Consider the following 144,179-nt stretch of genomic DNA (forward strand, 5'->3'; position numbering starts at 1 on the left):
ACAGAGGGTGCGATGATTGGATGGCATCACCAACTCAATGGACATGAGTTTGAGCTAACTCGAGGAGATAGTGGAGGACAGAGGAGCCAGGTGTGCTGCAGTCCACGAGGTCACAAAGAGGCGGACACGACTGAGCAACTGAACAACAGCAATTCATTGTGTTGACCAATAGTCAAGATTTCACTATTATAAAAGTCTGATAAAGTGCTTTGCATGGACACACACACACATTTCTTTTGCACACACACCGAGGAGTGGAGTTACTGGGGAGGCTTCCCAGGTGCTGCTAGTGGTATCCTTGCCCGAAGAATCTCATGGACAGAGAAGCCTCGTGGGCTACAGTTCATAGGGTCACAAAGAGTTGCACATGACTGAGGAGACTTAGCGTGCGCGCGCGCACACACACACACACACAGTAGATTTAACACTTCAAGACACTGACACTTTGCCAAAGTGGCTGTACTGTCTCACTCTCCTGCCAGCAGCGTGTGCAGGCTCCGGCTTCCTCAGAGTTCTTTCGGATTTGCTGCGGCCAACCTCCTGTGTCTTAGACTTCCTAGCAGAGCATGTATAATGTCTCATTGGGTTCTTAGTGTGCACTGTCCTGGTAAATAATGAAGTTGAAGAGTTTTTCATGTGCTTATTGACAACTTCATATTTTCTTTCATGAGGTGTCTACATGCCTTTGCCTCTTAAAATTGAGCTGTCTTTTTGTTATTGATTTTCAGGAGTTCTTTGTAGGTGCTGGATAGAAATATTTTGTTTGTGTTCATATATAAAACAAAATATTTCTATCCAGCACCTACAAAGAACTCCTGAAAATCAATAACAAGAAGACAGCTGAGCCACCAGGGGAGCCCGAGAACACTGGAGTGGGTAGTCTATCTCTTCTCCAGCAGATCTTCCTGACCCAGGAATCAAACTTGGGTTTCCTGTATTGCAGGCAGATTCTTTACCAACTGAGCTATCAGGGAAGCCTAATAAGTGAAAGTCACTCAGTCATGTCCGACTGTTTGCAACCCCGTGGACTATATAGTCCATGGCCAGAATACTGGAGTGGGTAGCTGTTCCCTTCCCCAGGGGATGTTCTCAATCCAGGAATCGAACCCAGATCTCCTGCTTTACAGGCAGATTCTTTACCAGCTGAGCCACCAGAGAAGCCCAGTTTGAGATTGATTTACCTTTATTTTTAAGGCTATTTTTGTAAGATATGGATTTCTAGGTTGACATTTGTTTGTGTATGAGTGAGGGGTATGTGTGTGTGTCTGCTTTATTTTTCCTGATTGGTGTTTTCTGAGCTCTTTGGATATGTGGGTTGACATCATCAGCAATTTCATACCATTCTCAGCAAATATTAAATATTTCTTCTTGTTCTTTTTTCTCTTTCTTGGGCTCCAATTATGGATATGTTGGACCAATTGATCAGTTCAGTTCAGTCGCTCAGTCGTGTCCGACTCTTTGCAACCCCATGAATCGCAGTATGCCGGGCCTCCCTGCCCATCACCAACTCCCGGAGTTCACTCAGACTCACGTCCATCGAGTCGGTGATGCCATCCAGCCATCTCATCATCTGTCATCCCCTTCTCCTCCTGCCCCCAATCCCTCCCAGCAACAGGGTCTTTTCCAATGAGTCAACTCTTCACATGAGGTGGTGAAAGTACTGGAGTAATTGATATTGTCCCATAAATTAAGAGACTCTTATTTATTCTGGTTTTTTGTTTTGTTATGTTTTCTTTTGTTCATTTATTTTTGATTTGCTATTTTTTTTCTGAATTCACCTGTCCTCAGGTTCACTCATTATTTCCTCTGCTGAATCATTATGCTATTAAAACAAATTTAATTTTTTATTTCTTATAGTGCATATCTCATTTCTAGCATTTCTACTTGATTCATTTTTGTAGTTTCTTTGTGTTTGCTGAAATTCACCATCTATTCTATACGCTTTTCTGATAGATCTTTAAGCTTGTTTCTAGTTATTTTAAAGCTCCTGTCAAATGATTTCAACATCTTGTCACCTAAAGTTCTACTTCTATTGCCTGTTTTCTTTCTTCATCGTGAGATGTTGGAACAGTGGAGTCTAAAGCGAATAATAGTTCCCTTTGTAAAAGAGTTTTCGTTCTTGTGTCAGGTCACTGGGTTGGAGTGACTGAGTAAACCTGTTCTATAGTCCAGTTTGGTCTAAGCTTTTTGGCAAGTGTAATTTGTTTCAGTTCAATACCAAGCTACAGATACGAGAGTGGGTGCTGGGCTCAGGAGTTTGCATTCTGCAGTGCTCTAGGTGTGAACACTACCAAGTTGATTCATCTTTTCCACCAGTTTTCCACACCATGTTAGCTCTATCTCTGTAGATCTCTCCCTGGTTTGCAACCCTATTGACATCTTTGTACATTGTTGGGTAGTTCCCTTTGCTTTCCGGGCTTTTGGACACCTCTGAAGACCCTGTTCCACCTAGAATACTTTAGAGGGACTCCTTCAGGTCTCCTGCCCCACATGCAGCTGCTGTTCATAGAAAATCTGATGTGTTTGGGGAGTGGAAGATTCCTGGTCTCCTGCTTATCCACAGCCCCTGGCAGCTGGAAATCCAAAGTACCTTTGGCTGACTTATCTCAGGTCTCCCCTCTTTTTGTAGCTACATCCTCAGCTCTGACTGGCTCAGAGAGACTATGATTTTATGGCTTATGCATCTTGTTTGGGTTGAAAACAACAGTCTCTAGTCATTTTCCACTTTCTAACCAAACGGACATCTTACATGTCTCTTACCTTCTATTTTCTCTCATTCTGTCTCTGAGTTGGTTCTTGTTATATTCAGAGCAATCTTATACCAATATTTCATCGTTTGTAACCAGTCAGCTTCTATCTTGTTCTTTGGTTTTATATCATACTTGGAAATATACACGTGTGTATGTATTTGTATTTTTTTGTTTTTAGAAGTTCCAAACTTTGTTAGTTCTTTGAATCTATGGTCTGATAAATTTTCATAATCTTCTTTTTCCCTTTCATACTTTCACACTCCCCTTATTTTTTAAACATGTTGAACACAATTATTCCATGTATTCTAAACCTGGTAAATAAAACATACACACTCCATAGATCTGACCTAAAACGTGGTGGTTGTTTCTGGAAAGTCTCATTCATGGAGTAGGTTTTTGTTTTTTTTTTTTTTCTCATCTGTTTTAGTACTTTTGTGGGTATGAGTATGAATTCATGCTCCTTGGAAATTTTATCTGTGGGGATTCTTCAAATATGGGGTTTTGAAAAGGTCTTTTCCAGGTGCTTCAGTGGAATTGAACTGGGAGCACTGGCAACTGATGTGGCGGCATTCGGGCCACACAGAGGGTGTGCATTCTGGCCCAAGCTCCCATGAGAACAGGCCTGTGGGCAGGGACTCTCATGTAAGACGCTGGTGAGTGTTAGCGGGGATGGGGTTGGGGTCCTGCTCCACCCGGAGCTAGGATGGTGGGGCTTTCCTATTCCTACCTGCTCCTTCTGTGGATGTTTTATGGTCTTGACCTGAAACCTCCTGTGTTTATGAGGTGGGACTGTCAGGGATGTCACATTATTCTGGCCCCAGGACTCAGCTCCACTGACCTTCCTCATGGCCTGTAAACTTTAATCTCATTTGCCTCTCAGATCAGTTTCCTCCCACCCATTCCCCATTCCCATCCAGGCCAACACCCCAGTGATCCTTCCCACCATGGCTTTTGGCTTCCTTGTCCGTTCTTACTCTCAGGAGATTCCCTTATGTTCTGTGGGCTCAACTGTGCAACACATTTCAAAAATCTGATATGGTAGTTACACACTCATCTGGATATCCACTGTGCAGATCTTCCAAACGGGGCAGCCTGCTCTTGCCTCAAGCCGCTGGACCATTCCAACTTTAAAATTATCATGTGAAAGTGATTTTAATATTAGTCTTTATCTTGGTAATTGTAAATGTTGGCATGAATATAGATATTACTAATTTAAAAGGTAAACTTTTACTATATTAAAAGTTTACTACATTTAAAGACACTTACTCCTTGGAAGAAAAGTTATGACCAATCTAGATAGCATATTGAAAAGCAGAGACATTACTTTGCTAACAAAGGTCTGTCTAGTCTAGGCTATGGTTTTTCCAGTGGTCATGTATAGATGTGACTGTTGGACTGTGAAGAAAGCTGAGCACTGAAGAATTGATGCTTTTGAACTGTGGTGTTGGAGAAGACTCTTGAGAGTCCCTTGGACTGGAAGGAGATCCAAGCAGTCCATTCTGAAGGAGATCAGCCCTGGGATTTCTTTGGGAGGAATGATGCTAAAGCTGAAACTCCAGTACTTTGGCCACCTCATGTGAAGAGCTGACTCATTGGAAAAGACTCTGATGCTGGGAGGGATTGGGGACAGGAGGAGAAGGGGACGACAGAGGATGAGATGGCCGGATGGCATCACTGACTCGATGGACGTGAGTCTGAGTGAACTCCGGGAGTTGGTGATGGACAGGGAGGCCTGGCGTGCTGCGATTCATGGGGTTGCAAAGAGTCGGACACGACTGAGCAACTGAACTGAACTGAACTACATTCCATTACTACAAACTTACTGTTTTAAATTTCAAACAAGACTGTATGTTTTAAAGAACAATGCTTAACAACTATTTCAAATTTTACATTACTTGTTGGGCAGAAATATACACTTAAATAATGACTAGACATTGTCTGGTGTTAACTGTGCTTGCATATTTTTTGTAAAAGGCTGAATAAGTCTGTGCAAGCTTAACTTAGAAGGGAAGCACATAATCAAGCTGGAATTACACAGAAATGTTTTGAGATAGTCTGGGGTAAAATGTGTCTGATAAAGTGGAAGTAACTGTGACATTCTTAAAATGTTCTGTTTTCCATTTCTGCAGATAAGTAATCTCACATGTTGTTCAGTCGCTCAGTCGTGTCTGACTCCTTGAGATCCCAGGGACTGCAGCACTCCTGGCTCCTCTGTCCTCCACGATCTCCCAGTTTGCTCAAATTCATGTCCATCAAGTCAGTGATGCCACTCAATCATCTCATCCTCTGCTGCCCCCTTCTCCTTTTGCCTTCTATCCTTCCCAGCACCAGGGTCTTTTCCAATGAGTCAGCTCTTCACATCAGGTGGCCAAAGTATTGGAGTTTCAGCTTCAGCATCAGTCCTTCCAATGAATATTCAGGGTTGATCTCTTTTAGGATTGACTGTTTTAACCTCCTTGCAGTCCAAGAGACTCTCAAAAGTCTTCTCCAGCACCATAGTTCAAAAGCATCAATTCTTTGGCTTTTGGCCTCCATTATGGTCCAACTCTTACATCCGGACAAGACTACTAGAAAAACCTAGCTTTGATTAGACTCACTCCGGGGCAGTGAAGCCAGGCAGGCTCTAGATTGAAGCCAGAGACTGGTTTGCACCCTCCTGCTGCTGCCATCAGCTCTGTCCTGCAGGGTCCCTGACGCTGTGGACCAGGTGAGATGGGTCATGGAGAAGCCACTGCAGAGGGCCGCTGAGGGGACAGTGCCCTGGCCTGGCTCTTGCTGCCCTGACTCCTCTGCCTCATGTGGTCAGCTGGCTGTCCTGCTCTACTGGCAGGGGCTATGCCAGCCTCCTTCTTCTCTAGCCAAGAGACAGTGAAGTGCCTTTACACCAGTTCTAACCTTTCTGCCATCTTTTGTCACATCTGCTCTCCGCTCAAGGTGAAATGCTCGATCTGGGATGCAGAAAACACACTTCATCCCTGGACATTAGAGACCTCCTGGGATGTGAAGAGCAGCCTCAGGTTTCTAGGGTCCCACTCAGGGCTTCCTGCAAGCCCATACTCCATGGTGCTGAGGTCACCTTGCCCTCCTGTGCCTAGGTATGCAGCAGCGCCTGATTTTCAAGCAGGCTCCCAAGAAGACAGAGATAGAGCATGCCTCTCTAGTAGAAGTTTTTCTTGACAAACTACCAAGTAAAACTTTTAAAAAGCTAGCCAGGTGAAGTTAGTGGCACATTATTGCTTCGATAGCTAACATATTGTGATATTTGTGTAGGAACTTGAACACTTAAAGCAAATTCCTTCTCTCCCCTCACTCCAGCTAAAAAATACCCTTCAGAAACAAGAAAATAAGGGTGAAAGAAAGGGATCAAAATGATTTCACTTCAAAGGTGAGCTTTGGTGTCAACTAACAGAGCAGCAGGGCCACTACTGAATTACTGAGTGGAATGCGCTCTCAGCTAAGGGAAGAGATGTCTCCACAGGCTTATGTCTCCTGAGCTCAGATCCTCATCACCTGCGTGGGCATTCGTGTTGCAGGAAGGGGGACCCATCCCTTCCGGCCTGAGAGTGGGCTCTTGTCTAACACTCAGGAATGAATTAACACAGGAGACACATGAGCTGACAAAGCAAGAGGCTCTGTCCGGAAGGGGCGCGGGGGCAGAGAGCAGCTGGGGAAGGGAACCCAGGAGGACGGCTCTGCCACGAAGCTCGCCGCCTCGGATTTTATGCCGAGGGGGTTAGTTTCTGGCCTGTCTCTGGCCAATCATTCTGACTTGGGGTCCTTCCTGGTGGCACAGGCATCGCTCAGCCAAGGTGGCTGCCAGCGAGGAGGATTCTGGGAGGCGGTAGGACGTGTGGACCGGCCACGACTCTCTCCTTTTGACCTTCCCTGGCTTCTTCCGGATGGTGGTAGCTCGTTAGTTCTGTGTTCCTTACCAGGACCTCGCCTTTAAGATAACTCACGCAAGTGCTAACTATGGTGCTTGGTCAGGGCGGGCAATTTCAATCAGTGGTTCCGCTAGCATTCCTAGGGGCATCTGTCTGTATTTTCTATAGGTGGAAAAAAAAAAAAAAAGTTTTGAAACCTCACCGACATTTCTTGGCTGACTTTAAAATACCATCTATGGGATACCTGGCTTGTTTCATCATTGCTACCCTGAGACAGGAGACAAGGCCCAGGGGTGCAAGGAGCCACGCGAAGCCACAAAAGGAAGGCAGATGTTCCCCACTCAGCCTCTACCCGAGAGACTCCGGGTCAGCGATCCCGGGTGAGCTGCCCTGCGATCGGGTAACAGGGGAGGGTGGACTTGCCCAGTGCTCCCCTAAAACCTGGGAACTGGGGACCCCTTCCCAGGCCCCTCGGAAGCCTGGCCACCACCAGCAGATGCAGCCTTTGCCTCGTGGAAACTGCTTCCTTACAAGAAACCGGGAGCATGTGAAATATGCCTTGATGCCCTCCGGGTTTTTCCCTCTCCTAAACCTGTGTTTCTGTGTCTGAGTGGATGCGTGGGTGGTTCTGGGCTCAAGACCAAGGTGTAGAGCGCCACCTGCTGGGAAGGTTAGGCGGATGCAGACCCCAGCTTGAAGTAGAGCAAGGGAACAGATGAGGTCAACGTGTTTTCCATTGAAAACTCTGGCGTGGAATGAAAAAGAAAAATACGCATATATCAACTCGAGCGGGGCACAAGGGTTTTATTATCTTTAGGTTCAGTTCTCTCTCTCCTTTCTCTCCCCTTGGTCAGATTGTGGAATTTAGGAACGCCAGGTAAGGACAAAATGCAACGCTCGACCTGTGAAAAAGAAATCATTCATGATAACATGTCCCTTTTCTTAAGTTCATTGAAAGGGGGATATGCACAGTGCTATATTTAACATGGATAACCAACAAGGACCTACTGTACAGCACAGGGAACTCTGCTCAATGTTACATGGCAGCCTGGATGGGAGGGGAGTTTGGGGGACAATGGATACAAGGATACCTGTGTCTGCTGTCCACCTGAAACTATCACAACATCGTTAATCAGTGATGTTGCTATTTAGTCCCTCAGTCATGTCTGACTCTCTGCAACCCCATGGACTGGTGCCCACCAGGCTCCTCTGTCCATGGAATTTCCCAGGCAAGAATACTGGAGTGGGTTGCCATTTCCTTCTCCAGGGGATCTTCCTGACCCAGGGATCAAACCTGTGTCTCTTGCATTGCAGGTGGATTCTTTCCACTGAGCCATCAGGGAAGCCCTATTAACCAGCTATTGTTGTTTTTCAGTCGCTAAAGTGTATCCAACTCTTTTTGACCCCATGGACTGCTGCATGCCAGGTTCCTTTGTCCTTCATTATTTCCCGGTGTTTGCTCAGATTCATGTCCATTGAGTCAGTGATGCCCTCTAACCATTTCATCCTCTGCCACCCCCTTCTCCTTTTGCTTTCAATCTTTCTCAGCATTTGGGTCTTTTCCAATGAGTCAGCTCTTTGAAACAGGTGGACAAAGTATTGGAGCTACAGCTTCAGCATCAGTCCTTCCAATGAATATTCAGGGTTGATTTCCTTCAGGATTGACTGGTTTGTTCTTCTTGCAGTCCAAGGGACTTTCAAGAGTCCTCCAGCACCACAGTTCAAAAGCATCAATTCTTCAGTGCTCAGCCTTCTTTATGGTCCAAGTCTCACATCTGTACATGACTACTGGAAAAATCATAGCTTTAACTATACCTTTGTCGGCAAAGTGACGTCTCTGCTTTTTAATACACTGTCGAGGTTTGTCATAGCTTTACTTCCAAGGAGCAAGTGTCTTTTAATTTCATGGCTGTGGTCACTGTCTGTGGTAATTTTGGAGCCCAAGAAAAGAAAAAACTGTCACTGTTTCTACCTTTTCCCCTTTGATTTGCCAGGAAGTGATGGGACCAGATGCCATGATACTCCAATATAAAAGAGAAAAGCTTTTAAGAATGTGATATTTAGCTAAAGAAAGCCAGAAAAAAAGGAAGCAAACCTACAGTTTCTGAAATTGTATTATTTTTCATTTTACCTTAGTTTTTCCTATGCCAATATCCCTATTTAGAAATTAAAGTCATGAACTGCAAAATTGCATCCAAATCCAGAAAATTCATTCCCCTGTCACTAATGAAATAGGTTTATGAGCAGAAGACACATTAAAAATATTCTGGATGATCTGGCAAGATCGTAGGAGCTAAATTTCAGTTTCTTTAAAAATACAGAATAGGAAAGGTCAAGAGTGAGTGCTTTAAAAATTCTATTTTCTGCTCCGCTGCTGATTTAATAGACAGATTTTCAATGTGCACATCAAGGCTGCTTCCCAGGTGCAGATATTCGGGGCGAAGGCTTGACCCTGCAAGCAGCCCTTAGGTTCAACCCAGGTTCCCTGAGTCTCAGGCAGGAAGAACAGCTATGACCTGACCTGCAGGAGGCGTGGACCACACTTCATCAAGCACTCCTGCAGGGTTTTAAGGCAGGACACGGTCCAGTTTGGTTTTCTCCCTCGGCTGATGACACAGCTCTGGAGCAGATACCATCACCCTGGAGCAGGCTGATTCCACTGCAGAACCCAACCCTGCTTTTCTAGATGTTTCCACAGTAACAAGACTCCGGAGGAAGCAGACACCCTACACGGGCAGGTTCTCTCCAATATCTGAGGGTGATGGGAGAACAGAAGTCCTGCTGGCCTTGGGATGACTGAGGGGAAGCATCTCAGTGACAGAGCTGGAGATCCAGGCCCCTTGGACCTTCCTCTGTCTGGTCGGGAGTGAGAGCCAGCAGCTTGCTTCATTTAACAAAACAAAACAAAATGCCTCTTTGTGAAAACTTCCCCGCCCCTCCCCCCTGCCCCCACCCTCCAAAGTTGAAGCAAAGGTTGAAAAACATACAGGGCTACAGACGGGTCAGGAGACCTTTCTCCTGCAGAAAGACACAGACACTTACCATGGTTCCCTATGAAGGATGCTTCTGGAGCATCCTTTTGGACATGGGTTCCAAGTCCAAACACTTGAAAATGACTGCTGTTTTCTGTTGAAAAGTCCTGATCACAGGTAGGTGGCTGGTGGGCAGGCCGAGCCGGGGCTTTGCCCATTGCATGTGGGGCAGGTCCTTGACCTCTGAGGGACAAATTGGGTGAGGTGCCTGGGGTGGGGCTGATTGCCTGGCACTCCTGTGATGGGCCTTGTCTTGTCAGTTGCCCCCCACCCCCAAGTCCCTCCAGAGTCCACGTGACCAAGGTGACTTCAGTACAGGGGGAGCAGATGGGTGTAAATGGACAGACAGCATCTCAGCATCCCCGCAAACAAGGTGACCTCACCAAGGACGCAGTGATTGCCTGTACGCCCTAACCCCGGAAACCTCACAGGGAGCTTTTCCGTAAAGAACTGTCCCCAAACTTTAAATGTGGTTGTTACTCAAAGATCCCAAGTGTTACCTCCTTTCTTCCCTGGTGGCTCAGATGGTAGAGTCTGCCCGCAATGTAGGAGACCGGGTTCGATCCCTGGGTTGGGAAGATCTCCTGGAAAAGTCCTGGCAACCCACTCCAGGACTCTTGCCTGGAAAATTCTACAGACGGAGGGGCCTGGTGGGCTGCAGTCCATGGGGTCACAGAGTCGGAGACGACTGAGTGACTTCACTTTTTCACCTTCTTTCTGGTTTTGCTGCATTTTTTTACTAACGATGGTTTTAAGGATCTGTTAATGACTGGTGTGGGCTTGGACTGTAGGGAACCATAAAGCAAACACCTACTGAGTTGGGAGCTGAGGTGTGCAGGCCACCTGGGGTGACAGCTAGGTGGAGACCTGACAACACTGGGCTGGCCCCAGGCGCACCCCCAGAGAGCTGCAGGCTCAGGGGAGTCAGTGGAGAGCAGGGCCCAGCGGAGACCACCCAGGGGGCCAGAGGGCAGCAGCCCTAGGGCCCTCCAGGACCCCTTCCCCAGGCAGAAATGCACTCTGGAGACAGCCAGTGCCTAGTCAGCTGCTAATCCCGAGGCCATCAGATGGAGCAGAGCAGAGCAGGGAAGGTCCCTGGCGTCCCTAGTCCTCCACTGGAGCCAGGCCGGGGGTCTCGGAAGGAAATCCAGAGCCTGCTCACAGGGCTGCCTGGAACTGCAGGCCCCGGGTGACGGGGTAGACAGTGTATCAGCTGTTTCAATGGTTAATTCAACTGCAGTTGTAGGTTACAACGGTAACTGTAGGCTACAAAACTAGCGTGGCAAGATGAGACGCAACCGAAACACACTGCATTACTATTCGAACTATCAAGGTGGGTGTTTAGTAATGCTAATTTACTTATAAAACCATGGCAATCAAGAGGGGGCCTCCTGTGAACACTGAGGGTATGGTGGGGTCAGGGCTCACTTCTTCAGCCACGGTTTTTTCCCTCTTCATTTTTGTCATCTGAACACTCACAGTTAAGGGTGAGATAGTCTCTGAGTAGCAATCAATGATGATTTGTTAGGAAAAAATTTTTAGTTAGAAAAAATAATGTTCTTAAAAAGAACATAAAGAATGAAAAACAAGGGTTTTGCTGGTGGCTCAGGGGCAAAGAATCCACCTGCCAATGCAGGAGACACAGATTCGAGCCTCGGTCCAGGAGGAACCCACAGGCCAGGGAGCAGCTAACCCATGTGTCACAACTACTGAGCCTGTGCCCCGGAGCCTGGGACCACCAGCACTGAAGCCCATGTGCCCAGAGCCTGTGCTCCACCCCCCAAAAAATGAAAACAACAAAGCCAGAGTCTGAAAAAAAGAAAAACGGGCAGGGACGAGATTCAGCAGATTCCTCTCAAGCTGGACTCAAGATTGCTGGGAGAAATATCAAAAACCTTAGACATGCAGATGATACCACTCAATGGCAGAAAGTGAAGAGAACTAAAGAGCCTCTTGATGAAGGTGAAAGGAGAGTGAAAAAGCTGGCTTAAAACTCAACATTCAAAACAGCGAAGATTATGGCATCCATTCCCATTACTTCATGGCAAACAGATGGGGAAAATGTGGAAACAGTGTCAGATTTCATTTTCTTGGGCATCAAAATCAATGCTGATGGTTACTGCAGCCACAAAATTAAAAGATGCTTGCTCCTTGGAAGAAAAGCTATGGCAAACCTAGACAGTGTATTAAAAAGCAGACATCACTTTGCTAACAAAGGTCCGTCTAGTCAAGGCTATGGTTTTTCCAGTGGTCATGTGTAGATGTGAGAGTTGGACCATAAAGCTGAGCACTGAAGAATTTATGCTTTTGTTGTGTTGGAGAAGACTCTTGAGAGTCCCTTAGACTGCAAGGAGATCCAATCAGTCCATCCCAAAGTAGATCAGTCCTGGGTGTTCATTGGAAGGACTGATGTTGAAGCTGAAACTCCAATACTTTGGCCACCTGATGTGAAGAGCTGATTCATTTGAAAAGACACTGATGCTGGGAAAGACTGAGGGCAGGAGAAAGGGATGACAGAGGGTGAGATGATTGAATGGCATCACCGACTCAATGGGCATGGGTTTGAGCAAGCTCCAGGAGATAGTGAATGAAGGACAAGGAAGCCTGGCGTGCTGCAGTCCATGGGGTCACAGAGTCAGACATGACTTAGCAACCGAACAACAACAACAAAGACTCATCTCCTGATGGTAGAAAGTGATCAATGTGCTCACCTCCTCTTCCTCCCAAGTCCCCACTGAATGGATCACAAGGGGGCCAAGGCAGAGGCTGCCTGGATAGTGGAGCTCTGAGTTGAAGGCAGAGTGGACGGGGCAGCAGAGGTTGCGCCCAGAGTCTGAGCTGTGGGTGTCCAGGGCAGGTTGGGCTCCTGGGCTGCGGACCGCATGCCTCTCCCGAGGCTGGTGCACACTGGACAGCCCAGTCTGGTGCCCAGTGTGTCCCAGGCAAGGCTGTGCCATCTGAGAACCGCTGGTCTGGGTACCAGCCCGCCAGGCATCCCCTCTCCCATCCCCCTGGGCACAGACCCTCACAGGTGCGAGGTAGTATCACCCTTCCCAGCTGGAGAAGCAGAGCCCCCCGCGAGGGCTGGATCCGAGCACAGGCAGGGAGCCCTGGTCCTCAAGTCAGGCACAAAAGCCCAGGGTCCTTCATAAAAGCAAGAGGCTGCCATTTTCATAAACTGAAGCATCCCTCACCACCACTCTTCACTGGTAATTCTGTCTCTGTCGACATAGTTAGAACCCTTCCTGTGCTGAACACACTGGCTGCAACACTGTGATGGCTGATTCATGAAAACAATCCGAGCACATAAGGACAGAAACACCCTGCTATGAAAATAGGGCTTCCTTAAAACCCTTCCTTAAAAGAGGCAAGAAAAGGAACTTCCTGCTTGTTCCACCATCAAACAAGCATGCTGAATTTCTCTGAGAAAGCGTCGGGTGAGTGAAGGAGATGCAAGTGGGAGGTGTTTAGCTGGACAACTCTTCCTTTCCAAAGTCCCCTCAATTCCTAGAGTGTTCCTCAGGGAGACTTGTGCAGCATCATTGGCCTTAATCAGGCAGGTTGACCAGATTCTGGGTCACGGCTCTCTGCACCGTGGTTCTTCACGAGAGGACGTGCTCCTGGAGAATGGAATGCATCCCGGGGGGGGCAGGGGGAGTTATCCACCTTTATTCACGGATTCAGGCCGCATCACACAACCCTCCACCACACCCATCATCAGCACCGCCCATCTGGCACATTTTATTTTTGTCAAAGTATTTTGGTTTAGGATCATTAGAAAATATCCAAGAATCTGACCAAACTGGCAAATATTTGCTTCTTTTTTGGTTGTGGTGGTGGGAGGAGGAAGGAATTACTATGATCTTGTTGTTATTCAGTAGACAAGTCGTGTCCTTCTCTTTGCGACCCCATGGACTGCAGCATGCCAGGCCTCCCTGTCCATCATCACACGTCCATTGAGTTGGTGATGCCATCCAATCATCTCATCCTCTGTCATCCCCTTCTCCTCCTGCACTCAATCTTTCCCAGCATCAGGGTCTTTTCCAATGAGCCAGCTCTTTGCGTGAGGTGGCCAAAGGATTGGGGCTTCCACTTCAACATCCGTCTGATGCTCTTGAATACCATCTATTTTACAAGTTATCCTTTCCACACGTTTTCCCCACTTAACTTCTGGAGAAAAGGGCCCAGGCAGTAAAACCACCTCCGTTCAAGGCCGCAGATGTGGGCAGCCGTCTTCAGGAGAGCTCAAGGCAGCCCAAGGAGCCCTCTGTGTCTGGAGCCCTGCGGTTCGCGGTGGGGCCACAGCACCCTCTAGTGGCACCACGCTGCTCCTTCCCGGCCAGGCACAAAGCCCCTTTCAAGTTTCTACAGGAAATTTGTGAGTTATGCTGTCTCACCCTATTTAAAAAAACCAAGTAGGCAACGTGACCAAGCATTCCTAGGCGGGGGGATTACAGCCTCAAGTGTCACCTCCAGGCTGATTCTGAGCTCCGAATGAAAAGCTGGGGCCTCCCTAGGAGTCCTGGGGACAAGTACAGTAAGAGTGCTGGCCACCTGTAGGCGGGGTGGGATGGGGAGGGAGGTGGGAGGGGGTTCAAGAGGGAGGAGACATATGTGTACCTATGGCTGATTCATGCTGATGTATGGCAGACTATCACAGTATCGTAGAGTAACTGTAATTAAAAAGTAAAAAACAAGACCGCTGGCCACACTGCTGCATACCCTCCTCGCCCCACCGCCTGCCCCTCGGGCTCTGGAGTCAAGTGTGTGGCTGCAGGCAGAGGGCTGGGTGCCTGCTTCCAGGGGGTGCCCAGCACCCCTGTGCCTCCCGGACGCCCTGATCTAGTCCGGCCCAGAGCCCCATCCCACTCCAGGTTCAAATGTTTACCTGCATTTTTGCCTGCATCCATTTTTTTTTTTAGTGATGAAACTCTACAACCGTGTTCTGCCCGGGAACCAGAAACGATCAGTTTACCAACAGTTTAAAACTGCTTCCCCCTCTGAGGGGGTCACGGTACGACAGGCCCACTCAGGCATGTATGTTCTCATCAGGAGTGATGCCAGCCTCCTGTGGGCAGAGGGGCAGCCCCGTCAGCGCCACCTGCTCTCCACCAGCTGAGAGCACATGGGACTGCGGAGGTCAGAACACGACCTGAACCGTGGCAGTCCAGTCACTCAGCCGTGTCCGACTCTTTGCGGCCCCATGGACTATACAGCCCGCCAGGCTCCTCCATCCATGGGACTCTCCAGGCAAGGATACTGGAGTGGGTTGCCACTGCTTTCTCCAGGGGATCTTCTCAACCCAGGCATGGAACCTGAGTCTCCTGCACTGGTGGGAGGGTTCTTTACTGTGAAAGTAAAAGTCGCTCAGTCCTGTCTGACTCTTTTGCAATCCCATGGACTGTACAGTCTATGGAATTCTTCAGAATATTGAGGTGGGTTGCCATGCCCTCCTCCAGGGGATCTTCCCAACCCAGGAATTGAACCCAGGTTTCCTGCACTGCAGGCGGATTCTTTACCAGCTGAGCCACCAGGGAAGCCCAAGTATACTGGAGTGGGTAGCAATTCCCTTCTCCAGGGGATCTTCCCAACCCAGGGATAGAACCTGGGTCTCCTGCATTGCAGGCGGTTTCTTGACCAGCTGAGCTACCAGGGAAGCCCTCTTTGCTGTGAGCCATATGACAAACCATGTGATGTCAGACAAGTTCAACCCCCACTGTGTCCCCAGACCTGCCCTCTCCTCCTTTCCCCCTTTTACTCTGCAACCCTCCAGGCTCAGCACGCCCCTACAAGCAGCAGAATCCACCCACCGTGGCTGCTTCTCCGGGACCGCGGACCTCACGGCATCCAGCAGCTCAGGGGCTGCTGCCTGCCCTCCTGCTCCCGACTTGGGCCAGGGCGCAGGCGCCAAGTGCTTCTCAGCCAGCCCCTCCTGTCCCACCTGGTGCTTCCTCCTCCGCCCCCTCCCAGGCATCTTCAAATCACAGGTGGCGTTGAGAGAGGGAGTGACTTGTTCTAGGTGACCGCTCGCTTTAAACACCCTCTGAGCCCTGTCACCTTTCTGACCTCCGCCCCAGCTCGTCCCAGCTCGACTCCTGCTGGTACAGGCTCCCGGCTGCCTCCACGTGGATGTCTGCGTCCCAGCAAGCGCCCAGGGTTTGTGGCTCCTATCACCAACCCGGAACCCCCATCCCCAACTCAAAACTGTGGGACCCCTGACTCCTTTCTGTCCTTCATCCAACTCAGCACTGTTTTCACCCCCAAGATCCGTGTGACATCCGCCCCCTGCCCCTGCTGATGGTTTGTGCCCACCAGCATCAGCCCCCTGCCCCGTCACACCGGCTGAATGTGACTGAGCCCAGGGCTGCCCAGGTCCCAGGGAGGGGCGGGGCATCCTGCTGACACAGGGCAGGCCCTTCCCCTCTCAGAGCCAGCACACCTGTCCACCAGGACCATTCCAGGGTCCCTCCTCTCAGGGCCTAACTCACGAGTGACCTCCTCGGGAGGACCCTCCTGGGCCTGCTACCTTGCTCCAAGTCCCCGTGTCCCCCTCACTGCACGTAACCGAAGTCTGGGGTGACAGATCACACACGTCTTTGAGAACCTGGCCGCTTTCTTTACCAGCTCCTCCCAGCCAGGCTCTGGCCCGGACCACGCGCTCCGGAGACAGAGGGAGAAAGAAGGAACACACAGACAAAACGCATCCAAAGGGCAGAGGCTTCTTTTTATAAACCTCTGTCTGTTATAATTCCTTTAAAAACAGGGGGAAGGAATAACAAAATAGTTGTCAGAGGTAATTTTTTAAGGGGAGCATCTCTAGCTAAACGGAGACATCCAACACTGAGGGCAGGTAGCGCCGGCGCAGGGTCTGCCATCCCCGAAAGCCTTGGAGGATGTGGCAGCGAGCACCCCCCGGCGTCCGTGCCCGTGTCCGTGGAGGAGGCTCCCAGGCGGCGGCTCCCGTCTTTGGTCAGCACTGAGCACTCACTTCATCTTTGGCTGGAGTAGAAGGTGGGCAAGGGTCACTCTGTACTCACCAGGACTCACGTGCATGGCTTACTTTCACTTTTTATTATAAAAAAACACATACAAGAATTTTAAGAAATGATGACTAGCGGACAAATCAGGACCAGGGTGAGTTATTAAACCCATTTTTCTCTGTACAAATACTAAAATTCCGAAAAGTGGAATATCATCAAATGTGAGACACATTGTCGGCTGTCCGTATATACAGGGCACACGCGGGGGCCTGCCTGCGCTGGGCTGGGTGCGGACCCTGGGAGCCTGGACTCTCTCCTCCCGGGGCTGAGCGGCGGGAGAGGCGCCCGGGTCTCCACCCTGAGCAGCAGCGGCCCCTACCGGCGAGGACGCTGGCAGCGTCTTCAGCGTCCGCCTCAGCCGTGCTTCCTCCCAGTCAGTCGTTTGGGCACAAGGTCCAAAACTGGCTCAGGAACCAAATTAATGTTTTTATATTAAACTCATTACAAAAAGCCACTCAGTTTCAAAAAGCGACCAAAACAAAAAAAACCAAAAAAACCACGACACTTTCTGCAGCAAAAAAGGGCTAAATTCAAGTTTCTGTTGTTTGACCAAGACACAAACTCCAGTCCAAACGTCCGTGCTCACCACAGCCGGAAGGGAGACGTGCGCGGCTCGGGGCCAGCCCCGGTGTCTCGGCCTCGGCCCAGGGGGCGCAGCCCAGCCTCTCCCCGGAGCCCGGGGCCGCATCCTGGAGGCCAGCTGCCCCGCGGCCCCGAAACACGTGAAGGCACTTGGGCGCGGCGCTGGCGCTCAGCCTCGCCCCTCCGCGCACAGCGCGCCCACCTCGTCCAGGGCGCCAAGCACCGCAGCGGGGACGCTGCGCACCGTCTCCCTGCGCCAGGCCTCCAGGATCTTGGAGATCTCCGCCGGGTTGCTGGGGCTCAGGTCGCACAGGGCATACACGGCAGCCAGCTGGACCCCCCATGGGATATCTGAAAAGCATTTCCATATCAGTCATCACATGAGAAAAGCTCTGCTATTCACAATCTTAATGTTGTTAATCTAGTGAATCACTATTCATTTACTTTCTGCCAGCAATGAAAACTAGTAATAACAAAAACAAAACCAACAATGAAAAAAAAGCTCATTTAAGTCCTCCTAGGAATGGAAGAAGCAAAACAGAGCCCAGTCTCGACAGGCCCCCGGTGATGCTGGCACCCCAGGAGGGCGTGCGGAGCAGAGGGCACACAAGGAGTGTCCCTCCTCCGGACTGCAGCGAGCTCTCCAGTGGCAGCTCCGGAAGGACCACACTGGCACTTAAGGTTCAACAGAATGTGGATCCCAAAGCATCCGTCAAATAAACGACTCCATTATACCCACTGCGAGTATTGACACATGGACTTTGGAGAGGAAAAACATAATGAAATGAGAGCAAATAAGAAACTGGTTTTTAGTATGACCTTCTTTTTAGGTCATAGTTTTAGTTTTTAGTTTGATCTTTAGTATGCTCTTCTTCAGGGGATCTTCCCGACCCAGGGATCAAACCTGGATCTCCTGCTTTGTCTGCATGCTCTTTACTGTCTGAGCCACCAGCCAAAGCCCAGTATAGTACAGCAAATGCTCTTACACACTGGAGCACAGTGCAAGGTCACAGACATGGCATTTAACCGTAGATACAGCTAGCTCAGAGATTATGGTCTGTAAGAGTTCTCATTTAGCCTGACTTTATTTAAGAGTTATTTAATTAAAGTTTAATTTAGTTCAATTTTAGTCGCTAAGTTGTCCCCGATTCCTGCGACCCCAGGGACTGTAGTCTGCCGGGCTCCTCTGTCCATGCGATTCTCCAGGCAAGGATACTGGAGTGGGTTGCCATTTCCTTTTCCAATTTTAGTTAAATTCACTTAAATTATTTAGTTTAAGCAATTTAGGAGTCATTTCTTTAAACTTATTAACTATACACTGTTAGTGATGCAGTGTGTTCAACAAGGCAAACAACAAGTGTTTACAAATAAACATCACAAAACCCACAGGTTCAGATGGTGATGCTGCAGATGCAGGCAGTGCCGCACCAGCTTTAGAGTTACTTTCCCGTTGAGAAGGGGGCACAAGACTAAAACAAAAGGCCTAACAGAGGAGTCACACAGGGTGTGAAAGCCACTGTGGTGAGCAGGAGTGCGTGCGCGGCTGTGGCTCTGGCCTCAGGCCTGGCTGTGAGCTGGCGGCACTATCCAGCTCGAGGTTTCTCCTGGGGCGTCAGCTTCCTGAGCATAACGCAGTCAGCGCCGCCTGGGAGGGCCGTCCAGGGACCCCGTGCTGCACTGGCGGCAGGCCCGAGTGAGTCCCCTCGAGCCTCCTTCTGCTAGGAAATGTCTGAGCTGGCGGCTCTGGGGACAGTCCCTCAGCCACTCTCCAGCAACTCTAAGATGACAACAGCCGTCTAGACAGGAAGGGAACACGGTCCAGACGGGAGGGGAGCACCATCTAGCGGGAAGGGAACACTCTCACAGGCATTATCTCAGCAGATCAAAGAGAAGTTCTCAGCAGCTCAACCTGCCGAGCCTCTCACCCTGAAAGAGGACAATCTAGAGGTTAAGCTCATCTGAGACGTAGATTTCAGATGTCACCGTGCGCTCCTGATGGAAGTGGCATTACCCCTTGATGGCATAGCATTCAAATAAAAACGAGAGGGACTCACTGCTTCAAAGGGCCACTTTCTGAGTTTTAAGCTCTTCCCAAATAAGACTATAAAATTACATGCTCTGTGGTATGCACATTAAAGGCAACAGGTAGCGTGAAGACTGGCTCAGAGGTTTCCGGTCTCTGAGCTATCCCGGGTGCTATGGATGGACGCCCAGGCTGCAGTGGAGCCGCTGCTTCACACGTGTGACCCCACTTATCATCAGGACACACCTTCAGCTGGGCACGTGGGGGCAGCGGGGGTCACGGGGTGGCATGAAGCCAGAGCCGACGGCTGCTGAGACAGAATGCCAGCACCAGGTCAGGAAGAGTCCCTTCCTCCTTAGGGGTTCGCTGCCCAAGTGCATGAGCGGCGACCACGCAAACTGCAGGAAACCCACACAGGTTCTAATCTCAGTGCTGAGAGCACAGGCAGAGTGTGGCTCGTCAAACTCATGCCCGAGCAGTGGGAGACACGCAGAGCACAGCACACGGTTAAGAACACGAGAGAGACTGGATGAGAGGAATGCAAATGATCTGAAAGTAAGTGTGATAGACAGAAGCTGTACCTTCATCCTGGGCATGCTGGATGAACATACCAATCACCGTACTAATGTTCTTCACCGCAGAAGGGAACCCTTCCTTCAAACCCAACTGACCTAAACGACCTAGAGGGGGAAAAAAGAAAAAAGTAAACAACCTTCGGTTAAATGCTAACTTTTCATAAGAATTTAAAACTTATGTTTTCTTTTGTTCAACATTATGTGCACTGAGCTTCAGGATCTGAAACCGGGTGGTTGCTGCTGCTGTTGGTTTAGTCGCTTAGTCGTGTCTGACTCTTTTGAGACCCCATGGACTGCAGCCCGCCAGGCTCCTCTGTCCATGGGCTTCTTGAGGCAAGAACACTGGAGTGGGTTGCCATTCCCTTCTCCAGGGGGTCTTCCTGACCCAGGGATGGAACCCGGGTCTCCTGCATTGCAGGTGGGGTCTTTACCGCCGAGCCACCAGAAAGCCCAGTGTCAAAGAAGTACACCCACAGTTACTCCAACAGGCTATTAAAGTACTCCTCTCATCAACTACAGATCTGTACGAGACCGGATTTTTTCCAAATACCTCAACCAGAATAACGCACAGCCACAAGAGAACGCAAAGCAGCTATGGGAAACCAGACAGTGAAGAGGCTTACGACAAGATAAGGTTCCATTCTCTTTTTGTTTGGAAACAGCTGTTTTTCATTAAAAATGCCATTTACAACTACTAGTATCATTTTATTAATTTCAAATGAATAGCCAGAATTTTTTTAAAGTCTGAGCATGAGTTCTAATTTCAACTACAGTCACTGACACACAAAACCTGGGCTGACAAGAGCTCTTTGGGGGTCTCACCAAGACAATGCTCGTCGCCGGGCCACAACTCACCTGGGGGCACCAGCCTGCTCCAGAGCGGGACACCTCCCTCCCCCAGGGCCAGGCTGCGTGGCCTGACCCCTCGCACGGGAGGGGGTTCTGGGGCGAGCCCTGGATGTCGCTGGGCCCAGGGCCCCTTCCCACGCTCTTGTGGCTATGTTACCCTGCGCGGGCACCGCTGTGCCCACCTGCTTTCTCAGTACTACAGAGAGCCCGCAGGCTTGTACGTGAACCAGTCTACCTGCCCCTCTGTGTTGGACATGGAGAAACTGAGGCACGGGGCTCCACAGGAGCTCTGTCACTCTATATCCCCTGTAGGGGCTCGCAGTGCTGGCCACATGCACCCTGAGCACTGCGACAGACACAGCCCTCCAGGAAATTCCTTCTACCAGGGACTCCCCGGATAAGGCCTAACCCAGGGTGAAACTGTAAACATCTGGATCATGTCTCAGGCAGTCTTTCACTGAGGCTGAAAAGTAACGGACTTCAGAGAGGAGAAAGGTCAAGGCACCGTCACTCTTAAATACCTCCTTGCATGATGTCAAAGTGCTAAGCGCCCGTCCCCAAGCCCTGTCCTCTGAGGCCATCTATGAGGAGTGTTTGGTGCATGACTCACAGCAGAGAAAGGGGTAGGGTGCATGCCTCCACAGCTGTGGGACCATGTGGCTGTGTCCCCAGGAAACACATTGGCTTCCCTGGTGGCTCAGTGGTAAAGAATCTGCCTGCCAATGCAGGAAATGTGGGTTCAATCCCTGGGTTGGGAAAATTCCCTGGAGAAAAGAATGGCAACCCACTCCAGTGTTCTTGCCTGGAGAATCCCATGGACAGAGGAGCCTTGTGGGCTACCGTCTATGGGGTCGCAAAGAGTTGGACACGACTGAGCAACTACACCATCACCACCAGATAACACCTGACTGCATTATATTGGATCCTTTTCTTTTAATTAAAGATGCTTAATGAATTGGGTTTTAGAAGCTATCTATCAGAGTAAATCAGAGATACAATAAGAGGAACTCATGAGTCTGAAGTATATGGTTTAGGACTTAACACTTATACATATGATGACCTGACAAAGACGATGGACAAATCTACTAAAGAGATGGGAAGAAAAGTACCCCCACGGAAGGAATGTGGGTGAGTCCAAGGCAACTGGGCCACAATGAAATTCAAGTAAGAAACATGGAGGTGATCTCAGATCAAAGACAACACTTTCCACACTTAGGGAGGCCTGAGGAGAGCTGAGGGTCACAGGGAATGTGGCCTAGTCTAAAGGGCAGGGCTCAGAGCTGGACAGTCACCCAGGGCTCTCTGTCACGGTTTTATACGCAGGTATGTTAAGGAAAGGATGCATTCGTTAAGACAGTTCCACAGAAAAGCTGAACGACGTGGCGAGACCCTGGACAGAAATCAAGCAGGACTGCCTACTGCAGGAAACGTGCAACCCTGGCAGGGGGGGACAGGGCCTTCTGAGCTCGGGGCTCCGCTGACCCCAGCCAGGCCGTTTAAGAGTTAGAACACTCTGGGGGCAGCAAGTGGTATCACGTGGCTCTATATGCCTCTGTGTCCAGTGGAGGCCGACTTCCGGCCTCGATCCACTCCCTTTCGACTCAGGCCCTCAGACGCGCTCACCTCTCCCCACACCCCAGCTCCGCCAGGCTCTCCACTCCTCCAGAGCCCTGGGCTCCACTGGCATTCAGGCAGGTTAACAATCAGGCATGCCCACGGCGCGTGCTCACAGTGGTGTTTACACCCCAACCCTGCACCAGATGGCTCTGGGTCGTCCTGCATTATTTCCCAAGGAGCAGAAAACCCACTGGGATTTACACATTTAGAGTTAAGAATACAGACGATTCCTGTTTCATGAATGCCTGCTGTGTGACTTCATTTATTATTATGAAGTCATACTAACCAACTTATTCGGTAAATTCTTTAGTAAATGTCAGCTTCAGAAACTGTTAAGATGCTTCTCCAATGCTTTCTTCTCAGAAATGGCTCAAACTCCACCTGAGATGAGTGCACAGGAAGGACAGCACCTGTCCCGCCCTCAAGCTCTCGCAGGATTCCGCCCCGTCCCCAGACTGGGCCTCACCGGTGCCCAGCCCCAGCCCCCAAGCTAAGGAAGCCCCCAGCGCCTGCTGTGCATGGCGGTCAGGAGAGCCTTCAGTGCCAGCAGACACCGAGCGAAGCTCACTGAGGTCCTCCCGGCGGCCCCCTGCCCTCTGCACACCAGCCTTTCAGGCACGTGAGCTCCACCTGTGCTGGTCCTCCTGAGACAGGCAGCGTTCACAGCGTTCGCAGGTAGGCCGGACTCTCTCATTTTCCACTTGACACTTGCTTCCTCATTACCCTCCCTTTGAACTACATTTACTTCTACGTTATCGTTTTATTATACAGTACTGTTAACTATATATTAATTATACATTATTAATTACTCCTATGGGCTTCCCTGGTGCTCAGACAGTAAAGAATCCACCAGCAGTGTGGGAGACCAGGGTTCGATCCCTGGGTTGGGAAGATCCCCTGGAGCAGGGCATGTCAACCCACCCCGGTATTCTTGCCTGGAGAGAGTATTCTTGCATGGACAGAGGAGCCGGGTTGGCTACAGTCCATGGGGTCACAAAGAGACGGACATGAATTATTCCTATAAGATACACAATTGCATTATACGTCACTTTTAATTACGTAAATGTACATACATTACTCTAATATATCATCAAATCTTACGAACTATCTTCTCAAGTGTTAGTTCTCAGTCATGTCCAACTCTTTAACCCCAAGGACTATATAGTCCGCCAGCCTCCTCTGTGCATGGGATTCTCTAGGCACAGAGGAGAATTCTCAAGAGGTATGAACAATTCTTCTTGAATCCGTAAGAGAAGCTGCTACCGAAACCAGGGTTTCCAGACACACTGGTGCCATCATGTGACGGCTAGAAACGCAGCTACTGGCCCGTCCGTGTTCTGGCGGCCCCGCCTGGACACTGATCTCACAAGCTCAGGAGAGCCGTGCCCTAAGAAGCCATCTCCACTCCCACACCTCCATGCTTTCCTGTTTGGAATCTAAACTCCAATTATATGTTGGGTTATCTCCAGTGAAACTTGGTAGATGTCCACGTTGAAACCAGGCTGTTGTCAGGACTCAGCTTATATATTCATTTACAACGTTCCTATGCTTGCAGGTGAATGTGCACAGTGCATGCTAGCCGACACAGCAACAAAATCAGTCGGAGCTATTATATTTCTTACTGTGATTCACTTACAAGACTGATTTACATGACTTAAAAATTCTTAAACCTCATTTCAAATGGTATTATCTTTGAGTTTTAATTAAATGCCAAAGATACAGAGAATGAGACTTTTTCAACTCTTTTTGACCCCATGGACTGCAGCACGCCAGGCTTCCCTGTCCTTCACCATCTAAGTGAGCTTCTTCAAACTCATGTCCATTGAACCAGTGATGCCAATCCAGCCGTTTCCTCCTCTGTCGTCCCCTTCTCCTCCTGCCTTCAATCTTTCCCAGCATCAAGGTCTTTTCCAATGAGTCAGTTCTTCACATCAGGTGACCCAAGTATTGGAGCTTCAGCTTCAGCATCAATCCTTCCAAAGAATATTCAGGACTGACTCCCTTTAGGATTTACTGGTTGGATCTCAGTGCAGTCCAAGGAACTCTCAAGAGTCTTCTCCAACACCACAGTTCAAAAGCATCAATTCTTCAGGACTCAGCTTTCTTCACAGACCAACTCTCACATCCATACATGACCACTGGAAAAACCATATCCTTGACCAGACGGACCTTTGTCGGCAATGTAATGTCTCTGCTTTTTAATATGCTGTCTAGGTTGGTTATAGCTTTTCTTCCAAGGAGCAAGAGTCTTTTAATTTCATGGCTGTAGTCACCATCTGCAGGGACTTTGGAGACCAGGAAAAAAGATCTGTCACTGTTTCCACTGTTTCTCCATCTATTTGCCATGAAATGATGAGACTCGATGCCATCATCTTAGTTTTTTGAATGTTTTAAGCCAACTTTTTTACTCTCCTCTTTCACCTTCATCAAGAGGCTCTATAGTTTCTCTTCACTTTCTGCCATAGGGTGGTGTCATCTGTGTATCTGCTGCTGCTGCTAAGTCGCTTTAGTCGTGTTCGACTCTGTGCAACCCCATAGACGGCAGCCCACCAGGCTCCTCCGTCCCTGGGACTCTCCAGGCAAGAATACTGGAGTGGGTTGCCATTTCCTTCTCCAGTGCATGAAAGTGAAAAGTGAAAGTGAAGTCACTCAGTTGTGTCCGACTCTCAGCGATCCCATGGACTGCAGCCTACCAGGCTCCTCTGCCCATGGGATTTTCCAGGCAAGAGCACTGGAGTGGGGTGCCACTGCCTTCTTTGCTGCATATCTGAGGTTATTTATTGATATTTCTCCCTGCAATCTTGATTCCAGCTTGTGCTTCATCTAGCCCAGTATTTTGCATTGTGTACTCTGCATATAAGTTAAATAAGCAGGGTGACAATATACAGCCTTGATTTACTCCTTTTCCTATTTGGAACCAGTCTGTTGTTCCATGTCCAGTTCTAACTGGTGCTTCTTGACCTGCATACAGATTTCTCAGGAGGCAGGTTAAGGTGATCTGGTATTCCTATCTCTTTAAGAATTTTTCAGTTTGTTGTGATCCATACAGTCAAAGGATTTAGTGTAGTCAAAGAAGCAGAAGTAGATGTTTTTTCTCTTGCTTTTTCTACGATCCAAAGAACGTTGGCAATTTGATCCCTGGTTCCTCTGTCTTTTCTAAGTCCAGCCTGACCATCTGGAAATTCTTGGTTCACATACTATTGAAGCCTAGCTTGGAGAATTTTGAGCATTATTTTGCTAGCGTGTGAAATGAGTGCAATTGTGTGGTAGTCTGTATATTCTTTGGCATTGCCTTTCTTTGGGATTGGAATGAAAACTGACTTTTTCCAGTCCTGTAGCCACTGTTGAGTTCTCCAAATTTGCTTGCATATTGAGTGCAGCACTTTAACAGCATCATCTTTTAGGATTTGAAATAGTTCAACTGGAATTCCATGACCTCAACTAGCTTTGTTCACAGTGATGTTTCGTAAGGCCCATGTGACTTCACACTCCAAGATGTCTGTATCGTCATGATAACTACCTTCAACGACCTGAAGGGCCCTGACTCAGCAATTGGGTGAACCCAGTTTTGTTTGCTCCCGGGAGATGAATACATGGCAGAGAGTCAGTTCATAGTAAAGACAGCCTTTTAATAATGAATAGATCGTATCAACGATAATGAAATAACATAAGGAATGGAGAGCAGTTTGTCAGAGATGTGGCATAAAAAGGAAGAAAATAAGTCAGAGTAAAAAATAAAGACTTGTAAGGTGCAAAGGAAGCAGCAGAACTAAAGGGTCACTGAGGTCCTCTTTAGACCTGAGATTAAAAACAATCTGTTTCATTTAAACTATTTTTAAGCAATGATTTAATTTCTGTATATTCAGCTTAGAATTGTAGAAACAAAATAAAACTAGTTCCAATCATGGAAGCACATCGTCATCCTTACTGAGCAAGTTCCAAAAAAAAGGGTGAAAGTAGGGAAGATACACTTACTTTATAAATCAAATTAGACTACAACTTATAGCAATTTATGTCTCCTGCTGTGTATATGTGTATATCTGTCTGTATATTAAAATTAGTATCTGAGAATCAAGAGTTCAATTATAAATAAAATGTACTAACAAGAAAAATCTTGACTCTGACAAAGTTGAATAAAATGTTAACTTATAAAGAGAATGAGTAATGAAAATTAATTTAGGGCAAAAGTACCTACTCTAATGGCTGTAAGGTCAGTCATAGTGAAGTTTCCGTCAACATTTATCATTACTCCACACTTACTCTCCCACCAAGAAGGCATCAGTAACAAGAACAAATTCAGTACAGGAGACAGCTCACCAATGAGCCTCAGCACTGATGCCACGATGGTATCAGGAGTGGAGGCGATGTTCCGATGTCCCTTCCTATACTTTATCCACCTATCCATTACAGGCCACAGCTCCTTGCTGCAAAATAAAAACAAATATAGACATGTATGTATGTAAGTATGCATGCCCACCACAGCTCAAATATTAAGAACCTATCTAAAAATGGTGCATAAGTGACAATCCGTGAAGAAGAGGAACTTCTAAAGATGTAGCATTTTTGGCTAACAATAGAACAGACTCTGAGAACTGAGACTTGCCAACTATTCAGGATCTCAGTGCGCAAAGTGGCTTTAAAAAAGCTGCAAACACCCGTGCTGGCATCTTTATTCTGTGTAAACCCTTTTCACAAGGTAAAGTACCCAGTATCGTCCCCAAGCTGCAGAACTGGAAGCAGCGGAGTCTGGATTTTTATGTGGACCATCTAGACATCAGGAGGACCTGTATTCTAGAAGCCTCGTTTCCCAGGGAGGAGCAAGGACAGGCTGTATTTCATAAAAAGAACTAAACCAGAGGAAATGAACCACAGTTAACAGGGATTAAAGAAACTTTCTACTGATCAGTGGCAATTCCTCTTTGCTTTCTCGTTTCAAAAATGTATTAACTTCTTACATAGTATTTATAACATTAGCAAAGTTTAATACAGACAAATGAAAGGAAAATGTAAATTAAAAGCACCCCAAATAACACAGTCAGGTAACTATCATTCTTTTATTGTGGGGCTTTTCCTTCCGCACACGTCTATGCCTGCATTTATATAAAAAACACGGACAGAGTGACCACAGAGCTCAGGAATCAGGGTCACAAGTAGCTTAGGCAGAGATCCTGCTATTCGCCCCTCTGTCCACTCCACTAGTGGGGGACCCTGGATGAAGTGCCTCTCCCTGGCACCGCCCGCAGTGGTCTCACCTTTCCCTGAGAGAAGGGCCCTGCCCCCAGCTCCTAGGAAGAGGGGACCCGGGGTGGCCTCTCGCTTTTCATCACACAGCACGGAACAGATGGCCCTGGCACTTTCTTAGTAACAGACTACAAAACAACTTTCATCTCAACATATACAGATCTATGTAGTACGGCTCTTAATTCTACAATGGCTGTACCTCATTATACAGACATCCCAGAATTAATGATCTGTTGCTTGACATTTAGATGTATCATCTTTTTCCAGTATTAGGAGAAAACAAGAACAAGTTTCCACAGGATATCAAGATACATACTATTAATCCTCTGGGGACTCCTTTTCAATGTCATAAGCCCCTTTAAACCAGCCTTTCTCAGTCAGGGTTGTAAGAAAATTAAGGTTATATTTAACCATGGAACAATTATAAATACTTGACTATTTTTCCATTCTCCAAAGATGCTGCATAGTTGATGCAGAGAGAAAAGTTAGCTCATTACGCAAAACAGATGCCTGAGCGTATCAGACTCTGTCTCTCCTGCAACCCCAGTGAGAAGAGCCGCCAATGTAGAATCCTGAACAGCCTTGTTCCTATGGCCTTTCCATAGCACCTGAACGTTAAGACAGTGATCACGGCATTCCACCTACACGTACTCGCCGAGCGCCTCGCTTGCGTAGGCACAGGTCTCCACATGCTGGGGAGGCCAGGGAACCAAAGGCCCCCCACTCATGAGACTCATTTCCCATTGGGAGAGAGACAGTAATGAGAGAATACAATGAAAAGTAGTGAAAGGTACCGTAAAAAAATAAAGTGAGGGGATGTCACAGCTACACTGGCATTTTACGAGCAGTTTTATTAACTCCTATCCAAATCAAAATGTGCGTTCTGAACAGTTCAGCTGCCTTAAAAGCAAAAATGATTCAAACCACAACTCAGCAATCGCTGAACGGACTGCTTGACAATACAAATAGCCCAGCCTGAGTCAGGAAAGCAGCCGTACCTGATGATGTTGTCGTGCGTCCAGACCCACCTCTGATGGCAGCAGAGCAGGTCGATGGCACATACGTACTCCCAGGTGCTGTCACTCAGGTCTTCCCCAAACCTCGTGCTGGGCTGAAATTCTGTTTTTGGACATAACTGTATGGTCAAAAGCAGCTTAGAAACCATGAAGCCAACATCTACAGGTGCATTCTGGCAAATAAAGGGAAAAAAAAAAGGGAATTTAGAATTTCAAATGCAATGCATCTTCTATGGGTGATCTTAAAGCACATAACGAGCATCAGATGAATCATCATGTAACTTTAAAAGACACCCTTTGAAAGCTGGATTTTGAAGAGGGAACTGTGTTTACCTAGGCATAGCACCTGTCCTAAATGATTATACAACAGCGGCAGAGAGGCCAGATAAAAAGCTCCAGGCACAATGCAGAAGCCAGCCAGGCTAGAAAAGACTCCGCAATCCACACAGGAATGCAAAGTTTCATTAACTCAAATCAGAGAATTAAAGTTACAAATAAAAAAGTTTTTAATATTTAAAAAGTTCTTTAATAAACTCATTCGGCCATCTTTCTGACCGTATGTATCAACCTGCTTTTTCCAGAAATTAAAAAAACTGAACAAGACTGCACTAGAGTCTTTCGTCTGCCTCCTTTTACAGCTGTGCGCTGTCCGGGTGTCTTTCCACGTTCTGAGTGCAGAGAGAGTTTCAGCTCGCCTCTCACTGCTGAGCAGGGTCACACCACGGTCTGGATACACCACGGTTTGTCCTTTCACCTCCTGAAGACGTGTGGGTCACTTACAGCTTTAGGCTACAGTTAATAACGCTGCTTTGGACATTTCTGTAGAAGCCTTTTTGTGGACATAAACTTGAATTCCCTTGGGTTCACGCCCAGCAGTGGATTTATAATGTTCTTCTCTTTCTTCAGTTTTTTTTTTTTTATTGGGTTTTGTGATTTAAACTGAACAAGGAGCTTTCAATCTCTGATGCCTGAAAAAGACTGGAATTAACTGGTTCTTTAAAGATAAGATGTAATGTTCAGGTGACATCTATACACCCTTCTTGTATACTAAGTTTCCAATTATCTTTTCAGCTTTTTGTAACTGAAAGCTGGCTTACCGCAGTGTTCCACCCTGAAGCCAACTGTAACGTGTGTATACCGCTAAGTGGCCGCCCGGGTCTAGGGCTGCCTCTGTGACGCTGCAGGCAGCAATCTTCTCATTTTCACCCTCTGTCTCTACTCACATCTCCTCTCATCCTGAAATCTTGAATATTTTTTGCTTTGCTCTTTCTATAGTCATCTGAACTGAGTTATCTGTTTTATTAGCATTTTTTTAAAGGCAGTGGTTTTTTTTCATTCTCAACTTTATTACTGTTCCTTTTTAATCACATTCTTTCTTCCCTAGATTCCTTCTCAAATTTTTAATTTTCAAGATGGTTATCAAAGAACTTTGTTTCTGTGTTTAATACTGAAGACATTTAAACTACCGCAGTGAGTGTGAGTCTTCCAAAAACGAGAGGTCTCTGGTAATGCAGGGTTCCAGATACTGCGATTTTACTTTGAGTTTCTGTTTGTTCACAGACGGTCCAGAGACTGTGCATCTCAATCTCTGGGAAATTTTTATACAATTTTTAAATTATTTATGTCTAATTTTACCAAATCATTACCAGACAATTTTGAGTGTAGAATATTTATTTTTTAAAAATTAAAGTTCTTGTGTGGCCAAATTTATGACTGCTTTTGCAAATGTCATAGACATGAAAAAATAACCTTCATTCAAGTTTACTTTTTTGTTGTTGATTTGTGCTATCTCTTTACTTATTTTTGAGTATCACATCTGTTGAGTTCTGTAAGACAGAATATGGACGTCTTAGACTATAATGGTATTTTCCCCCCCAGGTATTTCTCTCTCTTTTTTAAATAGCTTTGAGTTTATATTTTTATTTGATATGATACAGATAAAATACACTTATTAAAATTCTCCCTTCTTCTTAATCATGGCTTTTACCACCCTATCCTATCTAGCTTCACCCTGAAGGCTGGAGGAGACCCCCAAGGCACAAGCGGGAGGATTCAGCAGGGGAGGGCGCACAGGTAACCACAGAGGGCGGGACGAACACCGGACTTGGGAGGGCTCTGCTAGCCGCCAAGGGAGCACAATCAGATGGGACCTCACACAACACATTCTAGACTGTGGAAGTGGGCTGATGGAGGGCTGACTGCAGACCCGCTGTTTAATACTTCCCTAACTTTTTATCCACCAAGCCCTTCCCTTTTCTAAGGAAATTAAAGTCTAGTTGACAGTAACACCAGAAAGCGCTGAAAAGGAAAGCACGATGGCACACAAGCACCGTCCACAGGTGCGAGCCAGCCTCTTTCTAAAAAGGACAGTAATACAGTCCTAAAAAAGGCAGAACAGAGTGAAAATCAACCTGTCACTGACTTCAGTGCCTCTTCAATACCTCTTCTTATAATGTATCACTATCAATTCAGCACCCAGAGATTCTCATTAGAGAAAATCTATGAAAAGAACACCAATCTACATATTGTATTAGCACATCAGTCACTAAAGAAAATAAAAGAAAGCACATAATACTCCAAAAACTACAAATTTCATCAATTGGGAAGAAGAACACAGATTACATTCAGAAAAATCATCAAAGGAAGGAGTTGGGATCTCAATTTTCTCACCTAAGTACCACGTGTAGGAGCAGCAGTCTGCATCTTCTCGGGGCCCTTACATATGTTAAGCATGCGTATGGATTTCACCAGGGGCAAATTAGTACCCAAGATAAACTCTGCTCAGTGGACATACTTAATGAACAAAATGCACAAGCTTGGACTAAAATGGTATTCTGAAGGATCTAATATGAAGAATAATAGCTCTAAAATGCTCACGAACACAAAACCAAATAAAACATTTATATAAGGTCTATGTGTACATTATTGCACAGAATAAAAAGAAACCTCACCTTCTCCCAATTGAGGAAGGCGCGCAAACAGTTCAGAACTTCTCCCTTGGCGCGCTGCCTGGCTACCAACTGCATTGCCTTATTAATCACCGACTGAGAGATAAATACATCATGCCACATGTTTGCAATGAACAAAGTCAATTTCTCGGACTCTGGAAAATCTATGAGAAAGAAAACAAGATAATAAACCTTCATGTTTGATTAAGTGAGTAAATTACAAAGCAAGAACATATTTAAACAATGCCCCGCTGTGTGTAGCAAGGCCGCCTACACCTGAAGAAGAGGCGGCCCCCGTGAGGCCGCAGCCCCAGCTGCCTCAAATCCACTCTGTCCCTCCCACCTGCCCCTCCCGTCCTCTCCCCCAGCCTCCAGCCAACTTTACCCTTCGGCATAGTTTCTTTAATCAAATTTGAAACCCAGCATGAGTATACACCACTGTAGAGAAGAGCAATAAACTCTAAAACAAGCAGAGAAGGCAGACACCCTGTCTCAAGAGTCCACACCCAGAACCCTGCTACTAGATGAGTGTCCTTTCAGGCCATCCCCTTGATGGGTCACAGCCTCATTGTGGCGAGGGTGCAGGGCCACCAAGATGGATGGGTCATAATGTAGACTACGGACAAACCATGGTCCACTGGACAAAGGAAGGGCAATCCATCCCAGTATTCTTACCACCAGAGTCCCGTAACCAGTATGAAAAAGCACAAAGATATGACACCGGAAGATGAGTCTCCCAGGTCGGAAGGTGTCCAATATGCTACTGGGGAAAAGTGAAGGGCAATTACTGATAGCTCCAGAAAGGATGAAGGGGCTGGGCCAGCAGAAATGGCGCTCAGCTGTGGAAGTGTCTGGTGGTGAAAGGAAAGTCCGATGCTGTAAAGAACGATATTGCATAGGAACCTGGAGTGTTAGGTCCATGAATCAAAGTAAATTGAACATGTTTAACAGGAGATGGCAAGACTGAACATTGACATCTTAGGAATCAGTGAACGAAGATGTACCAGAATGGGCAAATTCAACTCAGATGACCATTATATCTACTACTGTGGGCAAGAATCCCTTAGAAGAAATGGAGCAGCTCTCAGAGTCAACAAGAATCCGAAATGCAGTACTTAGGTGCAATCTCAAAAACTACAGAACGATCTCAGTTCATTTCTAAGGCAAACCACTCAACATGGTAGTAATCCAAGTCTATACCCCAACCACTAATGCCAAAGAAACTAAAGTTGAACGGTTCTACGATGACCTACAAGACCTTCTAGAACTAACACCAAAGAAGATGTCCTTTCCATCACAGGGGATTGGAATGAAAAAGTAGGAAATCAAGAGATACCTGGAGTAACAGGAAAGTTTGGCCTTGGAGTACAAAATGAAGGAGCACAAAGGCCAACAGAGTTTTGCCAAGAGAAAGCACTGGTCAGAGCAAACACCCTCTTCCAACAACGTAAGAGGTGACTCTACACATGGACATCACCAGATGGTCAACACCGAAATCAGATTGATTATACTGCACCCAAAGATGGAGAAACTCTATACGGTCAGCAAAAACAAGACCTGAAAATGACTGTGGCTCAGATCATCAGCTTTATATTGCAAAATTCAGGATCAAATTGAAGACAGCAGGGAAAACCAGCAGGCTATTCAGGTATGATCTAAATCAAATCCCTTATGATTATATAGTAGCAGTGACAAATAGAAGCAAGAAATTAGATCTAGTAGACAGGAGTGCCTGAAGAACTACAGAAGGTGGTTTGGAACACTGTACAGGAGGCAGTGACCAAAACCATCCTAAAGGGAAAGAAAGAAATGCAAGAAGGCAAAGGGGTTGCCTGAGGAAGCTTTACAAACAGCTAAGTAAAGAGGAGAAGAGAAAGGCAGAGGAGAAAAGGGAAAAATATACTCAACTGAATACAGACTTCCAGAGAATAGCAAGGAGAGATAAAGAGGTCATCTTTAACGAACAATGCAAAGAAAAGGAAAACAACAGAATGAGAAAGACTAGAGATCTCTTCAAAAAAATTAGAGATACCAACGTTTCATGCAAGGATGGGCACGATAAAGAACAGAAACGGTAAGGACCTCACAGAAGCAAAAGAGATTAAGACAAGGTGGACAGAATACCCAGAGGAACTCTACAAAAAGATCTTAATGACCTGGATAACCACGATGGTGTGGCCACTGACCTAGAACCAGACATCCTGGAGCATGAAGTCAAGCGGGCCTTAGGAAGCATTACTACTAACAAAGCTAGTGGAGGTGATGGAATTCCAGCTGAAGTATTGCAAATCCTAAAAAGTGATGTGCTGTACTCAATATATTGTCAGCCAATTTGGAAAACTCAGCAGTGGCCACAGGACTAGAAAAGATCAGCTTTCATTCCAATCCCAAAGAAGGGCAATGCCAAACAACGGTCAAACTACCACACAACTCTGCTCATTTAGCAGGCTAGCAAGATTACCCTCAAAATCCTTCAAGCTAAGCTTTACAACCAGTCTAAACAAGTCAATCCAAAAGGAAATCAGTCCTGAATATTCATTGGAAGGATTGGATGCTGAAGCTGAAACTCCAATAATTTGGCCACCTGATGCAAAGAACTGACCCACTGGAAAAGATCCTGATGCTGGGAAAGATATAAGGCAGGAGGAAAAGGGGACGACAGAGGATGAGACAGTTGGATGGACTCGATGGACATGAGTTTGAGCAAGCTCGAGAGTTCTTGATGGACAGGGAGGACTGGTGTGCTGCAGTCCATGGGGTGGGAGAGTCAGACATGACTGAGTGACTGAACTGAAGTGAACTGAATGGTGAACTTCCAGAGGTACAAGCTGGGTTGAGAAAAGGCAGAGGAAACACAAATCGAATTGTCTACATTCACTGGATTCTAGAGAAACAGAATTCCAGAAAAACATCTACTTCTGCTTCACTTACTATACACTAAAGCCTTTGACTATGAGGATTGCAACAAACTGGAAAATTTTTAAAGAGATGGGAATATCAGACCACCTTATCTGCCTCCTGAGAAATATGTTATGTGGGTCAAGAAGCACCAATTAGAATCTTACATGGAACAATGGACTGGTTCACAACTGGGAAAGGGGTAGGAAAAATCTGTATAGTGTCACCATGATTATTTAAACTCTATGCAGAGTACATCATGCAGAATGCCCATCTGGATTCATCACAGTATGGAATCAACACTGCCAGGAGAAATATCAACAACCTCAGATATGCATATGATACCACTTTAGTGGCAGCAAGTAAAGAGAAACTAAAGAGCCTCTTGATGAGGGTGAAAGAGGAGAGTGAAAAAGTTTGCTTAAAACTCAACATTCAAAAAACTAACATTGTGGCATCTGGTCCCATCACTGACGGCAAATAGATGGGGAAAAAGTGGAAACAGTGACAGACTTTATCTTCTTGGGCTTCAAAATCAGTGCAGATGGTGACTGTAGCCATGAAATTAAAAGACCCCTGCTCCTAACAAACCTAGACTGTATTAAAAAGCAGACATCACTCAGACACAACAAAGGTCAGTATCGTCAAAGCTATGTTTTTTCCAATAGTCATGTATGGATGTGAGAGCTGGACCATAAAGAAGGCTGAGCACCAAAGAACTGATGCTTTCAAACTGTGGTGCTGGAGAAGATTCTTTAGAGTCCTCTGGACTGCAAGGAGATCCAACCAGTCCATCCTAAAGGAAATCAGTCCTGAATATTCAACGGAAGGACTGATGCTGAAGCTCCAGTTCCAATTCTTTGGCCACCTGATGGGAAAAAGTGACTCACTGGAAAAGACCCTGATGCTGGGAAAGACTGAAGGCACAAGGAGAAGGGGATGACAGAGAACAAGATGATTAGATAGCATCACCAACTCAATGAACATGAATTTGAGCCAACTCCGGGCAATAGCCAAGGACAGGGAAGCCTGGTGTGCTGAAGCCCATGGGGTCCCAGAGTGTCAGACATGACCTAGCAACTGAACGATGACGATGATAAATTAATGTTTAATTTTATAAGAAACTAAGTGTTTTCAAGTGGTTATACCAGTCAACACAAATATCTGTATCCTGTTTGGCATGAAGCCATATCTTTTTCATTTTCTCTGTTCTATTTTATCTAATGCTGCGAAGTGTTTAGAAGGAGAGTAACCCAAAGCATACACTCTCTAGGCTACTTTGATCTGTTATTCGGAAAACTGCTTATCCGGTCACACTTCCTCCTGTCCCAGGACATCACAGGTTGTTCCCTCCGCCTGGAATTCTCTCCCTCGCTTGTCTTCACATCAAAGCTCACAAGTCACTTTGATAAAGAAAGCGTCCCAGGCCTGAGACTCGCTCAAAGCCACCTTCCACTGTACCTCTCATTCATTCAGTAGACACTGAGTGGGAGCACACAACGCGTTTTTCCAGGGAGAGGCTGTAACAGGAACAAGAGAAACAAAACGGGTACTCTGACGGGATCTAGCGGAGAAGAGACAACAAAGGGAAAGGGAACAGTCTGACCAGCACCTAGTGGAGAGAGAGAAACGCTTCCTGAGAGAGAAACAGTTACAAAGATCCGGAAGGGAGAGTGTGCCGGGTGCATCTGAGGAAGAAACAAGAGACCCAGGTGGTCCTGGCCGCCCTGCAGGGCTCTCCTCCCTGCCGCCCTCCGCCGGTAAACTTGCTGGGTGCTCCCATGAGGTCATGGTCACGCATGCACCACTGCAAGGCCGTACCGATACCTGGGCTGGGTCACCATCAAAGCCTTCACACTTATGTACACCCTGTAGCTATTTGCTAATAAGTCAGTGACTGAAAAAATAAAGAAAAACAAAGTGGGCAACCAACACAGCAGCCTCACGCACAAGTCTACACGTGGCAGGTTCATCCTGATTCAAAAATCCCATAAACATTATGGTGACACAAGGTTATCAACCTCTGCAATCTAGATAAGACTGATACGATATTCAGTTGCATTTGCGTACCACGTTGCTATTTAAATGTTTCCCTGACGACCCAATGTAAAGAACGAGGCCCGTCTGCTCCCCATCAGCAGACTGAAGACACAGCACTGAAGGGAAAGGCTCGAAGGGCAGCACTCCTCCCCACATCTCCCTGAAACTGCTCGTGAGCCTGTGACTCCACCAGTTTCTGCCATTTCCAGCCAGGGACACAGCAGAGCAGTTTGCTGCGTCACAATGACTCCCTCCTCCTGTGTCAACCACGTCTGACTCCAAAGCAGCTGCACAAGGAATAACACCAATAGGCAGTGGGGAGAGGCCCTCCCACACACAGTAGGGATGTACGTGCTGACCTAGGTAAGCTTCAGTCACATAAATCCTCCCGCTGCAAATCCTCTCACTGCAAACCAGGGAGATGCACAAAAGACACATAGCAACAACTCAGCTGGAAATCCAGACGCACGTGTAAGCAGGTAAAAGAGCAAGCCCCTGCTTCTGAGGCTAGACCGCCACCACCCACAAGTACCTTCCTTGAGTAGGCCGTAGCAGAAGAGGCGCGCCCTCTCCAGATCACCCAGCTGCCGGCAGACCCCCACGTACACCCTGCAGAGCGCGTGGATGTAATTGTGCTCCACGGACATCTTCTGACTTTTCAGCTCTGAGAGGATAGAGTGAAGCAAGCTCTCTGCTAAATGCTGAATTGGGGGAAAAAAAACAAAAAGGCGATGTACATAGATATTTATCATTAGCCTACTATGGAACAGCTACAAGTTACAAAATCAAGTCCTTGGGAAAGCTGGAAAAATAAAAGGGGCACTGTCTCGGACAGAGGCCAGCTGCCACTGCGGTAACCCCTCAGCAGGGAAGCCGGGAGGCTCTGTGGAGAAGGGGGCCCCCAGTGGGCAGACGGGCAGTTCAGCAGAGGTCAGCAGGGCACGGGGCCTATGGCTGGTCCAACTCTTGAGGCCCGTCACTACCACCACTCCAACAAGCTGCTATTTTTTGGCTTTTACTAAAATAATCTGTGTATGAAATCCACCCTAATTCTATTGCCATTCTTGTTTTCTGAACTGCAATATACTCTACACATTTATCCTGTTTAGATCTTAGAATATTGGGTAACAGTTTCCTTACTCAGGTAAAGGAGTACTAAATAACCTGATACATTCAATCACGTGAAAATAAACATCCTTCCAAAGTTACCTGTATTGCTCTTTATGTTTTCTGAAATGAACAATAAACATGTATACCACTGTGATTCCAGGCATATACAGATAACCAATAATGTTAATCCAGGGACACTGGAAGTCACCCACCCACTACCAACATGAACATGGAAAAGATAATAACCTAGCAAAGTCCTAAGAAACCCTGTATGCAAACCTACACACTTCTCTCCCCACCTCCTCTTGAAACTAAGCGTGTGTTCCTATTTGACTGGTGACCTGCATTAAGTGTGGGGGGCGAGGGGGAGACCCACACACTAACTCTCTCTCAAAATTCTCAAATGTGTATGTAACACTACTGACAAAAAGGCTCTATCACAGAGCAACTGATGCTCTGAGGCAAACCATTTTGAGCCATTAAACATGCCAGAACCAACAGGAACTGTGCAACTTAAGTCCTGACGGGCACCATTTTTTCCCTTTAAAATTTTAACTCATCTAGTGAATACAGACTACCAAGTCTCTAATGTCTGACCGCTTCTCAGATGCACAAACTGCTGGCTAGAAATAGAGCACAGGTTCTGACGCTTACAGGGGTGACTGTCCATCCTGGACAATAACCTTCTATTCAGGGTCCCCCTAGCTGGCAGGAGGCAGCTTGTGTCTGGGCACGGGACCTTCTGTTCAGGGCCCCCCCTCACTGGCGGGAGGCAGCCTGGGTCGGGGGACGAGCAATCCCAGCACTCTCTGAGCGGAGCCGCGTACCTTTTTTGTGGTGCTGAACTCGTAGACAACGTCCTTCTCCTGGTCTCGCATCACTGGCTTTGTGGAAACATTTCCCACGTACACGTGACTCCGGATGACAGGTAACAGGTCAAAGGTCGCCTCCCCGATCTTTCTCAGGGCCTCTGTGATGGCTCTGTTGGGGGACTCTGCGGTTTCTTCAGGGCTGGAGGGGGACTGCAAGGCCGGGAGAGGATGCCGGTTGTCCTCTGTGCTTGGGGCTGCAGCCTGGGGGGGATCCGTCCGGGGGCTGTGGCCCACGCCCTCCGGGGTGGGCTCCGGCTCTGGGGACCCGCTGTCCAGGCGCAGCCTCTTGGCGCTCCTCGGTGCGCTGGCAGACAGTGTCCTTTTCCCAGCCGGGTCCTGCGGAGGCCCCAGGCCGCCCACCTTGTCCTGCTTGCCGTCACCGCCGGAGCTGCCCCCTGCCTTCACGAAGGCGGTGGAGCTAGAAGCGATGGCTTGGAAGCCTGCGAGGGCACCCACAGGCCCCGGCAGGCCCTTACGGTCGGCCGGAGGGCCACGCGTGAGCTGGATGTTCCCTTTGAGGATGTTGAGGGTGCGGGCCCGGGCAGACAGCTCCGGGTACATGGTGTCCAGGATCTTCACAGAGTTCTCCGGGGGCGCTGCCACCGCAGGATGGGCAGGTGCAAGTGGGGGCAGGCGGCCAGGCACTGGGAGGGCGTGCTTTGGGGTCGCTGCGCAGAACTGCAGCGGGGACGACAAGACCCTGTCCCCGGCTGGCGCGGACGACGGCGACGGGGAGGCACACAGAGGAGAGCAGGGCCCCGGCTCCTCCGGCAGCGGGGACTTCACAGGAGGCGCCGGGGGCTCGGACAACGGGGATGTTGGGCAGAGCGGGGTCGGTGGCGAGGAGGGGCTGGAGCTGGAGATGAGGGGAGATGCCAGGCGGGACGTCCTTGGCGGCGTGGCGATCAGGGGGGCTAGCAGCGGGGGCAGCGGGGGCCCCACCTCCTGCCGGATCTTGCTGAGTGTGTCCACGCAGCAGTCTGCGGGTGTGGACGTGTCGGCGGTGGCCAGGATGGTCTGCGTGTGACTTCTCTGGGGTCTTCCATGACCTCTGTCCCCTGAGAATGACGGAGAGACTTCACGCTCAGTGGTCTCAACGCGGCCTGACGCCAGAGTCCTGACTGGCTTGTTGGACTGGTCTCTGTTTGAAACCTTTGATCGATTCTTATTTTTGCCCAGTGGCTCCAGTTTTGAGTTACAGTAAGTGTGATCGAACGGAGCAGCCTGCAACTCGAAGTTCTGATCATATATCTCGGAGCTGATCCTCACGCTGGGTTTAACGGGTCTGTTTCGCAAACGACTTTTATCAAAATTACCACTCTGCCCGCTGCTTGAGATATCCTCCTGGGTTCCAGCTGCACTGCGGCCACGTGGGGGCTCCTGAAGAGGTGAGCCAGGGCGACCAGCCTCTGGGGACCTCTCCATGGGAGGAACCAAAAGGACACCAGCTGCCAGCTCTTCTGGGTGGGTGGAAAGGGGGGCGGCCTCCGGGGCGTCACACAGGATCACCTGGCCCAGCTCCGGCATGAGCGCCACCCCGTTGATGATGGTCCAGTTGTCCCCTTTCTCAATGACTAGGTTCTGATCCTTGTTGATGAGCACATTGATGACCTCAGAGGTCACCGTGGAAATCTGACATTGGAGCCTCACCTCTCCTGGCCCTGCCCCCGGGTCAGCGTTGGGGACCAAGGGCTCTGCGGGTTCTGACTGGACCTCTTCCCGATTGCCCGCCGGCCTGACCGCGTCCACGCGGCCCTCAGGCGTGCTTTGCGTGTTTTCGCGGCCAGGTTTAGCACAGGTGGGAGACCCGCCCTGAGTGTGCGTGCTGGCCCTTGGCGTGGGTGAGGCGGTGATGGCTGTGTCCAGAGGTGGAAGTTGCTGCTGGAGGTGCTCTGCCGTCGCGCTCTCAGGCCCTCTGAAGAGGAGCAGCCCCGTGGCCTCCTCTGCCTCGCTGTCCTCCTGACTGGCCTGCAGCTCCTGCCCGAGCTTGGTGAGCACCTCGGACAGCGTCTCCAGGGAGCAGCGAGGGAGCTGACCCCGCAAAGGACAGTCGTCTTCCTCCGACTCCACCCACTCTTCAGAGGTCTCCAGCGCTTCCTCTTCACAGAGCTGACTTCCATACCCTTCTCCTGATGGTCCACTGGGCTTCAATTCCTCCTTCATTCCTCTATTCAGTGTTCCTTTGCTAGAACACTCTGAAACGGAGTCTGCTGAACTATAGTCTCTCAGCTGACAGCTTTCAAGAAACATGACGACCTCGGACGTGGACAGTCTGTCCATCTCAGAGAGCGTGCTGATGTTGAAGTCCTGCAGAGCTGAGGTCAGGGAGCCCACCTCGACAGAAGGCCCAGCCTCTGCAGGCCCTGCGCCCCACCCGCGGGCCCTGGGGGCGCTGTGCAGGTCCGGCTCTGGAGCGGGGTCGGGCTCGGGCTCCCCCTCGCTGCCGCTGGGCGCCTCGCTCTCCTCCACCTCGGTGTCGCCTCCACCCGCCTCCCGGATGCCACTGTAACAGCATGGGGCAGGGCGTGGTGACGCGGTCTCGGCGATGCCCAGGCCTTCAGGAGGCACGCAGCCAGGACTCTCAGACTCCAGGGGCAGGTGTTCCTTCAGGCCACGCTGTAGGGCAGGCAGGGCCTGTGAAACCGCCAGAGCCGCCCCAGGGCACCTGACTGCATCTCCACCAGGAAAACCTCTGGAGAGAGTCAGGTCCATGTCTGGACGTTTATCCACATCCAAGCTGGCTGTGTCCACACCTGTGGCCAGAAGACCAGGGCTCCGCTTCTGCTCCTCTTCCTGCACCGCGGCGCCCGTCACAGCATCCCGGTTTGGGACAGGGATGTTCTCAGAAAAGAATGAGGATTTACAGTCTGTAGGATGATGGGAATTTTCTACTGGGAAAGAACCACTTGGAGCATCAAAATCTAACCTTCCCCAAGAGGCGGGGGCTCCCGAGGCAGGGCTCCGGGCGCTGCTCTTCGTGTCCCCCCTCTCCCCGCCACGCTGCACTCCACACGCCGGCCAGCTGGCCTGGGCGTCGCCATGGGGCGCTGGGGGCTCCAGGCGGGCAGGCTGCGCGGGGCCAGGCCGCGCCTGCCTGGTGATCACTGATACTTGATTGGGCAGCACAGACGCGGGGGCCTGGGGAGCAGCGGGACCGCGGTCCTCACTGGTGAACACAGACACCGACCCGCTGCCCTCTGAGGACCACACGGCCCGGGGCCTCGCCTCACTGCCCCGCCGCAAGAGGTCACTGTAATGCCAGGAAGCGCTCCTGCCAAAGCCGAAGCCACTCCTGACCAAGCTGGACGCAGGCCCCGGCGACGCTCTGAAACCTGTCCGAGCCGGCGCGAGCTCCACTCTCAGTGCCTGCCCCGCAGCCAGCCCAATGCTGGCGGCTCCTGGGAACGCCGAGCGCGGGGGGAACGATGAGCGCGGGGGGAACGATGAGCGCGGGGGGAATGGAGGCTGCGGGAGCAAGTGGGCATCGCTCAAGTCCTTCACAAAGGCTGAGCAACCCAGCAGGCCGCTCCTCTGACCAAAAGGATCGGACACGCCTGACATGGGGCTCAGAGTGGGGAAGCTGCTCTCGAGACGGGCCCCTCCTGAGGAGCACCCCGGGGGCTCGGGGGGCACCTCCACCGCAGTCACCCCGGCAGTGGGCGTGGTCTGCTCTGAGACACAAGGGCGGGGAGGGCTGACTGCAGGGGGAACGGCAGGACCACCGCCATCCTCCAGCCCCGAGGGAGACGGGGGGTGGCCACAGCAAGGGGAGGCGCCCGAGGCCGAGGAGCAAGACCAGGCATCTCCCAGGCCGAGCCCCGTGGTTCCCGGGGCGGGGGGCCCTCCCGAAACACACCCCTGCGCGGCTCCTCTTTCCTTCTCCAAGGCTCTAGGCTGTCCCTGGAAATGACCAGAGGCTGACTGCCGCCCCGATTCAGAAGCGGTTCCATCAATGAGAGTCCACCTGGCCAGCTCTGACTTGGGTGATTCGATCCATGGGGACAGCAGGGTCCTCCCATCAAGTGCCCTGGGCTCCCTGAGCGGCTGCAGGCCCAGGGGAGGGGGACGCGGGTCTGACCGACCGTGAGCTGTGCCCTCCTCTCGAGCCAGGCCACCCAACAGCGTCTCAGCAGGCTCGCCGCCCAGGGCTCTGGGACGTGTCCACACTGTGGGCACCAACCTGTCCTTCTGCCCGACCTCTCTGTGTCTGCCCTGCTCGTCCACAACGCCCTTCTCTCTCCCACTCCCGAGCTCAGAGGACACGGTCCAGAGCTGCTCCTGAGCAAAGGCGAATGAGGCTGCGGGCTCCCGCAGGTTTGCTGCGAAGGTGCCAAAGCCAAGCGTGGTCCCTGCACTAAGAGCCGGGGCAGCCTCGGGGGTGTGGGGCCGCTCCTCCCAGGCTCCAGCTCCTTTCTTCTCTCCAGATAAGCCACAGCGGTCCTGGGCCTCAGGCGGATCTTCTTTGGACACAGGCTCCGAGTTCCTACGTGGGGTCGAGTCATAATCGCTGGAGTCCGCACCCTCTCCAAAGGGTTCCTTAAAAACAAAGGAATTGTATCCATCAGTTAAATACCACTTAAACCAACTACGCAGTTACTGATTCAATGCACTGGACACGGACACGCTCTGGAAGCGTCTGAGGAAGGCAGGCCACCCCAGGCGCCCCATGGGTGGGTGGGCAGGGGTCAGGAGCCAGCGCCCTCCACCTCTCTCCTCAGAGAAACCCCCAGGGCTCCGCACACGCTCACTGCTGCTCCCCAAGAGGCGTCCAGGTGCTGCTGCACCCGCAGCCGAGGGCGCGCTCTGTCCTAACTCTGAACCATCCTCCTCAACTCAGAAGACCCACTGCTGGCAGCTGCCCGGCTGTCCTCTCTACCTCCACTCACCCCTCCCGTCCCCCCCAGCCTGACCCGCGCTCTGGGGGCTGCCCTGTGAGCCCCTCTGCCCATACCTCTCATCGAGGCTGCACCCCAGCTACAGTTATCCCCGGACCCTTCAAGTTCCCCTCCGTATACGGACTACTCCCCTTCCCCGTGGCCCGTGACCTTCACGTCTGCTCCAGAAGCCCTCCGCGACTCCCAACCAGCCCCTCTCGTCTGGAGAGCTGCCTGCCGCCCAGCCCGAGAACCAGTGCACCGCCGCCCTGCCCTCAGTCCCTCACGGCACACGGATGAGGAGTGACCACCCCGGACCCAAATGGGCTCCCGCCAGAAAAGCCCTTCCTCCCGTGGGTTCCAGGGCACCCTCCTGTCCTGGTTTCCTCTACTGCCAGCGGCGCGTCCAGCCTCTTCCCTCTCCCGTCGGCCTCACTGGCACTGGGTCAGGACGCGGCCCTCACCTCCTGCCCACTCTGAGGGAGTGACACCGCCGGCCCCAGGCCCCCACTGCCCCCCAGCACCCCCAGGGAAGGCCTGCCCACCCCTAACGTGGACCGTTTCCCGCCCAGAGAGGCTCTTCTCTGCGTTGTCTCCAGTGTCCCTGGCCAACCCCTCCTCTCACAGCCACACTGCAAATCTCACCAGGCTTGCTGCTCTCTCAGCCTGGAGACCTTTTCCAAACCAGTGTCTACCAGTTAACTCCAGTGTGGCTACTGGGTCCAGGGGTCAGGAACGCAGGACACTGCTGATCCCAAGACTCCAGTCAACAGTCGTGCCTCTCCCCGGAGTCTCCCACTTTCTTCCCATCCCCACCGCAACTCAACGGAAACTCTCACATGGAACCCGACCTTTAGGTCCACTTCTCTGGACCCACCAACAGCTCCCCATGCCATCAGGAGAAAACGCCAAGCCCTAAAGACTCAAGTGGGCTTGGGTCTGGTCTGGGTGCACGCTCCCCGTGTCCCGAGTGCCACACCTCTGTGAACAGCACCAGACACCCGGCACCTCCTCCACGGCTGGCCGGACGCCGGCAACGGGGGCCTCTTCCACTAGGTGTGCGCCGGCCTCCCGCCAGGGTGAGCCCCAGCCCAGCCCCCAGCAACGCAGATGCCACCACGGCACCCTCATGGGCAAGCACCCAACACCCAAGCAAGAGTGACCAGGTCCTATCACCTCTGTGCCCGCAGTGTCCAGCATCATGTCCAGAACATAACAGATATGTATTACGGTTCCTAAATGAAGTGATTCAAAGGAGCCATTAATTCCTTTCTTCCTTAAGCCAAAAAGCATACAAATCTGCTCTGTCAAGACTAACTTCCCCTATATGTAATTTGGTTCTGTATTTTCCAAGTCTCCTAGTAAGTATGTTGTGAAGTGAAAGTTGCTAATTTGTGTCCAACTCTTTGTGACCCCTATCATTTTCACAATTTAAACAATAAAAAGGAAAGAGAAAAAAAAGACTAACTTCCTAAGAAATTACATAAACCATTCTGCAAATACACAGAGATGATGAATTCATTGCATGAAGGTGGAGAATGCAGCAACCTAAGTTAACAGGTGTGCATGCCATACATGGACCTTCTGTCTCTGAAACACTCCAGGCCAACAAACACGTGTGTAACTCACTCATTCCATCCCTGTTACGTGTCTAAAGATAAGAGTAAACAACTAAGACACAGTCCTCCACAGGAGACTTAAAACACACTGCAGATGAAGACAGTAACGATACACCCCCAGCACACAACGAAAACCACAACGTGTGCGCACGTGTGTGCGTGTGCGCGCGCTTGTGTGAGTACAAGATACGGACCCCAGGGGCAGTGGTGTGCCTCGCCAACTCCCGGCTTCCTCCCTGACACTATGTGGAATGCGCTCACACGTCAGGGTGGACAAGGTGGCCACCTGGGGAGGCCAGTGCAAAGTGCCCACTCACAGGTGCAAACAGAGAGGGTGAGACACCCAGGTGAGGCGGCGATGCCAGCGGCGGAGAGGGCACTGGGGACAGCAGAGGCGGGGGCAGCCTGAAGAAGTCGACCGCAGCCTGGAGGTCCTCGTCGAAATCAGGGCCCTGAGCCTCGCTCCTCCACGCCAAAGCCTCAGGACTCGTGTCCTCTTGAGAGAGGCCATTGTTGCGACCTGCTGCTCCACCCACATCCTCACAGGCAGAGAAGTCACCCTCGATCTCCATGGACAGTTCTGCCAGGCACGTCTGCACTGCTGAGGTGCGGATGGGACTGCCACCTGCTGCAGGGGGCACCCCATCTTCCCCGAACTCTATGGATCTGCGGTATTCTTGGGCAGGTTTTTCTGCAGGGGGAAAAAAGTGAATATCAAATTATTTACAGTTATCAATTAAAAAAAAAACCACCTATTTTAACACTTCAAAATGCTTGTATTAAATCCAAGTAGAAACATTTTTAAAAGCCAACAATCCCTTCCTAAAGAATATCCTATAAAACTTAAACACGTTTCACAAAGTACGCTTCCCTCAACAAGTAAACGAGAAGACGGCCGGGGGAAAGGGTGAGATGCCTTTGTCCACGGGCAGCAGGGTGTGCCTGCCAAGGCTTCCATCCGTGGCCATGGTGACAGGCCTCGATGACACACTCGTTCTCTTGGGAAGTCAGCAGTATTGGGGAGAAACAGCCTTCTGCAACAAGGTGACAAGAAACAAATTTCTCCTTCTAAAATCAACTTATACCAGGCCTACTCCATGTAGGGCTTCCCTTGTGGCTCAGTTGGTAAAGATCTGCCTACAATGCAGGAGACCTGGGTTCAATCCCTGGGTTGGGAAGATCCCCTGGAGAAGGGAAAGGCTACCCACTCCAGTATTCTGGCCTGGAGAATGCCATGGACTGTATAGTCGATGGGGTCACAAAGAGTTGGACACAACTGAGTGACTCTCACCTTCACCACATGAAAGTATTTGTACAATACTCTAAGGAACCTGACTACGTCACAGAAATACTTTGCACTGTAACACAACAGAAAGCTACTATGAAATGCCCGTTCTCTTTGGGTTTTGATTTTGGTGAGCAACAGCAATGTTAATTGTTAGTAAAAATACTGTGTCCTGGCAATTAACTGGAAACAACCACTTGTCATATTTGAAAGCTGTAAAAATATATGAAAGCTACAAAAACACCTTTCATAGAAGGCCTCAGGGCTCCCTGGAGCAGTGGCTGATTACAGGGCTGGGGAGGGGAAAATACAAGCTGAGCCCGAGACAGCCTGCAGAACCAGATGTAAAGACGGACGTGCCTGAGAGGCCCAGATGGTCCCAGTGACTGCACCTGGGGTGACCTGTGCGATGAGATGAGTAGTGAAAGGACCGGATTATAATGCACAGAGTAAAACAAGTGTCTATGAGACCACACTGACAGAAGTGAATGAAAAGTGAATGAATGAGTGAGTGGAAGAAAATGACAGTTCTTCCTTACAGAAGAATTGCAGTTAATACCTTCAGGAAAACAAGGGAATTGCAAAAGCCACTATTTGACAAAGTAGTAATCGCAGCCTACAAGATGCACCAGCAGAGCTAAAATCAGTGGGCCGGGGCTAGAGAGAAACAGATATGTGCCATGTCACAGTGCCTCCCTCGGGGTGGCCACTGAGTCAAGAAGCAACAGCAGTTTCACAGGAGGAACCAGGCCGACACCACCTTCCACAGAGATCAAGGTTAACAGCCCCCAGGACAAGGCCAGCCACACGCTCTCTCCCTAGCACACACTAGGAGCTCTTGTGGAAAATACACAGCCTCACTCTAATACAAGAAAACATGCCACAACCCACAGGCTTTCTACCCAACGATCTGTGCTCTCCAAAAGGGTCAGGAGACAAGGAAAGATCCGTAACTGTCAGAGCAGGAGCAACTAAAGGCAGAAAAAAACGAGAGTGGACGCATGAGCCGCTCAGTCACGGTCCAGCTCTTTGCAACCCCATGGACTGGGGCCCGCCAGGCTCCTCTGTCCATGGAATTCTCCAGGCAAGAATTCTGGAGTGCATAGCCAATCCCTTCTCCTGGGGATCTTCCTGACCCAGGGATCGAACCCAGGTCTCCCACATTGCAGACAAGATTCCTTACCATCTGAGCCACCAGGGAAGCCCAATTAAAGGAATCCAGGGAAGGCAACATGGGCGGGGAAACGGTGAAACTCGGTCTCCACCTGCACCAGCCACACACACTCCCTCTACGAGTCCTTCCAGTTTCCATGGATGTTCCCTGATGAAGCAGCTATTACAAAATTCAAAGCCAGATGCATTCAATGAGACTAGAAATCATGCTGGAAGGAACAGGGTTTTGGATGATGGCAAGCACCCATCTCAGTTTGTTTCACTCTTTCAATGAGAGATTCGAGAAATTAAAAACTAAAGACATACAACGTCCACAGTAAACACCGCTGCTGCTGTATGAAATGAAGCTCTGGAAGCCTCCCCCTCACCTGGGATGCATCTGCCGCCCTCACCGGGGAGTCTGTGTGTGGTGTTGATGCACAGCCAGAGCTCCTTCAGAAGCAGCTTTACCTTCCCTGTGGAAGAGAGGCAAGTGTTATTAGAGTCGTGTCATTCGGCTCATTCAGCCCAAGGCCAAAACACACTCCTGGGAAATCGGGATTTATCAGGGAATTAGAAAACTAGGTAACTTAAACCCCCTTCCCCTCCTTCAATCACTGAACACAATTCAGCTGGCTACTAATTTGAAAGCATGTTGACTGAAGGCTGAACACAAGCCTGGGTTTTGCTTGGAGGGTGCGGAGCACACAGGGCAGGACTCAGAAAACCCAGTGTGCTTGTTGGGAAAGGTCTTCACCTCCATTATGCATGCACATGACAAATAAATCTCTGGTCTCTGCATTTTCCACAGACAGTGACATGTGACTGGGGAGTGCAGGGAGAAAGCCCAGCTAGAAGTGACCGGTATAGATCACCGCTCCACAGATTCTACACAGAAGAAACAGTATCCACTCAGTTCCATGAGGTCATCAGAAATGCCACCAGAGGCGACCAGGCGGTAGTTAACTTAGGGGCTTCGTGGGTCTTGGGAAATTCTTTAATGGCCTTAAGGGGAAATGAGAGGAGACCAACGTGCGGGTATAGACATATGGAGAGGGAGAGAGAGTCACCCATGTGAGCAGACACACAGAAGAAGCATCTACGTCTATATAAGCAAAGTGAGAGCTTTGGAATTTTTGAAAATTTTTCTCAAATGGGTCTGAATTTCTAAAGTGGTTAAGAATCACTGGTTCAAGTTGAAAGGCAAAGGACAATTGTAACTAAACGAAAGTCATATAACATTAAGAATATCACACAGTGGTTTTAAAGTAAATTTAACATTAAAAATACAAATTCCTCAAAATGTTCCAAGCAAAAAACATTCATCAAAATATAAATATGAATAGTTTGTGCCAAATACACATAAAAAGACAAGCCACATTACTTAATGTTTAACTGAAAATAATTATTAAGTACCTGGTCATTTCAAGTCACCTCAAAATTCTGTTCAGAATCATTTCTTGAAAACACTGAAATCTTTAATCCGGTTCCAGAGAAGTTAAAAAGATCAATCTTCTAAACCAAAATATCTCCAAGGAATCACAAATTTTGGAACAGGACAGCCCTATTTAATGGCAAACTACATCTATAGTAGAATTCCATAATAAATAAATTAATTCCACAGAAAAAGGACCAGGACAAACGGGGCAAACGTACAGAACTTGGGAAATGTGGGCATTTCCAGCCTCTCCTGACCCACATTAGCCAGTCGCTGGTGGGGTGTATCCATATTCAAGTTGCAAAGTTCTATGATCAAGTAGTTTATCTACACTGTAGTTAAGCCACCCAAAGCCTGCTTCCAAATACCATGACACCCTTTGCTTAAATGACTTGACCAGGATCCCTGCTTATTACAAATACCCAAAGCAGCAAACAAGGAACCGGAAAAAAACACACACGAAAGTTCCTTCTCTGTTCTTACAGAGGCTGTTAACCAGAGCTATGCCTATTCCAACCGAGCGCCTTCATTACTTCCAGTCTGACACGAGAGCTATCCGATACCAGCAAGCAGAAAACAGCCTACACCCTGGCACTTTTGGGACTTGGTTGTGAAAAGCTTTCGGCTGAACCACAGGCCTTCCCCTGACCCTTTGAGAGACTCCTCCTTTATCCAACGCCAGGCACCTCTGAGGACAGCGCTTCTAGACTTGCCTACTCCACTGACATTCAGGGCCACACGAATGGCTCGCACCCTTAATCACAACCACCTCGTGACTATATTTTAGTATCTGTGCTGGCATGACTCTGGCTCAGGGTTAAATTGTTATTACGGAGTCTATTGCTTCTGATAAGCCTTCCCCATCCTGACTTAAGAGTATATATTTATACATACATGGGGGTAAAATTCCCATCTCTATGCCTTCACTGTTTGGATCCAGGAACACAGCATTTGTGTGCACGTTCAGCGGTTTTAGAGCTGTCTTCACAGAGGCAGGCACGCTGCCTTCAGGTACTTCCCTGGGCGTCTAACCGATCTGCGGCCACCTGAGAAGGGACTGTTCTTATGCCATCTGTTCTGACAGACTGGAGAAGACCCACCGTGCGTCCTCACTGTAAGCACCAGCGCTCGCCCGAGCTCCAACACTGCTATCGTCCTTTCTCTACCTCGTCAGTGCCCTCATGTCCACTGACAGCAATCTGACAGCTCCTGTACTGTGAGTCCGCTCGGGCGCATGGCTCAGGTCCCCAGCGTACACAGAAAGGGTGGAGGAGCAGGCTCACCTCGTTTCTGATGCAACGACTAGGCTCCCAGTGCTTCACTTTTCTCAAGTGCGAAGTGCTTTTTTCTATTATTATCTCGTCTTTTTTTTTAATGAGGAATGGACGCTGAATTGAGATGACCCTATCATGTCCCTCTTAACCAGTTGTTGTGGTAGTCCTGAGATAAATCCTCAGTCATAATTTGTCCATATTCTAAATTACTAACAGATGTGAGTTCTTGCAATTTTAGTATTTTCACAGCTTTACTGCTAAGTGACAGTTCTGAGTGCTGAAGACACGTGTGCGTATTTTCACGCACACAGTTAGTTTTGGCACAAGGTTCTGCTAGTCAGAAGAACAAGACAGGAGCAGTCCTAAAGCAAAAACAATAATAAAGACATCAGCTTTTCACTGAAGACCTGCTCACCTGTGAGCCATCCAGAGCTTCCATAGTATTATCTTTAATTTTTAACTTTCTTACGGGTTATTTCTCTGTTCAGGATATTCCAACAACTGCTCTATGTCAATCTGAGTGTGTTTTCCTACAAAACAGTCCATTTTACAAACATGATAAAATCTGAAATGTGTGAATTCAGAAATTCTCCAGATGTAGTTTGACAGCTTCCTCAGTGCTGGTGCTATGAGGCTTTTCTGCCTTCCTTTCTTGGTCAGCTTCACCAGCACTGCAGAGATCCAGCTGTTCATTTCAATGGCCCCAAGTTAACTGCTCTGTTTCCTATTTCATTCATTTATGTTTCCATCTTCATCAATTCCTTCCTCCTATTTTCCTTGGGTTTCTGTTGTATTTTCCTACCTTCTTAAGTCATTCATTTTCTGGAATTCTTGCTTCATTTATTGTAATTCCTGCATCCTAGCATGGCTTACCAGGTAGTGCTAACAGTAAAGAATTCACGTGTGAATGCAGAAGACCTAAAGAGACTCTGGGTTCAATCCCTGTCTTGGGAAGATCCCCTGAAAAAGGGCACGCCAACCCACTCCAGTATTCCTGCCTGGAGAATTCCACAGACAGAGGAGCCTGGCGAGGTACAGTCCATGGGGTCACAAGGAGTCGGATGTGACTGAAGCCACTTGGCACACAGGGTGCGTCTCCAGGACCCTTCCTCCGAGGCTGCCCTGTGTCTATCCTCACATATCCTCACAACATCACTTACGACCATGGATCACTCACTGAATACTGGCAATATCTCAAAGATTTTAATAAATGCTGCCTTGCCACTGCTGCTAAGTCACTTCAGTCGTGTCCGACTCTGTGCGACCCCATAAACGGCAGCCCACCAGGCTCTCCCATCCCTGGGATTCTCCAGGCAAGAATACTGGAGTGGGTTGCCATTTCCTTCTCCAGTGCATGAAAATGAGACGTGAAAGTGAAGTCGTTCAGTCGTGTCCGACTCTTCGAGACCCCACAGACTGCAGCCCACCAGGCTCCTTAGTCCATGGGATTTTCCAGGCAAGAGTACTGGAGTGGAGTGCCATTGCCTTCTCCGAAATGCTGCCTTATTTTTATTTCCAAAACCGCTTAGTATTTCAGCTTTTATCTTTTCTGTTATCCAAGAGCGGTTTATTATGTGTATTCGGTTATCAGTTTTTCAGGAAGGAGGTAGGAGAGGTTTTTATTAATATCTTTTGAAATATCTATAACCTAATCTCAGATTGCAGCTTTTTATTTAGTAATCAGCTTTTAGGCATGTTTGACAAGTAGTTTACAGAATCCCCGGGCTTTGAGAGTGAATGTAAATCACCCATCCTGCAGTCATGATTCCCATTCCATCTCCCATTTGTTTGCTTTTACTATCTGTTTCTAACAAACACACTGAAGTCTTTCGTGAAGTCAGATGTGGCTCTCTCCCCTAGAATGCTCAAGCGCTTCATCTAGTGCACTTTTATGCCTGAAGGTCATAAGAGCAGGATCTTCTTGATGAACTGTACTGCTGACCATTCTAGACAGTTCCTTTTAATCCAGGCAAATTCATTCCTAGGCGTGAATTATTCTTTTGCATTATATGGTTGGTTTAGTTGCTAAGTCGTGTCCAACTCTTGCGACCCCATGATGCCAGGCTCCTGTGTCCATGGGATTCTCCAGGCAAGAATACTGGAGTGGGTTGCCATTTCCTTCTCCAGGGGATCTTCCCAACCCAGGGATTGAACCCAGGACCCCTGCATTGCAGGCAGATTCTTTACCAACTGAAATACGAGGGAAGCCCTTTGTGTTATATGACTGCTTTCAAGTTAGAATTTGCTTGAACTGCAATTTCTATATCCATCCCCCTCTATTCAATCTTTCTGTCTCATTTGTTTTTAAATGTATTTCCTTTGAAGTCAGGGATGGAGACTGTACATAAAAATCATGCTCTACAGTTGACAGGCTTTTCTAATGTAACTATCACATCAGGGTCTTGATTTGGGAAATTTCCTATCATTTCTTGATCACACTCTCTGTGCAAACAGTAGCTCTGTTCTCTGCTCTGGCAAGTCCTAGGTGACCATCATAGCATCTGGCTCTACACTCCAACATCTCAGATTTTCCCTAACACCTTTTATTTCCTTATCTTTTTATACCACATATTCAGAGATATCCACAATTAAATCCCTTGGCTCATCAAAGCAATCTTCTACTTGCCCACTCAGCAACCCAGCCTTTCCAGGGGGTTTACCTCTATAATCATGTTTTTAGTATCAGAGAACTGACTCAGACGTCACAGCAGCGGCCCATGGCTATGCCCTCAGATGCTCTCTAAGGACACAACTTGGGCTGGAGACGTTTCTCCCTGCTCACAACTGACCACTGTTCCCTCGGGGCCTGCTCGCTCCTGGTGTCTTTCTCTCCCATCCCTGCCCTTCCCCAGGACAGGAGCACCGCGCACAGCCAGAGCACGTCTCCTCAGACTCCATCCACAGCGCTATTCCTCTGGCAATAAATGCAGGTCCTCGTGCCATGAACCTGCAGGACATGCCTTCATCAGGAGGGCAAGCAGAGCGAGAATGGTGAGGAGCCACAAGGCGCACACGTACCTCTCTCTCTGGAAACAGGGGGAGCTATCCTTCAAAGCGGCACCATTAACCCAATTTTCTGACACCCAGAGCCGCCCTGGGTTCTCCCGTGTCCTAACTCATCAGAAGACTAAACTTGGGCTGTGGCCTGCGGCCAGTCTGGGTCACAGCCCGTGACAGCGTGCAGCCGGACAGCAGCAGCCCTCCCACCCCATCAGTCACACTGCTCCTCCTCGCCCCCACACCACCCCCAGTCTGGGGATGCCAGGCTCCCGCAGTCAAAGCCTGCTTTTGGAGGGCTGCGATTTTCTCTGTGACTGGAGATTTCATCACCAATTGCCACCATCTGCTTTATACCTTCCTCAATAATTGTTAGCACTTTTTAACTTTTTTTTTTTAATCTTCTGCCATCTTTAGATAAGGAATGTGAAAGAAAGACAGGCCAACACAGGACTCAGGCAGTCTTATCAAAAGTGAAGCAGGCCCAATGCTCTTTCTAATTCATAATGTCCTTCAGAAGTCCAGTATTAACAGAGGAAACTGTTAAAAGATATACTTAGGCATTAGGAATTAAACCCATCAAGCTCCACAGCTAAATAATCAGCAGATTCCTAAAGACTTCATTTATTTGGAAAAAGTAAAATAAACAAGATCCTCTCCCTCACAGAGAGGGTATGTTAAAAAAAAGATTTTACTAGTTCTAGTAAAACTATTAAGTAGTTCTTTGACGAAAAATCAGAACGTGAGCCTAGTGAGCACCTATTGAAGGGGGTGAGGGTTCTGTTTTAAACAGGAAGGCCTGATAACGGCTGACTCCTAAAACTGAGACGACCAAACCCAAGAGCTGGCTGTCTGCTGGCAAAGCCAAGCGCTGCCCAGCCCTCGCTTTCTCTCAGCAGCACCAGTACGCAACAGTCTCCACACCTCGGAGCAGGAAGAGCCACAGACACATGGAACCATGTATCAGTGATGATGACAAATGGGGAACCGGGGCCCAGGCGCTGAAACGCACCAACGGTTAGTCTAAGCCGAAGCCTTGAACTGTGGACTAAAAAAAATAAAGGAAGGAAAAAAGGTAGAGGAGACTTCTGAAGAGACACTACATACCTGCACAAAACGTGTTTTTAATAATTTCCATTTGGAAAAAAACATGGATGGACGACATGAAAATACCATTACTTACTTATTAATCATTTTGAACTTATCTCTATCAAAAAAGTACGAGCTAGCACAGCAGAAATTCATACCTTTTTCAAAACTGAGAATGAAAACACACAGACGGGAAGTACACGGCCAAAGGTCCCACGCAAGGTGGAAGTGGTGATGTGAGCCCCAGGTCCCCACTTTTCGCATCGCGCCTCCACCCACGTGGCAGCGGGTGTAGCAGGCGACGAGTAGGGCGCGGGGCAACCCTACTCCCAAAGGACAGCCGCACCCTCCGTGGGACGCCCGGCCTTCCCCAGGTCTTCTGTCTGCCAAAACACCCCGGAGGGCTCGGACTCGATGGTCTCCCTGCCTGCCTTTAGCCACTTCCATATACCTGGCACCTAAAAAATCGAGCATTAACTGGATAAACTAACCCAACGAGGAAACTTGACTTATTTATTGCCAAGTGTGGAAGTTATACCTCTCCCAGCTTTTTGGCTCCTTCATTCACTGGACTGTTTTATCCGACAGCAAGGTTACAGATCTAATCACGACAGGAAACAGGAGGGGTCTCTTCTAACAAAAATCATTTACGAGCCCTAGAATCCCCATCATTATAGGTGAGAGTAACAAGCAACCTCCCAAACCACTGAAAGAAATGCACAGAGATTAAAACCAAATTTGTAATATACTCACTTTTATCGATGCTTCCATAAGAATCACTTGAAATTTGTGTTCCAATATGTCTCAGTTCTAAAATGTGGGGGAAAAGAGTTAGAATAATGCGTGTTAAAACAGCATTTTAAAGTAAGCATTAACTGAATACTCACCCCTTTCATTTTTCTGTTTAGAAAATTCATCAAGTCTTTCCTGTGAAAACAAAACAGAAGCAGTGTATGCAGTGGATGGGAGGGCAGCTGTTTTGGACGGGATGCACAGGGGTGGCCCGGGGCGCCCCTCACTGCCCTCGCATTTGTGGGGCCTCTGACTCTGCATGATGGGGACCCCCTGCGCTGAGAGAGGACACGAGCAGGCCTGGAGAGAAGACCCGAACACAGGCAGCACTGCTGTGATCTATTACCTGTGTCTTCTTAAATTCCTTTTCAAGTATTTTCTTTTCATTCCTTAGTTGCTTGAAGTCCTGAGTTTGCTTGACAGCAGCCTCTTTATTTAAAGAATACAGTGAAGTAAAAGAGAAAAATAATTTACCAAATTTATAAGTACCATTGATAAAATACTCAAAAAACCTACTGAGAGCTTTTCTCATTTTTTTTCAACTTTGAAACAGATTTTGTAAAGTTGCCGTTCTTTCAGTATTCTGTCAGAATCAGGAATAAAGGCAGAAACACTTTTGATTAAACTATTATCTAAAAAAATGAAGAACTGTCATAGGCCTTAAGAAACCTTTCCAATCCCCAAACAAGCCAACCCAGTCCCTTCAGTCAGGCAAAAGGACCACACACAAGACCTGCAGAGGAGAGGCTTGATGTGCACACTCTTCAACAACCAGCAGCACTCCAGAGCCACAGACTCGGGAGTGTGATTTGCTCAGCAGAGGTTCAGACCCTGCTCTTCATCCAAGGGGAGGGACGGCCTTCCTGGTGTTTACTACACTGCTGTGCCTGCCTGCTCGGAGTTACCCTGCCTCAAGTCAACTCACCCCAAGTCCCGTAACTTTATCACAGAGGCACTTCTAACACGTTTGTGTGGCTCCCCTGTGGACCAAGAGCAAACTCTTCACTCAAGTTTTTGGCTCTGAAGCACCAAAGGGTTCAACTACACTATGAAGAACCTGACCAGTACTGACTGCATCCGAGTATGTTCACAGACAATTGCTATGAGAAGTAAAATCCTATGAACACCATAGAGACAGTCCCCTCCTGATTCCTCTAATTTGTCTATTTCTTCACCTGATTTCTATGTCCTATCACTGAGAGAGTCATTTCCTAGGCAGGTTGATAAGGAGTCTAGGGGTCCCCAAGGAGCGAGGGGTCTGGAATTCTCAAGAGGGAAGAAAGGACAAACCTTTTTTTCCTTCTCTACATTCCTTAGGATTATATAACAATAATGTATCCTGCCTGAGGACAGTCTCTGGATTAAACCTTTTGGCTAATTCTGTTATCTTAAAATGTAAATTATGGGAGTAGGTCTGGTGAGGTCTTTATAACCTCCAGACATTCTTTGGATTCACTGGAGAGTATATAACTTCATTGCTAACACTAGCAAGTGGGTACTCTTTCTGCCCCCTTCTGATGCCTATGTCAGAAGCCTTTTCTATCTCCTTTATACTTTAACAAAACTTTATTACACAAAAGCTCTGAGCGATCAAGCCTCGTCACTGGCTCTGGATTGAATTCTTCTCCTCCAGGGGCCAAGAATCCCGGTGTCTTCGCGATTCAACAACAACCTTTCATCACTTACTAGAAACATGTTTTTGTCACATGAAAAATATATTTTTGATTCAAAGGAAGTTTGTTGTAATAGCTTCATACCCTCTCACAGGCACTTTGGATCCCTTTAAAACATGTCCTTAAATAGACAGTTATCCCCACACACTAGCGAGAGGTCATCTGGGAAGGAACACAGTGATGTTGTACTTACTGCCACAATGCTTTTGCAACAACCAAATCAGGGGAAAAGTTGTTACCAAAATATTTAGAGCTTAAATCTGAAAAACTGGGCTCAATTTAGGCAAGTTAATAACTGGAAACATATGCAGCAACGTCTAATTCAAATTCTCAGTTCACACTCGAAACTAAGCTGTTCTTTGACAGACTCCTGGTTGCCAAGGGGGATGGAGAGAGAGGCGGTGTGAGTGTGGGATTAGCAGATGCCAACCGGTATACATAGAATGGACACCAGCAAGGTCCTACCACACAGCACAGGGGACTAAACTCAATCTGCTGTGTGAGCCGTAATGGAAAAGAAGATAAAAAAGGATGCTTTTTTTAAAAAGAATGTTTATATTATGTGAGTCACTATGCTGTATGGCAGAGATTAACACAATGCTATAAATCAACTATACTTCAATAAAAAATTAACTAAAAAAAGTAAACCGTTCTCTGAAGCAGAGCACTAGTGGTGTGCAGGCTCAGGAAGGCCAACAGGAAGAGGGCAGCCCAGGCCCACACCGGGCTGATCGCGCAGGGGACCGGGACCAGGGAGGGTCTGCAGGGCCCCCTCGTCTCTACTTGGTGCTATCTCCACATCACAGCCACTGAGTGAATGGGGAAAAACAGAGGGGAAGATCTCAAACTTGACTCCTGAAAAGGCTCTTGGCTGCCACAGGACAGAGCAGACCCCCCTGTGTGGCGTCCGCACCTGACCTGCTCAGTGCAGACACACAGCCGTGACCAAACGCGGTGGTGGTGGGGTGGCGGGGGTGGGTGGGTGGGTGGACTGTCAGGAACAAAGCGGAAAGCCCCCATGCAGGGAACCTCACAGAGATCTCTCCATCATGGGAGTCATGAACATCCAAATACTCTTGAGTTTCTGAGTACTAAAAGGAGTATCTTTTCCTACTAACCACTGATTTCATCATGAAAAAATGAGAAGGCCCCATGAGATTCAGCTTTCAAAATTAACCCCTTTGAATGACTGCTTCTTACACGGAACTTGTGAGCTGTGCTCTGAGTGAACACGACAAGGACCTGCACGTCTGTTCAGGAACTGAGAGGAGCGTGGTGCTCACACTCTGCCTAAGGGTACCCTTAACGTGCTCTCCCAGGGATACGCCGTCACAACCAGGAGTGGACCGCCTGACCGAGAACTGCAGCCCTGCACAGACACCAATCGCTCGCACAAGGGTGATGGCTCCCACCAGCGGGGTAACAGGGTGCCAATTACCTTCCAGCTTCTTCACTTTGGCTTCTAGCTTCTTCTTCCTGATAACACAATTGTACATATTAACATGGTTAGGGAAGTATAAACGGAAAAAACGTATTACAACCTCACAATCTGTGGTACATGTTTTTTTAAAGTACTGAGATTTATGTAACAAAACGTTAGCCACGACAAGCATCACACACCCACCACTAACACCACCAACTGTTCAGAAGGCAGAGCAAACCACAGAAACAACAGTATGCTGTTTTCATGCAGTATTTGAAAAACGGATTTAAAATTCTCTGTTTATCAGGCATGCCACGCCTGGGACTTAGATGAGCGTGGTTCATCTAAGCCAAGCTCGTGTGTCCAGGTGATGTCCTGATCAGGTGAGGTTACTTTAAGAAGCATGTCTGATGGAAACAGTCACACCACCATTTTATAGGAGACAGTGGCTAGAAAACAACACTTTTTCAGTTTTAAGAAAGATTCCTGAGTCAGAGAAGGTAGGAAACCCTCTGAGAAAGTCTCCTGAGTTACTGTGAAATAACTGTATGCGTAGTTCACAAGCTTTGTAAATGATGTGAACGTAGTATTAAGACTTCAAAACAGTTAACTGACATTTTGGAAGAGCCCTTTGCCTTAATGGAACAAAGAAACCCATTCCACATAATACATGTTAAAGGACTGGTAGAAAAAAGGAGATGACAATTGTTTTCTCTGTGAAAACGTAACACAGACACACACACACATATAGACATAAAAACTTTTATGGAGTTCCTTCTTTGTGTAAGCCCTCAACATACGACAGGGTATTTTATCCTATTAATCGTTCAACACAGAATTTCCAGACATGCGGAAACCAAGTTTGAGAGACTAGTTCAAGATCACCCCATTAATTATGGCAAATAAACCCAAAGACAGAGAGAAGACAACACTACTCATATAAGCACTACACAGTTTCAAATTTGGACACCTTATTTGCACAGTAATTTTTAAATACGTACTGAGCATCAGTTTTTAAGCATTCTTCTTTCACACGAGCATATTCCTGATGAGTGTCCTGATACAACTTTAGAGAACTCTGGAAAAGAAATTTTATATATTGAAATGTACATATTGATTGATATTCACCAATGTGAAAGTCACTGACCATCAGTGATAACTGATTTTTAACCTTGATAAGCTAAAGCATTATCATTTAATAGTATGAAATTAAACAAATGAATAAATGTTTAGGCAGGAAACCAAAGTACAATTCATTGAACACTTTAACAGATATAGCCAAACTCTCAACAGAGGTAACATGATTAACAGTCTAGTTAAACAGAGCTATAAAATTTAAAATATGCTAATTTTAAGGTAAATCCAAATCTTCATAAATTTGAATAGCTAGTATTTTTGTCTCAACCAATTAGAATTCAACAACCCTAGAGCAATTTTCGAGCTTAATAAATGTACGTTACTATTGCCACTGGGCCTCCCCAGGTGGCTCAGTGGTAAAAAAATCCACCTGCCAATGAAGGAGATGCAGGTTCAATCCCTAGGTCAGGATGATCCCCTGGAGTAGGAAATGACAATACACTCTAGTATTTTTGCCTGTAAAATCCCAGGGACAGAGGAACCTGGCAACAGTCTATGGGTTTGCAAAGAGTCAGATACAACTGAGCAACTACACAACAATTATTAGCACTGTGCAGAAATATCAATCATCACCCTTCCTGGTAACCAGCGGGGTATGTTCACACCCACCACAGGCACAGCTGCAAGCATTACGGGATGCGAAAGGAACATACTGAGCCTGGTCACACAGTCCTCCTGTGCACATGGTTCTTCAACGGCCAGAGCTCGGAAAGAGGGTCTTCATGACCCCTTTTTACAGATGAGGGGCCTGAGGATTCAGAAGCTGAGGAATTCTTTGAAAGCCAAACTAAAGGATTGACTGTTGAGGGTTTATTATTCAACTCTGACTCCAGTATTAATGTTTCCTCTCAGGTATAGTTGATGACATTACTTTGTCATCAGGGGCAGACAAAATTCAGCACGATTGTTTATCTTTCACCATGTAGATAAATATATAATACTTTCTAAACGAACAGGAAAATCAAGCACTGTTAAAGTAGGAAAACCTCAAGGAGGCACAGGGCATGACCTTACGGCACGACTTGCAGACTGAGAGGCACAAGTGCTACCAGGTCAAGGCGACAGGCACCAGCGTGGCTACCACCCGTCTCATGCTAAACACCTAACTATCGGCTTCAGAGTTTGTAATGTGTAAAAGCCATGAATTCTCTTCTAGAGCTCCAATAAGAGTAACATGAATTTTATATTTAAAAATGAGTTTACAGCACTTAAAACTGTTTTATTGAAACTGGGTTTTGAAACAGAGAACCTAATTTTTTTCCAAAGTTTAATAAAGTTTGAACTTTTGCATGTTATTTTACACTTATGTGCTGTGCTTAGTTGCTCAGTCGTGTCCTATTCTTTGTGACTCCATGGACTGTAGCCTGCCAGGCTCCTCTGTCCATGGGATTCTCCAGGCAAGAATACTGGAGGGGCTGCCATGCCCTCCTCCAGGGAATCTTACCAAACCAGGGATAGAACCCAGGTCTCCCACATTGCAGGCAGACTGTTTACCGTCTGAGCCACCCCAATGGCAGAAAGAAAAACAGAGAAAGCAAGCAATGCAGGATACAAAGTCATACAAATTCACAGCTAAAAGGTGGTTCTACTAAATCTCTCAAAAAGCATAAGCAACTAATACTGCTGCTGCTAAGTCACTTCAGTCATGCCTGACTATGCGCAACCCCATGGACTGCAGCCCAGCAGGCTCCCCCGTCCCTGGGATTCTCCAGGCAAGCACACTGGAGTGGGCTGCCATTTCCTTCTCCAATGCATCAAAGTGAAAAGTGAAAGTGAAGCCGCTCAGTCGTGTCCGACTCTGTGCGACCCCATAGACAGCAGCCTACCAGGCTCCTCCGTCCATGGGATTTTCCAGGCAAGAGTACCGGAGTGAGGTGCCATTGCCTTCTCCAAAAGCAACTAATACAGCATTACATTAATCACTAGTAACTTCTGTTAAGGACTGAGGCATCAGTCAACTAGTTCAGTGTTCTCTAAGGATAACAGCACACTTAAGAGTCCTATCACCTCTCTCTCCTTGTTAACTAAGATACACAACATCCCCTTATCCCAGTGACAGGAAATAAGCAGATCTTACTTTACCAAAGATAAACCTTTATAGGAAAATTACTTTAGGTACCTTTTTCTCTTCTAATTCGGCTTTTAAAAATCCCAGTTCTTCCTGACATTTCTGCAGGGGAGAAATTTTTTGAAGCATCTGCTCCACTTGGTGATGCAAAGTACTATTCTCTCTAAAAATGGACAAAGCATTAACGTTATTATGAGAAGTATCTATGATGAATTATTAAATATATCTACTGGTGAGTTTCGATTTTTTTTTTTCTAAAAACAAAATAAAAATAATCTCTCTTTTTAAAACGCATTCTATTTATTTTGGTATTTTTAAATACAAAAATTATTTACATATCACCTTTTATCTCTTTGACATGACTCTATTTCTTATCAGAAGCCATATGAGAAGCAAACACCACAGGCTCTCAATCCACTGGAGAACATAAGAATACTGGGACTGTCTATCAAGTGATGTGGCTTTTCCAATAATAAACTCATCACCACTGATTTAAATTAAATGACAGGCAACTTTTTGATTCATTTTATAACTACACTTTGCCTTCTTCTAATTGGTAAGTGTACTCAGTAGCATTGTATACAACACTACTAAATTCTAAGTAAGATTATTTTAAATTGTTTAAAATATACACAGTGAACCACATTAAATTGTCAATTCACAGAGACAATAATCTGATAGCAATAAGCTTCAACTCAAGCCACATGGTCAGTAAAAGTAACTGAAAAACCAAACCCTAGGCCGTAATTTGAGACCTCAGTAAGAATTCATTTCGACAATTTAACAGGAAGGAAAATGTACATCTTTTATTATGAGCACTCAAAAAAGCCTACATAATGGGTCAATGCTATGTGGCACTTTGCTGAATTTGTGTAGAAATCCAGTCCAGTAAATGTCTACCCTGCAATGACTGTGAAAACAGGTAGCTTACCTTCTTGCAAACTGCAGCTGTGAAACTGGTTAAAGAAAACTGTGACCACTTGATCTACAGGCACCAGGTAGCAGGCCTGAAGATAAAACTCCCTTTAAAACTGTAATAATCTGTGTTCAATATACATACAGGTAATCATAATTTCTAGAAAACAACATTCAAAGTTCCACCTATAACATAAGATAAAAAGCTTTTCACTGAGCTACTCCTAATTTACAGCATTACCATAAGTCGAAATACATATTTCTCTAAATTAAAAGATTGTTGATTCATTGTATGATTAATATGAAACTCCAGTCAAAAGCAAAGACAAAGGAATAAACAACTAACAAAAACGACCCTGAATCCCCACCCGTCCTGCCTTTCCTTTCTCAGAGTCCAGAGCACAGTTCCAGCAAACAAGAATTCCGTACTTACTAAAATCGTATACATATATGTATCTATATGTTTAATGAATACAGGTGGCTCAGACGGTAAAGAATTAGCCTGCAATGCGGGAGATCTGAGAAAAGAAATACAGGCAGAACATAAAATCTGAAAAACCTTTCACTTTTACAATCTGCACAATTTGATAACGTCATTTCCCATCATGCTGCCAGTAAAATATTACCGAAGACAGCAGTTTCATCTTTAAGTTTCATTTCTGTAGAACCCTACTCTCATATCACAATATAGAAATGCCTATGGGTCATAACATGTCTGTATCCTCCTCTATTAGAACATAAACTTCTAATGGAGTGTATGTTTTTCATCCTAAATTACTGCGGTCTTTGCAAGAAAGAAAAATTCACAAAAATTTCTGATGAAATAAAATATACCTTCTGTCCTATAGAAAGAGAAACTGATAAACAAGACGGCCAGAATGACACAAAAGAGTAGAGAAAGGAAACTAAGTGAGGTGAAAAGACAACCCTCAGCATGGGAGGAAATAACAGCGAATGACACAACGGACAGAGGATTAATTTCCAAAATATACAAGCAGCTCATAGAACTCAATAAGCCAATCAAAAAGTGGGAAAGACCTAAACAGACATGTCTCCAAAGACATACAGATGGCCAACATACACATGGAAAGCAGCTCAACATCGCTCCTTGTCAGAGAACGCAGATCAGGACTTCTGTGAGCCATCACCTCGCACGGTCAGAGGGGCCATCATCGAAGTCTACAAACAATAAACGCTTAAGGGCTGTGGAGAAGAGGGAACACTCCTGCACTGTGGGTGGGAACCTGAACTGATACAGCCACTGTGGAAGACGGTATGGAGATTCCTTAAAAAACTAGGAATAAAAACTAGGTCATACGGTGATATGACCCAGCGATCCCACTCCTAGGCATATACCCTGAAGAAACCCACATCGCAAGAAACACACGCATCCCACTGTCCACTGCAGCACTACTGACAGCAGCCAGCGCACGGACGCAGCCCAGACGCCCGCCGACAGCGGCCGGGTGAAGCAGCTGCGGTGCACGCACACGACGCGCCAGTGCTCAGCCACAAACAGGAGCACGTCCGAGGCAGTTCTCATGAGGTGGATGGACCTAGAGCCTATTACACAGAGTGAAGTGAGTCAGAAAAACAAAGATAAATACTGTATTCTAACACATATATATGGAATCTAGAAAAACGGTACTGAAGAATTTATTTACAGGGCAACAAAGAAGAATCAGACAGAGAACAGACTTATGGACATGAGGAGAGGGGAGGAGACAAGTAGTGGAAGTCCACTACTGCTGCTGCTGCTGCTAAGTCGTTTCAGTTGTGTCCGACTCTGTGCGACCCCACAGACCGCACCCCACCAGGCTCCGCCGTCCCTGGGATTCTCCAGGCAAGAACACTGGAAGGGGTTGCCATTTCCTTCTCCAATGCATGAAAGTGAAAAGATGCATGGAAAGAGGAACATGGAAACTTACATTACCATATGTAAAATAGATAGCCAATGGGAATTTGCTGTATGCCTCAGGAAACTCAAACAAGGGCTCTGAATCAATCTAAAGGGGTGGGGTGGGGTGGGGTGGGGTGGGGAGGGAGGGAGTTCCAAAAGGGAGGGGATATATGTATACCTATGGCTTATTCATGTTGAGGCATGAGAGAAAACAGCAAAATTCTGTAAAGCAATTATCCTTTAATATAAAAGAAAGAAATTTTTTTAAGAAAGGAGTACAGAGTCAAGCCACATAAGATGCTGTATTACACCTACAGCAGCGGCAGCTCGGGCTGCAGGGTAAACAGCTGCACACGGAGGCACAGTGGATACACACCGCGAGCAGATGGCAGCTGTGTTTATTTAAAAAAACCAAACTGTATTTATCGGTAGTTGAGGACGGAGCAGATCACCCCATTATAGGGGGAATTCAACAATACGTTTTGTCAATTTTTAATAAACAATTCTAATAATTTTGATCTTTAAAATTTCATAAAGTTTAGGAAAGTAGCTCAATAATTTCCCTGCTAGAAGACATCTGTCATTACCTCAGAAAGTTCACACCATTTCTTCCAGAAAGGATACAATGAGCACATATTTGCCTCATACTGGAATTAAGTGCCTATTTCCCTATTTTGCTAATTAACAGTATTTACAGTTTTCGCACAGCTTTCAAAACCAAAGATATTACTCTTGTAGTAACATAGATTTACAGTTAAACAGACGGACAGTTTCAATAAATAAAACACAAGAGATTTTCAGAGACCTGTTGTTTTAAATGTAAAATTTCAGATACTCAAGAGACTGGAATGCTATGCCTTGATTTTATTACTCCAATGATACAAATCAGATATGACGGTACCAACACAAACCAATAACTGATGATTATGTGTGAGTTTAGGAATGCCAGAAACAGTACTGAAACCAGTCTCAGGTTAGTGCGAAATCTAAATAGCAGCATTTGCTCCCAACACTGAAGCTCGAGCTGCAGGTCAGTGAATCCCTAAAAATACGTGTTTACTGTCATAGGAGAGACTTAATTTAGGTAAGTATTAGCACAGGATGTGGCAGAACAACTGGGCACACAATTTCCCCCCTTTCAAGAAAATACAGAGGTCGATTTGCTCCAGATGGCTCCCGAACAAGTGGAGACTTAGAGCCCAAAAACTATCCAGCGGATACAAAAGTCCACTACTGCAGCCGCTAAGTCGCTTCAGTCGTGCACGACTCTGTGCGACCCCACAGACGGCAGCCCACCAGGCTCCGCCGTCCCTGGGATTCTCCAGGCAAGAACACTGGAGTGGGCTGCCATTTCCTTCTCCAGTGCATGAAAGTGAAAAGTGAAAGTGAAGTCGCTCAGTCGTGTCTGACCCTCAGCGATCCCATGGACTGCAGCCTTCCAGGCTCCTCCGTCCATGGGATTTTCCAGGCAAGAGTACTATGACTTGGCAGTATTTATTACTCTCTACAAATCACAAAGCTAATGAACAAAAGTTAACCTCCCAACATTCTGATACTCCTACAGTGTACTTCTTACAGAAACTCCCAAATCTTCTCACAGCATCATCTCAGCTTCACGTTACTCCTCAAGAATATATGTGATGCCCTCAGTGCAAATGAAAAAGACCGACTCTTTAAAAAACTTACAAAATCTGAGAAAATCAGCATTAATGACAAAAACAAAACATTCTGTAAGGAGATGAGCAGCCTTGATTTAGCATGTGTCTAGAGTAGAAGACAGCTGCTCACTGAGCTTATTAGAGGCACTTTCTACTTTGAATCTGTAAACAACCGCTTCCCAAAGGATAACCATGAAAATGATCACATTTGTTTATTCTTAAAAATTCAAAGGAAAAAGCCAGTAAAAGGATATCATCACATTTCTTCTGATATTCTGTTAACAAATTACTGCAACAAAGAAAAGAGTTATGTTATTTTTCAATCTAGACATACGTTTCAAGCATATTTCAAAATATACAAGGCATTCTTCTTCCTAGGTTTCCTGCAACATATTTAATTCATTAAATATATGTGCACATGCATATACACCACCTTAAATTCCTTAGAAGCTCTGCACATATATGAGTTTTTAATCTAAAATTCCTTTGATCTAAATACTATCTTTGCCCATAAATTCCTGTGATTTTTAAAGGATTAAAAAAACAATCTCACACCATGACCATGAACTACCACAAGGAAATCTATCCAGTCCTAAAGCTAAGAAGGCTTTAAAGAATTTTTAAAGTTCTTAGAATTTTTAACATTTCCAGCTGAGCAGAAATTATGTCCTAGCCCCTGAGCTTTGCTGTAAAGGTCTGAGAGCACTGGGAGTTCCCTGGTGGTCCAGGGAGCTAAGACCCTGCAAGTCACACGGTGTGACCACACACCAGAGAAGTGTGCACACCCGTAAGACCAGAGGCCTCCCCGAGGCCAGGCCAGGCCCCGAGGAGCTGCACTGCCCCACAGCACCACGCAGGCCCCGGGCGAGCAACCCCAGGTCTACCCGCAGCCCAGGGCGCTACCACCACCACCCACTCCAGCTTGTATGGCAGGTTCATGGAGCTCGGCCAAACACACAAAAACATACTCACTCTGTGTTAATAATTTTTTGCTTCAAGGTAATTAATGCGTCAACATATTCATTCAAATTCTGCAAGAAAAAAGCTGCAGTTAGCCATTTATTTTTATAATATAAACTTTTCTGTAACATTTATGATAAAATATACACATACAGCTCACTATATTCTACAAATGTAGAAATACGTGAGTCTATTATCCACATTGCACATAACCCGCCAGGGATATTCTGTGTGACCCCGGGCTCTTGCTGCATCGCTCAGAAGCTCCTTCTTTACCTGAACGACCACACACCAACAGCAAGATGCTCTGACTGTGCGTGCTTTTTCACTGCGAGAGCTCAGTAAGTAGTCAGTTTTAGTTCACTCACTACTACTAACCACCAGTCTACACTTCAGTCTGCATTATTTCCAAAAGGACTTAATCCAAAAATACACATAAATTCTTAAAAACAGCAAACAATGAAAAATAACATGGGAAAGATGAATAGGAATATTAAAATAGGGTCAAGAGTCAGTGAAGTTTCTTTTTACAAGGATCTACTTTATACTTTAGGGACAACTACAAATTTGGCTCTAAATTATTGCTACCAATTTGATGGAAAAAATTAATTGACTGTTCAAAATGTTTCTAATACTTAAAATTGAACAGATATTTTTTAAGTGACTTTTTCCTTTAATGTCTCCTTTTCTCACTGATAAACATTTCAGAAATAAGAACTTATTTTTCATTAATTATCAGGACAATTAATGAAAATTATTAATTTTCATTAATTACAGGACAATTTCCCTTCACACTAACATGTGCATTTTCTTGGCAATCATACATGTAACATTTACTGAAATAAGAAATCGACACATTAAAAAGTACGTACCTTCTGATAATCTCAACACCTGTTGAAAGTCACTCTTACTTTTTGCATGTATCTTTTCAGAACTGTCACTGTATATTTAAAATATGTTTGGATGTATTCAATTCACCATTTTCCCACTGAAGACCAGGCTGGGTCCTTTTCAGTCTTTACCGTATTGTTAATAACATACTGGGCAATATATTTTCTTGCCCAGTCTTGTGGTAGACACATCTATTTTCAAATCCAAACAGGCTCCCTGCATTAGTGATAGCTGGAAGTGCGATCATCTCAGAGCCGTGTTTTTCATTTATATTTCCTCACGAGTGAAACTGAGAAATCACCCTTGTCTCTTGTGGCCATTCTTAGAAAAAATTTTAAAAGCTCTTAAAAATCAAAAACAGATAGCCACTAGGACAGCTAAAATCAAAATGACAGAAAATAACAAGTGCTGACAAGTACACAGATAAGCTGGGATTCTCCTAACACTGCTGGTGGAACAGGAAATGTACAGCTGCTCTGGAAAGTAACTTCACAGCTCCTCAAAATGTTGAACAGCTGACTATATGATTTAGCAATTCCACTCCAAGGTATACACCCAGAAGTGAAAACATATGTCCAGGCCAGTTTGCACACTCTTATTTAAAGCGCCTCCCAGGTGGTGTTAGGGGTAAAGAACTTGCCTACTAATGCAGGAGACATGGGTTTGATGGTTTAATCCCTGGATAGACAACATATCCTGGAGGAGGGCATGGCAACCCACTCCAGTATCCTTGCCTGGAGAATCCCACGGAGAGAGGACCCTGGCAGGTTACAGGCCATGGAGTCACAAAAGAGTCAGACACCACTGAAACAAGTTGGTGTTTAAAGCAGCATTTATTCATTAGCCAAAAAGTAGAAATAAACTAAACATCAATTGATAAATGGATGAATCCTCATCTCATGAAGGAAAAAATAAAATGTGGTACAGCCACACAATGTGAATATCTGACAATGAGCAGAAACACATGGCCCATGCTACATCATGGGTGAACACTGAAAACCTGCTAAGTGGAAGAAGCCAGTTACAAAAGGCTAACGCGGTATGCTTCATTCATGTGAACTGCCCGTAACAGGCAAAGCCAGAGAGACAAACAGCAGACTAAAGACCACCAGGGGCTTGGGCTGGGGAAGCGGGATGACTGCTAGTGCTTAACAGGTTCTTGGAGAGGGCACAGGGGCAGGAAAGACATGTTTAACAAGTGGTAACCAGTTTCCGTAACTGTGAATATACTAAAAACCACCTAACTGTACGTATTAAAAGGATGAACTTTATGATATGTGAATTATACTTCAACAAAACTGTTACAGCTAAATTAAAAACAGGAAAGCAAAATAAAAGACTCAAAAGATTTGGTGGTAAAACTGAAAAAAAAAAAAAAAAAAAATGCCCTCCAAACCCCTCCCCTCAAAAAAGCAGAGACATGGGAAAGAATTCAGAAAAATAAAAGCAATCGGTGTGTCAGTGCAAGAAGTCTCACCTGCCTGATAAGAGTCTCAGGGAAGAATGGAAAAGATAGGGAGATCATTAAACAATGAAATTCAAGAAAAACCCAGAACTGCAGCCAGAGTTGCCAGACTGAAAGGGTCCAGCACACGGATTCCAACTGGATCCAAACCAGGAAACAGAAGCACACACTTTCAGAGCATGAGGCAAAATAAGGATCCTGTAAGAGTCATGAGAAAGAGAAAATCAAAGTGACACAGTTCAGTTCAGTTCAGTCGCTCAGTCGTGTCCGACTCTTTGCGAACCCATGAATCGCAGCACGCCAGGCCTCCCTGTCCATCACCAACTGGCGGAGTTCACTCAAACTCGTGTCCATCGAGTTGGTGATGCCATCCGGCCATCTCATCCTCTGTTGTCCCCTTCTCCTCCTGCCTCCAATCCCTCCCAACAGCAGAGTCTTTTCCAATGAGTCAACTCTTCGCATGAGGTGGCCAAAGTATTGGAGTTTCAGCTTTAGCATCAGTCCTTCCAATGAACACCCAGGACTGATCTCCTTTAGAACAGACTGGCTGGATCTCCTTGCAGTCCAAGGGACTCTCAAGAGTCTTCTCCAACACCACACTTCAAAAGCATCAATTCTTCGGCCCTCAGCTTTCTTCACCAGTCCAACTCTCACATCCATACATGACCACTGGAAAAACCATAGCCTTGACTAGACAGACCTTTGTTGGCAAAGTAATATCTCTGCTTTTTAATATGCTATCTAGGTTGGTCATAACTTTCCTTCCAAGGAGTAAGCGACTCTTAATTTCATGGCTACAATCACCATCTGCAGTGATTTTGGAGCCCCCAAAAATAAAGTCTGACACTGCTTCCACTGTTTCCCCATCTATTTGCCATGAAGTGATGGGACCGGATGCCATGATCTTTTCTGAATGTTGAGCTTTAAGCCAACTTTTTCACTCTCCTCTTTCACTTACATCAAGAGGCTCTTTAGTTGCTCTTCACTTTCTGCCATAAGGGTGGTGTCATCTGCATATCTGAGGTTATTGATATTTCTCCAGGCAATCTTGATTCCAGCTTGTGCTTCTTCCAGCCCAGCGTTTCTCATGTACTCTGCATAGAAGTCAAATAAGCAGGGTGACAATATACAGCCTTGACGTACTCCTTTTCCTATTTGGAACCAGTCTGTTGTTCCATGTCCAGTTCTAACTGTTGCTTCCTGACCTGCATACAGATTTCTCAAGAGGCAGGTCAGGTGGTCTGGTATTCCCATCTCTTTCAGAATTTTCCACAGTTTATTGTGATCCACACAGTCAAAGGCTTTGGCATAGTCAGTAAAGCAGAAATAGATGTTTTTCTGGAACTCTCTTGCTTTTTCCATGATGCAGCAGATGTTGGCAATTTGATCTCTGGCTCCTCTGCCTTTTCTAAAACCAGCTTGAACATCTGGAAGTTCACGGTTCACATATTGCTGAAGCCTGGCTTGGAGAATTTTGAGCATTACCTTACTAGTGTCTGAGATGAGTGCAATTGTGCGGTAGTTTGAGCATTCTTTGGGATTGGAATGAAAACTGACCTTTTCCGGTCCTGTGGCTGCTGCTGAGTTTTTCAAATTTGCTGGCATACTGAGTGCAGCACTTTCACAGCATCATCTTTCGGGATTTGAAATAGCTCAACTGGAATTCCATCACCTCCACTAGCTTTGTTCGTAGTGATGCTTTCTAAGGCCCACTTGACTTCACATTCCAGATGTCTGGCTCTAGGTGAGTGATCACACCATCGTGATTATCTGGGTCGTGAAGATCTTTTTTGTACAGTTCTTCTGTGTATTCTTACCACCTCTTCTTAATATCTTCTGCTTCTGTTAGGTCCATACCATTTCTGTCCTTTATTGTGCCCATCTTTGCATGAAATGTTCCCTTGGTATCTCTAATTTTCTTGAAGAGATCTCTAGTCTTTCCCATTCTGTTGTTTTCCTCTATTTCTTTGCATTGATCGCTGAGGAAGGCTTTCCTATCTCTCCTTGCTATTCTTTGGAACTCTGCATTCAGATGCTTATATCTTTCCTTTTCTCCTTTGCTTTTCACTTCTCTTCTTTTCACAGCTATTTGTAAGGCCTCCCCAGACAGCCATTTTGCTTTTTTGCATTTCTTTTCCACGGGGATGGTCTTGATCCCTGTCTCCTGTACAATGTCACGAACCTCATTCCATAGCTCATCAGGCACTCTATCTATCAGATCTAGGCCCTTAAATCTATTTCTCACTTCCACTGTATAATCATAAGGGATTTGATTTAGGTCATAGCTGAATGGTCTAGTGGTTTTCCCTACTTTCTTCAGTTTAAGTCTGAATTTGGCAATAAGGAGTTCATGATCTGAGCCACAGTCAGCTCCTGGTCTTATTTATGCTGACTGTATAGAGCTTCTCCATCTTTGGCTGCAAACAATACAGTCACACAAGTAACATACAAAGAACCTGGAATCAGAGTATCTTCCGACTCCAACAATCAACTAGAGACTTAAGAAAGCAAGCCTTTAGCATGTTGGGGGAAAACGAATTTCAAGGTAAAATTCCACACAACCTATCAATCAATCACGATGGAAAACAGACATTCTAACACTTGCAGTCTCCACAAACTCACTCCCCAGGCGCCCCTGCACAGGAGGTACCCAAGGACGTGAACAGAGCGCACCCTAATCATGAGATAAAAGGAGAGAGGACGAGGCAGGCACAAAACAGAGGTCCGGAGAACCCCTCAGGGCAGCTGTGCACCAGTCTGGGGCAGGCCCAAGGGCTCAGAGGGGATGTTTCTCCTTAAGAATAAAACGACAGAAGACCCGGTGGAATGAAGGCATTAAGCTGTTCAGACTGACAGAGAGCTGCAAGGGAACATGGCGTCATCGCGCACTGAGATGGATTACTTTTTAAATAACCTCTTCCCACCCACCCCCAATTCTCTTTCAAGTTCTTTGCAAGTCAATCTCATCTTCCCAGCCTTTCTTCCAGGGGCCATTCTGTAATGTCCAGAACTGTGCCAGACACATTCCAGAAACCTCAGGCTCTGTGGTTACACACAGCTGGGCTTAAATTCCTCTTCCGCCACTTTCTAGAAGGGTGCATTGAGCAAACCAACTTAACTTTCCCTGCCTCAGTACTATCTCCAATTTTACAGACAAGAAGACCGAAACCCTGGTTTGTGTGTGTGTTTGGGGGTGGGGCAGGTGATGTACCTGGCTTGCTATCAGGATTAAACAGAAGGAGTCATATAAAGCATTTAACTTCATCTCTGCCATATTAACATTTTCAAGATTAATCCACTGAATTAAGGATATAGCTATTAATCAGGGGAAACACTAGAAAACACAGAGATAAGGAAAAATAACTGCAATTTACCCCATATTTGGGTCTAACAAACAGTCATAATGATGTCAATTCTGAACAGTGACCTAAGGGGCATCGCAACTACACTGAGAGGATCGTTTTTTCCGCTGGGGGCGCGGGGGGTGGTGGGTGCAGCTCCAGCCTCACCCTCCAAAGGCAGAAATGGAAAAATATGTCTGAAACTGAAAAACAAGAAGTAGCCACTTACCTCTTTTATTCAACAATACGCAAGAGTGCAAACAAAACCGGTGTCTCTTGACAACACGGACAGGCTGGCTGGGGGCTTAACAAATATGGTGCATCTACCTGTCTTTCTAAACTATGCTCACACAGATTTTAAAAACTTAAAACCACAAAGCGCAGCACTACCCAGGGAAGCAGCACACAGCGGGTGAGGAGTGCGCCGTGGTGGCAGCCGCGCCCCAGCCCCTACCTCCTCCTCTGCCCAGCCGGCGGGTCTGCCGCTGCCCTGACCTCATGGAACAGTCTCCGGTGCTTCTCTGACCCTGCCCGCGGTCAAGGCCGCTAGTGATGCGTCTGGGAAGCATGACCGCGCGTGAAGCAGAAGGCCACAGGCCCTGCTGATCGATTGCCTGCGTGCACGCGCCGCGCCCTCCCGGTGCCCAGCCTCCAGGGCGGGACACGGTCCAAGGTGAAGGCGGGGGTGTCCTGAGACCACTCTCCTTCCACGGCCTGTGCTCTCCTTCTGGAACCCCATTCCCGCTGTCTCTGCGCTAACACAGCTTCCTCTCCTTCGGGGACTGCTGCCCCAGCATCCCCTGGAAACCTCATGTCCCCGCAGTCCCCTCTGCTGTCCTAACTCCCTCCCTCGGCTTTCCTCGGCCTGGAGGCCGCGCTCCTCGGGCTCCATCGTGCTCACTCCCGTGCTCACTGACCCAGCCCCCAGGGCAGCCCCCCGAGTCCTGCCGCCTGCTCCACAGCGCGCGGTTCCCCTCAGCCAGGCCCCAGCCCCGAGAGTCAGTGAGGATACAGAGCGCCAAGGGAAAGGAGAGAGAAGCAATCCTCTCCAATTCCCGTCTTCCCTCAACACAGCAGCTGAGCACGCGGGGCGGGGGGCACACCGAGGGCCCGGGGCTGAGAGGCAGGTGGGGGATGGCCCTCGAGTTAGGGAAGCGGTGTTACAACACGCAGACATCGAGCAAATAAGGAAACACACGGTTGACAGTGGGCTAAGTAAACTGCCTGAGTCAGCCTGTGAGCACTGACGTTCGGGGTGGGAAGGTTCTCAGCTGACTCGGGAGTGCCCTTCCTGCCGTGGGAGGCCTGCCACCTTCGCGGTCACTCCTCACCCCGTGGCCAGAGGCTGTCCACCCCCCGGGGCTGGTGCAGACCAGAGCCCACAGGGCAGGTCCTCAGAAAGGCCTGCTTGCGAGGAGGGGGGCCTTGGCTGGCATCTGGGAACCTAGCTTTCTGTAGGGTTTCCACCATTCCCCGAACCGTTAAGAGTGGTACCTAGTGGCCCAACGATGCGACGTGGCTGCTGCTGAAACCTGTTTTCCTCCCGGGAGACCGGCACCTGGGCACATAGGCAGGCACGACCACGTGGCCACGTGAACACAGCAGCCTCTGGGCTCGGAGTCTCTAATGAGCAGCCCTGCTGGGCAATACTTGACACGCGTCACAACACACAGCTGCACAACCCTTGAGTCAAGCGCTCAGCTGGCTTCCTCCACTGGCATCTCGCTCGCCTTTCCTGGGTCTGCTTTCACCACAATAAACCACTAATCTAACCCTGGATCAGCCCCTCCTGGGCATCACCAAACTCGGGGCAGTTGTGGGGCTCGCTACCACAGGGTAACCACCCAAACGTCTCCAGACCCGGCCAAGTGTTTCACAGAGAAGACAAGGCTGTACTGGAACTTCCCCGCACATGAGAGAGAGACTAACGGAAAAAGGCAGAAGACACGACAACATAACGATACACCTCCCTGATGGGCTCTAGCACCAGGAGGGGAAGCCACACCTGGCCGTAATGCAGGCCCCTCGGAGGGGTCTACAGATAGTGACCTGAGGGAAATCGCAGCTACACAGAGAAGCCAGAGGGAAGTGGGCACGAAGGCTTCCGGCCCGATGGGAGAGCTGAGGCTCTGCTGGAAAGCACTCAGATCTCGAGGAAGCACACTGAGTGTGGAGCAGGGAGAAAGTGTGTGTATGTGTGCGTGTGTGTGAGGGAGTATGTGTGTGTGTGTGTGTGTGTGTAGACCAACGAGAATGTGGAGCGGGGACAAAGTGTGTATGTGCGAGTGTGTGTGTGTAGACCAACGAGAATGTGGAGCGGGGACAAAGTGTGTGTGTGTGTGTGTGTGTGTGTGTAGACAAAAGAGAATGTGGAGCGGGGACAAAGTGTGTGTGCGAGGGAGTGTGTGTGTGTGTGTGTGTGTGTAGACCAACGAGAATGTGGAGCGGGGACAAAGTGTGTGTGCGAGGGAGTGTGTGTGTGTGTGTGTGTGTGTAGACCAACGAGAATGTGGAGCGGGGACAAAGTGTGTGTGCGAGGGAGTGTGTGTGTGTGTGTGTGTGTGTGTAGACCAACGAGAATGTGGAGCGGGGAGAAAGTGTATGTGTGTTTGTGTGAGGGAGTGTGTGTGTGTAGACCAACGAGAATGAGGAGTGGGGGAAAGTGTGTGTGTGTGAGGGAGAGAGTGAGTGAGTGTGTGTGTGTGTGTAGACCAACGAGAATGTGGAGCGGGGAGAAAGTGTATGTGTGTGTGCACATGTGTGTGTGTGTGAGGGAGTGTGTGTGTGTAGACCAACGAGAATGAGGAGTGGGGAGAAAGTGTGTGTGTGTGTGTAGACCAACGAGAATGTGGAGCGGGGAGAAAGTGTGTGTGTGCATGTAGACCAATAAGAATGTGGAGCGGGGACAAAGTGTGTGTGTGTGCGTGTTTGTGTGTACAAACCAACGAGAATGTGGAGCGGGGACAAAGTGTGTGTGTGTGTGTGTGTGTGTGTGTGTAGACCAACGAGGACCTGAACACAAACATCCTGACCATCTGTGAAAGGACGAACAGAATATCAGCCTTCTTCTGTACTCTTCTGTACTCTTCTGTACTCTTCTGGCAACTTTCCTGGAAGTTCTAAACTATTTCAAAATAAACTCTTTTTAAAAACCACAAATCTCTCTGATTGCTATGCTGTGGGTGACTTGGCTAAATGACCAGCTCGAATCCTCTCCAATGAGCTGTGTTTCCTCCTCCTGTTTGCTACCTTTTTACCAACTGCGGCCGAATGGAGTCTGGTCAGCCAGGGCCCCGGGTGATGCCCCCGGCACAGTGGGAGCGCCTGCCCCTCCACCTGCACCCACCCGCCGGGGCCGCTGAGCGGCTCTGGCTCTGGGGAGGGCAGGCTTCAGCCTCGCGGGCCTCTTCTTGCCCATCCCTCTGCTTGGGGCTTGATCACTCAGAGACTCCGTTCCCCTCCTAGTCTCTGCCCAGGACGCCTCCTCTGCCCACACCACTCCCCTTCCATCTCTTCCCTCTCGTTTACCACAAATGGTTCTTCAGGCCTAGACTCACTTCCTCCGCAAAGCCTTCAGCTGCCCCTCCTGGATGCTCCCAGGGCACCTACCCTGAACGTCCCCTGGAAGAGAACAGTTGACCTCTGACCAACACAGTCTGAACTGCGTGGGTCCCACCTTTTACTCAGATTTTCTAAGTACTCATTACAAGACACGTACGCTGTGGATGCTGTTTCATTCATCTGTAACCTCAACCACAACACACACTCTACGCCTCCTCTGTTCACACTCAATTCCAACACACACCACAGACTCACAAACATGGTGACGCTCGAAAAACATTCACTGATTGAATCTCAACTCTGTGAGAATTCACTATAACCACTTACATATCGGTATGTATGGGGCAAGTATGTTTCAAGTTGCAAATAATGGAAGTTGAAAGCACTGGTGATTATCAATGGAAGTCCAACACAAATTTATATAAACAATTGGCTCAAACCTGCTCCAAGGACAGCCAAACACCATTTATTCTGAATCTATTCTAGTTACATAAGTTAAACAGTATAACTATGTGCTTCAAACTCTCATCTGGATTCTCCAGAGAATTAAAATGTTTTGCTCTGCAATAACCAAAACTGGTTAAAAAAAAAAAAGGCAGGGAGGTGTGTGGAGAGGCCCCCTCCTTCACCAGAATAAAGGGGCTTCCGCCAGCTTGAGTTAAAACCTCTCAGCTTAAGATTTGTTTAACGGTATATAATATCACCAGTGTGAGGATCCACACAGGTTTAGGATTTCCAAAGTTTGGCAACCCATACGGACACTGGGCTACAGATCAGTGATCAACCATCGTAACCAGTACGGATGAGAAAACAGATGATGTGATGTCAGAGACTAGGGAAAAATGTGGTCAATCTATAAACTTCTAAATCAAGCCACAAAAGCAATGTATCTCTGCACCTGCTAAAGAAAAAGAAGGCAGGGAATTCCCTGGCAGTCTAGTGGTTAAGACTCCAGGGTTTCACTTCTGAGGGCTCGGGGTCAATCCCTGGTCAGGGAACTAAGATCCTGCAACCCAGAGGCATGACCAAAATAAGAGAGAGAGAGAGAGAGAAGAGGGCCAGGAGGAGTGAGACGGGGAGGAAGCCGCGCAGCCCACGCAGAGCACTGCTGCACGGGGACAGCCGGCCTCCACGGGGCTCAAGAGGGAGCCACAGAACTGGCTCGGGGGCTCCTGCAGGCAGACACCCCTGACGTGCGCGGTAAACTTCTGCAAGACCCAGGAGTCTCAGTGCACCAGAGCTCACAGCAAAGTGTGCTCTCTACAGACCCTCTCTCTCTGAGACACACAGCGCGCTGTGGTGCTCCGCAATCCTGCAGAAGCATCTTTGCTGCAGGGCCGACCGCGGGCCCTCACCCTCCGGGCTCCCCCATCCTGATCTCCCACACGCGTCCTCTTTACCTCTGTCTGTTTGCTGCTCCTGGCCTCATGACCCCATACCCACTTGAGAGACCAGCAGGCATGGCCAGAACACACTCCTCCACTCTCCTGTCCCCACTTCTCCCCAACTACGATTCTCACAGTGAGCTCAGAACCCATCTGACCTAGCCGCTTTGCTTTTTCCCCGGAGGGGATCGTGGTACCTGGAGGCTCCACACCCAGACATGAACACAGCTGAAACCCCTCAGGGCTTCAGTCCACACTTTCAGTGCCTGTCCCATCCCACAAACAAGGGTTCCCCCGAGCATAACCACACCCATCCCTCCAGTGCTACCCGTGGGTGTCTCTACACTACACAGGCTGAGCTGAGTGTCGGTGAAGGAGACCACAACACCTAACTATTTACAATCCTGCCCCTTTCGGAAAAGGCCTGCAGACTCCTGTACTTAGAGACCTCAGAGGACGACCCCTACGGCTGCTGGCTGGGTGGAGAACCAAAAGAAGAATGTGGCGCAGCAGGAAGGAGGGAGGTGCCCAGGAGGCGACTGCAACAGCTTCTGGGCCAGAGATCACAGGGGTTCACATGAGGGGGGAAGTAGTGGGGAAAGGGAGAAATGGGTGGACCAGGAGAAGAACTGACAGTAAGCTGACGGGCTGGACGCAAGGTGTGAGAGAAAAGTGAGGAACCAAGGGGGACATCTAGTTTCTGGCCAAGCCACCAGGAGGATGCAGTTGCTACTCTGAATGAAGACCAGGTCTTTGAAGGAGATTCAAACCCACGACTGGACAGTGGGTTTACACTCGTTATTTACACTCGTTATTTACACTCGTCGTCCTCCTACAGAAAAGCCTGTGACTCACTGTCCTCTCAGAAGAAGAGCCAACATCCTTACGACAATCTTGAAGGGCGTCCCCGGTCAGCCTCTGTTCTAACTTCATCAAATTCTGTAGGTCATCGTGCCCCCACCAAATTCATATACTGACGAATAATCAGCAATAGGATGAGCACAGCAGGGTGGTCCTCTGCTGGGTAAACAGGTCAGAACGGCACAGCCTTCGGGGATGGAATCTGTGCTCTTACGAAGGAGACCCCAGAGCACTGCCAAGTGAGGGCACAGCAGGAAGGAATCAGAGAGCAGATCTGCCAGTCCCTGGATCCTGGACTTGGCGGCCACCGTGACTGTGAGGAGTGAATCCCTGTCGCTTGTAAGTCACCTGGCCAGAGTGGCCCCAAACCGACCAAGACCCCAGCACATGCTCCACCCCAGCTGCTGTGCCTCCACGTCTTCCCAAGTACACGAGTGAATGGCCACCACAGCAAGCCCTCTGCCGTCTGGGGTGCTCCTCTCCAAAGACGTCTCCAGAGCTTATCCTCACCCTCTCTGCCCAAAGACAACCTCCCTGAGGCCTCCAGGACTCCCTACTTAAATTCTACCAGACACTTGCCCTTTCCTCAGCCTTTTATTCCTCTGCCTTCTTTCTCTGCTCAATTTATTTCCAACACATTTATTACCTTCTCACATAACTTGTTGACTATCCCCTCCCCCTACCTCCTAACATAGAGGCTCTAAGAGATGAAGAATACTTGCCTTTTCACCCACTGCTGTACCTGCACTTCCTAAAACACAGCAGGCAATCAAAAAACATTTGCTGAATGAGTAAACAGCCCAAAGAACAAATACAACTTACAAAAGATTCAGAGAACTTCCCTCATGGACCTGGGTTTTGAGGGAAAAACAAAAGCACATTATGAATGCCTCCATGAGACATCTTAGCTCAGACAGTGACTTTCCCATTAGTTCCCCCTCTATTTCAGAGTGCCAGGGCAGGACTTTCTTCTCTCCCTCCCTGCTCCCAGCCCTTAAAATGTCTGGGATTAGCTCATAGATGATGCTGTTAGAAAAACAAAACCCCAAACCCTCAGCTTCTCTGATGGCCTCGGGGCCTACACTCCTTCCTGCCTTCACAGAGCTCTGCCTCTGCCCCAGCTGGAGCTCCTCCAGTTCCTGACACCTCGCTCCTTTTCACCCCAAAACCCGATCACCTGTCAAACCTTCCACCTAGGGGGCTCCTCCCACACCTTTCCAGCCTGCTCTCATCATTCGCGTGTCCGACTGTCACCAGCTCGAGAGAAACCCGCCCTCCCGGCAGCCCCCATCGGAGGAAAAACGACCACTCCAACTCCTCCTTTATTTCCCTAACGCTTCAAACCTTCTAAAGTCTCACGTCCACACATACACCTTATCTACAAGATTACTATTCACCACTACTTTATTCACCACTGTGTCCCTAGTGCCTAGAACACCAGGGAGAATAGGAGTAATTTAATTACATGTCAGTACCGTGCTAGACTACGACCTTCAGATGGTAAAGAATCCACCTGCCAAATGCAGGAGACACAAATTCGATCCCTGGTTGGGAAGATCCCCTGGAGAAGGAAATGGCAACCCCCTCCAGTATATTCCTGTCTGGAAAAAAAACCCCAGGGACAGAGAGAGGAGCCTGGAGGGCTACAGACACAGCCCATGGGGTCACAAAGAGGTGGACGCGACCGAGTACACAGGCACAGGCGGTGCACAGCTCTACTTCACCGCTGAAGAACACTGATGACAGCAGCAAAAAGAGCGACCCCTGACACCAGACGGCTGCGGGAAGTCCAGCTGGGCAGCAGCACTCCGCAGGACCTGCGGCAGCGGCTCCTCCTCTGCCAGGGGCACGCACACTCCACGCTACACTTCAGAGACCTGCATTGTCCGCCTGCCTTCGGGGGACGAATGATCCTCCTAGCCAACCCGCAGGCCACATGAGCACCCGCCCCCACCACCCCCACAAGCAAGAACTACGAAAGGACTGGCCGGCACAGTAAAAAACAAAACCACCACCTTCTCCTGGGAGAGATTAGCTTCCCTTGGCATTCTGACCATCACTCATCTCCCTCGGAGTCAGCCTTGGGGAAAACACCGGGATTGGAGAAGGGAACCTCGGGGGGGGGGGGGGGGGGGGCACCCCTCCACCAGCGCAGCGCCTAGGAAATGAATCCCAGATTCTAAGCCTGAAGAACACAGCGGAAAGTCGCTAAGACATGCCCAATTCTTGCAAGCCCATGGACTGTAGCCTGCCAGGCTCCTGGCCTTTCCCTTCTCCAGGGAATCTTCCCGACCCAGGGATCGAACCCAGGTCTCCCGCATTGCGGGCGGATTCTTTACCAGCTGAGCCACCAGGGCAGTCCAAGAATACTGGAGTGGGTAGCCTTTCCCTCCTCCAGCGGATCTTCCCGACCCAGGAATCGAACCAGAATCTCTCCCCTGCATTGCAGGCGGATTCTTCACCAGCTGAGCCACCAAGGAAGCCGTAGCCATTCCCAATACGGGGAGGGGGAGGGGGGCTTCCGCCCGATCCCCACCCCCGCCCCCGCCCCCGCCCCGCGCCCCGCACGGCCCGGCCCAGCCCCTCCGCGCCCTCGGCCTGAGGGGCAGACGCCTCACCTGCTGCAGAGAGGCGCAGCCCTGACAACGCGAGAGGTCCGCCGCCGTCCCCGGCGCCGCCGAGTGGGTCTCGCCCGGCATCATGGTGCCGCCGCCGGGCCCGCGGAGCCCGCGCGCCTCAGGGGCCGGCGGCCTCGGCCCCGTCCTGCCTCTGCTGACGCCGTCGGGGCCGCCCGGCCCTACCGGGCCGCTTCCCGCCGGGTCCGGGCGGGTCCATCCGTGCACCGAGGTCCCCGTGGAGCCGGGCGAACGGCTCTCCGAGCCAGAGCCACCTCAGGCGCTGCAGACAGAAGCGGTACACCCGGCGCGGCCCCCGGAGCGTGCGACACCGCTCAGCCAGGACCCCGCCCCGCCCCGGCTCGCCCCGCCCCCATGCCGCGGATCGGGGCTGCCCGCCGCGCCGCCTGAGGGAAAACGGGGCGCGGGGCTGCGCCTCGGCGGCGGGGGCACACCGCCCGAGGAAACGGCACAGGGCGGAGAGGCGTTGGACGGGTCCCCTCTTTCGCCATGTAGGGTTTAGTCTTCCTTTGCCGGCTTGCTTTGTAGACGGCTTTCGATAGACACCAAAAACCTTCGCCGAGGGGGAGGTGACCTGAGGTGACGTCACTGCAGGCGCCTCCTGGCCCTGAAGGACCCCGCACGCTGACGGGCCGCTGCGCGAGTTTTAACTGGATCGGCGCGCTCCGTCAGAGGGCGGCCGGGCCCAGGCGGAGACCCGAGGACTACATCTCCCGGCGGTCCCCGCGCGCCGGGCGGACCCCGAGCAGTTCTTCCGGCCGCCGCGGGCGCGCCTGAGGGGGCGGTTCGCCTCCTTAGGCGTTGTCGTCGTCGCCGCTGACCAGTCCTTCTTTTCGGACGTCTTTCTTCTCCGCAGCTCCCCCTCCTTCCGTGTCCACTTGCCGTCCGACCCCGCGCTCCTCGGCCTCTTTCCCCTCCACCCCCCGGAAGTCCTGCCAAGCACAGCGCCTGGCCGAATCCTGAGCGACCCCGCCTCCCGTCAGTGGCCGGCTGCTACCAAATCTTTTTAAAATCTCTTGCAAAGGGGAAAAAAGAGAAAATCTTCACTTTACAGCAATTCCCGGATACACTGAAGTCCTCATCCTCTTGTTTGAATCGAAGTTTTCCCCAATATCCGCTGCCACCAGAATCTTTTTGATAATCCCAGCTTGTTGCCATCGGTTACCTTGAGCACGGAAGCCTCAGATGTCGCTTTTCGACGTCTGGTTAGGAACTCCGAATTCTTAGCGTCCCATACAAGAACTGCATGCATTAAGGAGGCATCCCAGACCCTATCAGCTCCTTCCTAAATCTTCAGGATGAAAATTGCAACTGAAAACACGTCCCCCCTCCCTTCCAAGAAAGCAGTCTGTGCTCCTCTCCAAATGCCGGCATCCCTGTCCTTGCTTGTACACGCTCTGCGGTTGGAGCTGGCTGTGAAGTAGAGGGACCAGGTGTCCAGCAGTCGCTTAGATCGCCTGTCCTTGGCACTGAAGACACGTCTGTACTCGTCCGAGGGGCTACTGTGGGATGTGCAGAAAACAGGAGTAGGGTTAAAAGTGAAAGGAGAAGCGAGAAAGGGCAGAGGAACCCCTGTGGTTCTGATGACTTTCCTTGTCTGCCTTCCAACCTCGGACAAACAGGTCTTAACAGTAACTTCCTTTTTATCTAAGGTTCCCCAAATGTGGTTTCCCCCCCCCTCCCCGCCAGGGTATCTTAGTTAGGGGGGCACCAGCTTATGCTCCAGCATTGGCTCCCTCTGCACTGTCCACCCGCCTACACGACAGCCCTACCCTTGCAGGAACTGGGAATTCACTGCTGCCTTCCTGTCCCTTGCACCTGCCTGGAACGCCCTTCCTGCCAGCTTGGCATTCTGTAACCCTCCTGTTCTTCCAGGCCGCACGTTTTACCTCCACGACCACAATATGTATGTCCTTTTTTGTCCGCTTGTTGTTGTTTACTTACTATGTCATATCCTAACTCCTTTGTGACCCCACGGACTATAGCCCACCAGGCTCCTCTGTCCACGGCGTTTCCCAGGCAAGAAAACTGGAGTGGGTTGTCGTTTCCTTCTCCAGGGGATCTTTCTGACCCAGGGACTGAAACTGTGTCTCCTGCCTTGGCAAGCAGATTGTTTTATCGCTGAGCCGTCAGGGAAGCCGGTTTTTTGTCCCTTAGCGCTATTTTTTTTTTTTTAATTAATACCACATTTTGACTTGGATAATGGTGGTCTTTATGTCTTAGAGGTGAGTTTTCCTTTTAAACTCTGCAAAGTGCTGTACACAGTAGGTGCTCCATGCATGTCAGAGTGAATCAGATTTGCTGCAGCTAATTGAAAGTGAAAAATAATACGCACTTCTGCTCGGAAGTGAAAGTGCATTTGCTCCATCTTCTACCTTTCTCATAAGATATTCAAAGGGGGAAAAAACCCAATAGCAGCAGTCCGTTTTGTGTAATGTAGTGTGGGCAAACTTTCCATAAATGGCCACACAGTAAATATTTTAGGATTTGAGGAACATACAGGTCTTTACTGCATATGTCACTTTTTTTTTGTTTTTGAGGAACCGTCTACAGGTGTAAAAATCATTCTTACCTGGCAGGCTGTGCATAAACAAGTGTAGTTGTAGTTCATAATGGAAACTGGTGTTGGCCACTGGTTAGGGAATGCTGGAAACGACATTTTTCCTCTCCTGTAAGAATGGCCACCCGTACTGTGTCATACTGTAGCCCCTGATGTGAAGAGCCCACTCCTTGGAAAAGCCCGGGATGCTGGGAAAGATTGAGGGCAGGAGGATAAGGGGACCACAGAGGATGAAATGGTTGGATGGAAGCACTGACTCAATGGACACGAGTTTGAACAAACTCCGGGAGATACAGAAGGACAGGGAAGCCTGGCATAATGCAGTCCATGGGGTCACAAAGAGTCCAACAGAACTGAGCAACTGAGCGACAGCAACATTGTGTCATTGTGATGGAAGCAAACAAGCATATGTCTACATTGCAGAAAACTGCAAGCAAAGGCTTTGGAACCACGCACCTGGCTTTAAACTCTGAAGCAAGTGATCTCTTTGAGCTGCTATTTCCTTACAGAGGAGTAGCTGTGATTTAAGGGTAAAATGAAAAGGGCAGGGCCAAGCGCACAGGTTCTCCCATACAGTGAAGAGGTGTTCACAGTTTATTGATGGTGGCATCTAGTTTGGAAAATAGATAATATCTCCATCCAACTCACATAAAAAAAAATAGAAAAAAGGGGAAAAAGAGGTTTGGTTTGGGTGTGTTTTTTTGTTTTTGCAATTTTTTTTATTTTGATCAAGCTTCCAAGGAAAACTGTTTTTCTGTCAGACTATCCTAAGACCTGGAGGATGTCTAGATTCTGGTTCTGATTTTGGGGACCCCTGTGCCTGGAGTCCAGGAAGCTATTTAGAGAATCCAAGTATAATAATCTCAGTTCTTGGCCCACACCCTCCTCATCACCCCCCATATCCTTGGTAGCTTCTCAAAGTTAATGCTTTGAAGAATAACAAAAGTTAAAGGTTAATTGAATTGATTATTTAATTTATTAACATGATTCCACTGAAATGGCTAATAGGTTTTGTCCAGAAGTCAAGGCTTATATCACAAGAACTCAAAGTGCAAAGCTGTTTGTTCTTTGAATGTTCTGATATTTTGCTTTATGGAGAGCTATTCTTTCACCTGCTGCATTTGCCCATAAGCAAAATAAACTGTGTTTCTTCCTTCTTCTAAATTCCTGAGAGGTGTGTTAGGGAATAATGGCAACTCCAGCAGTCTGCAGTTCAGTGGTGTTATCTAAGTTGTGCCAGTTTCTGCATCTGCGATGTAGTGCTACCATAAGCCCACAAGATGGCTGTCTTTCCCTGTCTGTGGAATTTCCAACCATGTTTATGACTTACTAGCAGCAGCAGCAGTACTTTGGCCACTTGATGCAAAGAGGCAACTCATTGGAAAAGACCCTGATGCTGGGAAAGATTGAAGGCAGGATGAGAAGGGGATGACAGAGGATGAGATGGTTAATGGCATCAGCGACTCAATGGACATGAGTTGAGCAACTCGGGGAGACGGTGAAGGAAGGGCAGCAGTTCTGCAGTCCATGGGGTTGTAGCAAATCAAACATGACCGCGATTGAACAAAGCAACAGTCCCTTCTGGGTGGGGAGGGATGTTTGAGTTTTCTCCGGGGATCAGTGGTGGGCTCTATGTCTTTGCTGCTTTTTCAAAAACTATTTATCTATTTGGCAGCAGTGGGTCTTAATCGCAGCACACGAGATCTTCGTCACATCATGCAAGATCTTTCGTTGCAGACAGACATTCTTCAGCTTTGGTGTGAAGATTTAGTTTGCTTTGCAGCACATGGGGGTCATAGTTCCCTGACCAGGAATCAGACCTGTGTCCCCTGCATTGTGAGGCAGATTCTTAACCTTTGGACTACCAGGAAGTCTCTTTCCCAGCACTGGGGTCTTTTCCAATGAGTGGGCTCTTCACATCAGGAGCTACAGTATGACACAGTAGGGGTGGCCATTCTTACAGGAGAGAAAAATGTCATTTCCAACATTCCCTAACCAGCAGCCAACACCAGTTTCCATTATGAACTACAACTACACTTGTTTTTGCACAGCCTGCCAGGTAAGAATGAGTTTTACATCCTAAGTCAAGGGGTCTTACCTGAAAGATTGAGTTTACTCAGAAACCTGAAGAACCAGTTTTTGGAAGACACCCTGAGGCTGGGAAAGATTGAAGGCGGGAGGAGGAGGGGACAGAGGACAAGATGGGCTAGACATGAGTTTGAGCAGTCTCTGGGAGTTGGTGAAGGACTGGGAGCCCTGGTGTGCTGCAGTCCATGGAGTCACAAAGAGGCGGACATGACTGAGCGACTGAACAACAACCTGGAAACCTGAAGAACCAGTTTTTGCTTTAAAACGAGCGTGATTTGGAATAGAAGGCAGAACTGATACAGCTGATACAGATGAAGCACAATTTAAAGGACTTTCCTGGTTGCTAAAGCCCTCTGCAGGGGAGTGTGAGGGGTTTTGTGAACATCTGGCAGCTGTAACTCCCGGTCACCTAGGACTCTTCTGTGGTCTCCAGGATTTGCTTCCTGAAAGTACCCACCCTACAGACCCAGTAACTTCTGGCCCCTTCCAGCACCAGGATCATCTACACAGTTTTAGGGGCCAGATATAAGATGAAAATGCCAGACACCTTGTTCAGAACTTCTGATGAACTTTAAGATGCAACAACAAAGCCTCAAACAGGGGCGGGCCTCTTGTGAGCGAGGGTCAATCTTGACAATGGGGAGCGCACTGAGAAAGTGGCCCCACTGCCTCCCTGTCTGGAACCAGACCTGCCCTCAGCTCCCCTCGCCTCCCACCGTGGTACACCCTCCCACGCTTGGAGCACAGAGCTGTGTCCTCCCTGCTCCCACACTCAGCCCACCAGGTGGTCCTCCCTTCCTGTCCTAAGAGACAACAGAGTCCGACCAGTCCAGAGACATCGTGTGTGGACTTCTCCCTTCACCGAAGGCTCTCATCGTAGGCCTTGCGTCTCTCCTCCCTGTCTGTCCGTCCAGGCCCTTCATGATCCTGGTTGCACATGGTCTCAGCCACCCGTGTTGTGGGTCACTCCTGTCTCCTATGGCTGTGATTGTAAGACTCCACGGAGCCCTGGGATAACTGCAGGGCGACCCCAGGAAAAATCTGAAGGAGGGCTCAAAATGTTGTTCTAACTGTCGAAGAAAAAAAAACATGTTATTTCCGACACTTGACAAAGAACAGCAAAGCCTTTATTTATGCCCTGGTGACAGCCGTAGGGAGCCCTGCTGGGCTTTTGAGGCAGGAGAGAGGGCTTGGGCTCTGAGCCAGCGACCGAGAGGGAAGGTGGGGATTTGCAGCCACAGCGCAAAGCGGTGGGCGGGGTGGGGGTGGGGCAGGGGGCAGAGCGTTTCGAAGAGAAACATCCAGCCTGGGGGTGGGGGCGTGGGGGCAGGGGTCCTGGCTAAAGCATCCTGACAGGACTCTAGCTGCAGGCAGGCAGGGTGGTCAGACCTCATGTCCGGGACGTGGAAGATGGGGAACGTGATCACGCGTCTCGGGGTCCCGTACCTCCTGGTCCAAGTGACCGAACAAGACTCTGGCTCAGATCCAACCAGGCAGAGATGAGCCCTGAAGCCCAGGGGTCAGGGCCACACTGAGAGGACAGCTCGGAGGAGGCCTGTGCAGGGGAGACCTGGTGGGCAGCAGCAGCCATGCTCCTGGGGTCTGCTCCGCCCGCCCCTCCACGTATCACCTGAGGCGAAGCGTTCTCTCCAGGAAGAAGCCTGGGGACCTGTCTCTCAGAGCCACCACTCAGCCCAAGAACGAGGAGAGCTCTGTTGAGGCCATTCCGTGTCGTGTTAGTTGCTCAGTCGTGTCTGACTCTTTGTGACCCCATGGACTGTAGCCCACCAGGCTCCTCTGTCCATGGGATTCTTCAGGCAAGAATACTGGAGTGGGTGGCCATTCCCTTCTCCTAGGGATCTTCCTGACCCAGGGGTCGAATCTGGGTCTTCTGCATTGCAGGCAGATTCTTTACTACCTGAGTTACCAGGGCAAATCCACCAGGGCATTTCTGAATAAGAATAGCCTTCCCTGTTGCACTTCAAGCCTGCCGGCGGTCCCAGCACCAGTGACAGCAAGGCTGGAGCCACGGTGAGAAAGGGGAGACGGAGGGCACCGCAGGCCACCCGTGGTGCCTTCTGACCCCTGATCCTTTCGGGCAGATCCGAAGGGAGGAAGGGTCTCTGGCAGACACCGTCTGAGGGTAGCGGTGCTCCTTTGAGACAGGCTTCCTTTTTCCATTTCATGGGAATCAAAGCCGATGCGGATGCAGCATCCCCAGGCCCTGGGAGGCTGTCCTCCCGGCTGGACGTGCTGCGGGTGCCTCCCTTCTCCCTCTGGCCCTTCACACTCCACTGCTGGCTCAGTCCTCACCCTGGAGTCCTGCTGGCACCTCCGTAGCAGGCACATGAAACCCTCTGCCCCGGTTTTTGCTGCAAGTCATACCGTGTCCCACTGTTTTATGGAGACAGTGAGGGATCCACTCCCTACCTGTGCCTTCCCTAGGGCCTCACCTTCCCTCCCGCCCTCTTCAGAGTCTGCTCTGAGCTGAGGTTTGGTCCTCACAGTCCCTGCTGGCCTGGCCTGTATCCTTGAGCAATCGGGGAACGACGCTGGGAATGATGTGTTATGCCTGTGATCCCCGTGGCCCCTGTGCACTTAGCATCCTTGTCACTATTTAAAGGGGCCCATCCTTGCTAATATAACCCGAACCTCTCCTAAACTGGCATGTGTGTTCAACGATGTTTCACCATCATCTTTTCATGGTTATTAACTATGAGGTCCGGTGAGCCCCACTCAAGGTTTGACATGACACTGCCCCTTGGTGGCCTCAGTCCCATCCTGGGAAGTGTCTTTACGCACCTGTGAGCTTGCCTCTGGGCCTGGGTCCCAGCTGGACCCTGCTCTGAGGGGCACTGGGTGTCAGCTTCACACACTGCAAATTCTCACTCTACGTCAGAGTTTCCCAGCCTCACCAGCTGCTCTCTTCTTTAGTTGCTGAGTCATGTCCAACTCTCTGTGACCCCATGGACTGCAGCCCTCCAAGCTTCCCTGTCCTTCACCATGTTCCAGAGCTTGCTCAAACTCATGTCCATTGAGATGGTGATGCCTTCCAACCATCTCATCCTCTGTTGCCCCCTTCTCCTCCTGCCTTCAATCTTTCCCAGCATCAAGGTCTTTTCCAGTGAGTCGGCTCTTCATATCAAGTGGCCAAAGTATTGGAGCTTCGGCTTCAGCAACCCTGGGGCTGAGTAATTCTGGAGAGTTGTGATGGTGGGGCCTTCCTGTGCCTCAGGTTATTAAACAGCAGCCCCCAGGCTGTATACCAGATGCCGGGAGCCCCTCACCCTCTGTCACCCTTGAGAAAACCAAAACTCTCTCCAGACCTTGCTCACATCCCCGGGGTGGAGGTGGGGGGTACAGAACCACCCCTCCTTGAGAACCACTGCACTACCTCACGGAAGTTGCGTCTTTAATTTTCTTGGTGGCTGGAAGGGAAGTGGAGATGAGGGAGCGATTTCTTAAAGACGGAGGATACGCATCTCAGCCTGCACCGCTTTCCTTTGTCGTAGCTGCTGGTCACCCTTTCCCCCTTCCCTGGGGTCTTACTGGGGTCCAGACACCCTCTCCCCTGAACACCCCCCATCCCACAGGCTGCTCCTCGTCAGTCTCTCTTACTGGCCCCCTGGACTGCCCCTTGCAGGGTGTCAGTGTGGGCAGACCTGGAGTGGTCCGCCTCCTCCCCTCCCTCCGCATTCACTCCCTGTGCGGTGAACTCCTCCATCTGCCCGGCTTCCAGTCCCGGCTGACACCACGCAGCCTGGTCCGCTGGCCTGAACTCTACAGGAGCAGGTCCCCCGCCTCTGTGTGCTCTCCCGCAGCGGGGAAGGGGCATCCTGACCATCTGGCCAGGTTAGCTGCCACGTGTTCTCCACTTGCAGGCCCAGAGCCGAGGAGGCCCCTTCCCTCCTTCCTCTCTCCCGCACTTCCAGCTCGCGGGCAGCCGGGCAGTCCAAGCGCGTGCATCCCAGGCTCCCATTGTGCCCACCGTCCTCCCCCGCGCCTGTCCCCCTTTACTCATCCCAGCAGTGCTTTGACAGACGAGTCGTCTCAGATTCCCCAGCAGACCGGGTAAAGAGTGAAGTCACGGTCGACCTTGCTGCCTCTGTGTTCTCACTGTCCCCCGCCCCTCCCAGACATGCCCTAAGAGGCTCCAGGCACCTCTGACCCCCTTCGAGAGGCTCTTCCTTCCCCTCAACATCTGTGGGCCCCCTCCCCCACCTCATTCACTTCTCTGCTGCAGCCCCCCCTCCCCCAAGCAGAGGGTCTGCCAGGGGAGTCTGTCCAGACCAGCTTGGCTGTCAGTCTTTTGAGCTCTCATCACCACCCGACATGACCTGCCTGTGTGCTGATGACTTCACTCGGCTGGAACCGGCACTTCCTGGAGAAGCACTTTGTATTCGTTCCGGGTCCCCAGTACCTAGAGCTTGCCTCACATGCCTAACATGCCTGTTATTCAACAGGTCTCATTGTGGAAAGAATTAATGAGTGATCAATTAACAATTAACTAATCACTAATTAACAAATGAGTGATTAATTAACAAATATCTGGATTTAAAAATATAGGTTAGATTAAAAACCAGGAACTCCACAGTTGTGCCCCGTGACACTCAGCTGAATGAGCTGAAAAATGCATGTCACCATGTGGGTATTCGTAACAGCTTTGTTTGTAATTGCTGAGACTTGAAAGCAACTCAGATGACCTTCAGTAGGTACATAAATAGATAAACTGCAGTCCATCCAGTCAGTGGAATACTATTCAGTACTAAAAAATATGTGTTAAGCCGTGAAAAGTTCAGTTCAGTCACTCAGTCCTGTCCGACTCTTTGTGACCCCATGGACTGCAGCACTCCAGGCTTCCCTGTCCATCACCAACTCCTGGAGCTTGCTCAAACTCATGTCCATTGAGTCGGTGATGCCATCCAACCATCTCATCCTCTGCCGTCCCCTTCTCCTCCTGTCCTCAATCTTCCCAGCATCAGGGTCTATGAAAAGACATGGAGGAGACTTAAGTGCCCATTACAAAGTGAAATAAGCCAGTGTTAGTGGGCTACATCCTGTATGATTCTGACCCTTAAGACATTCTGGAAAAGGCAAACTATGCAGACAATAAAGGCTTCCTGGGTGGTGCTAGTGGCAAAGAACCAGCCTGCCAATACAGGAGGCTTAAGACATGCTTCCATCCCTGGGTTGGGAAGATCCACTAGAGGAGGAAATGGCAACCCACTCCAGTATTCTTGCCTGGAGAATTCCAAGGACAGAGGAACCCAGCTGGTTACGGTCCATAGGCTCACAAAGAGTCAGACACTACTGAAGTGACTTAGCACGCATGCATGGAGACAGTGAAAAGATTGTGGTTTCCAGGGCTTGGGGAGAGGGGAGGTGAACAGGTGGAGCACAGAGGATTTTTAGAGCAGTTAAAATATTTTTCTGTGTTAGAGGATAATAACGGTCAGATGTCTTATGTTTGTCCAAATCCGTAGGCCGTTCATCACCAAGAGTGAACACTCACGTCAACTATGGACTTTCGGTGATGATGACTCATCAGTGTGGCTTCATCAGTTATAACAAATGTTCCACATGGAGGGAGGTGTTGGCAACGGGGGAGGCTGTGTGGAGGCGGGGCGGGACAGGGGATACATCTGTACTTACCACTCTATTTTGCAGAGAACCTAAAATGTCTAAAAATTAAAATTTAATATATATATGTGTGTGTGTGGATACATATATATATATATATATATATATATATATATATATATACAAGAAGTTTCAGTAGGACTCACAATAAGTCTCCGAGTCAGGGCCTCTGTAGTGCAGTGAGCCAGGGACCAGCAATACTGATTAATTGAAGTGATGGTAGGGGCACAGACAGACCGTACAGAGTCTGGTAAGCCAGGGTAGAAATGCTTTAGATTTGAAGTGTAGTGATCAGCCACTGGGCTTCCCTGATGGCTCAGATGGTAAAGATGTCAAGTTGCTTCAGTCGAGTCTGACCCTTTGTGACCCCATGGACTATAGCTTGCCAGGCTCCTCTGTCCATGGGATTCTCCAGGCAAGAATATTAGAGTGGATTGCTATGCCCTCCTCCAGGAGATTTTCCCCACCTAGGGATCAAACCTGCATCTCTTAGGTCCCCTGCATTGGCAGGCAGCCTCTTTACCACTAGTCCCACCTGAGAAGCCTTATGAAAACACAGATGGTAAAGAGTCTGCCTGGAACTCAGGAGACGTATTCAATCTCTGGGTGGGGAAAATCCCCTGGAGAGGGGAATGGCAGCCCATTCCATGGGAAGTCATTCAGTTCAGTTGTGTCTGACTCTTTGCAACCCCATGGACTGCTGCATGCCAGGCCGCCCTGTCCATCACCAACTCCAGGAGCCTGCTCAAACTCATGTCCATCGAGTCAGTGATGCCATCCAACCATCTCATCCTCTGTTGTCCCCTTCTCCTCCTGCCTTCAATCTTTCCCAGCACCAGGGTCTTTTCCAGTGAGTCAGTTCTTCACATCAGGAGGCCAAAGTATTGGAGCTTCAGCTTCAGCATCAGTTCTTCCAATGAATATTCAGGACTATTTTCCTTTAGGATGGACTGGTTTGATCTCCTTTCAGTCCAAGGGACTCTCAAGAGCCTTCTCCAACACCACAGTTCAAAAGCATCAATTCTTCAGCACTCAGCTTTCTTTATGGTCCAACTCTCACATCCATACATGACTATTGGAAAAACCATAGCTTTGAGTAGGCAGCCATTAAAGGTTTTAAGAAATGGAGTGGCCTGATAAGATTTGCATTAAAAACATTTCATTCTGGCTGTCAAATAGAAATAGCCTAGGAGACTGGGTGTCCTTTCCTGAGTTGGGAAAGAGTAATCAGCTTTGGGCAGAGAATCAAGTATGTGTTCCTGTAAAGACGCGTGTAACTTAAGAAGTTGTTTATGGCTTTCACAAGAGAGATCACACAATAAAATTATCTGGGCCCCTGAATGACAAAAAGATTTTGAAAAGTAATATCTTGAGTTCCTTACGTGGCCTTTTTGAGGCCTTTACGTGGCTTCCCTGGTGGCTGAGCAATAAAGAATCCACCTGCCAGTGCAGGAGACATGGGTTCAATCCCTGGGTTAGGAAGATCTGGAGAAGGAAATGGCTACCCACTCCAGTATTCTTGTCTGGGAAATCCCATGGACAGAGGAGCCTGGTGGGCTACAGTCCATAAAAAGAGTCAAACACGACTTAGCGACTAAACAGCTACAACAAACTGGCCCTAAGAAGCCATGATTCTCAAAACTTTCTTATTTCTGAACCTGAAGGTCCAGATTGTGAGTTGGGATGGTTTTATTCTAAGATCATGAGAATATAGCACATTCTGTAATTTAGCCAGGCAGGAAAGGATTGCCAAGGAGGGAAAAATATATATCTTTCATTTAGAATAAATGTTGAGCAATTGTTTGAATTTTAGATAAAATGATACCAAACATCTTTGGCCAGAAATTTTCCTTTGGCCTCATCCTCAAGCCCTGACATAAGGAAAAATGGTGCTAAACTCTAACAATACATTCCAGATACATGGTAGACGCTCCAAGTCTTGAAGATAATCATTCAACATATACTAGAGTGAAAAAATAGCTACATGTTCTTCCTTAAAAACTAGGAAAGTGTGAACTCCAAATGCCTCTAGGACATATCCTATTGAATTTGTTGTTACATTTTGAATTCCTAGTTAAAAAAGAACTTTTGTAGCCAGTAAGGAACTTTATAGCTTCTGAGGAAAAAAATTTAATATCTGTTTAAGCACATGTTGAAATTTCTTTGAAAATTCAGAAGTAAAACCTGAGAAGCGCTGTTATGAAGACAGATTACATCCTATCTAACTCTGGAAGTAGAAGTTGCAGGCTGTCAAGTCCACCCTTGTTCTCAAGAACTAGGACATCCAGTTTTTGTGGAAGGCAAGAGGCAAGGAGAGGGATGATGCTTCCTTTTTCTTTGCAGAAAATATAAGCAATTCCTTGGACTACAAGGAGATCAAACCAGTCAGTTCAGTTCAGTTCAGTCGCTCAGCTATGTGGACTCTTTGTGACCCCATGGACTGCAGCACACCAGGCTTCTCTGTGCATCACCAGCTCCCAGAGCTTGCACCAGTCAACCCTAAAGGAAATCAACCCTGAATGTTCATTGGAAGGACTGATGTTGAAGCTGAAGCTCCAATACTTTGGCCACGTGATACGAAGAACTGACTCATGGAAAAGACCCCATTGCTGGGTAAGATTGAGGGCAGGAGGAGTTGGGGGGCAACACAGGACGATATGGTTGGGTGACATCACCCACTCAGTAGGCATGAGTTTGAGTAGACTCTGAGAGATAGTGAAAGATGGAGGCCTGGCGTGCTGCAGTCCATGGGGTCACAAAGAGTCAGACACAAGTTATTGACTGAACAACAGCAAACAAACAACCACGGGGCCTTTCAAGTAGGCAAAGTGATTCAGTGAAAGTGTTGAAAGTGTTAGTCACTCAGTCGTGTATGACTCTTTCCAACCGCATGGACTATAGCCCGCCAGGCTCTTCTGTCTATGGGATTCTCCAGGCAACAATACTGGAGTGGGGTGCCATTTCCTTTTCCAGAGGATCTTCCCAACACAGGGATCGAACCCAGGTCTCCTGCATCATAGGCAGGTATGTTACCATCTGAGCCAAATGATTCAAGGCCCTGCTAAAGCCAGGTAGCTCTGTCACTTGGGAATGATTCAGTTGTAAGGAACAGGAAATGCAATCTCATTTGACTTTGAAAGGAATGTCTTGGCTCCTGTCAACTGGTCTGATCTAGGGTTAGCAGATCTGAGCTTTTAACTCTGTCAGTGATCAGACAGGCCCTCCCCACCCAGGCACATGATAGGCTGTGTCCTCAGGATTCTCCTGCACTAGGAACGAAGTTGCTCCTCCTACAAACAAATCCTTGGCTACCTAAGGCCAGGTGCACGCGCCTGAACCAGCCTCTGCGGCTAGGAGAAGCTTAGGTCTGGGTCACACGCCTTGCTGGACAGCCAGGCAGGCCCACCTGCCTGGGGTGTGCTGTTGTTCAGTCGCTCAGTCATATCCGACTCTTAGTGACCCCCTGGACGGCAGCCCACCAGACTTCTCTGTCCTTCACCATCTCCAGGAGCTTGCTCAAACTCACATCAATTGAGTCGGTGATGCTATCCAACCAGCTCATCTTCTATTGCTTCTTCTCCTCCTGCCCTCAGTCTTTCCCAGCATCAGGGTCTTTTCCAGTGAGTGGCCATGGTGTGTGGGGCCAGATATTGAAATGGACTCAGATGCTTCTACACATGTAAGAATACTGGATGCTGGCTGTCCACACCTCCAGCACAGGTGGTGATTCCAGGGGACCCTGTCTGACTGCACTGCCCTCCGTGGGTTCCCACTTTGTGGACAGGACTGAGATGTAGTCTCGTGGGTGGGCAGTGACTCCTTTTATTCCTCAGGTGACTAACGGTAGCAGGGGCTTTAGTAAAAGGAAACCAGATTTGAAAGGGTAATTATGAAAGCAGATTTTTTTATCTGTTCATTTATTGGGTATATCTTGGAGGGCACCACCCTCCTCTGTGGCAGGCACTGTGTGCTATGCTGGGATAAGGAGATGCAGGCTCATCTTACCTTGTCCTAGGAGCTCACCTCTGGGTTATGTAATTGAGAGTTAGGAGGTAAGAGTGTCTGTCATTGAAACCATACAAGAAAAAGGATGTCTTGAAGAAGCCCAATGGTCAAATAGCATTGGGAAATTGAGTTATACCTGGATATTTATTTCAAGAGGCTTATATGAACATCAAATAAAAACCAAGGGCTTGGCCCTTTACAGGCAATTATTTTTAAAGGATAGGCAAAAATGCTTGCTCAGCACTTGTTTAGCTGACTGCCCAACAATGATTAGTTGTTCAGCTTAAGAAGCTATAAACCAGGACACCAAAACTTACATCATGGCGATTTAATCAGATTGTAGACTCAGTAGTAGAGAAGAAAACAGCAAAATTCCCCAGTGGTCCTGCATTTGCAGATCTTTACATGGAGTCGAGAGAAAAATGATACATTATAGTAAATAAATTTAGATCACATGCAAGGAAATGGATTGCATAAAATGAGAGTAGATGCTGTTTGTTTAAAGGTGACTTCACGTGGTAGAACAAGGTGATTGGCGATCACACCCTCTCGGATCTCCCTGGCGTGTCTTTCGCAGATTAGAGGGTCTAGAAAGCTAACACAACTGTACGTGTACGTCCTTGCAGCTAGGCTGATGGATGTGAATTAGCGTCTGCCAATTAAAAGTGGTCACAGAAGAAGGAAGCAAGGGGGAGGTCATGTTTCTGTTGCTGTGACTGGGTAAGGTTTGTTTTTTTTTTATTTTTCTCCAGCAGTATTCCAAGATGCTATGACTAGTTTCTTAGCTGTTGAGAACCCTCTGCAGCGGTGACGGTGGGAACGTCTTTGGACAGCTAGGTCCCTGGATACGCCAGGTTCACACTGTCCCTCTGACCCCACACCTTCCCCAATGGGCACAGGTGGCCGTTCCTGGTGAGTCTGGGTCTGTGGTACACTGGGCTATTCCTGGAGGCCCACTCAGCCTGGAGACACTTTTCCAATTTGGTGTGCAACAGCTCTATGGATTCTTTGTTTTAAATCCTTTCATGCTTAAAATAGTTGCGGTGTCTTTTATTCCTTGCAATTTAATTCTCAGTCATCCAGAAGTTGGCAATCAAAGTCGTCATAGGCAACAGACCCTGGGGGACTGAGATGGTGAGGTGATCTGTCAGTGGAATTTGAGGGCAGTGAGGATTCAGTCACTGTGACAGAAATTGGACCTGTGTGGCAGACAGTAGGAAAAGCTACATAAATTCTCACCCAAAGTGTCCAGGAGTAAAGATCCTGTTGAAAGCAAGGCACTGGTGGACCAAGCGGCTGCTACAACCTCATGGCAGAATGAGGAGCATAAGGTGGGTGGGTGGGCTGGCAGCGTGTGGCTAAACTGAAGATTTCAGAGAAAGAAAGTGGTAAGCCCGGGTTTTTACATTCTGTGCTGTGGTTACAGTCGGACAAGGAGCTCCTCAGTCTGGCAGATAGAGCTTCTTCCTGGTAGTCATGGACATGGCTGAAATGGTCACTCTCGTTGCTGAATTGCAGAGTCAGCTGAATTCAAAGCCTTGTCAGGACTCCTTTGAAACACAGGAGATTGTTTGGTTACGAGTTAGAACTGGAGAACTTTGGTTCAGAGATTTCCTTGCTAAGAGAACTTTCTCCTTCTTTGTCTGATGAGGTCAATCTTATCAACATCTGACATAGTTTCCTGGAAAGGAATGCTGGGTCTCTCCTTGCCTCTTCCTACTTTCTCATCACCCCAGACCTGTAATTAGAATCAGATCCCCACATGCTTCAGAGGCAAAGAATAGAATCTGACTCAGGAAGAGAAGACATACTGATCAAAAGAATTATCATTTGTTTATACAGTCAGCCTTCTGTATCCGGGGGCTTCATATCCATGCATTCAACCAACCATGATATGAAAATATTTGGAAAAATATTCTAGAGATTACCAAAAAGCAAAACTTGTGTCACTCACTGGCAGCTGTGTACATAGTATTGCATTGTATTTAGAGCTCTTTGCATAGAATTTACATTATACTTACAGTTATTTACGTTGCATTAGGTATTAGGTCTAGGGATGATTTAAAGTATGCTGGAAGATGTCTGTAGCTTATATGGCAAACCCTAGACCATTTTACATTTACCATTTTACTTGAATATCCATAGATGCTTCTGTATCCTGGGAGGGGTCTTGGAACCAATCCCTCTTGGATATCTAGGAAGTGTTAGTCACTCAGTCATGTTCAACTCTTTGTGACCCCATGGACTGTAGCTCTCCAGGCTCCTTTGTCCATGGAATTCCCCAGGAGAGAATACTGGAGTGGGCTGCCATTCCCTTTTCCAGGGCATCTTCCTGACCCAGGGATCAAACCCAGGGTCTTCTGCATTTCGGGCAGATTCTTTAATGGTCTGAGCTAAGAGGTAAAGGGAAGGGAAGGGCTAGATATCTAGGAAGGATTGTATTTAATTACATGAGAAGCCTGGGTAATATGTTTTGGAATAGTTTGGCAACACGCTAAACAAACTAGAGTTAAAGGAATATATCTTTAGTTTGGGCAAAGTGTATCAGATGTTCTAGTCTCTCACTTTTGATCTGTGTCAACATTTTCATTCTCTGACAATTAGTCATAGGAAATTTGAGTATCTTACCATCCTATGGGGACAGAGGAGCCTGGCAGGCTACAATCCATGGGGTCGCAATGAGTTGGACATGACTTAGCAATTAAACCACCACCACCGCCTTCATCCCTTAGGGTACCATATTTATTCCATTTGTTGATGGCATTGTGCTCATTGAACTTGGGGAGCCAGAAATAGCCTATCACATGTAAGAGCAGGCAAGAGAGAACTGATGAAAAGTTCCAGGGGTCGCCCCCAGCAGTGGACTCGTTGCAGGTCCTCACACAGCCTACATGGGAGGGCAGAGCATGATGTGTGGGTGTTTGAGGCTTTACCACGGAGAAGAAGCTCAGGGCTTGGTCAGACTCTTTTTTGTTTTGAGGAAGAGTACACTACGTGTGGGTATTTGGGGAGCACTTGTAGGAAGTAGATCCCCTTATATCCGGTGTCAGGGCCTCTGCTGCAGACCCCTTGGCCCCTCAATGCGCCTTGACCCGTTTATTTGAGTGACCTGAAAGACAGCCAACTTTTGAGGAATACAAAGCAGAAGGCAAGATGCTCTGGTACCTGGCTTCCTAGCAGACGCAGAAGGGCTGACCAGATGTGCCGTCAAACCTCCTGCAGACCTTCCTGGAGGAACTGGTGAGGCCCTTAGACTTTTGGCACAAAAGGTAATGCCTTTTATGGAAATTGTTGTTCACTCACTAAGTCGTGTCCGACTCTTTGTGACCCCAAGGACGGCAGCATGCCAAGCTTCCCTGTCCCTCACTGTCTCCTGGAGCGTGCTCAAACACATGTCCATCGAGTCGGTGATGCCATCCAACCATCTCATCCTCTGTCACCCCCTTCTCTTCCCGCCCTCAATCTTTCCCAGCATCAGGGTAAAGATTGGAGTTTCAGCACAATATTTTTTCTAAAATATCTCTTCATTGCTACAGGATCCCGGAAGAGATCGTGGGACATCGTATGTCCTTATGAGCTAACAGATTCGGTCATGAAGTGTGGATTCCAGAACAGCACTGGGTCAAAGGGAGATGACATTGGAGAGCTTGAGCATTAGCAGGCCTTGAGGGTCAATTAAAATTGCAAAAACATTAAGCCAATTAATAGAGGGTCAGGCATAGTATGCCAGGAACAGCCTAGGGTAGATCTTTGCAGAATGACATCTCCTCTCAGGTTTGTTCCTGTTGATGTGTAGTCAAGGGAGTTTCTCCCTGGGGTGGAAACCAAGCAGTTCATGTAACGTCTCAGTTTTATTGGAAGGAGCTGTGGCCGCAGGTGTAGACCTTAACTGATCCATGGAAAGTCGAGGGAGTTTGGCTGCTCAGGGACTTGGAAGGAATAAGATTGGAGGCCTGGTGACAAGGGGTCTGGAGCACAGGCACGGCTACAGAATCTGCTTCTTACAAAAGTTTTGCTCCCAAAAGTTTTCAGTATCCAGGTAGCCCAGGTGACCTATCTGTGTGGATCAGTTACCCTCTCCCCACACCACCTTGGTTTTCCAGCAGCAAGCTGGCCGTGGTATCTTGAATGAAGATGAATAACAGCCCGGGCTTTCCTTCACAAAGCTGATCTGTCAGCCTGCCATGGGCTTCCCTGGCCAAGAGCTGACAGGGCTGAGTGTCAGAGACAGTGTCATTCCATGGGGAATGGGAAATGGAATGTTGCCCGCCGTATCAGAAAACAAAGGATGTGAGAGCCATCAGCGATTGAGGCCACCCCCCGGGGAGCCTTGAGGGAACTCAGGATGGAAACTCAGGAGGAATGCCGGCCAGTCATGTCACACTGAATCAACCACCAACCCCCACCCACCGGGCGGCCCGTGGAGGCTCAGGATGAGAAAGCACGGGATCTTGGCCCCAGACAGCTGAGGTGCAGATCAAAGGACTGGCTTCAGTGAGCCCAGACTCTTGCATCTTGCCATACGTAGGAAACCACTGAATTCCTTAACCTGAGATGTCTGGCTTCCTTTAATTAACAATAAGCTTTTGATGTTCAGACTGCCTGCCCCTTGTTGTAAAACTTCTATATAACCTGGAAACCCCCTTCAGGCAGGAGAAGTTAACAATTAACCGTGGTACGCTGCCCACAAGCACACAGACCCCAGACCCTTGGAACCTGAAGGTCGATGATGCTGACTCATACTCACCTCACCATCAGCCAACCAGAAGAATGCTCACAAGCTGATCATGTCCTCTATGAAGCATTTCTATAAAACCCCACACTCACCCCTCTGGTGGGGACATGCCATTTTCAGGGCTTTGTCCCCTGTGACCCCCTTTGCCCTGGTAAAGCAATAAAGCTGTATTTTCTATTTCACCCAAATCTCTGTCTCCAAGATTTATTTCCGTGTCGGGGTGCAGAGGCGAGATTTGACCTCAACATCCCTGTGGAGTTATGTGGTCTTCCCTTCCTACCCAAACATCCACATGCAGCTGGATGTTCAAAATGCTGGAATACTCTATCGAGTACCCAGACAAGACATCCATCGGGGGCATTACTGAAGTGGGAGTAATGTGAGAGTGGGTGATGCCCTGTAGAAAGCACTGTTTGCTTTGAATGGTGCCTGGTACTTGGTGCTGTTTCCCCAAAAGCAAAAATATACGTACCCCAGGCCCTTGGAGGCAGGGCTGGGTCCTTCTGTTATTACCCATAATGACCATCGCACAAAACTGCTTCCTGCTCCCCCAACTTTCAGGTTTCCTTGTTTAAAGGTTTTCATTCCCGGGTAGGAAATGCTGACACCCAGTTATCCTCAGGGACGACTCTTAGAACTACCGAGCCAGTGGCAAAGGCTAACGGAAAATTCAATCGACCGACCGAAACAGGACCCCAAAGAGCTCAAGTCTGCTAAGAGGAAAGGTGCAATTGACCAGGTAAATAGCTGCAGTATTTTCCAAGTGGAGAAAAGGAAGTCATTTGTAAATAATTTCATAGCTAGAAATAATATCTATGGCTTGGTACGCACTTGCAGGAGTCAGCACCATAGTAACGACGATGTTTCTTTCCTGCTCTGTGAAGGTGGCTTAGCCAAGTCCCTTTTCTGTTGCTTGCCCTTCTGTTTTTATTTTACACATGCTGTGTTGGCCATGGTCAGTGCCTCAGTCTCCGGTTGCAGAAGGGGAGACTGTGACTGCTGAGGCCGTGGTCTGATGACAGATGTGCTGATGGACAAGAGTATGGATCTCTCCTCTTGTGCAGAGAAGATGGAGTTAGTTTTCATTTGTATGAAGAATAAATCCATTATGTTGGGAGGGAGCTTTCTTGTCCTTCCAGTGGCTGAGAAGATGTCTTGTGGGTGGTGGGCACAGGTCCGGGGCTGCCGGAACGGGTTGCTATGGCATGTTTCGGGGTGCCGCTCTCAACGTCCATCCTGAACCCCAGCTGTGCCTTCCTAGAGGGCCGAGGTTGGGACAGCGTTTCTCTGCGTCCTCTCCAGTTACAGTCTGGATGAAACTGGCTTCTGAGAAGCAGCTGTCTTCCCAGGACCACTGCCAGGCAGAAGGGCAGAGAGCTTGCCTTGCTATCGCCGTGGCCACGTCAGCTGACACTCGGGACCAAGACGCTGGCTTCTGTAGCCTTGGTCCACTGTCTAGACACTCACTTCCTGCACCTGCAGGGTGAGTCTTCTGGTGCCTGGAACACAGAGAAGGCCACAGGTTCCTGAAGTCACCGATTCCATCGTGATGCCCCCAGTCCTCTTTGTAGCAGAAGTGCAAGCCAGAAAGGACTTCGAGTTATTCCCCAAGCCCAGTTGGTGAACAGACTCCTTCTCCTTTTGACCCTACTGGAAGCACACGATCCATTGCACTAAATCCCTTTTCATTTAAAATACCTAGTGATTCTTGGGGACTTCCTGATGGTCCAGTGGCTAAGACTCCACACTCCCAATGCAGGGGGCCGGGGTTTAGTCCTTGGTCAGGGATATAGATCTTCCCTGGTGGCTCAGCAGGTAAAAATCCACCTGCAAGGCAAGAGATGCAGGTGTGATCCTTGGGTTGGGAAGATCCCCTGGAGGAGAAAAGAACAACTTACTCCAGTACTTCTGCCTGAGAAATCCCAGGACAGAAGAGCCTGGTAGGCTACAGTCCACAGGATCACAAAGAGTCAGATACAACTGAGTGACTGAGCATGCACGCGTTTATCATGCATGCAAGGAAATAGATCCCGCATGCTGCAATGACATCCCATGGGCTTCAGCTAAGATCCAGCGCAACCATATACGTGGTTCTCAGTTGCTAAGTCATGTCTGATTCTCTGTGACCCCATGGACTATATAGCCCTTCAGGCTCCTCTGTCCATGGGATTTCCCAGGCAAGAATACTGGAGCGGCGTACCTTTTCCTCCTCCAGGGGATCTTCTTGACTCAGGGATGGAACTTGTGTCTCCTGCATTGGCAGGTGGATTCTTTACCCCTGAGCCACCTGGGAAGTCGAAACCATATAAATAAATAAAAATAAATATATTTAAAAGAAATACCGAGTGGTTCTGGTGTCTGGTTTGTTAGCATGAGGGTTGACTTTGGAGGCAGAAATGCAAATGGCACCTAGACTCCTAATTCCTGAGCTGGGTTCTCAGCCATCTTTCTTATTTTCCTCAAAGATCCCTTGTCCCCTCCACCGGCTTGCAGTTCCCTCCCTCTTGTTCCACTCCTCCTCACCGCCTTCTCACCGCCTGGCTCCAGCAGGCTTCATCATCACACATCCACACCCAGATTACTGCCAACTCACACAGCCTCAGACATCTCCTTCCACTCGTCTTTAACAGCACTGACGCTTTTGTTCTCTTAAAGCGTTTTTTTTTTTTTTTTTTTAATCAAATTATTCTCTTTCCCTAAGAACTCTGTCGCTAAGGTCACCTACAAGACAAAGTCTAGGTGTCATAGAATGGGATTCAAGCCTGCTCCCTCCCCCTCCTCACACATTTCCCTCACCTCCTTGAAGCTTTATTACCAATTGGTACGTTTAATCCCCGCCGGGTTTCCCAGCCACGCTTTGTACCTGCGTGCCACACAATTCCTTCACGGGAGTGCCGCCTGCCCATAACTTCATCCACCCAAATGCCACTGCCTTTGATCTCCCGGCCAAGCCCATCTCTTCCACGAGGAATTCCTATTTTATCTAGCTCAGGGGAATGGCTCTGTCCCGTGACTCCCTCAGGACTTAGAGTGCGGCTGGGCCATGCCCCACCCGCAGTGCGCTGTGCTGCGGTTGTTTTATCCTGGGTCTCTCTACCCTCTAACAGGAGGCTCCTCCTGCTTAGAAGTCCATTCTATCACCACCTTCCACAAAGCGCATCACAATCCATTCATAAGACGGGCTCGAATCCATAATGGCTTAACTGACCTCAACACTTGAAGATAATGGATGGGGAACCGTGACTCCTGCCATCAAACTTGGAGGGTGGTGTTAAATGCTTTATGTTCTAATAGCAACCCAGGTATGCATTGCGTGTGTGCTTAAAACCTTTTTTTTTCAGTGTGTGTTTTAGGTTTTCTGCCCCCAAATGGAGGCATGTATATGGACTCACTTAACAGGAATCCTGCAAAATGCAGTGTTATTTGTGAAGTACCTTGTTTCTCATTGCTAAGTAGCAACATGAAAAGAATGGTGTCATTTACTTTATGAAGTGTGTTTAAGTCACAGATCTGAAATTTGAGAAAAGTAAAAGTGCTCCAACAAATTTTAAACTTGACAAATATGATCCATTGTCTTTGAACCAAGTGGTGCTAATTTGGCAAAGAAAAAAAAAAAAAAGGATCCTTATTGTTGCCAGCGTATATGTTTTCAACTCCCTTATCCAAAAGTCTCTCTCATTCTTTTTGAGGGGAATTCCTTTTTCACACTAGGTTTGATGAAACTCCCATTTTTTACAGGACCAGATTGCATGATTTCCTTGTCTAAACATCTCCCCAGGAAAGTGAGGGTCCATGTTGGAAACAGCATGTTTGCCCCACTTTGGTCTGCTGATCAAGCATGGACTGAGCATGTCTGCTCCAGGCTGGGCCCGGCTCTGGGGTGTGGGGGTGGCTGGGGGGCACACCTGGCCAGGTGACCGCCCTGTGCACTGGGATGCTCTGTCCCCCGCACCTCAGGAGCAGAACAGGGAGGAGCAGTGTTGGGGGGTGGGGCAAGGATTTTTACTAGATATTCAGGAACCTGCACGGAGGAGATGAGCTTAGAATTCAGGGATGGACGTTAAAAAAGGATTTTACCAAGAACAGAACCATTAGGGCCAGCGCATCTCCAGGGGAGGAAACAGCTTTGGCCAAGTCACTGGGTATGAAAGTATCGGCTTTCTGAGCAGAGATGAGTAATAGCACGTGGCTGGAGGGAAGGCGGGTAGGGCCAAGTGAAGGAAGACGGAACAAGAGGTGGGTGGTGGGGTGCTTAAGTTACCAAAAACCGGTCTGGGCCCCAAGGATATTGTGTGTTGTCAAGAGTCAGGGAGGAGAAGGGTTTTGTCTAACTTGCTGGACTGGGAAAGGAGGAACTTCTCAGGTGGATTTCTTCTCTCCTCTGCAGGACAGACAAAAGCACGCACAGCATCACGGATGCTTGATGCCGAGCTGCATAGGGCCCTCAGCACACATCAGCTGCACGCAGTGCGCAAAACCCTGCAGAGTCAACAGCGACCCCTACAGCAGCTTCTGAGGAATGCCGGGGGCAGCATGGGGTCATGCAGACTCGCAGCCTTAGGATGTGGCCCCTCACTGAGATGCCTTGGGTGGCAGCTTGAGCTCTAAGAGAGGACCTTTCTTCATGCTTCTCTAAGCTGGGGCAATGAGACTTCCCTTTTGTCCATGATGTAGGAGCATGCCTAAGACCTGACCTACAAGTGGATGCTTAGTATGTGGTAGATGCTATAACATGGAGATCTCGTGTTCACAGGTCCAGAACTTGGTAATTTCTCTCTACTCCTCTGCCACACAGCTGAGCTCTGCTTGGGAGCAGATCTACCTGGTTAACAAAATGCTTGTTTTGTTAACAACAACAAAAAAATAAAACTCCTTGTTTTATTCGAATTTTGCAAAAAAGCCTCCCACTTTGCCTTCATCTGGAATTCACCCCGGTGTTGGGCTGACCTGTTCACTCCTCAGAGCAGAAAGGCACCCGGCAGGGCGTCCAGCTCTGTGCTCATCACTTTCAACGTGTACGGCTGTCACATAAGGAATTCTTCCCCCTTGTCATGCCCATATCCACACTTTCTGTCGTCTTCACGCACCCTTGGAAGCCATCTGGCTGCGGGTTTTGAACTTATGCAGAGAGAATGTTCTTCTCTGACCACTGGCCTTGCTGCCAATGACCCAGGGGACTGCCTCCTGTCCTCACCACTGGTCTGACTGTGTCGAGGGGTGCCTTCTGGGTTTTCTATCTTGTGGGGGCTCCTCAAAAGCATGCTCTGCTTGACTCTGGTTCATTTAGGAATTTGTGGTGGGCTGAGTGTTGGGACTGAACTGAGTGTGGGAATGCATACCCACAGAACTGACTGTCTACATTGTATCAGATTACCACCCCATGGTCTCCATCAACCTGACTTCTTCTCTCCAGATAGGAGTAAGCTTGCAAATAATTTGACTACCAATCTCAGGAATTTCTGCAATATTAATTTAAATGAACATTCATGTACCCAATCTGGAATGGATAGTAGTGTATGTGTCCTCAAGACTTGCTGAATCTGCTTCTCCCAAGATATTTTATCATGAACTTTAAGCCATCCCAATCTCACTCCACTCTGCTTTGAAAGACCAGCCTTAACCCAGACACCAGAAATCTCATAAATGTCCCAGCTTTGCCCCACCCACCTCCAAGACAAGTCCAAGGCCTTCACAGTGAAACGGAGAAGCGCCCCATGGTCCTTCCCACCCCCATGTCCCCTGCCTGCCCTTTGTCCGTGGGAAAACTTCAGGCAAAGAGCAACTGTAATGTGAGTGAGTCAGTTAGTCGTCGCTGACTCTTTTCGACTCCGTGTAGCCCATGTAGCCCAGCAGGCTCCTCTGTCCATGGGATTCTCCAGGCAAGAACACTGGAGTGGGTAACTTCCCTTCTCTAGGGACTCCTCCCCACCCAGGGATCCAGCACGGCTCTCCTGCATTGCAGGCAGATTCTTTACCATCTGAGCCACCAGAGAAGCCTACGATTAAGAGACATTTCCAAGTATAAAGACAGATCAACTTAAAAAGCATCAGCAGATACATGCTTGATTTTATCTTACAATCTATAGACAATACATTAGAATAGGTAAAGAATTCATACACCTTTTCCAAAGGAATACCTGAGACAGAAGCGGCAATAAAGTTATAAATGACAATCGTCAATCAGATGAAATAATTTAGATGAACCTTATCTCTCTTGAAGAGATGGGGACTGGGCAAGTGGTCAGGAAGGAGACACAATGTGCTTTTAACTTTGTATGAAAAATAATGTTCAGTTCCATGTTGCTGAACATAGTTCTGTTTTTGCCAAATAAATCCTCTACTTTGAATTACTGTCCGAATGCTTTATTAAAATTCTGCTTCTGGCAGAAGTGCAGAAACAGAGGAACACAGTCAAAGGAGACCAAATAGCAATTGCTTACTCATTAAGCAAAGTCAAAGACTTGTAATTCCAGAAAATTATTCTGGGCCACATCCTGTGAGCTGTCTTACAGACACTGAAACCCCCACCAAGTGGAGAAATTAACTGCATGATAACCACGCTGCAGCCATGATAGGAGTTGCCACAGTTCTGAGAACTGGCCCCAGAGAAATTGGAGCAAACCAACTCTGGAACTGAAGGTAAGCTGTACCCAAAACAATCAAGATGATGCTGGTCAGACCACTGATGACCAACTTCAAGATGACCGTCAAAGCTGACTGCTGTTTCTGCAGGCAGCCCCCTCACTGCATCTACAAAAGCTCTAGCCTACTTCTTAGATATCATTTACAACTATTATCATGTCTGAGACAGATTTGAGAAGCCAGGTGATATGTGGAAGAGGATATCAGGCACAGAAAATGTGAGCTAAAGCTTTGGGGTTGACCCAGTAGAATCTTGCAAAGGGCCACTGTCTTCAGACTGATGGCCAGTCAAGGCTAAAGTCCTATTTGAGGAAAGTCCTGTGATCCTCACTGGTGTGGGGACAGAAGAGGGAGACTGCCTTCACGGCTGACTTCCAGAAGCCACGCTGCCTTCATTCTGTCGGGCTTTGGACTACGTCTGCTCTTCCCTGCCCCCCGCCCCCACCCGCCAGCATCCAGAATAAAGCAAATTTTCCTTTCCAATAACTTACCGCCTTGTTGGCTTGTGAACTGTGATCAGCCGGACCCCATTTCCAGTTACATAAGTAGAGTCCTCCTGCTCTTTGGTAAGCCACAAACTGAGCCTTGCTCTGCCAAGAGCCTGCACTGGCGGGACTTTCAAGGAGCGGGGGTTCAACTGCACGGATGCTCCAGTGCCCAGCTCCATCTGGTAGCCTCACTGCTCCGGGCTCTATGTTGAAGACGTGTGTCTCCGAGGACCACTAGGGGCTGTAAACATGGTCATTGCATCCTGTCCTGACTGCACTGCTCACCAGCATCGTCATCCTTGACGAAGCTCCCGGTCCTTGGCTATTGTGTTGGTGTGGAGTGCTGAATAACGGCTCCTAGAGTTATCCATCTCCCATCCTTGTTACTTCGCATGGCAAAACAGACTTTGCAGATGTGATAAGGTTAAGGATTTGGGGCGAGAAGATTTTCCTCGATTACCCAGGAGGGCCCTAGTAACCTCAGGTATTCTTATAAGAGGGAGGTTTGCTGGTGAGGGGAACGCAGGCAGAATGAAGGCAGCGTGACTTCCTGGAGTCAGCCATGAAGGCGGTCTCCCTCTTCTGTCCCCATGCCAGTGAGCGCCGCAGGACTTTCCCCAAATAGGACCTTAGCCTTGACTGGCCATCAGTCTGACGACAGTGGCCATTCACAAGACTCTGCTGGGCCAATCCCGAAGCTTTAGCTCACATTTTCCGTGCTTGACACCCTCCTCCACATATCACCTGGTTCCTCAAATGTATCTCAAACATAGCAGCAGTTATAAATGATCTCTGAGGATGCATGGAATCATGGGATTTTATAGCTATATTTTTTCTATCACAAAGTTCTCCTTTCTTGAGAAAATTCTTCACAAAATCCTCTCTAATGAGTCATTTATATACAATCTGATTTTGATCCTATAATTTTTTTTTTTAGTTTTAGAAAAATTTGATAAATTTTCTGAAGATCTAAATTTTTCTAGGCTTGAGTACATTGTGCTAATTACTGAAATTGTTTAATTAAAAAAAGACATTCTCCAAAGCAGGCTTCCAGAATTCTATTTCCCTATGGTGCTGTAAAAAGACCCATCTCCTCTCCTACTCAGTAAGAGAGAAACTTCCCACCATTGTAGGAACAACCAGCATTTTAAAATCTTTACTGAACGCCTGCTTTGGAGTCACTGGGAACGTCTTTCGTCAATACTACAGGCGGCCCTGGGCTGGGTGGCCACCCACCCCCGAAGACGTGCCTCTGGGAAGGGGTGCGGCCCTTATCTTCCCAGGCAAGACAGGCTCCTTCCCTGGGTACCACTTTTCTTCTGATGGTGAGTAGTTCTGAGCCTCCCCCAAGCACAGCGGTCAACAACAGAGACACGGAACACTGAGTGAGCTGGACTGGGACAGCAGGAGGCCAGAGCTGGAGACGGCCCGAGTCTCACCCATCACTGGCTGACCAGGCCGGGGAGGGAGGGCTTGCGGACAGTGTGAGGAGCTGGAGCGGGGGGTGGGGGGCGGGGGGGATGACTGATGCCAAGACAGCGGAGGGACAGCGCGGACTTGGCAGTGGGGAGCAAGGGTGTCCCTTGTGGCCCAGGAGTGCAGGCCCAGGGGCAGGGGGCTCGGGGAATCCCTGGAATGTGTGAACAGGGAACATCCCAAAGCAACCACAGAAGGTCCTCTTGCCTGAAGATTTAGGCACAGCTGGTTGTCGCCACTGCAGAGAATTTAGGTGAGAAATGATGGATGGAGCCAAGGTCCAAAATCCACGAACAGTTTCTGTGTAGGACACCACGTTCCTGACGTACTAAAATGCTTGGGCAAGTGGCGATCATGATAACAATCCTCTACCTTTCCTCCTTTTACAGCCCAAATCTTTCCAAAATACACTGTACAATTTCCTGTTTTACATAGTGCATGCATGCATGCTGAGTCACTTCAGTCATCCGACTCTGTGAGGCCCCGTGAACTGCAGCCCACCAGGCTCCTCTGTGCATGAGATTCTCATGCAAGAATACTAGAGTAGGTTGCCATGCCCTCCTTTAGGGAATCTTCCCTAACCAGGGATCAAACCTGCTTCTCTGATGTGTCCCTGCGTTGGCAGGTGGGTTCTTTACCACTAGTGCCTCCTGGGAAGTCCTACTTTATGCAATCAGTTCAGTTCAGTTCAGTTCAGTCGCTCAGTCGTGTCTGACTCTTTGCAACCCCATGAATTGCAGCAGGCCAGGCTTCCCTGTCCATCACCAACTCCTGGAGTTCACTCAGACTCACATCCATCGAGTCAGTGATGCCATCAAGCCATCTCACCCTCTGTCATCCCCTTTTCCTCCTGCCCCCAATCCCTCCCAGCATCAGAGTCTTCTCCAATGAGTCAACTCTTCGCATGAGGTGGCCAAAGTACTGGAGTTTCAGCTTTAGCATCATTCCTTCCAAAGAAATCCCAGGGCTGATCTCCTTCAGAATGGACTGATTGGATCTCCTTGCAGTCCAAGGGACTCTCAAGAGTCTTCTCCAACACCACAGTTCAAAAGCATCAATTCTTCGGCGCTCAGCCTTCTTCACAGTCCAACTCTCACATCCATACATGACCACTGGAAAAACCATAGCCTTGACTAGATGGACCTTTGCTGGCAAAGTAATGTCCCTGCTTTTGAATATGCTATCTAGGTTGGACATAACTTTCCTTCCAAGGAGTAAGCGTCTTTTAATTTCATGGCTGCAGTCACCATCTGCAGTGATTTTGGAGCCCAGAAAAATAAAGTCTGACACCGTTTCTACTGTTTCCCCATCTATTTCCTGTGAAGTGATGGGACCGGATGCCAGAGTAATTATAATATATGTATAATGTACAGTATATATACTAAGGGCTTCCCCCATGGCTCAGACGGTGAAGAATCCGCCTGCAATGTGGGAGATGCAGGGACACGTCAGAGAAGCAGGTTTGATCCCTGGTTAGGGAAGATTCCCTAAAGGAGGGCATGGCAACCTACTCTAGTATTCTTGCATGAGAATCTCATGCACAGAGGAGCCTGGTGGGCTGCAGTTCACGGGGCCTCACAGAGTCAGATGACTGGGTTGGGAAGATCCCCTGGAGGAGGATATGGCCACCCACTCCTGTATTCTTGCCTAGCGAATCCCTATGGACAGAGGAGCCAGGCGGGCTAGAGTCCATGTGGTCACAAAGAGTCGGACATGACTGAGCTACTGAGCAGAGCACACACAGCACATATATACTATGTGGATATAGTTTATTGGCTGATTCTTTGATATTTGATGACATTGAAGTTCATTAGCTTCGCATTTTAGCTGATCACTTCATTCCAAACATCAGTGATGATAGGAAGCACTGACAGGTAGCTGACTTCACCAGCTACAAGTTGCCCTGCATATTACTTTTATTTTAGGAAAACTCTGATGGAGATAATAAGCCTCTTTAGTTCAGTTCAGTCACTCAGTCGTGTCCGACTCTTTGCGATCCCATGGACTGCAGCACGCCAGGCTTTCCTGTCCATCACCAACTGCCGGAGTTTGCTCAAACTCATGTCCATCGAGTCGGTGATGCCATCCAGCCATCTCATCCTCTGTCGTCCCCTTCTCCTCCTGCCTTCAGTCTTTCTTTTTATTTTTCTTTTCAATCTTTCTTTTCATCATGGTCTTTTCAAATGAGTCAGCTCTTCTTATCAGGTGGCCAAAGAATTGGAGTTTCAGCTTAAGCATCAGTCCTTCCAATGAATATTCAGGACTGATTTCTTTTAGGATGGATTGGTTGGATCTCCTTGCAGTCCAAGGAACTCTCAAGAGTCCCAACACCACAGTTCAAAAGCATCAATTCTTTGCACTCAGCTTTCTTTATAAACCTCTTACAAAGGTTATTTGGTTCATATATTCACAAAGGAGAGGAAGCTGCCTGTACCAGTCATCACTTGCTGGTTAACGACTCACCTCAATCAGGGTTTTGTTTCTTTTCAAAGGTGTCCCTTTCTCTCTCAACCATACTGCACAGCTCTGCCCAGTAGAAGTAAGGAGTGAAAGCCACCTGGTTTCAGCGCATTTGCAGAATTCAGCATTCTTTAAGTCACATGACAATCTCAGGGAGATAGTCGAATGCACTCACAGATCAGGCAGAAATTGTATACTCCCAGAATAAACTGCTGGAGGGTGGGAGAAGATTTATTGGGCTTCAAGAAAAAAAGGGAAAATTACGTTATCAAGTGAAGGTTCGCAACCCACAAAAAATTGGAGAACGCAGGACACGGCCAGCCTCCTCCCCAGGGAGCAGCAGGGCTGGCCGACCCTCCAGATCTCCACGGTCACAGGACCTTGAGAAGGCTTCAGAAGGAGGAAATTCTGGGGGCATTTTTGGGGCCCAGAACTTGGAAAGAGGTTTACCTAAACTCTCCTCCCTGAGGTCTGTGATCATTCCAAAAGTAACAGAAGAAAGTTGTCAAGACAAGGGAACAATTTCAACAGGCACGTCAGTGTTCAGGGTGGACACCATTCGTTGCGAAATCGCAGGGACAGATGTGTGATGGGGAATCCAGAGGACCAGAGCCCTGGAAAACTGCGGGAGGCTGCTGGTTAGCGCACTAATTTCACAGACGAGGAACCCGGAGTCAGCAACAGAGCCAGGGCTGGCGGCCAGGTTTGGGACGGACAGTCCTGCATGCCCCCATCTCGCTGGGCCTGAGGCTCTCAGGCTGGTTCAGTGAGTGGATGGACGAGGCTGGCCTAAGGGAAAGTGACAGGACCCTTGTCCGCTCCATCTGTGTCCTTTCCCTGGGCTGCTCAGAGGTCCACCTTTCTAAGGAGCGGTCTTGCAGCTCAGCACCCTAGCTGTCTGCTCCTCAGCTGAGTGACAGGCAGGCCACCCGATTTAATCAAGAGCTTCCTAGGCAGGGTTCATGGCTTATAAGTGTCAATGTGCTATCTGTCCAGACACATGCATAATAACAGCTTGAACTGTCTTAGAGATGGGACTCCTTAGTGAAGGACTCTCAGGCATCATCACACCACAGAGGAAGCCAATTGATATAGAAGTCAACTGACAAAAGATACAGAATAAAAAATACTATAATATGTACACATGGCTTCCCAGGTGGCTTAGTGGCAAAGAATCCGCCTGCCAGGGCGGGAGCCACAGGAGACCCGGGTTCAATCCCTGAGTCAGGAAGATCCCCTGGAGAAGGGAGTGGCTACCCACGCCAGTATCCTTGCCTGGAGAATTCCATGGACAGAGGCGCCTGACGGGCTACAGTCCACGGGGTTACAAAGAGTCAGACACGACTATGCACACACACCTGCACTCACATATTCACTATACGCTACTTTCTATAGACCCATATAGTGAATCTATTCTGTCCGTGGGAAACATGAGAGACAGTAGTCTATAAATACATAAATATCTTATTAATACATTTATATTTCCTAACCCTATGATGATTCAAGTATATTTTTATAAATATTTTTTTCACTTAGCAACGAGTTCTAAATATAAATATGAATCTAGACCTGCAATATCATAGTTTTTCCCGACGCTTGCAAAGTTCTGCACCTTGATTCAGCCTCGTCCCTGCAGTTGCACAGTTTGGTTAGGGTTTCTCAGGCTTGCCACTGCTGGCATTTGGGGCTGGGTCGTTCTCTGCGGTGGGACTGTCGTGGGTGAGGTGGGACACTGAGCAGATCTCTGGTCTCAGGCCGCTGGATGCCAGTCGCGGCCCTTTGAGTTGTGGCAATTAAAACTGTCTCCAGACACGGCCCAAAATCTGTCAGAGGCAGAATCACCCTGGGCAGAGAACCAGTGATGTATGTATTTTTTTTTCCCCCAGCTCTCATTACACAAAGTTGCCTGAACTTCCTTGTAGCTGTCTTTCCATCTCTATCCAATTCTATCCAGAGGGTAAATTCCTCAATGCTAAATTACTGTCTCAGAGCAGAAACATCCATCCGAGAACTTTAATATCCTTTTGCCAAATTTCTGTCAAAGTATCATTTTTTTTTAAAGTTAAAAACACAACTCTCAGACAAACGCACAGTGAACCTGTGTCAGAGATTTCTTTGTCTCATTTAGTGAGACAACCAGCAGGCTGGGGAGGCTGGTTCAGAAGGAAGTGAAGAAACGGTGCCCAAAGCATTGCAAAAACGCTGGAGAGGGACGTTATTCAATCACGCACACAAGTGAGCTCTAACCTTGGGCTGTAATCCTTTCCAAGGCTACCAGCATCATTCATTGCTTTGTGTGGATGCGGACTCTTCCAAGGCTGTGAAATACTATAAGCATCAGATTCTTGCGTGCTAGGTCAGTTTAGTCGAGTCCTACTCTTTGTGACCCTCGGGACTGCAGCCCTCCAGGCTCCTCTGTCCATGGGATTCTCCAGGCAAGAATACTGGAGTGCGAAAGACTGTTCTATACATCTGTGTCTCTTTTGCTGTGGGAGAGGGAGCGGGGGATGATTTGGGAGAATGGCATTAAAACATGTATAGTATCATATAAGAAATGAATCGCCAGTCCAGGTTCGATGCAGGATACAGGAAGCTTGGGGCTGGTGCACTGGGATGACCCAGAGGGATGGTATGGGGAGGGAGGTGGGAGGGGGGTTCAGGATGGGGAACACATGTACACCTGAGGCGGATGCATGTTAATGTATGGCAAAACCAATACAATATTAAAAAATAAAAATAAAAAAAGAAAAAGAAAACTTTCACCAAAAAAAAAAAAAAGAATACTGGAGTACATTGCCATTTCCTCCTCCAGGGGATCTTCCCCACCTGGGGATAGAACCTGTGTCTTCTGCGGCATTGCAGGTGGATTCTTCACCGCTGAGCCACAGGGGACGCCCCAGTCTACAAGTAATAGTAGGCAAACCAAAGGTACTTACTCCTAGTGAATCAGGTGGGTCCTACCTGGCTACTGGCCATTTCTGATTCTGACTGTTCTTCCCCTGACATTGCCTTCCTGCAGTTTTGTAAAGCATGCTCTCATCTCAGTTGACCCAGCTCCCATAACCATACCCAGCATGAACGGGTATGTTCTCAATCTTTTTTTTTTACTATATTCGATCATGAATATCTCGTTACTTTTCCTCCCATTATTTCACTGCCTTTGAGGCCAAATAGTTTCACGTACTGGCCGTTCATGATCTAATTTATTTGTCTGTTCAGGTGGTCCTTTGTCCATTCTCCTTTTAGAGGAGTCAACTTTTTCTCGTTCATTAGCAATCCATCAGTTATGTGTCTCTTTTAAATGTTAGAGATATGTTTCTAAATGTTCCTTTGCCTTTTTGTTTAGTTTTTCTTTATTGCAGAAATGTCTGTAGGGGCTTCCCTGGTGGTTCAGTGGTAAAGAATCCGCCTGCCAGTGAAGGAGACGCAAGTTCGATCTCTGATCCAGGAAGATCCCACAGGCCTCAGAGCAACTAATCCTGTGTGATGCGACTCTGAGCCTGTCTCCAGAGCAGGGAGCTGTGGCTGCTGAAGCCCGTGCGCCCTGGAGTCTGTGCTCCCCTGCAGTGGAAGCCCACGCCCTGCAACGAGAGAGTAGCCCCTGCTCCATGCAACTAGAGAAAAGCCCTGGCAGAAGCCAAGACCTGCACAGACAAAAATAAAGAAAAAAAAATTATAAAGAGATGTGTGTATAAGTGGATGGATCAGTATCTTTCTTAGATTGAACTCTGGGATTATGTTGAAACAGCCTTTCTTAAACGTGGATAAAATACAGTTATCCTTAGTACCCACTGGCTCTGTGTCTGGATTCAACCAACAGTGGATCAAAAATATTTGGGACAAATAGTCCAGAAAGCTCCTGAAAGCAAAACTTGAATTTGCCACACATGCACTGCAACACTTCACATAGCATTTGGTTGTATTTGCAACGATTTTCATAGACTTTACATTGCATTAAGTAACACAAGTAACCTAGAAATGATTTAAAGTACAGGGGTGTATACGCCTGAGAGAGAACGTGTTAGTCTCTCAGTCGTGTTTGACTCTTTGCAACCCCATGAACTGTAGCCTGCCAGACTCCCCTGTCCATGGAATTCTCCAGGCAAGAATACTGGAGTGGGTTGCATTTCCCTTCTCCAGGGGATCTTCCCCACCCAGGGTCTCCTGCATTGTAGGCACATTCTTTACCTTCTGAGCCACCGGGGGGTGTGCCTAGGTTATATACAAATACTGTGCCAATTTAAATACAAATACTGTGTTGATTTCATATAAAGACTTGAACATCAGTGAAGTTTACTAGCAAGAAAAAATAGCCCAAGAATAAGATCATGGCTCATCTGACTCCGTTTCATAAGGCCTGTCGTAAGTATCGTCATAGGTATTCTCACAATTACCCTCGGAAGGATTTGCGTGGGATGGGGGGTGTCCTGGAACCAGTAACCAAAGGGCGTAGCGGGACAGCTGTATTTATCTGTGCTTTCTTTCAAAACATCTAGCAGTTACTGTTTTATATTTAAATTTGTATTCTACTTACAGTTCATTTTAAAATAGGATGAGAGTTGGAGATATAAGATTTCTTCCCCAAGGAGTTAGCCAGATTTCTTGACTTCAGTTCAGTTCAGTCACTCAGTTGTGTCTGACTCTTTGCGACCTCATGGACTGCAGCACACCAGGCCTCCCTGTCCATCACCAACTCCTGGAGTTCACTCAAACTCATGTCCATCGAGTCCATGATGCCATCTAACCATCTCATCCTCTGCTGTCCCATTCTTGACTCTGGAAACTGTAACAGTTTATTTTTTAAGTCCTATTGCTCATATGTGAAGGCCCGGTACAGGAGGGCCTGTTTCTGGACTGTCTGTTCTGGTCTCTAGATCTGCCTGTGTCTTGGCCCCAGACCATAAAACGTAAATCACTGTTAATATATAATAGACTTCTTTATCTGGCAGAGTAGCTCTCATTTTAAATATCAAAACATTTATTTGCAAATGATAGAGTGTCTACTTGTATAGGATTTAGGTAAGTAAAAGAGCATTCTTTAGTTTTTTTCTAAGGACAGTGATTTTTCATTTTCTTATCAAGCTATTTTCCTATTAAAAAGATATTTTCACTTAGTGAAATTTCTTCCTGTGCAATATAAGGCAATGAACCCTGTCTTAAATATTGTTACCAAAGCTCCCTTCCCTATGCCTTATTGTCTAAGAATGTTTAGGTTCAAGGTCATGGTGTGATCAATCACTCAGTCATGTCTGGCTCTTTGCAACCTTATGAAATGTAGCCTGGCCAGACTCCTCCATCCATGAAATTTTCCAGGCAAGGATACTGGAGTGGGTTGCTATGCCCTCCTCCAGAGGATCTTCTCAACCCAGGGATCGAACACAGATCTCCTGAATTGCAGGCAGGTTCTTTATTGCCTGAGCCACCAAGTTTTAAGATCATGGGGGATGTCCAAAATCTGGCCAAATGAAGGCCCCTGGGCAAAGGAAGGTGTAGACCCTCACACATCCATAATCACACACAGCACGATCAGATTGCACACAACACAGAGTCTGTGCATCTTTGTCTATTACTTATTTGCCTTTACTAATCTCTGAACCAGTTTTTTTTCACACTGGGCTCCTCCCCCTAATTTATCAGAGTGGCTGGAGGAAAGGGCTTTCTGGAGCAGAAGGGTTGGAAGATGCCTGGTTAAATAAATCACGTCGAGCGAATTCCTTCATAGCCAGACTTCTCAGGGCTTTTAATCTGCGAACATCCTGTGACTCTCCGAGAGCATGATGCTCAGCAGCGTTGGCACCTTCTCCAAGCAACAGCCATCAGCACGCCTGTGAACACCAGCTATCTAAGCTCAGCAGCCCAGGCAAAGCTAGTCTCCCGATACCATAATTTTTCAAACAAAACTGTAAAAAAAAAAATGAAATGATATCTCCAAGAGTGAAAATGAAAACAAGTGTAATTAACGATGCTCATTGACAAGAAGGCAACAGGATCCGCTTTATCTTGGAGGCAGCTTCCAGTCTCTGAGCAAGCTCTGTGCATTCTCTGGGCGGCCCCCACTCTCCCCCAAGGGGGCCGGAGGGCAGGAGCTGTCGTCCTTCTCTGCTGAGGTCGTTGACATCCTGCAGCTGTGCGGTGGGGGCCTGCTCAGGAGTCGGCATCTGAACATTACCCAGCAGAGTCCGTCAGTTTTCCTTTGCTGTGTAAAGTCACCAAAAGCTGCTGGAAAGAAAGTGAAAATGTAGTCACTCAGTCATGTCCAACTCTGCAACCTCATGGACTGTAGCCCACCAGGCTCCTCTGTCCATGGGATTCTCCGGGTGAGAATACCAGAGTGGGTTGCCATTTCCTATTCCAGGGGATCTTCCCGACCCAGGGATTGAACCTGGATCTCCTGCATTGCAGGCAGATTCTTTACTGTCTTAGCTCATAATTTTGCAGGTCAGAGGGCCATTCTCTGCTCAGGGTCCCACCTGGGGAAACTGGGCTGTTGGCTAGGCTTCCTTCCTTTCCAGAGACTCAGGGAAGATTATGATTCCAAGTTATGCAGGCTGTTGGTGGAATTCGTTTCCTTACGGCTGTAGGACTGAGGACTCTGGGTCCCAGAAGCCATCCATATTCCCTGCCATCTGAAATGCCCTTCCATCTTCAAAGCCAGCAGCAGAGGGACCCCCTCATGTGAGTCCCCCTGATGCTTCCAATCTCTTTCTTCAGGAAGAACCTTATCCCTTGTATGGGCTCACCTGATTAGGTCATTCTCACCCTGGATAATCTCCAGATCTTGAAGTCAATTTATTTTGACCTGAATCTCATCAACAAGATCCAATCACAGCAGTACCTAGGTTACTGTTCGAGTAACTGGGAGCCTATATGTGTCCACCACAGGGTTGGGGAGCTGTGGTGGGAACCTGGGGCTGTTTCAGAGCTACCTCCATGCTCGTTGGCTTTTATTGGGGGTACCAAGACTTTGGGCTTCCCAGGTGGCTCAGTGGTAAAGAATCCACCTGCTGGTGCAGGAGACGGTGAAGACATGGGCTTGCTCCCTGGGTCAGGAAGATCCCTGGAGAAAGAAATGGCAACCTGCTCTAGTGTTCTTGCCTGGGAAATCCCATGGACAGAGAAGCCCTCGGCTACAGTCTCTGGGGTCACAAAGAGCCAGACACAACTGAGCATGCACACACCTGGATTGCACTGGCTTTAGACGCTTTCTGTGCTGCTGAGATGTCCCATGCGTGACCGGGAAGATAAAAATGAGTCAGGAGAGATTTGGGTGCCTGTGTGTGTGCTGAGCTGTGCCCTACTTTATGTGACCCCAAGGATTGTATCCCACCAGGCTCCTCTGTCCATGGGATTCTCCAGGCAAGAATACTAGAGGTAGTTGTCATGCCCTCCTCTAGGGGATCTTCCCAACCCAGGGATCGAGTCCACGGCCCCAGCACTGGCAGAAAGATTCTTTACCACTGAGCCACATGGAAAGCCTTTGCTCTTGGCTAGGGGTAGTAGAATGCACAGGAAACCCAGAGAGCCGCCCAAGAGGCTGATGCTGACAACCTGGCAGGGTTCTGCCCGTGTCTGGCAAGGTCGCGTTCCCCACAGCTGTTTGGCCCTGTTGTTCTGGGGATGGAAAGAATCTGTGTGGGGGCCCCGAGGTTGCCTTTTCTCTGAACGCTTTAATCACAGTCTATTTTAAGCTTCACTGTTATTTGTGGCTGATGAACATGCTTAATATATTGAGGCTGATGAAATAATTACCAGCCATGGCACTGATGTCCTTTACGCGGTGCTGATGCAATTCACGTTTTGTCTGCCCTCAGTGACGCTTGGAAAGAAAGCACCCACCCCAATCCCCCAACCAGAGACTTGCTAACCTGAGAAGCATCCCATGCTCCAACCTGCTTTTCTCCCCAGGCTATAACCTGATCTCCTCTTTTGAGTTCTGGACCTCAAGTTTGTGAAAGTCACTTGGTAAAGTTTTCACAAAATCTAGCGAGTGAAAGCTTTTAGTCAAACCAGGCTCCATGGGGTTGGTGATCGGCTGGAAGGAGCTCCCCACTTTCAGCCAGCGTAGCGGGGAGAGTGCTGACCCCCGAGGATGCTACAGCACTGTCCCTGCTCCCTTCGCCTTCACACCAAGCTCCTCTCTTCAGGAACCGTCAGCTTCCTCGTCAGCTGGAGGAAGCTGCCGTTTCCCACCTCAGCATGAGACTAGCTGGGCTCCTGTGGGGCAGATGAGACAAGCCCAGCTTCATGGTGTCCTCTGCTCCAGGGCTCCCCATCCTGGCCAGCCCCTCCGCTCTGATGTCATTGGTACGACGAGACTGGAGACTGGGGTCGGGCTCTTCCGCTCAAGCAGGACTCACTAATGTCATGGAGCTGCCTGGTTTTAATTTTCCACCACCTCCCAACTGTCTGTTTAGGAGTGTTGAAAGCCAAGCTCATTCATTCTTTACGCCATTTACTGGTGACCGAAGCGGTTTCACAATCATCTTATGAGGAGGAGAAAGGAATACAGACAGGGAAGAACTGCAGGGTGATGAGAAAGAGGGATTCTAAGCCTGGAAGAGAAATGCAAGATAATAAAAGTGGAATTGAAAACATCAGCCTATACAATCGCCCTGGTGCTGGGCTTGCTTAATGGGGGAATCTAAATTTATCTCGTTGCTGAGAGTCCACCGTGAGAAATACAGTTTAGGGAAACCTGGGGGGCATTCCAGGATTTCTCAACAACTTCATCTAGCAGTTTGAAACATGGGAAGCAGAGTGTGGGGGTGGTTTAAGGGGCTTCAGCCATCCCCTTGCTGCTAAAGAAATGTTCCAGCCGCGGGACAGGCTGTTGGAGTCTGTGCTGAATGGCTTGTAGGACTTGCCCAGTCTTTGCTGACCGAGAAAGCAGAAGTGTTCCTGGACCACCTCTGATGCGGTGTCTTGTTCCGTCCGCAGACTTCTTATTCCAGAGGAGAGGGTACTGTCTCAGCAGTCAGTCACCGCAGGCTCTTCCCTGCTTGTTTACCCTTCAGCTGCCCACGTGGGTATCCCGGGGGCATCTCATCCAGGCAGCCCGAGCACAGCTGGAACCTTGCCCTCTCGGCCGGCAGCTCCCCTCGCCGCAGACCTCACCCCAGGAGGTGTCCGTGGGTCACTTGTGTCCTCAGCGCCAATGACAGGACGGCCTCTCGGCTCCCCCTCTTTTGTCTCTTCTTCTGACCAGGCTGCTTCTCCTCCCCGCCCCCGAAACCCCAGAATCTCTGCTGTCCTTCTTGCCCTCTGAGACCTGGTGTCCTCACAGGTGTCCACGGAGGAAGCTTGAAACTTAAATAATATCATGTTACGCCCCTGCTCATAGGCCTGCAATGGCTCCCCATGATGCTTGAAAGGAAACTTAAATATTCCGATAGAGGGTGGGCCTGCGTGCTTGGGCACTTATATCTTCCTACTCCTGCCTGCTGAGAGCACAGGTTCCCTTTCTGTTCACAGGCTGGTGTGGGTCCCATCCCACCTGCGGACGTTTCCAGGTCCCATCCCCCCACCTGAAGCTACTTCCTCCAGATCACCCCGAGGACGCAGGTGTCTGTTCAAGTGTTTCCTGTCCAGGGAGGCTCCTTCCCACCACTGACTGTGTGTGTGGGGGGGAGCCTACAGGGGCCCCCAGGGAAGGCGGCATCTAGTCTGGTACAGGTGGTCCTGCAGAGGTTTGGTGAGAAAATGGTAAGTAACTTCCCTGATGTGTGTGTCTGTGCTCGCTCAGTCATGTCCAACTCTTTGAGACCCCATGGACTGTATCCCCCCAGGCTCCTCTGCCCATGGGATTCTCCAGGCAACAACACTGGAGTGGGTTGCCATGCCCTCCTCCAGGGGATCTTCCCGACCCAAGGACCAAACACGTGTGTTCTTCATTGGCAGGCAGAGTCTTTAGCACTAGCACCACCTGGGAAGGCTTTTCACTTCCCTGATACAGTCAGGAAGTTTAACCACTCAAGCCTGAACTCAGGTAAGTTTTCATTCCCCAGTACCCATGCACGCAAGAGATCCTGGAGCTGTGTTGTCAAGTGTGGTTGCCACTGGCCACGTTTGGCTATTGAAACATAAACTTAAATCAATTAACATAAAATACAATTTCCACTCATCTTCTTGGGCTTCTCTGGTGGCTCAGATGGTAAAGAATCTGCCTGCAATGCAGGAGGAGACCTGGGTTTGATCTCTGGGTTGGGAAGATTCCCTGGAGAAGTAAAAGGCAACACACTCCAGTATTCTTGTCTGGAGAATCCCATGGACAGAAGAGCCTGGCGGGCGACAGTCCATGGGGGTCACAAGGAGTCAGACAGGACTGAGCGACAAACACACACACACACACACACACACATACACACACACAGGTAAATATTCAGTTCCTCCACCACACTTTGCACATTTCAGACACTCTGTAGTCACATGTGGCTAGTGGTTGCCTATTCTGGACTAAACGGTTTTGTTCCTCCCTGCACCACCCGCTCCCACCATTCACATGTTGAAGTCCTAACCCACTGGGATGGTATTTTGAGATGATTATGTAGGTCATGAGGGTGGGGCCCCTGTGATGGGATTAGTGTCCTTGTAAGAGGAAGAAGAGAATTCCTCTTCAAGAAGTTCAGAGTCTACCAGGGAAGGACAGATGGGTGGATGCCATCTAATTATCCCTGAGAGATGTTGGCACAGGTGCTGAGGACTTGAGCTGTGCCCAAATCCTGAGGACACAAGGGTCACAGAGATCCCGCCCTTGCTGACTCTGAGCCAAGTTTTCAAGAATGAGCAGGAGCCGTCGGGTAAGACTGAGTGTGGAAACAAGGGGCTGACACTACCGAGTGTCCTGGAAGCAAATGGAAACAGTGAGGACCTCAGGAGGGCGTGCAAAGCCCTGACTTCTGTGTCTGCTGCCTCTCGTCCTCTCCCCACTTCCTTAAAGGCAAAGAGCAGGATGCTTTCGTTCTTTGGCGAGATCAACGCATTCAGATGGTTCCTGACTTACGATGGATGGTTTGATCTATGATTTTTTTGATTGTGTGATGGCACAAAATGTCTCTATGTTCAATAGGAACCATACTTTGCACTTGGATGTCTTCCCTGCTGGTGATCTGTATCGCAGCACTCTCTTGTGATGCTGGTCAGTGGCTGTGAATCATAGCTGCCAGTTGGCCTCAAAATCATGACGCTCAACAATTGATACACGGACAGCCATCCTGTGCCCAGATAACTTCCAGCACTCAATAATTACCTGAGACAGTCCACACTTTATTACAAACTAGCCTTTGCATTAGATGATTTTTCACAACCATCTTTTAACATACATGATCTGCTCACATTTAAGGTAGGCTAGGCTAAGCTGTGTTTGGTAGGGAGGAGAAGTGGGGGACAGAGGATGAGATGATTGGATGGCATCACCGATTGTATGGACACGAGTCTGAGCAAGCTCTGGGAGATAGTGAAGGACAGGGAAGCCTGGTGCGCTGTAGTCCATGGAGTGGCAAAGAGTCGGACAAGACGGAAACAGCCCAGCACACATGTGAGTGGGGTGGCAAGCGGGTGGGAGCCATCTGAATGTAGGTGCTTCTTGGAAGCTGCTGAAGAAGGAGGAAGGGGCATGACAGCTCAGAGACACTGAAGCTGGTCTCCCGGAGAACAGGCTCTGTACCCAGCTCCCAGAGGGGTCCGTGCTGCCCACAGGGAAACCAGGGCAATGAGCAGGCTTGTGCAGAGCAGAGGGCTTCTCCTTGCCCAGTCTGTGGGCAGCTTTCCCAGCCCTGTGGGAGCGGCTCTGCTGCCACTCCGTGTTGGGCTGGAGACGATACGGCAGCTGGGCTTCGTGGGGAGGAAATGTTGGCAGTGACACCAACTTTAAATTGATATTAATGTCAGGGTTGCTTTTTATAGTTTCCCTGAAGGATTTAGCAACAATAGACAAGAAGGCAAGCTTCGTGGTACCTGAACTCGAATCAAGCTTGCATTTTTCGAAGCGTATTTAATTTGGTTTTGGCACAGAGTCCCTGTTTTCTTGGTTTTACATCATTATGAGGTTGCATGGATACACTCTAACAAAACATCATCTATAATCAAATGAGGCTCACAGAAGAACAAAATGCATGCCAATTCCGACTAATCTTCGCCTTTATGGGAATAGCTATTTGCTATCAATGATTAGCCAAACATCTGTGTCAACACTTCCTGAGCTGGAGATAGAGACATTGTTAATCACCACATTTACTGTGATATTTCTAGCTCCATAGAGGAGAAAATGCTCCTCACAAATAAGTGTCTCAACTAACCTCTTGGGAGTAAAATCTATTCTCCTAATTACTTATGGTAATTAAAAGACAGACATTTGCATGGGATGCATATACGTGTGTGTGTGTGTGTGTGTGTGTCTGTGTGTTGAGCAAATAGATTTTGTTTTGTTTCACACTAAACTTTCTAAGAAAATGACCTCTAGTCACTCTTACGGGGTCATTTTAGGGAGAAAGACATTTTCTTTTCCCCACTGCACAGAGGCAAATGGTCTCAACTACACCTCTAACCCAGGCATCACTCAGCGTTTTCTGGGTTGAAAAGAGTGCTCTTTGAGGATGGTTTGTGGGATTAAGGATGACAAAAATTCCAACAATTGAATTCATTGTACAGCAGTCGACATCTGCACTTCATCTCTCCACAGATATGCAGCAGCTCTCAGCGTTTGCTGCGAGGAGTGTGTTTCTCCTGGTGATCACAAACACAGCTGCCAGACAAAGCTTCCCACCGAAGCTTAAGCCTGGGACTGTGAGGGTGGGGGGCACTGTGTGAACCATAGCTGGGGCAGATGGTTGCTCAGTCGCTAAAGTTGTGTCCGACTCCGCGATCCCATGGACTGCAGCACGCCAGGCTTACCTGTCCTGCACTATCTCCTGGAGTTTGCTCAGACTCATGTCCCTTGAGCTGGTGATGTTATCCAGCCATCTCATCCTTCTGCCCTCAGTCTTTCCCATCATCAGGGTCTTTCCCAGTGAGTTAGTTCTTCACATCAGGTGGCCAAAGTATTGGAGCTTCAGCTTCAGCCTCAGTCCTTCCAATGGATATTCAGGGTTGATTTCTTTTAGGATTGACTGGTTTGATCTTGCAATCCGAGGGACTCTCAAGAGTCTGGGGGCTGCCTTTTTGTGCATGGCTTCACCTCTTGCGGAGGCTGTACTCTGCCGGTGATCTATGTATCCATGTGCGACATCCTGTCCATGTGTGTGATCTGTTCTGTCCACTGTGACATCCGTTACTGTCATCCATGCAGACTTGACACTGCAGGAAGGTGTGGCGAGAGATCTGTCCACCTGGGCAGCTGGACAACTTTCTCAAATTTAGAAGCAGTCACAGGTGGAGGTGATGGAAAGGCAGGACGTGCTGCCTGGCTTCGTGGGTGAGCCTGATGTCTCTCCTGTTTTCTGCACCAGAGAATTCCATGCCAAGGGGGGCGATTTCTAAGCCATCTGCATCGACTGAAAGTGCCCATTGATGTGGATTTAGCAGCTGTCTGTTTTGTCAGCTGCACCCTCTGCAGGCCTGGGAGGCCTCCCCAACCCTCCGAGGAGGTCAACGTGAAAACTTTGAGTCATCGGATCAACTCTCTTTAAACCTAGAGACAAATTCCTGGAGTTTAATAAAATGAAGTTTTAAATAAAATTGGTTTTTCCTCTTAAATGTCTGTCCCTATTGAATTTGGCTTCCTCTTAAGACCCTGAACTGTGGTGTGGGAGAGAAGGGGATGGAGAGAGAGGAGCCCTTGCCATTCCAGCCCCCAAGTCCAGTGGGTCTTTTAAATTAACAGTACCAATTGGACGGAATCCAGTTTCAGATTTGACCTCACTCTGGACAAGCAGTCTTGTTTCTTCAAGTCTGCCTTTTTGTTCGTAAAAGTTCACCTATGAGGCACTTTGTGTGTGTGTGTGTGTGTGTGTGTGTGCGCGTGTGTGTTAGTCTCTCAGTCGTCTCTGACTCTTTTCGACCCCATAGAGCATAGCCTGCCAGGCTCTTCTGTCTACGGGATTCTCCAGGCAAGAATGCTGGAGTAGGTTGCCATTTCTTTCTCCGGGGGATCTTTCCAACCCAGGGATTGAACCTGGGTCTCCTGCATTGCAGGCAGATTCTTTACCACTGAGCCACCTGGGAAACCCCACGAGGCCCATTATCATGCAGCAAAACCAGTGAAAGCCACTGGAATACATCTCGGCAGTCTGTGGAAGGCTTGCAAGTCTCTTCCCAAACCGGTTCTTCCTGCTTGGGAGAATTCACTTAGACTGAAATCATCTTATTTCCAACTGGGGTTGCCATCAGCTCCTGCCATCTCAGGGTCAGAGAGCTCTTAGCCCAGCTCTCTGGGTTTTCCCCCCTTGGGTTCGTTAAAAATGCTTAGGTTTTTCTGATTTCTCATATTTAACCAGGAAAACCATTCCCTTTACTGAGAAACTGAAAACTGACAGCAGAGGTGACTGGTTTCTATTTTATTTCAAATTTGATGAATCTGGAAGCCAGGAAACACGTCTGAGTAACCCCCGGCCTCTTGCGTGGACGACTGTCCACTGCAGCACGAGGGGCCTAAGTGCCTGCATCCCTGCCTTGGAACAAGTGCGAAGCAGAAACTCGGCTCAGCGTCTCACGGAAGCAGATGTGTGAGTCGGCAACAAAGTGACAAGGGGACAGGAGCACGGCGGGACAGGACGCTCAGGTGCTCGAACAGGTTTCTCTGGGACGGACTCCCTGGGACGGACGCGCTTGGCGTCTTTCTCAATGATGTTATCACCCGTCGCACCAGCCCCGCTGGTGGGACTCCTGTCCCCAGCTGTATTTGTGACTTCACTGGACGGTCACTGGGCAGCAGCCCTTCCCCATGTCTCTGTGGGAAGGACGGGGCACCTATGCCCTGCGTCAAAGTGCCCCCCTCACTGCCTCGTACCACCCACCTCCACTTTACCTGCGTTCTCACAAGGTGAACCGCAGACGCCTGCATCTAGCATTCTTTTGGAATACAGACTTGTTATTGCTTTGAAATTCTTTCTTTGGAAAATGCTATTTATGGCTAACAAACTGGTGGGCATAAGAAAACACAGTATTTTTAAAAAATTAGTTTATTGATTTAATTGGAGGCTAATTGCTTTACAACACTGTGGTGGGTTTTGCCATACACTGGCATGAATCAGCCACGGGTGTACACGTGTCCCCATCCTGAACCCCCCTCCCGCCTCCCTCCCCATCCCATCCCTCAGGGTCATCCCAGTGCACCAGCCCCGAGCACCCTGTCTCATGCATTGAACCTGGACTGATGATCTGTTTCACTTATGGTAATATACATGTTTCAGGGCTATTCTCTCAAATCATCCTTACCCTCGCCTTCTCCCATACAGTCCAAAAGTCTGTTAAAGAACAAACTTTACATCTGTGTCTCTTTTGCTGTCTCACATATAGGGTCATCATTACCATCTTTCTAAATTCCATGTATATGTGTTAATATACTATATTAGTGTTTTTCTTTGACTTACTTCACTCTGTATAATGGGCTCCAGTTTCATCCACCTCATTAGAACTGATTCAAATGCATTCTTTTTAATAGCTGAGTAATATTCCATTGTGTATATGTACCACAGCTTTCTTATCCATTTGTCTGCCGATGGACATCTAGGTTGCTTCCATGTCCTGGCTATTCTAAACAGTGCTGAGATGAACATTGGAGTACACGTGTCTCTTTCAATTCTGGTTTCCTCGGTGAAAACACAGTATTCTTTCTTGCCGAACATGTGGGTTCATTTCAATTTGTGGCAGGAATGTAAATTACTCGCTTTTGAATGAACTGAGATGGCCCTGCCATTTTTAAAGGTGAGGAAATTTTCATTAGGACTCAGTTTGCTATGACAGAAACATAAAATAAGAGTTTATTCACTTGAGTGTCAAAAAAGAATTCAGTTACTTTGGGAGATTATATTTAAAACCTTGGGACTTTGGAGAAGCCTTGGGTGAGCTGGTTGAGGTCAGGTGCCTGCCTAGGAGGGGTGTGTTTGAGCTGATGGCTGAGAAATGAAGGAATGAAGAGGTGGAGGGGGTGAGGTGGGTATCCGAGGGGGGCGAAGAGCGCTCATTGTGTCTGTGTCCACTGTGCACACACCCTGATGTCTGTCAGCATCCGCTCAGGAGTCAGCCTGAGGGATCCTGGCCAGTCCTCCAGTCCCACATGCCACCATCGTGTACCTGCTACAGTGATACTGTGGTCCCACATGGTCTGCAGGGTCCCAGGGATATTTAGCTGCTTCTGTTCTAGGCATCCTCAGGCTGCCCAGGTGGCAACGGGTTAAAGAACCTGCCTTCCGATGCAGGAGATGCAAGAGAATGCAGGTTCCATGCCTCGGTTGGGAAGATCCCCTGGAGAATGAAATGACAACCCACTCTAATATTCTTTCCTGGAGAATCCCATGGACGGAGGAGCCTGGAGGGCTGCAGTCCACGAGTCACAAAGAGTCAGACATGACTGACGATGGAGCACACAGCAAACAGCAAACAGCTCCTGGACGCCCTCACCCTGGCGATGCCCGAGGGCCCAGACCCGGCCCGCTCTCACCCACGTGCTGCAATGCAGCATGTGGCCCATTCTCTGTGCTCACTGCTCGCATCTCTGCTTCTCCTCTGGGCTGAGCTGTGAAGCCTCCGTCTCTGGGTGCCCTTGCATCTGCTACAGAGAGTAGCACATAGTAGGTGCTTGGCAGACCTCAGCTAAGGGGATGGAAGGAATCCCCACGGGATGCCACATCGTTGAGTCTCAAGCCGTCACGTGGTGGAGAGATGTGAGCACACTTATCCCAGAGAAAACCTCGTCGAGATGAGGAACTCAGCATCTCATTAATCCCTTCTTGAAAATAACCAAGTATTTTAAAACGCACTGATTTTCCCAACCATTTCCTTTTATTAGGCTCTTCTTCTGAGACAGAAACATGACTCATTCTTCTGGACAGAAGCGATCCATCCCTTCCTCTGCTGATTTTTGTCCCCCACCCCCCAAGGGCACTGGCTTCTTTTCATCTCGTGTCTGCTTTCCTCCCCAAGTACAGGACCACTTGCATCTGCTCACTCGGCCTCTCCCTGTGATTTTCCTCTTTCTCTTCCACCCAGTCCTCTCCCTCTCCCCTCCCACACCCACAAACACTCACATCCCTCTCCCCTGCACTTAGGCCAGCTCCACACTCTCAGGCTAGCACTCCCCCGTTGCAGCTGGAGAGAGCCGGCTCATAGTTTGGGAGAGTAGGTCACCGTGGCTTGTCTATACAGCTGGGCTTCTGGCAGGGCCCCGGAACCACTAATCCCACCCCTTATGGTGGAGCCCATAGTTTAGGCTCATATCCATTTTCCAGGCATGCTCACCATCCTAGAAACATGACGCATTCACAATCAAGCCCAAACACTAGTCACCTAGCCCTGTAACCCAGCACCCACTTCCAAATGTCTTCCTGAAGGTTCTGTAACCCTGGTGGGGGCCCTGGACTCATTGAAAAGACCCTTATAGGTGGCGGGAGTGGCTGCCTTGTAACCATGGTAACCAGTGATGATGAGGTCTGGGGACTCAAGCTTGGCTGAGTGCAGGGAGCTATTCTTGGGATGATGGGTAGTGCCTGCCACTTCGGGGCAGAGGAGCCTGGCATGCTGGCCTCTGTCTGGCCACAGCTTGTGATGGCACTAGACACACCTAATATGGAATTTGATGGGTGAAACAGGACCTGGAGACTGGGTCCAAACCCGAAGAATGTCCAGGGCGTGCCAGAAGGGAGTTGGGGATTAGGTAATAGGGAGGGGAAGGGGCTAGTCCAGGACTGGACTCTCTGTCCATCTGTGGTCACCAACAGTCATGGTTGGCAGAGGTCGGTGCGGAGGCAAGGCCAGAGCCGTCAAATAACATCTCTACTTGAACACAGACCACATAGGCGTGGGGTGTCAGAGCAGAAACTGACTTTCAAGCTAGTCTAGGATTCACGTGGTCAACCAGTTGCCCAAGGTCACAGAGAATGGGATCTGTCTCCAAGATCCCTTCCTTTCAAGCAGCCTTTTTCCTACTTTTAAAAAATATTTATTTATTTGGCCCCACCTGGTTTTACTTGTGGCACTCTGGTTCTTTTTTTTATCTTATTTTTTTAATTTTGGCACACGGGATATTTAGCTGTGGCACGTGGAATCTAGTTCCCCAACCAGGGACTGACCCCGGGCCCCCTGCTCTGGGAGGGCAGAGTCTCAGCCACTGGACAACCAGGGAACTCCTCCTGTTGTTTCTTTTGTTGCCACAGTGCAGGCAGGTGAGCCTGATGCAAGGGCCCTGCTGGCTGCTCCTCTGCACACTTCACAGCTGCCCTGCATCAGTCTCGGCTGGGGCTGGGGCACGGTTTTGTGGTTGTTGGAAACTTTACATTCCAGGGTCCCTTAGAAGAAAAGAACAACTCATTTGCAGCACCTGAGCACAGTGAACAGGCGATTAGCCAAACACTCTTGTGTCTGAGCAGATGTGTGCGGGAGGATCTGCTCAATGCTCCTGGGGCCCCCTCCATTGTCTCCCCAGTCTGTCAGCTCAGAAGCTGCCCTGTTCTTTTCCTAGTGCATCTGCATGGCTCTCTAGGTTAGCCCAGGGGTGGAAACCTGGTCATCTAGGAAATGCTGAGTCTTTCCTGAGGGTTTCTGAGCAGGAATTCCCCAGGTTGGAGGCTGAACCACAGGAGCCAAGGGCACTCTGGGTGCCAGGTTTCCTGCCCTTCGGAGGAGCAGGCTGGGCTCGCAGTGGCCCAGTGAGAGAGCAAGGATGAGGTCCTGAAACTGAGGAAGCGGGGCAGCATTTATATCTGGGGATTAATGCCCTCTGGGGTTCAGAATCACCACACCACTTTCAGAGGTTGACTGTTAGACTCTTGCTTGGATTCCATTGATCAATTAATTGATGCTTATGATCATTCAAATTTGGTGGTGTTTCTTGCCACCAAAGGAGTTCTATTTAACTAAGAGATTTCAATTCTAGACTCTAAGTACTCATTAAAGAGAACTCTCTTCATAGCATGGAAATAAACCCAACAGAAGTCAACTTCCTTGTTTTAGGTATAAAAGTGGCAGATCCCAGGCTTGGGGCAGAGAAAATATAAGATGAACTTGGGACATATTATTATGTCAGAAAACAAGAAAAAATGGTGATAAAATGAGATGGATCCTTGGTACAAGGACACAGAGCAGATGCCACAGGAAGGCGGTCTCAGCAGAAACGTCTGGGTCAGTTTTCACTCTAACATCATTGAGGATGGAAATGAGTTTTTGCAAAAATCCCTGTGTCCATGTCAATAATAATAGTTGTTGTTTAGTTTCTAAGCCTTGTCTGACTCTTTGAAACCCCATGGACTGTAGCATGCCAGGCTCCTCTCTCCATGGAATTCTCCAGACAAGAATACTACAGGGCTATGTCCTTCTCCAGGGGCATCTTCCAGATCCAGGAATCAAACCTATATTTCCTTCTTGGCAGGTAGATTCTTTACCACTGAGCTACCAGGGAAACACCCAACAATAAATCGATACACAAAATAAGTAGAGGGGAAGGATGAGCTCTCAACTACTGTGGCATGAGCGTTCAGCTGATAAAGTAGAGGGAGAGCTGGATTGAAAGGTCTTCACTCCGTGGCCGTCACTGCACAGAGCGGCTCAGGCAAGGGCATCAGTGATGCTCAGATCTCAGGGGCGGGGATGGATTTGGATGAGGAGCGGGATGTTGTCATGTCTTAATGTGCCTTCTCAGTTACCTTGTTCAAAATCAGGGAAAAGCTAGTAACTACGGAGTGAGAAATTGGACCACACGATCACTGGCTGAGCAAACTCTGCCTCGGCGTCGAGGGCAGACCACACCCCGTGCTCTGGGTGTGATGCATGATATTCAGTGTCCCTCTCAAGAGGAATGGCCCAGCTCTACGTGAGCAATCATTGGCGAACAGCCCATTCAAGCAAGACGGGTAGGATTCTGAACTGTCTCAGGTGAAAGGGGATTGCAAGATGGGATACCCGGACGCAGGAAATGGTCCTAGAACTGACTCCTTTACTGGAGGGGGGAAATGCCATAAAGGACATTACAGTAAGGCCCCAGCATACGATCTTCAAGTTGCAAACTTTCAAAGACGCGAGCGCGCCCCCGTGTGCCAGCTGCTGTACCCACTGCTGCACTTTTCAAGGCACCGTGTGGAAGAGTAAAATGCTGGCTTTATTTTTGTGTTTGTTTTAATGTACTATTTATGTGAAAAATATTATAGACCTATTACAGTACAATACTATATGGCCTTGTGTTATTTTGTACCTAGGCCAAGTTTATTGGACTTACAAACAAAAGTACTATCAGAATGGAACTCATTAGTATGTAGGGGACTTACTGTATTGGATTAATTGTCAAAATTAAAATATAGATAGTGGGCTAGATGAAACAATTGCATCAATGTTAAATTCACCGCAGTTGATAATTGTACTACAGTTACGCAAAAGCACACCCATTATTAGGCGTAAGAAGCTAGTCTCAGATGGTTCAGAGAATACTATATTAATATGTATACGCATATGTAGACAGAGAGAGAACACATGCAAAAGCAGATGGGGGAAAATGGAAATAAAATTTGATTCTGAGGAAAGGGCACACAAGTCTTCTGGTTCAATTTTTAAAACGTTTTCTCTAATTTCAAAATGATTTCCCAATAACAACAGAAAAAGTGGTGCAATCTACCCCCAGGAAGAAAGCCCGGCTCTGCCGCGGCAGTGAGCCACCCAGACACCCCGGGCCTGCCGCAGCCTCGGGATTTGCTGTCTGAGTTCAGCAGGGTGGCGACAGGCTGGGCCTGAGGGCATCGCTTTTCTGCCTCCTGCTCCGCGATTTTATCTTTTCCAGGGTGTTTCTTTCGATTAACCTCCAGGTAGCAGAGGGTGAAAACAGCCCAGCCGCGTGCCAAGAATAAGGCTTGGCTCTCCTGCAGCCTCAGAAAAACTGTAAATAAACCAAAACACAGGGGACATTATTCGATCTGGAAAAGGGTTACTTAAGTATTCCAGGATGTTGGAAACAAAAGATACTTTAAATACCACAAGGCCTTCAAGAGTGACTTAGAGGATGTAATTCTGCCCAATACTAGCTGAAATCATTTGGAAGGAAACCACAGCTAAGAACTTAAGCCCTGAATGTAAGAGAGAGAATTAAGCTATCCAGTGTCTTAGACCCCAAGATTTCAGGGATCTTCAGTTTTAAGTGGACGAAAATGGGATCAGCGAACATCTGAGAAGCCCTGAGCTCCTCCCTGTTACCGAGTCCAAGCTTGCTCTGCTCGCCACAGGCAAGGCCAGTGAATCAGAGACGAACGAGGTGTTGAGGCAAGGATTTCAACTTCGTTCTGAGAGCTGGCTGACCAAGAAGATGGCAGACTAACCTCTCAAAATGACTGTCTGGGATCTGGATGCCAGGCTCTCTTATGGATCAGAGATCCGGGAGGTGAGGAGACACAGTGAAAAGGCCATTCAGTCCTGCAAGTACCTCCTAGGATGGCGAGCCTCAGGCAGGGGAATGCATTAATTTCTTCCTTCCTGCCATCCACAGGAGGACAGACTTCTGAACAAGGACACAACAGTCAGGCAGAGGGGCAGGGTGCTCTGAAGCAAACCATTCTGTGTGATTATAATAACAAAAGCAGCCAAAGGCACAGATCTAGCAGGGAAGAGTCAAAACTGGCTCTTCCCTGTTACATCATGACTACATCAGCCACTCCTACGTGCCTGCTTCTGCTCCCCCATGGCAGCGCGGGAGGGAGTTGAGGGGAGCGGTGCCATTGCCCTGTGGCGAGGTTAAAGGCATCACAACAGCCCTTCCCGCAGGGGGGCCCCTGGCCAGCAGCATCGGCGTCAGCTGGGAATAAGAGAAACGCCGTCAGGCCCCACGCAGACCTGCCAAGTCCGAGCTCTGGGTGTGTTAACAAGCCCTTGGGTGGTTCTGTGTTCACTGCAGAGTGACAGCCGCTGGGCTCCGGCTCCTTTCCAAGCTTTCATTTCCAGCAGAATGTCAGTTGCTCAAGCAGCCAGGTTTTAATTCACTTCTATCTCTCCCTGTAAACTTCTGTGCCTTTTGGTAAATTTAGGGACCTTCTCATTTTCTGTCTTCTTTTTCTTGTTGTTTGTTTATTCAAAGTTACATGAAACTGGACTTATCTAATTTGAAGGGGTTTGCTCAACCTTGGAACTTGGATGCGGATGTCAGAAAAGGCTTTGCAAGGCCTGAGGAGCAAAGACTAAAGTTGAGGTCAGAAATTAGAAGCTGTGAGAGAACAAGCCAGCATTTACCAGTGGGGGGTGGGGGAAGGAGCTAATGGGTGGGGGGTTAAGATGTACAAACCACTATGCGTAGAGGGAGGGGACGTGTGTGTACCTGTGCCGACTCATGTTGGTGTATGGCAGAAACTAACACAATCCGGTAAGGCAATATCTTGCAATAACAAATTAAAAAAAGAACCAATAAAGATATGTTGTACAGCAGAGGGAAATATAGCCATTATTTTCTAATAACTTCATTTTTTAAATTTTAATTTTTTATTGGAATATAGTTGATTAACAATGTTATGTTAGTTTCTGGTGTACATCAAAGTGATTCACTTATACATATACATGTATCTGATATTACTTTGCCAACAAAGGTCCATCTAGTCAAAACTATGGCTTTTTCCAGTAGTCATGTATGGATGTGAGAGGTGGACCATAAGGAAAGCTGAGGGCTGAAGAACTGAAGCTTTGAACTGTGGTGTTGGAGAAGGCTCTTGAGAGTCCCTTGGACTGCAAGGAGATCCAACCAGTCCATCCTAAAGGAAATCAGTCCTGAATATTCACTGGAAGGACTGATGCTGAAGCTGAGGCTCCACTACTTTGGCCACCTGATGCGAAGAGCTGACTCATTAGAAAAGACCCTGATGCTGGGAAAGATTGAAGGCAGGAGGAGAAGGGGATGACTGAGGACTAGATGGATGGATGGCATCACCGACTTGATGGACATGAGTTTGAGCAAGCTTCGGAATATGGTCAAGGACAGGGAAGTCTGGCATGCTGCAGTCCATGGGGTTGGAAGGAGTCAGACACGACTGAGCGACTGAGCAACAACAACAATTCTTTTTAAAATTTTTTTCCCATTTAGGTTATTACAGAGTACTGAGCAGAGTTCCCTGTGTTGTACAATAGGCCCTTGTTGGTTATCCATTTTAAATAGAGCAGTTTTTTCCTGTCAATTCCAAACTCCTAATGTATGCTTCCCAAAACCCTTCCCCCGCTGGTAACCATAAATTCATTCTCTACGTCTGTGAGTCTGTTTCTGTCTCATAAATAAGTTATTTTGTGTAATTTTTAAAATATTGTGCATAGAAGCAATATCATATATAATTCTCTTTGTCTGCCTTACATCTCTTAGTACAATAATCTTTAGGTCCATCCATATCCCTGTAAATGGCATTGTTTCATTCTTTTTAGTGGCTGAGTAATATTTCATCATATATATGTACCACATCTTCTTCATCAATAACTTTAAATGGAGTGTAGTCTATAAAAATATTGAATTACTATATTGCACAGCTAAAACTAACATACTATTGTAAATTAACTATACTTAAATAAAAAAATATTAACGGAAAGCAAGTAGAAGCTGTGGAAGCCTTTGCTCCATTGGTAGGAGGTGAAGAAGCAGTCGCTCCTTATAACTTGTGTTCCTATCCCTCGTTTTCACCATCGAGTTTCTTCCATCCTAAATGTAAGTGGTGCCTCCTTGCACCGCCTCTGAGCTGCGGTCATGTAAGATTCTCCACAGGGAGGGACCAGTCCAGTACTTTCCAGAGACGAGAGAAGGTGGGTGGGGAAAGAGAATCCTGCTCTCCTGCAAAAAGAATGGCCAGTTGTTCGATAATCTGCAAAAGATGCTATGAAGAGGTGGAAGAACGTGTGAAATTTTATATCCAACTAGAGTTAATCTCCTGATATAATACATGTTTCAGGGCTAAAGTGATTACTGATGGAAAATTCTTAAAAGAGGAAGCAGCAGGGAAATGAGTTACAGGGCTGAGAAAAGAGGATTCTAGGATCTAAAGAGAGACAAGTGGGATTGGAAGGCCATTGTGTGTATGCGTGAGTGTGCATAAATGTGTATATGTGTGTGTGCATGGTGTATGTATATGCTTGTGTGTATTCAGTGTGCACAAGCATGTATGTGTGAGTACATACGTGTATATGCATGTATTTGTGTGTTTGCGTGAATGTGCCTATTTGTTTATATGCTCGTGTGTGTTCAGTGTGTACAAGTGTGTATGTGTATATGTGTATGTGCGTGTGACTGTGAGAGCATCCATTTGCAGTGTGTGAGTGTGTGTGCAGTCTCCTTGTAGCCTTCAGTCAAAAAGAATCCTGGTGGTTATGAGGGAGTGGCAAGAAGAGAAGGAGAGAGACGGGGAGGGGAGGGAAGAAAGAGATGGTGGGACCTGGGTCTCGGGCGTGGTAGCGATGGCTGGGGAGGCTCAGCCTTTGAAGCAATTGAAGCGTAGGCTAGAATGCTGCCCAGGCAGGTGGCAAATGTTTTACTTTATTTACTTTATTTCATTCTGCTTTTGTAAAGAACCAACACCTTAGTCTGACAGATATGGTCATGAAAGAAAGAAACATTTATGATTGTCAGGAGGGCATTGGAGACTTGGCGGCAGCTGTGATCCTGAATTCTAAACCCAGTGTCTTGCCAGCGGTACACCTGGGATGGCCTTCACCTCCCTGAGCCAATTCCTTTATCAATCACTGAGGATTTTAATATGATTATGGCTTCCCTGGTGGCTCAAGTGGTAAAGAATCTGCCTGCAATGTGGGAGAGCTGGGTTGGGAAGATCCCCTGGAGGGGGATATATACTGCCCACTCCAGTATTCTGGCCTGGAGAATTCCATGGACTTTATAGTCCATGGGGTGGCAAAGAGTTGGACACAGCTGAGTGACTTTCACTTTTACTTATATATAATATATATGCACTATACATATACTAATATTATAATACATATGCCTAGACAGTGTATTAAAAAGCAGAGACATCACTTTGCTGACAAAGATCTGTGTAGTCAAAGCTATCATCTTTCCAACAGTCATCTACAGATGTGAGCGTTGGACCATAAAGAAGGCTGGATGCCAAAGATTTGATGCTTTTGAACTGTGATCCCGGGAGAGACTCTTGAGAGGTCTGTGGACAGCAAGGAGATCAAATCAGTCGATACTAAAGGAAATCAATCCTGAATATTCATTATAAGGACTGAGGCTAAAGGCTGAAGCTCCAATACCTTTGGCCACCTATGTGAAGAACCAACTCATTGGAAAAGACCCTGAAGATGGAAGGGTGCCTGAAAGATTGAAGTCAGGAGAAGAGGGTGACAGAGGATGAGATGGTTGGGTGGGATCATTGACTCGATGGACATGAGTTTGAGTATTCTCCAGGAGTTGGTAAAGGACAGGGAGGCCTGGTGTGCTGCAGTCCATGGGTCACAAACAGTCCGGCACAACTTACTGACTGAACAATAGCAACAGCAGAAAAGTATGTATTACATGCCTGCCTGCCTGCTAAGTGACTTCAGTCGTGCCTGACTCTTTGTGACCCCATGGACTGTAGCCCACCAGGCTCCTCAGTCCATGGAATTCTCCAGGCAAGAATACTGGAGTGGGTTGTCATTTCCTTCACCAGGGTATCTGCCCTTCCCAGGTCTTGAACCTGCATCTCTTCTGTCCTGCATTGGCAGGTGGGTTCTTGACCACTAGCGCCATCGTATTGCTGTGTATATGTGTATATATGATGTATGTATATAAGGCGAGAGGAGAAGGGGACGACGGAGGATGAAACGGTTGGATGGCATCACCAACTCAATGGACATGAGTTTAAGTAATCTCTGGGCATTGGTGATGGACAGGGAGGCCTGGCGTGCTGCGATTCATGGGGTTGCAAAGAGTCGGACACGACTGAGCGACTGAACTGAACTGAACTGATGTATTATGCTACTGAGTTGCATTCTTGAAAATAATTACTATGGTGAATGTTATGTGAATTTTATCAAAATAAAAATTAAATAACATAAAATAAACCTCAAGAAGTAGCCCTCAGGTGAACCAGGCTCCTCACCATTTGGGAAAGGAAGTCCCTGTCTTTGGGGGCATGTTGGAAATTACCTCACAGGCACCTGCCTCTTTTTCCAGGGACCCTCCACTCTTGCCTGAACAAAAATTTTCCTTTTAAGCTGACTTGGGTCTACAGAATATTCTCTGCTTTCTGAAAACTAATTCTTGCCTCTTTTTTTCAAATCATTCCCTCAGTATGGATCATTCTTTTCCAGCCCCCTGGTGGCTCAGATGGCAAAGCGTCTGCCTGCAATGCAGGAGACCCAGGTTCTATCCCTGGGTCGGGAAGATCTCCTGGAGAAGGAAATGGCAGTCCACTCCAGTACTCTTGCCTGGAAAATTTCCATGGACTGAGGAGCCTCGTAGGCTATAGTCCATGGGGTCGCAAAGAGTCGGACACGACTGAGCGACTTCACTTTCCAGCCCCAGGGTCTGTGCCCAGGAGTCTTCTACATGGTGTTTCAGAAGAGAATGCAGATACCGGGGTCGGTTTCCTGGAACCCTAGTTCAGCAGTCCCGTGGAGGCCTGGCCTGAAGCCCATCACAGGCTTCTTTTCACAGGCTCCCTGCAGCTGCCTGGGTCTCCTTGAAGGCTCTTCTTTGAGCTCATGTAGAGAAACTGTAACCTCAGCTTTGCTTATTTTAAAATGGATAACCATCAAGGCCAACACAGGAGATGCAAAAGAGACATAGGTTCAATCCCTGGGTCGGGAAGATCCCCTGAAGTAGCAAATGGCAGCCTACTCCAGTCTTCTTGCCTGGAGAATCCCATGGACAGAGGAGCGTGGTGGGCTGCAGTTCATGGGGGCCGCCAAGAACTGTACACAACAGAGCACACAGCAGAGAGAGAAGAGAAACTGTAACCTCAGCTTTGCTACATTGAAAACGGATAACCAGCAAGTGCCAGTTGCCGTACAGCACAGGGGACTCTGCTCAACGTCATGTGGCAGCCTGGAAGGGAGGGGAGTCTGGGGGAGAAGGATACGTGTGTATGTATGGCTGAGTCCCTTTGCTGTCCCCTGAAACTATCACATTGCTGATCGGCTATACTCCAATACAAAATAAAAAGTTGAAAAAATAATAAAATGGCACATCCGTGAAAAAAAACTGCTGCTTTTGCAGCAAAATTGTGTCTCTGGAGATGAGCCACCAAACCCTGGCATGTACACAGCATGTGGGTGCTGGGCTGCTCAAGATAAAGGGGAGGCCTCTTGACTCCCACCCTCTGTATGTGGCTCTGTGTCGGCGGCCCATTTGGGGGGCGTCTCCTGCTCCAGGCCGGAGGCACAGGTCACTCCTGCCCAGAAGCCTCCTCTTTCCCGTCCTCTGGGATGGGACACCGTCGTCCGGGCCACCGTTCCTTCCTACTTCCCGGTACCGGTTACTTATCTCTGCCGGAGAGAACCCCCCAACTCACGAGAAGCTGGCAAACCTGTCACTGCTCCCCACATGACAATGACCCCTCTTCCTCCTGCAGGAATCCCCTTAATAAAGCCCCTCTTCAATCAGTCCGCACTAGGTTTTAATTAGATGTTGAGCTGAAGCGGCCTCAGCGGACTATGAAGGAGCTCAGAAAATGGCCACACCGTGGCTTCCTGAAGCCTGTCACTGCCCAGCAGTCGGCCCCTGGGGGGACAGGGGTGCCCTGCACGTGGGCCCTGTGACCCAGAGCTGCCCGTCACCTGAGGAACCTCAAGGGCCGTGGCCATGAGGGTGGGACGTAGTCACTGGATGTAGTCACGCAGTTACTCTGTAGGCCGGAGGTCCTGAGTCACCCTCTGGGGCGGGCAGGCCTGGCATTGAGCCCAGGCAGCCTGGCAGGGAGAGTGTGCTCAGGGTGCAAGCTGCCTTCAGGGGGTCATGGACCCCCAGGCTCAGCTCTGTCTCTGGGGCTGAAGCCCGAGGTTGGGGATAACCCCACTGAGGACCTGACCCTGTGGGAGACCGTACAGTCTAGACGAGAAACTGAAAAGATTAGCGGGGCACACTTAGGTCAGTTTGAGCTGAAAGATCCCAGAGAGGCAGCAAATCCCTTCATTTTCCCTGCGGAGCAAGAAGTTAAGGAGAATGAGATCAGAGTCCCAACCTTAGCTCTGAAACAGAGCCCTGCTGTTGCCCAGCCACATCACCTTGGGAAAGAGAAGAGTCCTCAGGCAAGATTTCAAGAGAATATACGGAAGACCTGAAAGAAAATGTGACTATTTAAGACACTATTCAGGAATGTTTTCCTCAAACATAATGTGTCAGGTGAAACAGTTTTGTTTGCAGCGGGCAAAAGCCTGACTCAAATTCACTTCTGCCAAAAATGGTGAATAGTTTCACGAGGGAAAAGAGTTGCAAAGCCTTTGTTTTCTCCAAGAACAATGCAGTTATTGAATCTATGAACCCGTTTTGCAAATGAAACGTCAATGAGCTTGTTATTACTGTTCTTTAGTTGTTCAGTCATGTCTGACTCTTCTGACATCATGGACTATAGCCACCAGGCTCCTCTGTCCATGGGATTCTCCAGGCAAGAACACTGGAGTGGCTTGCCATTCCCTTCTCCAGGGTATCTTCTCGACCCAGGAACTGAACCCAAGTCTTCTGCATAAGAAAGTTGATACTTTACCACTGAGTCACCAGGGAAGTCTTCAATGAGCTAGAGAACATTAATTTATTATAAATTATTATTATAATTATACATAAACATAAATAATTGTTATGAATTATCATAAATTTATTATTATACTTCACTGAAAAGATTTAAAAATTGGGAAAAATAAAGGCAGAAACAACAAGTCCTGAGTCTGTGTCTAGATTCTGATCAGTACAGTTCAGTTCAGTTCAGTCTCTCAGTCGTTTCTGACTCTTTGCAATCCCATGGACTGCAGCACGCCAGGGCTCCCTATCCATCACCAATGCCGGGAGTTTACTCAAACTCATGGAGACTGAAAACGTAGGCTTAAAGCTCAACATTCAGAAAACGAAGATCATGGCATCTGGTCCCATCACTTCATGGGAGATAGATGGGGAAACAGTGGAAACAGTGTCAGACTTTATTTTTTTGGGCTCCAAAATCACTGCAGCTGGTGACTGCAGCCATGAAATTAAAAGATGCTTACTCCTTGGAAGAAAAGTTATGACCAACCTAGATAGCATATTCAAGAGCAGAGACATTACTTTGCCAACAAAGGTCCATCTAGTTAAGGCTATGGTTTTTCCAGTGGTCATGTAGGGATGTGAGAGTTGGACTGTGAAGAAGGCTGAGCGCTGAAGAATTGACGTTTTTGAGCTGTGGTGTTGGAGAAGACTCTTGAGAGTCCCTTGGACTGCAAGGAGATCCAACCAGTCCATTCTGAAGGAGATCAGCCCTGGGATTTCTTTGGAAGGAATGATGCTAAAGCTGAAACTCCAGTACTTTGGCCACCTCATGTGAAGAGTTGACTCATTGGAAAAGACTGATGTTGGGAGGGATTGGGGGCAGGAGGAGAAGGGGACGACAGAGGATGAGATGGCTGGATGGCATCACTGACTCGATGGACGTGAGTCTGAGTGAACTCCGGGAGTTGGTGATGGACAGGGAGGCCTGGTGTGCTGCGATTCATGGGGTCGCAAAGAGTCGGACATGACTGGGTGCCTGAACTGAACTGATGTCCATTGAGTCGGTGATGCCATCCAACCATCTCATCCTCTGTCATCCCCTTCTCCTCCTGCCTTCAATCTTTGCCAGCATCAGGGTCTTTTCAAATGAGTCACTTCTTCACATCAGGTGGCCAAAGGATAGGAGTTTCAGCTTCAGCATCAGTCCTTCCAATGAATATTCAGGACTGATTTCTTTTATGATGGACTGGTTGGATCTGGTTGCAGTCCAAGGGACTCTCAAGAGTCTTCTTCAACACCACAGTTCAAAAGCATTAATTCTTCAGTGCTCAGCTTTCCTTATAGTGCAACTCTCACATCCATACATGACCACTGGAAAAACCATAGCCTTGACTAGACAGACCTTTGTTGACAAAGTAATGTCTCTGCTTTTTAATATGCTGTCTAGGTTGATCATAACTTTCCTTCCAAGGAGTAAGCGTCTTTTACTTTCATGGCTGCAGTCACCATCTGCAGTGATTTTGGAGCCCCCAAAAATAAAGTCACCCACTGTTTCCACTGTTTCCCCATCTATTTTCCATGAAGTGATGGGACCAGATGCCATGATCTTACTTTTCTGAATGTTGAACTTTAAGCCAGCTTTTTCACTCTCCTATTTCTCTTTTATCAAGAGGCTCTTTAGTTCTTCTTCTCTTTCTGCTGTAAGTGTGGTGTCATCTGCATATCTGAGGTTATTGATATTTCTCCCAGCAATCTTGATTTTAGCTTGTGCTTCATTCAGCCCAGCGTTTCTTATGATGTACTCTGCATATGAATTAAATAAGCAGGGTGACAATATACAACCTTGACATACTCCTTTTCCTATTTGGAACCAGTCTGTTGTTCTATGTCCAGTTCTAACTGTTGCTTCTTGACCTGCCTACAGATTTCTCAGGAGACAGGTAAGGTGGTCTGGTATTCCCATCTCTCTAAGAATTTTCCACAGTTTTTTTGTGATCCACACAGTTCTATTTATAAACATCTCTAAAAAAGTCATTTGTCTTTGTTTGTAGAGTGAATGTAAATTATACATCAGGTAAAACCTAGTCTCAATATTACACTTATATAAAGCAAACTACAATAAAATGGTCATTTTAACCTTTTTTTAATTTATAGGAGGTTTTGATTTTTTTTTTTACTAATGCAAAAGACTATCATCTGAGACTGTTGCATAAAACAATGGCTTCAAACAGAGTCAACCCCAGAATATCAAAAAGAAGGCAGCTCCCCATTCAGTTGGGATGTGGCTATCCATCATTTTTATGTGAAGAACAAAATCTGACTAGATGTTAGATCTGTTTCTTTTACTTTAACCTTTGCTTCCCCGTAGCTTTTGTTCACTCAAAGGATACTATCTATACATAATGGCCTGCCTCTGGGGGCCCTGCCCCTCTGCCTGAATGTTAAACCGAAGTGCCTTTGTTTAGAGAGATATCCTGACCCTGTCCACCTGTGTATGCTTGCAAGAAAAAGGAAATTAAGACACCCCCTTCCCAGGGCTGATCATTTCAGGAGATATCCGCAAGACTTCTGACTGTTTTACTTTACTTCCTCAGCGCCCCCTCTTCTGTTCTCTGAAAGAAGCTGTGAGCCTGCGTGCTCAGTCATGTCCGACTCTTTGTGACCCCATGGGCTGTGGCCCACCAGGCTCCTCTGTCCATGGGATTTCCCAGGCAAGAATACTGGAGTGGGTTGCCATGCTCTCCTCCAGGGGTTCTTCTTGACCCAGGGATCCAACTCGAGTCTCTTAAATTTCCTGCACTGACAGGCAGGTTCTTTACCCCTAGAGCCACCTGGGAAGCCCAGAATATAATGTTACCCAGTCATAAAGAAGAATGAAATGATGTTGTTTTCAGCAACATGAATGGATCTAGAGATTATCATACTAAGTGAAGACAGAGAAAGACAAGTATCATATGATACCACTTATATGTGAAAGCTAAAAAAACATGGTACTAATGAACTTATTTACAAAGCAGAAATAGACTTGAAACAGGGCAGGAACCTATGGGCCATGCCCCGCCATGTCCTTTGACTGCCTTTTGTCTGTGGAAAACTTTAGTCAAATAATAAATTTAACCAGAAAAATGAGAAATGTGGAAACAAGGGAAAACAGTCAAAGGAGACTAAATAATAATAATGTGTCATTAAGCACAGTCAAGGACTTTTAGTTCTTTCTTGAGGGCTATAGATAATATTCTGAGCCATATCCTGTGAGCTGTCTTATAGATACTGAAATACCAGGTAGAGAAGTTAACTACATGATGACCAGACTGTGCCCAGGACTTGAGCTGCTGCAATTCTGAGAACTGACTGCAAAGAAATGGAGAAAAATGGACCCTGGAACTGAAGATTAGCTGTACCTAAAACAGCCAAGATGACCCTGGTCAGGCCATCTATGACAACTTGAATATGACTGTTAGAGATGACTGATGTTTCTGCATGTTTCGCCCCTCCGCTTCTGCCTATAAAAGCTCTTGCCCACTACTTGCAACCTTTGGGAAGATGGCCGTCACTCTCCCCTCTCATTTGCCAGCATCTAAAGTAAAGCAAACTTTCCTTTCCACCAACCTGGCCTGTTTACTGGCTTTTAAGTGGTGAGCAGCCGGATCCCACCACACACTTTTGATAACAGACTCACAGACCCAGAGAACAAGCCTACGGTTATCAAACATGAAAGGTGGGGAGGAATGAATTAGAAGTTTGGGATTAAAAGATACACACTACTATATATAGACTAGATAAGCAATAAGAACCAACTGTATTGCACAGGGAATTATAGTCAATAAAATAACCCATAATGGAAAAGAATCTGAAACAGAGTATATATATATATATATATATATATATATATACATGTATATACATGTATATATGTGTGTGTGTATATATATATATGCATAACTGAATCACTTTTCTTTACACCTGAAATGCTGTAAATCAACTATACTTAAAAAAAGAAAAACACTTGAAAAATAAGTGACTCCATAGAGCTCCCTCAACCCTTCTGCCCTGTGAAGACACGATGAGAAGACAGCCGTCTATGAGCCGTGGAGGATTCCAGCTTCCAGAACTGCAAAGAATGCGTGTCTTTTGTTTATAACCTATGGTGGTCTGTTAGAGCAGCCTCAATGGAACAAGACACATAGAAAACACACTTGTCTCGTTTGTCTTCTGGAAATATAGCTACTGACAGAAGCAGCACATTCATATCAAGAAAGAGAGGAGAGTGTATCTGACAGTCATGTGACCAAGTTTTCTCCCATCTGTTATTTTAATGCCTCTCTCTAGCATGACAGGAACCTGCTAGCCATAATTATAAGGACATCAGCCGAGGTTGCATCTGATCCTACAAAGTGATTTCGCTACTGTAACTGAACTGCAGAGTTAAACCCAAGTTTTTAAGAGGCAGCCCAA

At 48.1% G+C, this 144,179-nt stretch overlaps 1 protein-coding gene and 1 long non-coding RNA gene across 5 annotated transcripts; both read right to left on the reverse strand.

Annotated features, from left to right (window-relative positions):
• Window positions 1-16,369: 16,369 nt before the first annotated feature.
• On the reverse strand, window positions 16,370-82,292 carry ICE1 (interactor of little elongation complex ELL subunit 1). 4 transcript variants are annotated; one of them, XM_025270726.3, is made up of 20 exons: window positions 80,854-82,289; window positions 66,744-66,802; window positions 66,026-66,060; window positions 62,230-62,248; window positions 61,350-61,461; window positions 59,095-59,171; window positions 58,109-58,146; window positions 55,344-55,426; window positions 55,093-55,132; window positions 54,959-55,015; window positions 47,797-47,883; window positions 45,288-45,661; window positions 38,433-43,013; window positions 37,028-37,196; window positions 31,561-31,721; window positions 28,592-28,782; window positions 26,670-26,776; window positions 19,893-19,991; window positions 17,491-17,639; window positions 16,370-16,665 (listed from the first exon to the last, which is right to left on the reverse strand). In XM_025270726.3, exons 1-20 carry the CDS (start codon window positions 80,935-80,937, stop codon window positions 16,651-16,653), a joined length of 6,537 nt encoding a protein of 2,178 aa, XP_025126511.3. In that variant the 5' UTR covers window positions 80,938-82,289; the 3' UTR covers window positions 16,370-16,650. The 4 variants fall into 4 exon arrangements, with proteins under 4 accessions (XP_025126511.3, XP_025126510.3, XP_044788567.2 ...); XM_025270725.3 differs by having other exon boundaries at window positions 16,370-17,639; window positions 80,854-82,288; XM_044932632.2 differs by lacking the exons at window positions 62,230-62,248; window positions 66,026-66,060; window positions 66,744-66,802 and having other exon boundaries at window positions 16,370-17,639.
• Window positions 82,293-116,888: 34,596 nt separating this feature from the next.
• On the reverse strand, window positions 116,889-117,670 carry LOC123330605. Its single transcript, XR_006546627.2, has 2 exons — window positions 117,436-117,670; window positions 116,889-117,181 (listed from the first exon to the last, which is right to left on the reverse strand). It is a non-coding gene; the product is annotated as an uncharacterized LOC123330605 (long non-coding RNA).
• Window positions 117,671-144,179: the final 26,509 nt, after the last annotated feature.

Source organism: Bubalus bubalis, chromosome 19, assembly GCF_019923935.1.
Source record: "Bubalus bubalis isolate 160015118507 breed Murrah chromosome 19, NDDB_SH_1, whole genome shotgun sequence".
Taxonomy (NCBI): Eukaryota; Metazoa; Chordata; class Mammalia; order Artiodactyla; family Bovidae; genus Bubalus; species Bubalus bubalis.

Bases quoted from the DNA above. Each gene is read 5' to 3' on its own strand.
- ICE1 (XM_025270725.3), bottom strand. From the start codon at position 80,937: ATGATGCCGGGCGAGACCCACTCGGCGGCGCCGGGGACGGCGGCGGAC. The intron at 58,147-59,094 runs GTACGTATTTAA...TTGTGTTATCAG, and splicing joins TGCTTAAAAACTGATGCTCA to GAAGAAGAAGCTAGAAGCCA. The intron at 17,640-19,892 runs GTACAGCTTCTG...AATGCTTTTCAG, and splicing joins CCAGCATGCCCAGGATGAAG to ATATCCCATGGGGGGTCCAG.